Source organism: Adiantum capillus-veneris, chromosome 4 (assembly GCF_014529385.1).
Source record: "Adiantum capillus-veneris isolate H3 chromosome 4, ASM1452938v2, whole genome shotgun sequence".
NCBI classification, from domain to species: domain Eukaryota; kingdom Viridiplantae; phylum Streptophyta; class Polypodiopsida; order Polypodiales; family Pteridaceae; genus Adiantum; species Adiantum capillus-veneris.
Window position 1 is genome coordinate 11,592,905 of NC_140934.1, and position 144,179 is coordinate 11,737,083.

At 42.6% G+C, this 144,179-nt stretch overlaps 1 protein-coding gene across 2 annotated transcripts; it reads left to right on the plus strand.

The window, feature by feature from the left end:
- The first annotated feature begins 14,159 nt into the window (after positions 1-14,159).
- On the plus strand, positions 14,160-82,989 carry LOC147458707 (ubiquitin carboxyl-terminal hydrolase 19-like). 2 transcript variants are annotated; one of them, XM_086510149.1, is made up of 12 exons: positions 14,160-14,439; positions 14,533-15,230; positions 79,368-79,638; positions 79,753-79,841; positions 79,989-80,074; positions 80,156-80,315; positions 80,410-80,533; positions 80,623-80,780; positions 80,854-80,938; positions 81,027-81,239; positions 81,367-81,428; positions 82,685-82,989. In XM_086510149.1, exons 2-12 carry the CDS (start codon positions 14,800-14,802, stop codon positions 82,893-82,895), a joined length of 1,890 nt encoding a protein of 629 aa, XP_086366275.1. In that variant the 5' UTR covers positions 14,160-14,439; positions 14,533-14,799; the 3' UTR covers positions 82,896-82,989. The 2 variants fall into 2 exon arrangements, with proteins under 2 accessions (XP_086366275.1, XP_086366274.1); XM_086510148.1 differs by having other exon boundaries at positions 14,160-15,230.
- Positions 82,990-144,179: the final 61,190 nt, after the last annotated feature.

A 144,179-nucleotide genomic window follows, 5' to 3' on the forward strand; every position in this document is an offset into this window, starting at 1 on the left:
AAAGGAGAGCCACCTCAAGAACCAACTATTGAAGACCCACCGGAGATCGAGGACCACGAGGAGGTGCTGCAGCCCGAGTCCATTCTCCGATATGAAGACAAGGTATTAAGAGGCGGTAAGACTATCCGACGATATCTTATTAAGTTTAAGAATTATCCTTTTGAAGATGCTAGATGGATGCAAGGCATACAATTAAAGGATAACCTAAACCTTGTCAATGCTTACAATGCTTCCCAAGAGTAAGCAAATGTACAAAATGTTGAAAATGAACAAAAAAATTTTGTCTTATAAGACTCTCTTTTTCTTGATTTGTGCACAAAAATGAAGTAGTATGCATGTTTAGATCAAGTTTGTGGAGACGACGTCTCCCAAACACCAAGTAGAGCTTGTCACTCTACTATGGAAGACTGATAGGACTAATGTGCAGACATGCTTGCGGCAGCCTCAGGCTCTCAAGCGCCAAATGGACTAGTCATCCATTATGGAATGATGTCGTAGGGTAACATAGGGATCCTCTACCCGCTAAGAAAAGGACTCATGCATATGCTTTATCTTCTTTACACCATAGTCAAGGACGACTATGATTTCAAGAGAGAGGTAATGTCATAATAATCAATATCTAATTCTCCTAAATGATTTTCTCATATTAAACTGATCATTTAATGTGGGGAAGTGCCAAGGGAGAAAAAGCTAGAATATTGGTTAAGTTAGCAGACCGGCCACAGTAGGGATCCAAAGGAGGAAAAATAGGGATCCAAAGGGGGGGCCATCTGCAAAAGAGCCATGTGAAACAATGGGCCAAAAAGACCCTAAGGTTCAGCCCATTAAGACTTCCAAAATGCTAAGGTTCCAAAATTCAAAGGTTGTGTCCAAAGGTCAACACTAGGGAAAATTGGATGCTTAGTGTGTGCCCAAAAAGTCTTTCGACATCCCTACATGGGAGGGGGCGAGCCCCAAAGCTAGGGGATGAGAGAGAAAGCCACACACACACACACACACAGGCTCCCTTTACACAAAGGGAATGAGGGACACATGTCAGCTCCCTAGGCCAGATGCCCACAAGGTGTGTCCAATTCCTATTGGAAGACCCTTGAAGTGGACCAATGAGAATTAAGCTAGAGTAAATCTAGTTTAATTAATTTAAAAACATTGAATAAAAGAAACCAATGAGAATTAAGTCTCCTAGAAGACTATTGGGCAGTCTCCCAAGGGGTCCAATGAGCATTCAGGAGCCCCATGGCTTGCCTGATTCCTATTGGCCAGGAGGCAAAGGGGTCCAATGAGAGTTTAGTTTAATTATTTAATTACCTAAAGCTCTCACAAAAGGGGAAAGGGGGACACATGTCTAAAGGCTATCACTTATGCTGCTTAATTCCTATTGGCTTGACCTGGGGAGGTCCAATGAGGCAAAGGCCAGACTTATTTAGCAGCTAGGGCTCGCCCAAGAGAGAGGGGGGGCTGATTTTTGCTTGGCATTGACACACACACTCTCACACTTGACCATGTGTGAAGGGGAAATACTCTATCTCCTCCCAAGCTTTAATGGAGAGCTCATCACCTACTCCAAGCTTGTGAGATAGAAGCCTACATCAACACTCTCTTGGCATGTGGATGCAAATCCAACCAAGAGCCAAGCTTCAATGCATGCTCATCTTCTCTACCAAGCTAATTACTAAGCTAAGCTATGCTAATATGAGTGATTATGTGAGGAGATGTACTTCTTTCTCGTAAGATACTTCTTTTTCCTCTCAATTTACTCTCATACCCTGCTAGCTCTCACCATCTTCGAAGGTGTGTGAGGTCTTGGGTCTGAGAACGGGGATAATTCAAGTTGTGTTTGATTAAGTGTTTTGCTTGGTGTATGAAGCTTCCATCTTCATTGCACTAGCTAGTCTTGAAGGAACACAAAGAATTGTATTGTACAATGTCTCTCTTGATGGGAGAAACCATAATACAAAGCCTTTTGGAGGGGGGACCGGCTACATGCAAATCCGGTCCTCAACTGTTGTCAATAGCTTAATTGCTCTCTCTCTCTTTTGAAAGTATTGTCGATGCTATCTAACTAGGTGTTATGCTTTTTGTTGCTCTCTCCACCCAAGCACTCTTGTAATTCTCATTAGGAATCTATTCTAATGAAATGCCCACTATGTTCATGCTAATTTCCGCTACACATAAGATCTTAGGCCATTAAATGTTACAAGAGATGTCACAATGGCTTCATCATCAGTGGTTGAAGTATATACTTCTATGTGAGAGGAGCTTGCATAATTGGTTGCAGATGCAAGAGGTATAGGTGTAGTGTGAGTTAGACTGCACATAGATACACATGGAAGAGAGAGGAAAATAAATACATATATCTATTGAGAAGACGTTGGTAAGAACTCAAATTATTAGATGTTACAACAAAGGGCCCTCACAGGGGTGGTAAGGATATTGATTGGACTTTATGTCAACTTTCCTCAACATATTCTCCCCATCCCAACTATTACGCTTCAAGTTTTCCAACTTGTAGGCAGAGCGAGCGAGAGAGGGACTAGCGAGCAATAGTTTGACTACAACTAATATTAGTGTGTGAGAGAGAGAGAGAGAGAGGGAGACTGAGAGAGTTAATAGAAATATATCGACTTGGAGTTGCATTGGCTTAGCTCAACATTTCTAACTCCTTATTCTCTCGACCTCAACTTGTATGCATAGGAGACAATGAGAATCTATGTGGCACTCGCCAATCTCTTCTATTGGGAGACCCTATGATTGGCAACAAAGGGATCTCTATTTAAAAGGGGGCTCATGTCTATTACTATTATTCACTCTCTATATATGGAGTCTACTCTCTCCCTCTCCCCACAATAGAAAAAACTCATAATGAAAGAAATAGAGAGAGAGAGTTACAATTCTGATTATATTCATTTAAAATACCTAAAGGTTACTTGGTCTATGTGAGAGAGAGAGAGAGAGAGTATCTACCTCAAAAAAGAGTTTTCCTACTCTCCCTTTCCTTGACTTTCCTTCCTACACACACACACACACACACACACACACAGGTATATGTTGGTTGTTGCAATTGCTCGCCATAGATCACATGTGAGTATGTGTGTGCGTATCTAAGTGTATATGTTTACATATATTTATATACACAAATAAATATATGTATGCATATAAAATACGCACACATTCCCACATTGAGAGAGAGAGAGAGAGAGAGAGAGAGAGAGAGAGTTACAAAAGAGCTATCAACTATTTACATCTAAGTGTATATGTATACATATATTTATATACACATATAAATATATGTATACATATACACTTAAATACGCGCACACATACCCACATTGAGCGCGAGCACGAGAGAGAGAGAGAGAGAGAGAGAGAGAGAGAGAGAGAGAGAGAGAGAGAGAGTGAGTTACAAAAGAACTATCAACTATATACTTTACCTACAATAATCGTTAATTTCATTAGAGATATACCAAGAGCTACTACATAACTTGAATCTACTTGTACGAAAGGAGGCCTTTGCTTTACTGACGAACACTTGAGTCAAAGTCCTAAAGAGCTCCACGAAGCAAATAAAGCTACAACTGCAAGGAAGGAGCACGATGTGAGGTCTCTTGAAATTATTCTATCTACACCAAGTCCTCTCTCTCTCTCTCTCTCTCTCTCTCTCTCTCTCTCTCTCTCATCCCCCATATGATCTACTCTAAAAAGATCATCCACCAAGAGCCTACATTTCTAACTTTCAAGGTACACAATGTTGAACAATATACATATACATGCTAAGTTTGAACAAATGCAATTCTTCATAAAGTATCACACTTTTTATTATCCTAGCCTAAGCATGAGTAGCATCTAGCTAGCATGTATGAACCTATGCTATAAGTTATACCACACATCGTGGATGTGGGAATGATGAATATAGTGCCCCACCCCTCATCCCATTGGTTGAACGTGAAATGTGGTTGCCTGTACAACCAACTTCATCTTTATATCGTGTTGTTTTCAATTAGAAAATTAAAAAATGCCAATTAAGGGCAAGGGGAAAAGGAGAAATTTTGCCCCAAAATAGAAAAAATAGCATAAAAAATATTTAAAAAAATAACCGACTTTTTGGAAATTTTCTACTGGCAAACTCAAAGAAAGGAATTTTGTATGTTCGGGAAAATGGTTTTTCCCGAATGCACTATGCATTGAGTCACACAGGGTCTCTCTCTCTCTACATTTTTGTGAGGAAGGTTAATTATATCTCCCTCTACTCTTCTTCTCTCCCTACATTTCGGCATTTTTAATCAGTCTATTCATGTATTGAGTCCCTATCTCTTGCACCATTGTTTGGGAAAAATGTGGCTCAGCTTTATATCGTGCCATTTTCAATTTAAATAATGCCGGTTGAGGGCAAGGGGAAAGGAAAAATTCCTACTAGTAAACTCAAGGACAGAAAATGCTTGTACAATCAAATGTCTCATCTTTATATTGTGTCATTTTCAATTTAAAAAATGCCGGTTGAGGGCAAGGAGAAAAGGAGAAATTCTATCCCAAAATAGAAAAAATAGCGTCAAAAATGAAAAAATTAACCTACTTTTTTGAAATTTCCTACTGGCAAACTCAAGGAAGGAATTTGTATGTTTGGGAAAATGGTTTTTCCCGAACGCACTATGCATTGAGTCACACAGGGTCTCTCTCTCTACATTTTTGAGAGGAAGATTAAATATATCTCCCTTTACTCTTCTTCTCTCCCTATATTTTGGCATTTTTAATCAGTCTATGCATGTATCGAGTCCCTATCTCTTGCACCAGTGTTCGGGAAAAATGTGTCTCAACTTTATATCGTGTCATTTTCAATTTAAAAAATGCCGATTGAGGGCAAGGGGGTAAGGAAAAATTCCAACTGGTAAACTCAAGGATCAATCCCTATCCGCCCTAGTTGCTGCCATTTTCGCTAGCACTATCACTCTTTTGTCGTGTCATCACTATGGTGGGGTCCCTTGCAAGGTTTAGAGACCGGGAGCCTGGGTCAGATATTTGAGATCAAAAGGGCATGACAGAGCAGAGCAAATAAAAGCTAGCGAGTACGAAGAGGTTTCTGTGTTTCTAGAAAGTAGCGATGGCGAGAAAGCTTCCTGCAATATGGAGGGTGCTAGGTCTAGGTTTCCTCAAGTATCCGTTCATATTTTGCTGGCGCCTCCGCCTTTCACACCACAACCATCGTCAGTCTCTCTCTCTCTCTCTCTCTCTCCCCATCCAGAGCGCACTCCCCACTCCCCCACTTGGTTGACGGTTGGGCTTCCTCCAAGTGTTGCGACACCTCGTCCAGGTCTTGGCTGCTTTGGCTCACCACCTCGCTTAGGTTTTGCCACGTGGACGCCCGTCCAAGTCCTGGCTGCTTCAGCTCACCACCTCGCTTAGGTCTTGCCACGTGGACACTTGAAAAAGGCCTTCCATAATATGGAACAGAATGAGTTTTAGCTCTGAAGTCTCACTTTGCACGTGAGGTATCTAGCCTAGCTAGTATCACTCTGGAGGGCACGTCTGTGCATAGCCTCGCACTCGCACACTCCATAGTCACACATAGTCTGTGCAATTTGGAGCCTTGCAGACCCGCCCTCCCTGCTTCGAGGCAGCCCCTCAAGAATGGCAATGTCGGCCTCCGCTCACTTAGCTACACTGTCTTTGAGCTCAACTTCCTCTTCGTTAACTGCTCCCTCGATGCCTAATCCCTCATCTCCGAAGCGTTTTCCTGTTGGTTTTTAGTACAACGGTCTATATATCTCCACCTTCGAGACTAATCTACATCACTGTGTGCGAAAAGCAGTTGCATCATACCGAGGCGGAAGACATAGGTGGGGAAGTATGCCACTTACTGTTGTGTGCTTCACTGCAGGCTTCACTATTATCATCATCGCATTTGAAACATCACCATGGAGCAAGAGAGGGGGCCTTGGAGACGTTGTAGGTGGGCTAGCCCCTGCCCTTGTGGTAAGTCTCTCACACACACACACACAGATTTCTACTAATCCGATCATGTAGACAATGGCGCATAAACACCCGTCAAGCTCTCTGTTGAAGAGGGGCTTGGGAAGGGTCGGTAACGAGAGCGCGCGCGGGGGGGGAGAGAGAGAGAGAGAGAGAGAGAGAGAGAGGCTAAATACCTGATCACGATTGTCTGCTCCTTCCCAGCCAACTACAGGTGAGAGCTCTCTCCAATGAACACCAGCTCGCCAATCGCCAATAGCAACAATGGACTCGCCAAAATAGCAACAATGGATTCTCTCTCTCTCTCTCTCTCTCTCTCCCTCCCTCCCCCCTGCTCGTCAACAGAGCTCAAATGGTCTCTCTCTCTCTCTCTCTCCATCCAGAGCGCACTCCCCACTCTCCCACTCAGTTGATGGTTGGCTTCCTCCAAGCGTTGCGACACCTCGTCCAGGTCTTGGCTGCTTCGGCTCACCACCTCGCTTTGGTCTTGCCACATGGACGCCTGAAAAAGGCCTTCCATAATATGGTAATATGGATAATTTTTTATTTTATTCTATTTAAATAAATAGGACTCATTGCTTTATTTTTTTAGTTGATGATTATGATAAATTGGGTTAACATTCCTACATTTGTTTAGTTTACAAAAATCGGAAGTGTCTTTCTTGAATGACATTAATCGCATGATTTTGATGGTGATCTTTATTTCTTGAAATTTATTGAGCTTACAATGATTCATAAAGAGCTATGTAGAATATAATGTGGACTACTCATCTCTTTGAGTTTATGCATACATATGGTTTTTTTTTTGCTTTGTAAAAGAAATCTTAATGTTGTGTTGGGCTAGGGACATTTTCATTGTTTTCAATGCATGATGTAGAGTTACTTTAAATGTTTATTTCAATTTCATTTCATATCCTGACATGTCTTGACTTTTTTTGCATTCTATTGTTTTAGAATGTTAAAGTGAAATTTCAATTGCATAATTCTAGTAAATTCTATGGATACACACACACACACACACGCATATATATTATGAGTTTTTTTAATTTCACATTTTATTTTACAGCTTCACATGGCATGACTTTTTTTACATCCTATAACTTAATTCTAATCAATATAAAGCGACCGTCGATTGAGTTTCCTTCTCACAAAGAAGAGAATCGAAAATATTAGCATAAATTTAAAATTTGTAAGATTTTTGAACTATTTTCTCACATATTTCACCAGTTTTTCTTCCCTTTATCATGGTTTGTAACCAGGTAGTCTCCATTTTCAACCGGCTCAACGCTAAGATGAGGCAATCCTTTTTTGAGCAATGATTCTATTTAAACTCAACATAATGATTTTATCACGTTCTAATTATTTTGGAAAGCCACCGTGATTCTTTCACTTGTTTTGAATTTGATGCATGCATATGCTTAAGAACAAAAGTATTTGGAGAGAAGTTATTAAATAAAACCTCTCCTCTTTTAGTTTTAAAAATATATACTTTTGCAAAGTCACTTAAAAATCGTGCAGATAATACCAGTGATGTTTACTTTGAATTGGGGTCAGCAGGTTGAGCAATGTATGCAGGTTTGAGGTCGTGAGCGGGTGCGCACAGAGAGGTGTGAGCAAGTCTGAGACGATAGGTAGCATTCATATCTGATATCCTCTGTTGAATTTCAGCCCTGAGGTGGTGGCGATAGATATGGGAGCAGAGTCGAGTTTGGGGTGGGGATTCTTGGTGCTGTGCAGCTTTACGGAGCCCGGGTGCTACTTAGTGGTGCTGTGCTACGATTCAACGAGCCTAGCGAAGGCCGTTGCAACAACACGTTTATTATCTCGTAAGATAAGCATGATTTGATATCTCATTCAATGTTTTTTTTTTCCTAGTGAATTTATTAGCACACTTATTTTCTATATGCTTGGGCGGGGGGGGGGGTCATGCTCGGCCAGTTGATACACTTTCTCTTGAAGCTTAGAGAATGTACAAGCTATGAGGCACGTCCTTTCATGAACAACTTGTCATAAAAACTAATATCTAACCAACCCAAATAATTTTCTCATATTAAACTGATCATTTAATGTGGGAGAATAAACGAGAGATGGTCCAAATGAGAGATGGTCTGTCAAAGAGCAACACTAACTAATGGAGCTTAAAAGACCTTAGGGTTAGCTTCATTAAAGACCTCAATAGTTAGTGTTAAAAGTTCTTTGACCTTGGGTAATCTAGGGCTGTGCTTGAGGTGGGAACCCGACCCAAGCTTGAGGTGCTTGTCGTGTCTGATGACTGGGATGCTTGAGATTCTTGAAGTGCTCGATGATTGAGATGCTTGAGGCGCTTGTCATGCTTGAGATCCTAGGGTTGTACTTGAGGTGGGAACCTAGCCCAAGCTTGAGGGGCTTAAGGACTGTGCTTGTGGTGAGAATTGGGCCCAAGGTTGAGGGGCTTGAGGTGTCACCAAAGTCAAAACATGTCCCTACAAGGAGGGGGTGAGCTATGCAAGAAGGGGGGGTGGTTGCTTGACCACTCTCTCTCCCAAGGGGCACTCCTTGCCCAAGAGGCAAGTAGGACACATGTCAAGCCCCTAGCTAGATTACCCTCAAGGATGTCCAAAGCCTGTTGGTTGGCCTTCTAAGGGGTCCAATGATAATTAAGTAGATTTAATTAATTGTTTTTGCATTTATCAAGTCCTCTCTCTCAAAGGGGAAAGGGGGACATTTGTCCCAGGGCTAGCATGCTTGCTCGGTATGCATCCTTCATGTGATTGGCCAGGCTTGCAGAGGTCCAATGAGCTTTAAGCTTGTGCTAGAAGAGGGGGTCGACCAAAGCAAGTAGGGGGACATGCTTGAGGGGTATACTCTCCCACACACACTCGCACACACTCTCATTGTGTGAATGCAAAGTGCAAGAGCTCCATCTCCTTCTCCAAGCAAGTAGAGAGGTTTAGAGCCTACACCAACACTCTTGGCTATGGAATGAAAATCCAACCAAGAGCCATGTTTCAATGCTTAAGCTTGCCATCTTCTCCATCTTCATTACAATGCTATTATGTATGCTAGCAAGAAGAGTGATGATAAGTGAGAAACTAATTCTTTCTCCTATGAAATGTTTCTTCTTCCTCTTCCCTACCCTCATTCCCTGCAAGCTCTCTCCACCTTCGAAGGTGTTTGAGGTCTTGGGACTGAGGCTTGGGATAGTTAAAGCTTTCCACAAAGTTTATGTTATGCTAGCTTTCTATCTTCATTGCATCACCTAGGTAACAAGGAACACAAAGATTGTATTGTAACAAGTCTCTCTTGATGTGAGAAACTATAATACAAATGCCTATTGGAGGGGGGACCGGCTCCACATAAATCCGGTCCTCAATTGTTGTCATGTTCTCTAAACTCTCTCTCTTGCAAAAGTATTGTTCATGCCAAGTTAACTAAATGCTATGTTTATGTTGCTACCATCAATTAAGTTCACCCGATATGCTCACAAAGTAAATTCACAAAAGTACTTTCTCTAATTTCGCTACTCTCAAAGTTTAATATGTCATTTCTATTATTCAACAAGTGATCGAGCCCCTCTATGGGGGGTGCTTTTCGCCTGCACGAACCCCAATGGAGTGATGTCGAATGGTCATGAAGGCACTAGGGGGGGCGCTTGATCCCTTTGATTGGTAATTTATTTTCACACTAGAGGGGAGGAAAAGGGCATCTGATTCGTATGTAAATACTACCAACCCGAGAATAAACTTGAAGCCCTCTTCCTTTGGTGTGAGTACACTGTTTGAGGATATTATGCACGATGCAATAAAGAGAAGCCAAAATAAAGCGAAAGATGGATATGTGATGTAGGTGGAGCTCAATCCCAAATGCAATGCTATAGAACCTTGTGGCTTGTTGCGCCCACTTGATTGTGCTTTATTTTATGGGCCACCGTATGAAGACCCAAGGCCCTTGGAGTGGGCGGCAGTAGCGACAAACAATAGATATGCGATTTGTTAGTTTGGGTGGTTGGAAAAGGCTTCTATGTAGCTGGTTGTGCCTCCGAGCAAACTGTGTAGGGTCTGGTTATGAGAGGAGGTGTCTGGGGAGCTTTGCACTTTGCTTATGCTATGCCTTGGACGCCCAAGTTTTGCCCAAACGAAGAGTTTATTGACTTTTGTTTGGTATGGGTTACACTCAAGGGTTTTCCTCTTTGGCTATAGGACTATGTGGATTCCAGAGCTGCCTTGTTGGACAATGAAATGGAAATGGCCTATGAACTTTGAGAGTAGCGAAATTAGGAAATTAGATGAAACATTTTTGTGAGATTACTTTGTGAGCATAGCGGGTGAACTTAATTGATGGTAGCAACATAAATGATACTTAGTTAACTTGGCATGAACAATACTTTTGCAAGAGAGAGAGTTTAGAGAACATGACAATAGTTGAGGACCGGATTCATACGGAGCCGGTCCCCCATCCAATAGGCATTTGCATTATAGTTTCTCCCATCAAGAGAGACTTGGTACAATACAATCTTTGTGTTCCTTGTGACCTAGGCGATGCAATGAAGATGGAAAGCTTCACGCATCACAAACATAACATAAAATTTGTAGAAAGCATTAACTATCCCAAGCTTTAGTACTAACGCCTCAAACACCTGCGAAGGTGGAGAGAGCTAGCGGGGAATGAGGATAGGGAAGAGGAAGAAGAAACATTCCATAGGAGAAAGAATGCTTATCATCACTCTTCTTGCTAGCATACATAATAGCATAGTAATGAAGATGAAGAAGATGGCAAGCTTAAGCATTGAAGCATGGTCTCTTGGTTGGATTTGCATTCCATAGCTAAGAGTGTGTAGGCTCTCACTTCTCACAAGCTTGGAGAAAGAGGTGGAGTTCCTCAACTTTCACCAAGTGAGAATGAATCCACAAAATGAGTGTGTGTGTGTGGTGTATATCCCCCCAGCACCCCCCTTTCTTGCTTGGGGCGAGTTGTATCTTTTACACATGTTTCAAGCTCATTGGACCCCTCTCCCCCCTAGCCAATCACATGCAACATGCATTCAAGTACGTGGGTAGTCTTTGGACAAGTGTCCTCCTTACCCCTTAGAGAGAGAGAGCTTGAAAATATCTAGATATTTGTTGGATGGAACTAGAAACTCATTGGACCCCTCTTTAGCCCAACCAATAGCATTCAAGCACACCATGTGGCTAAGCATAGGGAGAGTCTGACATGTGTCCCATGTGCCCCTTGAGAAAAGGGGTGCCCTTTGGGTGAGTGAAAGGTTAAGCCAAAGATTCTCCTAACTTTGGGACTTTCCCCCTCCTTCGTAGGGTCTTTTTTTGACTCAAGCACCTTACCCCCCATGCAGAGGAAGCTTCTCAAGCACCTTCTTCATTAAGTTTGTAGAGTCTCTTTTTTACTCAAGCACCTTACTCCCCATGCATAGAAAGCTTCTCAAGCACCTTCCTCATTAAGTTTGTAGGTGTTTTTTTTGACTCGAGCACCTTACCCCCATGCATGGGAAGCTTCTCAAGCACCTTCCTCATTAAGTATGACAAGTACCTCAAGTACCTTAGTCATCAAGCATGACAAGCACCTCAAGCACCTTAGTCATCAAGCACGACAAACACCTTAGTCATTGAGCACGCACCTTCGTCATCAAGCACGAAAGGCACCTCAAGCTTAGGTCAGGTTCCCACCTCAAGCTCAGCCCTAGCTTGCCTACAGTAACCATTGGAGGTCTTTAATGAAGCTAACCCTAAAGTCTTTTAAGCTCCATTAAATGCACATTGCTCTTTGATAGACTACCTCCTTTTGGACCCCTATTGAGATGTAACCATCTCTCCTCTCGGTACTCTATTGAGGTAAGTCTAGAAGCACTTATTGCACATTGTTCTTTGATAGACCATCTCCTTTTGGATCCCTATTGAGATGCAACCATTTCTCCTTTTGGTCCCGTGTTGAGATAGGTCTAGAAGCACATGTCTCTATTCTAACTCTTGTTCCCGTTTATTCTCCCACATTAAATGACCAGTTTAATATGAGAAAATCATTTGGTAAAGTTAGAATATTATATTTTATGACAGACAAGGTGTTGTTCGTTCCAAAATTGCAATAGATAAGATCGGACTCGGACTTAAAAGTTTGTATTTTGTGGAATATGAGCAAGCCCAACCCCAAGTATTTGGATTTGAATATGGGAAACTTTAGCGCATTCAGACAAGAGTTAGCTTTTGCCTCATTTTCGAATGCTAAGTGTCGAGGAATTGGCCATTATGCTTGGGATTGTCGCCATGTTGATACTACCAGCCAAGCGGGAGGTTAGGACAACATGGAGGCGAGTCATCAGAGAGTCGAACCTACTGTGGAGGTATCTGAGACGAAATTAAAGACTAGTGAAAAGGATGTGACTTATGAAGAGGTAGCTGAAGGGTCGAGCTGCCCATCAGCTGAGTTGCAAGAAAAACCAATTGGATCGTTTGATGAGATGGAAGATATTGAAAGCCTGTTAGATCCGACGGATGAGATGCAAGCTAAAACAAAGACGCTAGACAATTCTGTAGTAGAGGCTCAAGGTATGCCCGAGGCGGTTGCAAGTGATGCTCAGAACTTGAAGCTTGACCTCGTTAGCCATATTGTGAATGTTTCGGGTAATGCGACAAGAACTGTTAGTCTGCTCAAATGGAAAAGGAAATGGTGGCTTTAGCTGTTGTTTTGTCGCTCGACAATATCTTTCGTTGCACTGGTTTGGTGGTTAAGGGGCGTGCTGTATAGCAGGGCTATTTCCTTGCTGACAACCCCAAGCCAGTCATGGTTCTGCTTTTGCTAGTGACGCGGGTACAGGGTGGCACCCTTTATCAATTGATGTGTTTGGTAGTAGATATGGGTGAGATACATTAAGAAGTTAGGTGGTTGGATGATGCCATGGTTCGAGTGGAGCATGGCTTTCATTGTAACTTTTTTGGCTTCTTAATTAATATATACACTCACTATTGTGAGTTTGGCAAAATAAAAATAAAAAAATCGAGGAGATAACACACTAGCAATATTATATTGGATTTTAAGACGAACTCTTTGTCTGTGACCAAATCAAATGTTCAGATTAGTTTATAATTTATAGTTGCTATGTGAGTTTTGTCTAGACTCACCTATAATGGCAACTAGCATCAAATTTGACCCAATCAGAGCTATATGTGATGGATTGCAATGGGCTTGATTGTCATAATTACTAGGAATAAAGGATATCGCTAACAACAAATGGTCGAATTGTAGTGAAAACATTAACTTTTGAATGGCAAATTTAGATCCATTCTTTCGTTTTTGAAAACTATGTCTATGTAGTAGGAACTTGACTATGAAGTAGCTCCTAGTTCTTATAAATTTTGGAGAGACACCCTGTCAACTTTCCACCATATTTTTGAATGACACTCACTTAGATTGTGCACAATCTATCTTTTTGATTTTTTTCCCAACAATTTCATAATATGAGAAGATTACTTGTGTTTTGCTTTTGTTTGTAGCTCCTCAAAGGTGAGATTTTTGAACTGCATACTCGTTTCAATAAACACGCTACTCTTAAGATTAGTTCTCCGACTTCATGGATACATTTGCACTCGTGCTTCTCACAAAACGAATATTATAACAATTTCAATCTGAACGGAGTCCGCAAATGTGCTTCATAACATTTTTTATTTCATATTCAACAAAACGAATATTATAACAATTTCAATCTGAACGTAGTCCGCAAATGTGCTTCATAACATTTTTTATTTCATATTTAACACATGTGCATTTATGCAAAAAATGTCACATACTATTCTCTTATATCTTGAAAACATATATACTACTAGCACAAGGCCAACCAAGCAAGACTAGCTAGTTCCATGTCTCTTGCCGATGCAAAATCTTATGCTTCCATCTCCATTCTTCTATTTGATTTGTCATACAAGGGCCATTTGACTCATTCTCAAAGTTGAAAAATGGAGATTTCAATGCTCCCATGGTTGAAGCTACATTTTCCACATAAATTTACCGTAAAAAGCATGCTATCGTGTTAGTGTATTACAACAATATATCGGATAATTTATGAGATGTTGTAACTTCCCCCTCGGGGGGCATCCATGATTGGGTGCTCTGTAAGCTACTTGTATCTCTCTCTACTCATAAATTTACGTTCTCAAGTGTTTTAGGGTTGTTTGCTAATTAACTGCCTAATCCAGCGAGTTTAGGTGTCAAAAGTGAAGTTGGCTAAACTAAATACCCATTTTTAAGCCCCCTCCCTCCCTATGCCAATCTCCTGAGTACGATTTATACGCGTTGTTCTACCTCGTGCATGTCGTACAGACTGTTGGGCGGTTTCTGATGCACCTCATATAAAGGGATTCCTAATTTAATTTCGCGCATTAGAGAGGAGCAGCAGCAGTACGAAGAAAGTTGAAGTGCTTCTAAACAATTCTAGCCAATGCTTCTGCATCTCTGCGTTGGAGTTGCGTTACACAAAAACGATTGTCGCAGGTGCCCTTGCTGCCATCTTGGCATTGGTATTGAGAAATTAAATGTGGAGAATCTCCACATTTTGGTATCTTGATTTTGCTGGATGTTCTGCAGACAGATGTTGCCTCACCTGGATCCATAAGGGTTCTTGGAGCAGACAGTTGTTGGCGCATCACACCCACCACGCAGGTGGCTTCAAAGAGCAGAGAAAGATTTTTGGGTGTATAAGTCTGCACAGAAGGGTCTTCCCTATCCTACTCGATTGGGGTTCTGCATGCCTGAGCCAAATCATACACCGGTTTTTGCATGCCCCTGGCATTACTCTCTTCATGATTCAGCCAGATTAATGCCGGCCAGGCAAGAAAGAGGCATTAGTTTTAGATGCATGAGGTGTATGATGTTGAGATTCCAGGAATTTTATGGGCTGTTGCTCTAGTTGTGGCGGTGTCTATACTGATATACAACTATACAAAGGCTGCCGCTGCACACAGGTTAGAAATACTCAAATTGCAGAAATTGGCTGCAGATGAGATTGCACAAGCAGAGCAGGAGGAAGCAGAGGAGTTCTTGTCCATGCGATTGCGTACAAGTGGCTCTGTTTCTCAAGTTCACCCTTCAGCTCGTCTAGTTATCAATCAGTCTCTTTCTACGTCTGAAAGTGTTGAACCTTTGCAAACTGCTGCTCATAGCAGTCCTTTAGTAAAACAGGCATCTCCCCCTGATAGCCGCACATTGGCAAGTCTTGGTCTCTGCGCTGTATGCTCGACACCGACTAAAAAGCAGTGCTCCAGATGTAAAGCTGTCAAGTACTGGTCAGTTTGCTCCATAAGCTAATGACAATCACAATTAGCTTATGTTCTTTTGGATAATAATGCCAATATTTGATTTTTCCTGCTTTCTAATTAGTAAACAGGTTGAGTAGGGTGTCTACTTATCGATGTGTATAAAGAAAGTTATGGTCAATATTTTTCAGGATAGATCTCTGAGCTCAAAATAAGTCTATGTATAGCCTTTCATTAGGACAACAGAAGGATGTGGTTGGCAAGTTGATAGGGGTTGTGGGGAGTTGTGATTGATTTTAAGTAATTACAGATGTTGTATCGTGTCAAGAGTTAACCCTGCTACAGATCGAGGTTGTTTTTGAAGATCTCGTTCAGTTCCATTTTGCACTAATCTGTGGGATCTTGCTTGGCGCTCATCAAAATTCAATCAGGCAGTACAGTTATTGCCTCTCAGTTGAAAGGACATGCCATGCGTGGAAGGGTAGTTCGGACATACCTTGTTTTTGTAGGGAACCTGTGCGTAGCATCTCCTGAATACTATGGAGCTTTATTCAGTTGATCAGACCCATGTTTTAGCTGAAGGATTGATTACATTTGAAATTTGGTATGGGAAGAAGAAGCAAGGATTCTGGCCATTTAAGACTGGCCTCAGTTACAATAGCAAGTAGAGGGGTCTTAGTGAGTATGGCTGAACATTGAAGAATGCGTTTGAGCATCAGGATCAGTGCAAACTCAGCTCTCAGTGAGATTGCTACCTCTTTTTTTCTTTTGGATGCATGCACTCCTATTGCCACCGCCTGCTATGCAGCTTGTGTTCCTAGGGACACAGCCTTGGATCGCCTCACATTAGTGTCATAGATATGCAAAGCATGGCACATCGTACATTAAAGAAACAATGTGTTGTATTGAGTTGTGGGCTTGATTTCTTAGCTGTGATAAGATTAGGTACCGGACATGTGTGAAAACTGGCCAAGTCATCTTTGATTCTCCTCCAGTCTCCTTGTACTGGAGAGATCAGCGCGTCTTTTGTTTTATGTCGTGCCTTCTCCGGCTCCATCTTTTATACTTGAAAGAATACTTCTTCCAATTTGCATTTGTGCGAAGTGTCAACTAGTTTGTGTCAAAACAGGCATCATCAGTGGTACCTGTTTGTCTTATTTTGACTCTAAGAAGTTCATATTTGTTAAAGCAAGACAAATGTATGGGTTATGCAAATAGGTCAAGCTGAGGGCACAGTAAGGTCTTCCCCTATTGAGGTCTTTTGACCAGCAACACGTCTCAACTTGTGTGTCGGCACATTTACATATAGGGTACAATGTTCAATATGGTGTCATCACCAGATGGTGGTACATAAGGGTCCCATTGCATGGTTGCTGCATGGGTTGCATATGCATTCTACATCACCAGATGGTGGTACATAGGGGTCCCATTGCATGGCTGCATGGCTTGCATATGCATTCTACACTTTACTCAGCCTTTATTAGGTCTTTTTTGGCCCATTTATTGGTCGGGAGGCTTATTTATGGTGTTCATAGATTTGAATGCCTCATATGGCGCTCAAATGTGTTTATTGAGGTGGACAACAGGTGCCTAGGCATTGTTGGCTTTGCAAAAAGTGGTGTGGATGGCTGCCTACCTTGGCATGAATGCAAAACTCAACGCTCAAGGCCTCGAACCATGGCCCCCCCCCCCCCCCCCCCCCCCCCCCAAACACACACACACACACACACAAAGATGCATACCTCAATTCACGATTCTGCTCGGCTCTAGGATGATTACCATGTGAGATGAAGCACCTTCGGGGTTGGTCATTGATGAGATCCACCTCGGTGTGGTTTGCTATTGGCCACCAAGGAGTAGATTTGGGGCTGATTTGCACATCAGATGTGAGAGGAGTCAACGGCTGAATGCTAGCTGCAAAAATGCAGATATGAATCGTAAACGCAATTGCAGGCTGAAAACACAGCATATCGTGCTCCTTCTATGGGCTGTAGATGCCAAAGTGTAGCAAATGAGGGGGCGACCAATGTTAGAAGTGGCAGTGAAAGATGGACGGATATAGCTGAAAACACCGGCAACATATATAGAGCCTCTCGTATTCAATGGCGTACAACAACAACCTCTCAATGTGGAATCTCAGAGAGCTCAATGATCTTGTTGCTAAATTAGCTTTATCTGACAGAAAAATAATTCTAAGTGAATTATTGGAATTTTAAGTGAGAGGGTTTTTCTCACTGGAGACATCTAATAGAGATGCTTCTAGTGCGTCATTCAGAGTAATGATGGGAGCATTGTAAATGGGAATATCTGTAAGGTCACCAAGAACGGGTACTTCTGATGCGTCACATTGGATGGGTGACAAGGAGCATTGGAAAGAAGTATTTAATCATCCGGGAACGGACATCTTTGATGCATCATAGGATGGGTGACATAGAGCATCGCGTGTAAGGTGCAGCGGAATGAATGTTGTATTTTCTCAAGATTAGTGATCTTTATTGCTCAAGGTTCCTTTTAGTTCTTAGGGAAAGAGAGAGCTTTCCGTCTTGTAGAGTGCTGTGGTCACGAACAAAGTGAGTGGATATTGTGCGTGCAAGTGAATGAGACTGAGAGAAGGAGAGAGAAGAGATATGACACCCAAGAGGTTGTAAAACCCTCCTCCGAAGGCCCCACTCTCGTCGGCGAGAGTGGTCTAACTTGATTGCACAAAGGTGTACAATGCGTATGCAATGGACTGATGCAATGGGACTATGCCGATGATGACGACGATGATAACGACGGCGACTTAGTGGCTGAAATCTGAGATCTTCTTTGATTGAACTTGTGGACTGTCTTCGGGGCTGAAAATGACTGGTTTTCTTGCTGTGGTTATGGCTGAAATTGATGGATCTTGTCTGGGGTCATGCTGCAAATGAAAACGCTGATGTTCCTACTCTTTAGGCTGCGTTTTTGGAGATAGTTTCTTGGCTGAAAAACGCTGCCATGACTGAGTCATACAAGCTGAGAAAAACCGCCACGAAACGCTGATGTATTGTATCTGCTAAGCGGCGTTTTGATGCTGAATTGCACCTGCTGAAAACGCTGCCAAGGCTGAGGAATAACTGCTGAAAAACGCCGTGCTGGCTGCCTAGCGTTAGTGGAAAGCTAAGGGCTAAGCTGAGCCTGTCGCGGGAAAAGTGCCCAGAACGGGAGGAGGCTTATGGCGATGGCTGGCTGTAGGGAGAAAAACGCCAAGGGAGGGGTGGTGATGGCGAGGGTCTACTGCTGGGGGGAGGGGGGTTTTTACTGCTGAGAAGTTGCCTGTTGAGCGGGAAGCTTTTGCTGCCTCTTCTGCCAGAAAGTGTGAACTTGGGTTTGCTTATATATTAACTTAGCAAAATTGCCCTACCTACTTTTGTTGGAAAGTCACTTAAAAATAATAAGTGAAAATAACCAATAAATAGGAAAATAGGCTAAATGCACTGGAAAATTCCCCTAACTGATGCTAATGGATTCTGATGGGAATTCCGATGATCATGCTGTGTGCAACCGGAGGATATGCATCTATGCTAAGTGATTGGGCATGCACGGTCTACGAATAGACTCACAAAAGTGCCAGATCATTGCTAATCTAGACTTGATTGAGTGACGGGAACCCTGCTATGGTGTAGCTTGTCCACGGACACATAGGGTTGGGATGTGTCACGTGACATCCCCTCCTTTTCAAAGTGAGGTACTAGTACCAAACTGTATGGCGTCGAGGAAGATCGCCAATAGCATCCGGAATCCTGGAAGGGACTCTTCGTCGGCCCACTCTGATGTGTGGGTCGCGCGGTACTTGAACTTCATAAAGGTCTGCAACGCTTGCTTCTTTGGGCCGCGCCGAAAGCGACTCAAAAGTCCTTGCTTCAACTTCGTCTAGAGTTGTGCTTCTTCCATCTTCAAGAATCTCCATGGCTGAAAATTCCTGAAACCATCTCCAACACAAAACCATGAACATACCCATTCCATGTAAAGCGAAGGAAAAAAATATTGTCTTCTCTAAAGACTGTGTATGCAATGTAGATGAACAAATAGACGGAGTGACAACCCGTTCATCAAACACATGCAAACAATGAGGTCGAATCTTTCTTGTTTGATCAAAATCAATCAATTGTGGCAAATCACAATGGAAATGCCCATGCTTGGTGCTCATGCAATCATGTGCTCTTTCGGAAACTGTGTCATGCCAAGGAAGAGACATGGAATGTGACTTCCTGACATACAAAGTTTTCAGCTTTTCATGAATAATCCGCATATATCCGTGCTTATCCATGAGAGAAACGTGCTCAACATACAATATGTCATGCCTAGTAAAAGGGATCACATAACGATGTTGACTAAAATACAGGAAACCTTCACGAATGAAACACTCGAACAATGCGTGCGTATCAATCATGCGAACACATAATACTTCTTGTGACGGTTCTTTGGACCAAGGCTCGAGAGCCAAGATCGCTTCTTCGGGATCTATCGAATCGTCTTGGGGGGGTCTGTGGACCTCGACTCGAAAGCCAAGATCGATTCTTGGTGATTGATCGATTCTACAACGAGGTTAGCTTCGCTAGAAAAAGCATCAACTAACACATCATCCTTGTGAACAATCACATCATCTTCATGCAATTCATCATGCTTGTCTTTTTCATCCAAATCATCAATCAAATCATTATCCTTCAAATCATCATGCTTCTCATAATCATGTAAGTTCTGTGTGTTATGCTGTGGAGAAAAAGAGACCGAGAGAGTCTCCTTATCTTGAATCCTTTCAACCTTGTCCTGCATATTAGCAATGAGAGATGGAGAAGAAGCAGTGTCCACTCCATGAAAGACCGTAGGAGAATCACTTTTGGCATTGAGAGTTAAAAGTGTTAGCCTCCCAATCAACGAGAGGGTTTATTTCACGAAACCATTTCATGCTTAAAATCATATCACATCCTGAGAGAGGAAAAACAACAAATCTTCTAGTGAAGGCAGTCTGTTGAATTGCAAACAACACATCAAGGCACTCCTTCGTGATGAGAGCGTCCATACCAGGACGAAAGCCAGAGACCTCGATAGGAGATCTCGGACTAACTTCGAGGCGGGCTCTCTCAACAAGAGAAGGACTGATCACATCATGCATACTACCTGGGTCAAACAATATGACAAAACGGTGCCCCGACGTACGACCATAACATTTAATGAGAGAATCATCGATGGAAGGGTCTTGCGAAACTTTGGGCACAATCGTGTTATCATTCATTGCATTGACAGATGTAGTGGGTGCTGTGGGTTCTTTAGATTCATTCGATTAAAGCTTAGGACATGTTCGTTTTATGTGACCCTTAATGTGACAATGAAAACAACGACCTTCCTCAAAATAAGTGCTTTGTTCTTCCGAAGTGATGTATCCTCCTACAATTCCTTGTGCTACCTTTTCATATGGAGTAAGCTTAGGTTTAGCAATTGTATTAGCTTTACCCTTAGATTCATTTGAAGAATTCTTTTATGAGATACTGTTGGTAGATTGGTTAGAAGAGTTATCATTCTTACCATTCTTACCGTTCTTACCGTTCTGAGGGTTCTGAGAAGTCTGCGAGGTACTTGTGGAAGTCTTGCTCTCCTTAGGCTTTTCTTTGTTGTGCTTCATCTCGTGGGCGAGAGCAATCGCTACCGCTTTGTTGAGATCGATTGGATCGAGTACCTCGACATCATACTTGATATACTCGTCCAATCCGTAAAGAAATGCCTCCTTGCACTTCGCATCCGATTTGCGTAATTGAGTGCCAAGCTGCAAAACACGATTAGAGAAAGACATAACCGGCATACCGTTTTGCTTGAGAGCTCGCCAATCGTCCTTCAATCGTGCAAGGTATTCAGGTGGCATAAACCGCGCCTTGAGCTTGTCTTGGAAATCAGCCCAACTAAAAGAGGGGCGTGAAATCGTCGGCCGCCTCTAGGTGCGCGGCTAGTTGTGCCTCTTGCCATGCTTGGTACCAATTAATGGCATCACCGGCAAGGTACATAGCTGCCGTCAAAACTTTGCTATTGCCTGTTTTCTTAGTTGTCGCAAAATAAGCATTAAATTGATGCAACCAAGAATGAATAATAGTAGCATCCATCTTATCGTCATACTTACTGAAAGTCAACTTTTCTGTGACTGGATGGTTGGAATCCGCCTCGTGGCTTGCGCCACTTGACGAACTCCCACGATCTTTGGGTGGTTCGGTCTTCGCGGCTAGGACTTGGGCAAGCAATTCTTGAGTGCGTAGCTCTTGTCGAGCTTCATGCTCTGCCTCCAAAGCCAATCTATGAGCTTCACGCTCGGTCTCCAAAGCCAATCTATGAGCGGCATGATCGGCCTCCAATGTTGCGTTCCTTGCTGCCGCTTCTTCCTTCCTTAGTTCTTTTCTTTCTTTTCTTGCGTCGCGCTCGCGTTCTAAAGCAAGGCGCTTGTCTTCTTGTCTATTCATCATTGCCATCATCTGCTTCATCATTGCCTCCATAGGGTCTGGTGAACTTGGTGGCGTAGATGGCGAAGGGGGAGGGTTGAAGAAATCATCTCCGGGTGGGGACGAGTCTTCGTCGCCTCTCTCATGCTCATCACCTGTATGCGAAGTATCCATTCCGCTTCGGGTGACGACCATGCACTATGATCTTGGGGTCTTAAGCTCGCGAGGAACTTGGGTTCTTGAGGGTCTTGAGGTTCTTGAGGTCCCTGATTCGTGAGAATCTTGGGTTCTTGAGGTTCTTAAGTCTTGAGAGTCTTGGGTTCTTGGGGTTCTTGAGGTTTTCTTTCGCTTGCAAATCGCGTTGGAGAAGGATCTTCTCTTCACCCGAGTTCTACCCTTTTCTGCGGGTGCACCCCTTGGCGGCCTTGCGCTCACACCAAGGTTGCTTTTTCCCACCTCACGTCGATTGGCCGGCCGCTAAGTGCATGGTCCGCTCTTAATGAGTGAAAAGAGACACAAGGGGAGGCTGGACATGCCCTTCTTTCTTGGGATTCCTGTCACTCTTCAACAAAACACGATTAGGAATCGCCACGCCCAAGTAAACTTGGGTTCGTGCGATCGCAACAAGCAAAAAAACTTCTCGTGGTTCTTTCCTTGAGTAATGCACAACACTTCCAAAGCTCTGATACCAATGTAAGGTGCAACGGAATGAATGCTGTATTTTCTCAAGATTAGTGATCTTTATTGCTCAAGGTTCCTTTTAGTTCTTAGGGAAAGAGAGAGCTTTCCGTCTTGTAGAGTGCTGTGGTCACGAACAAAGTGAGTGGATATTGTGCGTGCAAGTGAATGAGATTGAGAGAAGGAGAGAAGAGATACGACACCTGAGAGGTTGTAAAACCCTCCTTCGAAGGCCCCACTCTCGTCAGCGAGAGTGGTCTAACTTGATTGCACAAAGGTGTACAATGCGTATGCAATGGACTGATGCAATGGGACTATGCCGACGACGACGACGACGATAACGACGGCAACTTAGTGGCTGAAATCTGAGATCTTCTTTGATTGAACTTGTGGACTGTCTTCAAGGCTGAAAATGACTGGTTTTCTTGCTGTGGTTATGGCTGAAATTGATGGATCTTGTCTGGGGTCATGCTGCAAATGAAAACGCTGATGTTCCTACTCTTTAGGCTGCGTTTTTGGAGATAGTTTCTTGGCTGAAAAACGCTGCCATGACTGAGTCATACAAGCTGAGAAAAACCGCCACAAAATGCTGATGTATTGTATTTGATAAGCGGCGTTTTGATGCTGAATTGCACCTGCTGAAAACGCTGCCAAGGCTGAGGAATAACTGTTGAAAAACGCCACAAAAACGCTGGATTGTGCTGGTTGCCTAGCCTTAGTGGAAAGCTAAGGGCTGGGCTGAGCCTGTCGAAGGAAAAGTGCCCAGAACGGGAGGCTTATGGCGATGGCTGGCTGTAGGGAGGAAAACGCCAAGGGAGGGGTGGTGATGGCGAGGATCTACTGCTGGGGGGGGGGGGGGGGGGGGGGGGAGGGGGGGGTTGTTTATTGCTGAGAAGTTGCCTGTTGAGCGGGAAGCTCCTGTTGCCTCTTCTACCAGAAAGTGTTTATTGCTGAGAAGTTGCCTGTTGAGCGGGAAGCTCCTGTTGCCTCTTCTGCCAGAAAGTGTGAACTTGGGTTTGCTTATATATTAAGTTAGCAAAATTGCCCTACCTACTGACACCCCAAGTCAAGATTCTACCGCGACACAGCAGAGATTCACTTCAAAACAGTCACAATTTCACAATTGAGTCGACACGGCGTGACGTAGTTCCGTTCCTAGAGATATTAGCCCCAAAGACTTGTGTCCGTATTTCTTTTTGTATGGGTAGGTGCTCACTCTCCTTTGTGTTCAGATCCTCTAAGAAGTGAGGCCTAGCCCACTTATTTATTAAAACAAGGGATGCCCACAAGCAGAGCCCCAAAATCAAAAGCTTAAAAGCTTCTAAAAATAAAGCAATAAGCCCTAATAACTGCCAATGATTTTTTAGCCAACGTAAAACCAGGAATCCGTATGGCAGGCCACGTTAGCAGCTCCGCGAATTGTGCCACAAATTCCGGGATTTCCGTATGGCAGTCTATCAGTGCTTTTTGCAGGTCCGTACTGCCACGTGTCAGTGTGTGTCCTTGGGTTTGCTGCTACGTCGCCCATTTGTGACATAGCCCCCACTTTAAAGTATTGTAATCGCCCTCAATTACGTTTGCAAAACAGACATAGGCCATAAACTGTCTTAGCAGACACTGACTGTTAGTACCGACGCACTAGGAACAACACATCTAGCACATGTACCAATCGACAGTCACATCACAGGACATCACTTGACATCACATGGAAAATCACATTTATCTTAGACCATGATCAATCGGCAATGTATTTAGCAATCGCATCTAGATCCAGTCGGGACCTCACAGATGCCCGACGATTAACTCATCCATATTGCAATCATGTATATAGAGATTTATGAGACCGAAATGTTGCAGTCATTTCGTCTATCAGTTCTTGCACTCAAACAAGTCAAGTCCAAATCAATCAGTATCATATTCATTTTCGGGAATTCCAGTTCATAAAGTCATACAGCAGAATATTATCATCTCAGCAGTATCCCTGAAACCCAAAGGGACATCAGTGACTCTATATAAAAAATCGGGGCAATCTGTTGACAAAGGAGCAGAGTGACTCCCCTCTTGTGCAAACCGGCTGCACTAGATTCGCCCATGCTGAAATCGGGGTTCTATTGGAGTAGACTATGCTAAACCGAATGCTTCAAGGTAAAGTTCCAAAATCGGAGGAGTATCTGCTAGGTTCTCCTCCTCTATCCACTTCGCATCCAATGCAGGATAGTTCTTGAATTTAACCAAGAACCGCCTAATCACTTTATCTTTAATCTTTCTATCTTTATGTGTCAGTATTTGTTCTGGAACGAGTATCTCCTCCCTTTCCTCCACTTCGGGTTGCTCATCTGGCTCCCCATCATCGAGCAGATCGCCTTTAAAGGCTTCAAGAGACTCACATGAAAAGCATTGTGAATTCTCCAAGTATCAGGCAGCTTCAATCTAAAGGAAACATCATTTATCTTTTCTTTTATCTGGAAAGGTCCATAGTATCTCATGCTAAGCTTTGGAAAAAGCTGCTCCTTTCCCTTTTTCTTTCTCAGGCGTGCCTTCTCAAAACGTAAGAGTACCCAATTGTCTTCCTTTAATTTCAAATCGTGACGGTGTCGATCTGCTACCTTCTTGTGTTGATCTGCTGCATTTGCAAGATTCTCGTGTACTGGTCGGCTTTAAAAATCTTATCTTTCGTGCTTAGGAAGGGTGGAACCTTTGTAGCACCTTCAATAATCTCAAATTGCGCCTTTCCTGCCGAAGAGTGGATCGTGTTATTGTAGGAAAATTCCATCAAAGGCAAAAACTTTTCCCATTGAGTCTTCTGATCTTCAATAAATCCAGTACAATTGAATTTGTAATCTCAGATTGCCCATTTGTCTGCGGGTGGAAAGATGACGAGAACTGCAACCGTGTGCCAATGTTCTCCCAAGTAGCCTTCCAAAACAAACTTGTGAATTGGGGATCTCTGTCAGAGACTATTGTCTCAGGCATGCCATGTAATTTGAATATTTGGGCAATGAACAATCTCGCTAAATGATCCGGCTTGATTGTTTTCTTCACTGGAATGAAACGAGCTTGCTTGCTAAATCTGTCAATAACAGTCCAGATACCATCGTGCCCACTTTGTCTTCGGGAGATAAAAAATGAAATCTATAGCAATACTTTCCTAGGGGTGGGTGGGAATGAGTAAAGGCTGTAGCAATCCTTGTGCTTTACGCCTGTCAAACTTGACCTTCTGGCATACCAAGCAACTGCGTACAAAATCGTCCACGTCCTTCTTGAGTCTCGGCCAAAAGAAGTATCGCTCCACACCTTTCAAGGTGGTGTCAATGCCGCGGTGACCCGTAAATGGTGGACAGTGGCATTTGATTAGAACCTTTTCCCTCAACGGTTGTGTAACGCACAACATCGTTTTCTTCATCAAGTAGCCATCCCGAATGGAATATCCCACTACTACCTCCCCATTCTGTATTCGACTGAATACATCTGAAAAATCTGGATCTTGGCGTACTGATCGACCATGTCCTCGAAGCTTCTATGATGAATCGTGGAAATAGCCAAGACTAACGGCTTCTGGGACAAAGCATCTGCCACCCAGTTCTTCTGTCCCTGCACATGGACAATTTGGAAGTGAAACTGTGACAAGATGTTAGCCCACCGCATCTGCTTTTCCGATAGCTGCTTCTGTGACAAGAAGTAGCGTAAACTTTGATGATCAGTGAAGATCGTAAAATCGGCTCCGAGTAGGTAATATCGCCACTGAGTAAGAGCATGGATGACCGCCAAAGCTCTTTCTCATAAATCCGTGCTGTCAATTCCGGCCTTGAAAACAATCGGCTCTCATAGGCAATGCCATGGCCCTCTTGCATTAAGACCGCACCCAGGCTACGACCAGAAGCATCACAATATACTTCCAATGACTTTTACAAATCCGGCAAAGTCAAAACTGGTCTTGTAGTCAATTTCTCTTTCAAAGTCTGAAAGGCAGTCACCTCTGTGGGTCCCCATGAGAAAGGGACTTCTTTCTATGTCAAGATATGCAAAGGGGAAGAAACTTCTGCAAACTTTCTAATGAACCGCCGGTAGTAAGAACATAAGCCCAAGAAGCTTCTAACTTCATGGACTTTCTTCAAATCAGGCCAATCACTTGTAGTCTCAATCTTGGCCGGGTCCATCTGCACTCCTGCCTGCTGTTGAGACGATGTGTCCCAAAAAGTCTCTCTCTGATAAGAAAAATTCACTCTTCTTGGCATTGATCACCAACTTGTGATCTCGCAATGCCTAAAAGGCTTGTAGGAGATGTTGTCTATGTTCTGCCTCATCCTTGGAGAAGACTATAATGTCATCAAAGACAGTGCCAACAAAAGATTTGTACTCTCAGAAAATCTTGTCCATGATTCGGTTAAAAGTCGCTGGAGCATTTGTAAGGCCAAAAGGCATCACAAAAAATTCATATAAACCGAAACTCGTCCAAAAAGCTGTCTTGTAGACATCTCCCGACGCGATTCGGATCTGATGATATGCGCTCTTCAAATCAATCCTGCTGAAACAAGAGGATCCCTGTAGTTGGTCAAGAATATCGTTGATCCTCGGAATCGGAAATCCGTTCTTGAAAGTGATTTTATTAAGAGCTCTATAATCAATGCACATTCTCCAAGATTCGTCTTTCTTTGAAACCAACAACACCGGAGAGCAGTAAGGTGAAGTACTCGGCTGGATAAGACCGGTTTCCAAGAGTCTTTCACTTGGTTCATAATCTCTTCATTCTGGGCTCGACTCACACTGTAAGGTGGCCGATTCGGGGTGTGCTTCCAGGTATTAGATCAATAGTATGATCCTCAGGACGAGCTGGTGGCAACTCGCCTGCTAGTCCCTTTGAAAAGCAATCGGCATGAGTGTGGAGAAAATCTTGGCGTTCTTTATCAAGTTCAGACATATTTGTCCTATGTTCATCATTCAACTCTTTCAAAAAGATCGAGTAAACAAACAGACTGGATTTCATTAATTTCGAAACGGTCGAAGCCGATACAATAGGGACAGACTCGCCCTTCAATTTCACATCAAGTACAATTTTTCGGCCCTTTTCATTAGTCAATGTCGCTTTCTTCGCCCAATAATCGACCACGGCGTTGTTCTTATGGTACCAAGGGACTCCCACGAGGACATCACAACCTTCCAAGGGCATTATGTAGAAGTCCTCGTGCCCCAAATACCCCTGACAATGCAACCGAAGTTTGCCAATGTGACAGGTGTAATGGCCACCTCCCGTTCGGGCGCCGCTAGAACTACCTGTGCTTGTGGTCCCATCCGATGGAGTGTAATCTCGAGCCGTGCCACCAATCAGGTGAAATGAAGTTGGCCTTGTCTCCTCCATAAAAAAAAATCAGGGCTTCTTGATCTTTTACTTTGCCCCAAGCTTGGCAAAGTTCTGTACTTTCATCAATCGTGCTTGGGTCAGTACCCATGCAATCTGGAACCAGTCCTGCTTTAATCTTGCCTTTTCGTCCACGTTCCTCAGCTGCTCTCGAACTCTCTAGCTTGTCTTCATTTTGTTCTTTCTGTGCCTTTTTAGGACACTTCACGAGACGTTCCGCATCCAAAACACTTTCCCCTCTTTGAATAGTTGGCCTCTCTCGAAGAGTGAGCCGGGGTCGTGAATCCTTGTCTTTCTTTTCTTGGGAACTCTTTCTCTTTCTACTTTCATTATTAGAAGTTTGTTAGGTTCTCTGAGTCAAGATCTCATCTGTGGGGTAAGTCAGATTTCCTGAATGTATGGCAAAACCCCGTTTCGCATGACCCATCAATTCTCGAATAGAATTTGACTTTTGTTCCAAGCAGTAGTCTCAGATCTCTGTAGGAAGTCTGCAGCAAAACCGCTCAATCTGTTCCTATACGAGACCTTCTTAAATGAAGAGGCTAGTAGAAAAGAGCTCCAAAATCTCTCGCAATACACGTCCAGAGAATCTCCCTTGGTCATCCGAAGATTATTCCAAGCAGTTCATATATTTCGTTCGTACTCTCGAGTCAGCCAGGAAGAAATAAAAAGCCTTTTGACTTTCAACCATTTAACCGGAGCTTCCTTTCTCAATAGAAGGGTGGACCACCATGTTTGAGCATTGCCCTTGAAGAAAGAGGTAGCCCTCCGAATCTTGGAGTGCTCTGAGTAATGCCCTCCAGAGAAAACTATGTCAAATTCCTGTATGAAGGCCAAAGCCCTTGGAGCATCTCGAAATCCAGAAAAAGAGTCAAACTTAATTGACTGTCCACCTTCTTTGGGTTCTCTTACTTTCTTGCTTTTATCTTCGAGGAAGTCATATTGGTTGGCTTTATAAAAATGCTTCTTCTTTGCATAAAACATGTGATCGTCGGATTCCGGACTGTCTGAGGATGAGTCCTCTGTAGAACTATCAGAAATTGGGCGAAATTTAGGCTTCTTTGCCTTTTTCTTGCCCTTTCCGAAGCTTTGCTTTTTGCTTCGCTTTTTTCCTTTTCTGTCTTCTTCGCTTCAATCAGAAGAGCTAGAAGAACTGTCAAAAGAAGAAGAAGAAGAAGAAGAAGAAGAAGAAGAATTGGGTAGTCTGTCACCAACGTGTGACTACTATCTATCCTTTTTGTTGATTTCTTTCTTATTATCTATTTACTTTCACTTTTTGGAAACACCCCTCGGGAAATCTAACTGCCCTGCATTGCATAGCTAGTGTGGAACTGTCCAGAGGGAGTCCAGGCCTGAGGGCAAGAGAGCACTAAGGTTGGACAAGGACTATGGTTAGCCGAAGTGGGGTCATTGACTAGCCAAAGTGGAATCCTTTGCTACAGAGGCTACATTTCAGTTCTAGATGTGGCCGCAGTGTACAAAGAGGGTCGGATGACCTAGATAGATACAATGGCAGCATCTCCTAAAATTTAGGGAACTACTATTTTGGGACCTGAAAATGTGTTTGCGTCATTACCTTCGGAACGACAAGGGGAACATTTTCTTACTCTGCCGTGAAGTCAACTGGGCCACCGGTTGGGAGATTTTTAGGCGGCAACCCCGAAACGGGAAAATGCTTGTAAATGTGCCAAGTGGCACCTTCTGGTGCACTTTCCTCATGCAAGAGAAGGGGGCGCTGAATTTTAAGCTGGGAGAGGCTCATTTTCAGAAATTGTCACAGGTTAAGAGCTATGGAGTGCTTGCTTTCCCTCTTATGCACAGTGTGGTGCCAGGAGTGATGCCCTGCACACTACGCACTGCCCTCTCTCTCCCCTTTGGAAGGATGTTATGCCCCACTAGTGGGCTCTTCATTTGACCAATGTACAGTTGTGTGGGTTCATGCGCGATTGCCGAGGCAAGAGCCTCTTGTACAGGTACTGGATTAGCTAGCGGCTAATCCCCCCGCAGGTACAGGTGAATTCGGAGAGGTTTCACGCCAGAAATCTTGTCCGATTCAAAGGGCAAGTAGCCCTACAGGTGCGGGAGCTCGAGGACTTGCTATGGATGCGACCGGCACGCGAAACGGAGCCCAAAACAGTAAATTACAGCCTGCTGTGTATTTTTGCAGGTTTAGGGTTTTGGCCCTAAACGGACCCTAAACGGACCCTAATACCCCCAGGAGGTTCGGGGACGCAAGGGGACCGCTGTACAGGTGATTTGGTGCATTTTCAGGGCTGAAAACAGAGAATTCAACGTGCTGCAGATTCTCCCCAGGTTTTGCAAAGTGCCCGTATGCGTCGGGAAAGTCATTTAATACGTGGGAATACTGACCGTGAAGGGTTCTAGTCCAGTTATGTTGCCGAAATCAGGCCGGAACAGTCAAAATTCAGCCAAGGTTGTGCGGGGCAGCTTATAGGGATCCACAGCGTTTATTCCCTCTTTTGAACAATAAAGAAATACCGAAAGGGGCGCCTAATTTAGGGGCCAATCTGGTGTCGGTCTACTCATACAGGTGCAATCTAGCAACCTGTATCCCTCTTCCCTTTGTTGTGTCTTGAAAGTACAGGTAAAATAGACGACTAATAATGGGTGAAAGCTAAATCAAGGTTTAAAGTAAAGTCTACCGCCCTTTTTGGATTGAACAGGCCGGTTTCATAGTCCTTCAAATCGTACACTCTTCTTCTGCTTTCTTGCCGATGCAAAAGTATCGTGCTTTTTGGCTTTATTGTTTGCGTCCAAAAGCCGGTTGATCTCTGTCTGAACCACCTCTTCTAATTCTTGCTCTGTAAACATTCTCGGAGGAGGAGGTTTCTTGAGTGCCGGTTTGATGGATGGCTCTATGGCCTTCTACCACTGGGTGTGTACTTCTTCGAAGGATTGCTGAGTCAAATTTTTGGAATTTTGGATCCTTCGCAATGTTAATCATCATCTTTGTTGCGTCGTCAACCAATTGTTGACGTTCCATCTCTTTAATCTCAACCTGAGTAGGCCGAGGTGGGCCGTACACTTCCTCTGATTGCTCATGAGAATCTTCTTCATGATCTCCTCCCGCACTCGTGGATGCAGAAGAAGTGGACTGCTTTTTGTTGGAATCCATAAGTGTCGCGAGAAAAGGATCAGATTTCCCGGTAGAAGAGAACTGCACTCTGATACCACCGTAACAAAGTTGCACACCCCAAGTTAAGATTCTATTGCAACACAACATAGATTCACTTCAAAACAGTCACAATTTCACAATTGAGTCGACACGGCCCGGCGTAGTTCCGTGCCTAGAGATATTGGCCCCAAAGACTAGCGCCTCTTTCGGTATTTCTTTTTGTATTAATCTGTGATCAAAGTACAAGAGAGTAGGTAGTTGCTCACTCTCAGACTCTGCGTCCAGATCATCTGAGAAGTGAGGCCTAGCCCACTTATTTATTGGTACAAGGGATGCCCAAAAGCAAAGCCCCAAAATCAAAAACTTAAAAGCTTCTAAAAATAAAGCAATAATCCCCAAAAGCTGCCAGTGATTTTTCAGCCAGCGTAAAACCAAGAAATCCGTACGGCAGGCCACGTCAGCGGCTCCGCGAATTGCGCCGCAAATTCCAGGATTTTTGTATGGCAGTCTGTCAACGCTTTTTGCGGGTCCGTACTGCCACGTGTCAGTGTGCATCCCGGGGTCTGCTCCCACGTCACCCATTTTTGACAACAGTGATCCCCTGGCTTCCCCGAAGCTCCTTGGGGTATTAGGAATCAATTAAGGTCAAAACCCTAAACCTGCAAAAATACATAGCAGGCTGTTGTTTCGGGCTGTGCCGGTCACATTTGTAGCAAGCCCTCGAGCTCCCGCACTTGTAGGGGTACCTGCCCTATAAATCGGACGAGATTTCTTATGAGAAATCTCTCCGAATTCACCTGTACCTGCGGGGGATTAGCAATTAGCTAATCCAGCATCTGTGCAAGAGGCTCTTGCCTCGGCAAACACGCATGAACCCACACAACTGTACATATATATGAAAAGCCCTTGAGCGGGGCATCACGTTTCTGTATTCAAAGGGAGAGAGAGATGCACGAGAGCGAACGCATCATGCTACACAAGACAAGGGAGAAGGCAAGCTTTCCATTAAAGCTATGATCACATGCACCCACCACTCTCACACACACTTGAGTTCTCAGCCTCCTCTCTCAATTTGGGCGGCCCCTTGTCATGCAAGACTCGAAATTCGACCTGGTGTCGCCATGTGTCCACTTTGCCTCTTTTGAGTTAATTTCCTAGTACCCACCAATTTATAAGTGTCGCGTGGGGCCTAAATGACTTTGAACTGAGCCTAACCCTTTTATTGCCCGGATTTCAATGTCGACTAGCCCGATCATCTCGTGGCGACCTACCCTTCGTGGTTGCGGGTGAAACTCTCGGTCGTCAGCCGTTTTACATTGGCCATACAATGTCCGGCCATTTGTGACTTCAAAAAAGAGCGTCCCAAAAATCAAATATCAATCAAGGGAAAGAAACCAACAACTAAGGTTAGTGGTTGCTACAACCTTGTGACATACCCCCCTCTTGAAATTGCAAACATCCTCGATTGCATGCCAGATATACATGCCATAGATGATTTAGTGTGATCAGCACCCTTTTATCATCACATGTATCTGCAACAAAGGTCATGTAATATAGATACAAATGACTTAATGAAGCCTTCATGCTTTTGCCATTTCTATCTACGTTAGAAGTGAACATTATACCTTTAGCATTTGTAGAGCAGTGTACTTCTATTGCACTAAATCCGTATGTATATTTGGCCAGAAGCCAAACCCTTCTAGAGCATTAGTAGTTGCACAAATTCCTCGATGCCTGCATAGGGAGAATCATGTGCTTCTTCTTTCACCTTTTGTTGTAAGGGCTGAGCTATGCATATAGCTTGTTGATGATATAATCTATTATCTTTAATAGAATAAGGTGGCCTTGAGTGTCCTGCTTGGAGTTTGGCCCAGATCGTAGCAAAAATCTGGATCTTGAGGGTACATCTCACTAAGAGATTCTAGTTGCTCATGATAAATAATTGTCAAAGCAGTGACCTTAGGATGTCTAAAGAGGGCATCTACAATGGCATTCTTGTTTCTAGAAGCATCTAAAATCTGAAAATGAAACATAGAAAGAAAGTTGGCCCATCTCATCTGTTTTTCTGATAACTTTCTTTGTGTGAGAAAGTAACAAAATCAACTCCTAAAAGATAACGTTTCCAGATAGAAAGAGCATGAAATACTCCCATTAGCTCTTTCTCATAAATGGAAGCATGCAATTCTGCATCTTTAAGGCACCGGCTTTCATAAGCTATGGTGTGACGCTCTTGGTTCAAGAGTGCTCCTACACAATCTCCAGATGCATCGCAATACACCTCGAAAGGTAGGGACGATGAGGATAGGTCCGTGGCTGAGTAAATACTTAAACTTTTCAAAAGCTTGTTTTTGTCCAGGATTTCAATGAAATAGAATCCGCTTCTTAGTCAAATCATGGAGAGGATTGGCTATGGCGGCAAATGCTCGAATTAAACGCCGATAATAGCAACAGAGGCCAAGAAAACTTCGAACATCATGTACTGTAGTTGGCGTAGGCCATTCTACGATTGCTTGAATCTTGTCAGGATCCATTCTCACCTGGTTGTGAGATACTATATGGCTCAAATAGTGAATTTCTTTAAAAAAAAACTTACTTTTCTTAGTATTCACAAATAACTTGTGTTTGCATAATTCTTTAAACACTGTTGTGAGATGTTTGCGGTGTTCTTCTTCTGTCTCTGAGAAGATTAAGACGTATCGAAGAAGATTGCTGTAAATCTTCTATATGAATGGAAAATTCTAGCCATCATTTTGTTGAAACTTGGCATTTGCTAGTGCATTAGTGAGTCTAAAAGGCATCACTAAGAATTCATACAACCCAAAGGTTGTTCTAAATGAAGTCTTATGATTCCTGAGGAGCAATGTGGATTTGATGATATCCGCTCTTCAAGTCTATACGACTAAAAATACTTGCTTCTTGTAACTGATCAAGAATGTCATCAATCCTAGGGATTAGGAATCGATTCTTGTTTGTGATCTTGCACATACGGAATGTGCCATCCTTTTTTGGTACTAACAGGACAGGTGAACAATATGGAGAAGTACTAGGCCTTATTAAACCCTTCTCCAAAAGTTCATTAACCTGCTTGAGTATCTCCTCTTGCTGCATTAAACTGATTCTATAAGGGGGTTGATTTGGAAAAGAACTCCCTCGGATCAAATCAATTGTATAATCCTTAGGTCCAGAGGGTGGAAGTTCATTTGGAAGTTCATCCACAAAACAATCTTCAAAACTTTCTAACCACTTAATTCTATTTTGCTCTAAAGAAGGAGAAAGTTGTGAAGAAGACACATCTCTCTCTCTTGCAGCCAATCACTTGCATATGCAGTTACAATATAATGCTTTCCTTTATGATCAAAGGACAGGGCTTTCTGAACATAATCAAGGATGGGTTGCATCTTGTAGTGCCAAGGCATTCCTAAGATTACATCACATCCCTCAAGTGAAGCTAATAAGAAAAATTCTTGATCTTTGTAGTTGTCTTATCTTTAAATTCAACTTCCTATAAAAGGAGTAGAATTGGAGTGCTTGGATAGAGACACCAAGGCGGTTGGGATGTAAATTGAGGTCTTGAGCAAGCTGCATAGAGATGAAGTTATTTGTACTGCCTAGATCAACCAACATACGAGTAGTTTGTTGCTAAGTGGACTATTTTCTTATTTTTAATGATTAATCTCTTTTTTAGGATATTTTATTGTGTGCACTAAGAATTGTTAAAAGATTGTAGCTACAGGAACTGCCATCAAGAACGGACAACTCTGATGTGTCATTTGATGGGTGACGGTAAACATCGCGAAGGAGTTTCCGTAAGTTCGATGGAAAGGGCCGGGTTACGAGTGCCCCTGATGCGTCACATGATGGGTGACGGGTGCATCAGTAAGGGGGCATCCCGTAGGCTAAGGAGGAAATCCGAACTGAGTAAGAAAATACGCGTAAGAATGCAAGCACAAGAATAAAGATGGGTTCAATGAAGCTTTTTACGAAAAGCAGGAACAGTCGCGGGAGGGCAGATGTTTTCCCGCGAGGAGTCTGTGTCTGCATTGCATCTGTGTCGTGTCTTGCACCCGGGGACGCCTGGAATGTGTTTGTGTAGCATTGCTTTCATTAACTAAGTGAGTTTTTAAAGTTTGAATAGGTTCACACTTTATTTTATTAAAGTGTTCGGTCACTTTTAAGTGACCAGGCCTTTATTAATAAAATAAAGCAAGCAAGGCTCTTATTAAAAAAAAGCTAGCTAAAACCTACGCAGGTGGCTGAAATCTGCGATTTCTCTCTCCTCTCTCTAGAAAGCGCCAGCTACAACGATTTCTCTCTCTCCTCTCTCTAGGAGCACCCGGCTTTGCTTTTTCGGCTTCTATTCCCGCCGGGTGCCAGACCCTATAAAAGGGTAGCTAGCGTTCCAGTTTTGGGACAGACCAAAAGCAGCAGAAAGTGCAAGCGCTGGGATTTTGGAGCAGAGGTTGGCGACGGAAACTGCAAGTGTTCGCGTGACGACTGAGTACGGAGGTCGATTCTCCGAGCAAGGAGCGACAGGTATAAGGTGTTGATACGCATTGAGAATTGTTGCTTTGTGTGGTTTGTTTTGCAGGAATCTCCCGTCTTAGGGGAAGGTCCTTCACGGGAAGTACGGCTTCACGCCTAAGTCCCTTACGGGAAAGTATGGCTTCGCGCCTAAGTCCTTTACGGGAAGGAACGGCCTTGTGCCCAAACCCTTTACGGGAAAGCACGACCTTCGGGTCTAAGGTTACAGAACGGAGGGGTTTCCTCAGGTTCTCGTGCTTGTATAAGAATTCTCCCTGAATAAAAGAATACTCTTAACGGGGGGGGGGGGGGGGGGACCAACCCATCTTCTGGTCCCCAATACTGTGTCGATCTTCTCCCTTCTCTCATGTTTGCAAAGTATTATAATTTTCAGATTTCTAAGTGCTCGTGTACGCTCCCGTTTTGTGACAGTGGTATCAAAGCTCGGACTCCTCTCTTTCTCTGCAAAGAAGGACGATTCCGAGAAGAACGGGAAGAACCATGTCGAGCCAAGGGAGAAGCGTTGAAGAGGAGCTTCAACAAGTGCAAGCTCAGCTTGCGGAGTTGCAACAAATCTTACTGTTGCCAGACGTCCAAAAGCTTTTGGGCGGAATGAAGAAAACGAATGGAACTGATGCAGCCAAGCATCCATACAACACTGTTGGCGTGAGACCACAGGAGGCAAGAGAAGAAGAACGTGCCGAAGTGCACAAAGGATCTTCGGATCGGAATGAACGGCCAACTCCAAGGAAAGGCCAGGAAAAAGCGCTCTCTTTGCTAGACGAGAGCAAGGACATCTCTATCGCATCTCCATCTTACTCTCCAGATTATAGTTATACTTCTCGATCATCTCGTCAAAAGAAGGAAGCCGCTACTACTGCCACTACCCTACATCAACCTAAAGATAAGCCTCGATTCAAGAAGCATGGTCTCAAGTCTCAACATCGCATGAGAGTCTTCAAATCGGGCGACAAGGACATCAAGTTCGAAACCTACAACGGACGGAGAGACATCTCCAAAGCACTATCCTTCATCAGACAGTTTGAAGTCGCCTTTACCAATGGGCACTTCACAGAAAGATCCAAATTACGCCATGTGGGGATGCACCTCAAGGAAACGGCAAGTAAGCCAAGATTCTGGAAGGTTCTCAGGCCAGAACTTGGGAGAGCTTCAAATCTGAATTTTATGAACAATTTTTGCCACCTGACTTTGAGTAGGACATACGGAAGGAATGGGATTGGCTTGCCAGAAGGAACATGAAAGAGTAACGACTTATGTGGACAAGTATTGGTCGGTTCTTCTGAAGGTCACTCCCTTCATGAAGATTTCCGACGAGGAAAAGAAACGAAAATTCGAAGCGGGTCTTCAACCGCAACTTCGAAAGAGTATGAAAGTGTATCCGCATGATACTCTTCAGAGGATGATGGAGTCAGCAATCATTGCTGAGGATTTGCACTCAACCGGAACACCCAGAAAAATGGAGCATAGCACTTATCGTGCAAGACAAAGAGGGGTCTATGATGACCAAGGAGGCCAAGGAAGAAAACGCCATCCATCTAGGGACAATGATCATTTTAAGAAGCCAGAGGGCACTGGCAAGCGAACTAAGTATCTTTCTCCTACTCAACTTCAAACTTTCAGAGAGGAAGGAAGATGCTTCTACTGTGGCGAGAAAGGACATATGAAACCGGATTGCCCGCTAGAGCAGCAACGGCAAGAACAAGCCTCTACGAGGCAAGAAAAAGCAAGGAAGGAACCCGCACCGCCAAGCTCAAACTCAATTCCAGATGTTCAAGGAAACACAGAAACGGAGAAAGGGAAGCGTCAACTTCTGAAGGTCTGGGGGTCTTTGAACAACCAGCGAGTACTGATTCTTTATGATCCAGGATCCACGGATAACTTCATCTCCCTGGATACTGCGGAACGTTTGTGCCTCACACCGGCTCAGCTTGGCACACCGGTTACATCCGGATCGGTATTCGAGGGGTTGACAACCAATGCAACTCTCGTGCAAGGACAACTCAATCTTCGGATTGGCGAGTACAAGGACCGCGAATCATTTTTGATGGCACCCATCGAGGGATGTGATATCATCTTGGGTATGCCATGGCACTTCCACATGACACCTATTCCCGATTATGTGGAAAAGACCCTCACTTTTGATCATGGGGGTAGTAAGAAAATAAAGATTCATGCTGATGCAGGAGATTGGCAGTTCCCAATTGTAAGCCATATCTCCATTAAGAAAGAAATGAAGAAGTGTGTTTCTGCTTACTTGATTTTTGCACGTGAGAAGGATAAAACTAGTAGGGACTCTCTCTCTAGTCTGGAAATTAAGCGTCTTCAATTTATTGAAAAGTACAAAGATTGTTTCACGGAAACACTTCCTGACGAACTCCCTCCGGTACGCCTGGAAGATCACCGCATAGATCTCATACCGGGTAGCTCGCCTCCCAATCAACCCCCTTATAGGGTAAGTCTTGCTCAGCAAAAGGAAATTTTGAAGCAAGTCAACGAGCTTCTAGAGAAAGGGTTAGTACGGCCAAGTGCTTCACCCTACTGTTCTCCAGTTCTACTGGTGCAGAAGAAAGATGGCACGTTTCGAATGTGCATAGACTATAGATCTTTAAACAAGATCACGGTCAAGAACCGCTTTCCGATCCCCCGGATTGATGATATACTTGATAAGTTGCAGGGTGCAAGTGTCTTTAGTCGCATAGACTTAAAGAGTGGGTATCATCAGATACGGATCGCCCCTGAGGATGTCCATAAGACTGCTTTCCGCACAACCTTTGGACTATATGAATTTTTGGTAATGCCTTTCGGCTTGACCAATGCTCCTGCGACATTCAATCGCATGATGGACCGCATTTTCAGCCCGTATCGAGCTTTTACGGGAGTATTCTTTGACGACATACTCATCTTCTCTAAGTCAGAAGAGGAACATCGGAAGCACTTGGACCTAGTGTTTCAAGAATTGCGAAAGCATGAGTTGCATGTGAATGCAAAGAAGAGCGAGTTCTTTCTCTCAGAGATACACTATCTCGGCCATATAGTCTTTCACAATCAAGTGAGTATGGATCCTGCCAAGATCCGAGTGGTAGAAGATTGGCCTATTCCCACTACGGTACATGATGTACGTAGCTTCCTGGGATTATGTTCGTATTATCGAAGGTTTGTCCAAGGATTTTCTCAAGTAGCAGGACCCCTTCATGATTTGACAAAGAAGAAGATTCCTTTCAGATGGGGGTCGAGACAACAAGGAGCTTTTGATCGGCTCAAGTACTTGCTAAGCCATGGACCTATTTTGATAGTGCCTGACTTAAGGAAACCATTTGAGGTTCACTGCGATGCTTCATGCGATTGCATCGGAGCAGTGTTAAACCAAGAAGGTCATGCAGTGGCCTACGAAAGCAGACGGCTTAAGGATGCAGAGTTGCATGCATCAATCTACGAAAAGGAACTCACGGCTGTGATTCACGCCTTATCCAACTGGAAGCACTATCTTCTAGGAGCGAATTTTGTGATCAAGACTGATCACCAGAGTTTGCGGTATTTTCTTACGCAAAAGAAACTATCTGAAAAGCAGATGAGATGGGCAAACTTTTTGTCTATGTTTCACTTCCAGATCCTTCACACGGCTGGGAGTAAGAATGTGGTCGCAAACGCATTGTCTAGGCGGCCAAGGGTGAACGCTATCACTTCGGTATATCACCAAGAATTAGAAGCACTACCGGATTTATATCCGAATGATCCAGACTTCTCCACCATTTGGGGAAAGCTACATCGTGGAGAGAATGAGTTTCCGTATTCCATTCGGGACGGTTATCTCTAACACCATCAGGCCATATGTGTGGCGGAACCATTAAGAAAGAAGATCATGGATGAAGCACACGCTTCGCCTTATGCGGGACATCGGGGTATTCTCCCTACGACCTTAGCAATGGAAAGATATTTCTTTTGGCTTAGCCTTAAAGCAGACATTGATAAGTATGTCAGGGAATGCTTGGTTTGCCAAAAAGTGAAGTATGATCGGCATAAGACGCCTGGGTTGCTACAACCTTTGCCTGTGCCTAATGAACGTTGGGAAAGTATTGCCATGGACTTCATCATGGACCTCCCTAGAACTTTGACTTGAAATGATGCGATCTGGACCATTGTGGACAGGTTTAGCAAGCAAGCACACTTTATACCAGTCAAGAAAACGATCAAAGCAGATCATATGGCTAGGGTCTTCCTCGCACAGATCTTTAAGCATCATGGAATGCCTAAGTCTGTTGTGAGTGATCGAGATCCTCGCATGACAGGAAATTTTTGGCGTGCCTTGATGGATAATCTTGGTACGAAGCTGAATTTTTCATCTGCCTACCATCTTCAAACGGACGGGCAAAGTGAGATAGCCAATTCCACAGTATTGGATATGTGAAAAGCTTATGTGTCAGACCGGCAATGTGACTGGGAGAAATATTTGCCTCTTGTCGAGTATGCGTATAACAATACCATACACTCGTCGACAGGGAAAGCACCTTTTGAGATTCTCTATGGTAAGCCTTTGCTTCCACCCATCCTTTTAACTAAGGATAAGATCTTTGCAGTAGATGAATTTGTTCGGGATTTGGACACAGCTTACGGGCAAGTTAGGAGAGCTATTCTACGCTCTCAGGAAAAGCATAAGAAAGCTCCAGACAAGCACAGAAGGAATCTAGACTTAACAGTCGGACAACTAGTCTTACTCAAGTTTGAGAAGGCAAGACTTAAGAAACAAGTGTCTCATAAGGGAAAAGTGGTAAAACTTTCTATCCGTTATTATGGGCCGTTCAAGATCACTGAGCGAGTAAATGATGTCACTTTCCGATTAGAGCTACCGTTTAATTGGAAGATCCATAATGCTTTCCATGTCAGTTTACTCCGGCCGTATGTGGGACCGCCTCCAAGCCAGCCTAGTGCTGAAGAACCTCTTGAGGTTGAGGAAACAGAAGAAATACTCCAACCGGAGCAGATAGTAAGTTATCAGGAGCGGTCTCTCAAATCCGGAAAGATAACACGGAAGTATTTGGTTAAGTTTAAGAACTATTCGAATCTAGATGCTCAGTGGATGACGCAGGAGGAATTAGCAGCTTATCCCGAGATATTGGAGGTATATGTCCAAGCACTATAGTTGAGGTCAACTGTTTAGAAGCCAGAGGGATGTTGCTAATTGGACTATTTTCTTATTTTTAATGATTAGTCTCTTTTTTAGGATATTTTATTGTGTGCACTAAGAACTGTTAAAAGATTGTAGCTACAGGAACTGCCATCAACAACGGACAACTCTGATGTGTCATTTGATGGGTGACGGTAAACATCGCGAAGGAGTTTCCGTAAGTTCGGTGGAAAGGGCCGGGTTACGAGTGCCCCTGATGCGTCACATGATGGGTGACGGGTGCATCAGTAAGGGGGCATCCCGTAGGCTAAGGAGGAAATCCGAACTGAGTAAGAAAATACGCGTAAGAACGCAAGCACAAGAATAAAGATGGGTTCAATGAAGCTTTTTACGAAAAGCAGGAATAGTCGCGAGAGGGCAGATGTTTTCCCGCGAGGAGTCTATGTCTGCATTGCATCTGTGTCGTGTCTTGCACCCGGGGACGCCTGGAATGTGTTTGTGTAGCATTGCTTTCATTAACTAAGCGAGTTTTTAAAGTTTGAACAGGTTCACACTTTATTTTATTAAAGTGGCCGGTTTCTTTTAAGCGGCCAGGCCTTTATTAATAAAATAAAGCAAGCAAGGCTCTTATTAAAAAAAAGCCAGCGCTAAAACCTACGCAAGGGGTTGAAATCTGCGATTTCTCTCTCCTCTCTCTAGAAAGCACCAGCTACAGCGATTTCTCTCTCCTCTCTCTATGAGAGCCAGGTTTTGCTTTTTCGGCTTCTATTCCCGTCGGGTGCCAGACCCTATAAAAGGGTAGCCAGCGTTCCAGTTTTGGGACAGACCAGAAGCAGCAGAAAGTGCAAGCGCTGGGATTCTGGAGCAGAGGCTGGCGATGGAAACTGCAAGTGTTCGCGTGACGACTGAGTACGGAGATCGATTCTCCGAGCGAGGAGCGACAGGTATAAGGTGTTGATACGCATTGAGAATTGTTGCTTTGTGTGGTTTGTTTTGCAGGAATCTCCCGTCTTACGGAAAGGTCCTTCACGGGAAGTACGGCTTCACGCCTAAGTCCCTTACGGGAAAGTACGGCTTCGCGCCTAAGTCCCTTACGGGAAGGAACGGCCTTGTGCCCAAGCCCTTTACGGCAAAGCACGACCTTCGGGTCTAAGGTTACAGAACAGAGGGGTTTCCTCGGGTTCTCGTGCTTGTATAAGAATTCTCCCTGAATAAAAGAATACTCTTAACGGGGGGGGGGGGACCAGCCCATCTTCTGGTCCCCAATACTGTGTCGATCTTCTCCCTTCTCTCATGTTTGCAAAGTATTATAATTTTGAGATTTCTAAGCGCTCGTGTACGCTCCCGTTTTGTGACAAGTTTGTGATTTCATGGGCACGCTTTAACATTAAAAAAAACTCAGCTGCTAGCAAGAGCTGCCAACGTTCCTGCCCCTCGCCCGCTTGCTCGTCGCCTCGTACGACTTTGCCTTTCTTGGCTGCCTTGCGGACGTGCCCTTGTCCATTGCTTGTTTACCCTTGATTTCGCATGCGGCTCCGGTTTCCCTCCATTTTCTTTCGTTGTTGAAACAAAATCAATGTTGATTCGGTCTATAAATGATTTTTTGAAAATCGTCACATACTGTTGCCCCATGCCTTTAGAAGAGATCTTTCTTTACCATCCTTTGGGGTATTACCCTGCACATCTGGTATTGCATTAGAAGAAGGGGGTTGTGGGTTTCTAGTTGCAAGTGTGGGACAATCACCCTTCATGTGTCCAATTTCTTTACACTTGAAACATCTCCCTTCACTCATATAGGTTCTCACTTCTGCAGGAGACATATATTTTCCTCTCTTGGGCTGATTAGGTTTTGCTTCTGCATCTGATGCGGTTCTTTTCTTCTTTTGAGAAGAAGTAGAAGTGGGCTGATTGTTAAGAGCTTTTTGCTTGTCATGATAAGTGCTTTGTTCCAGCTTCCCGGGAGTACCTTTCTGGTGCAAAGCGTCAGCTGTGCTAGTCGATTCCATAAGTATTTGTAAATTGCTTCGTGGATCAAGCTTCATAGCCTTTTGCAAGGCATCATGCAACCCAGCTTCAAACTTCCGCGTCTTCTCTGAATCTTCAATCTTCTTGAATGAAGTAACGTTCACTGTTCAGAAGAATGTCCCAAAACTTAGCCACATATTGTGGAATAGTTTCATTGTCTAACTGAGAAAGTCTGTCCATTCTTTCTTTACTTCTTGTGCAAAATCTACAGGAAGGAACTGAGCATAAATTTTTTTCTTGAATGTAGTCCAATCTTGAGGATTTTGTTTTTCCAGGATCAGAGTTAGCCACCAACTGCTGGCTGTGCCTTTCAGATACATACTAACATGGCGAAGCTTAGACCTTTTTTTAAAATTCCCTCTGCAAATGCTACTTCAAACTGGTGGATGAAAGCTAAAGCTTTGTCATTATCCTGCCGCCCATTGTAGGAATCAATTTTTACATATTTATGAAGGACTTTTGCTTGCGGTGCTTCTTGCTATGATACTCCTTTCTATCTTTAGACTCCTTGTTGACAGGGTAATATTCCAAAATAATGAACTGTGGAACACATCTTGTTATGATCCGACCAACAACAATGGATTGATGCACTCATCCATAGTATTAGATACGTTTGATTGGTTCCCTGCCAGATGCATGTGCCTTGAATTCCGACCTCGGGTTCAAACACCGATAACTTGAACTCCAACACAAGGGTCTAAATTAATCATAGGGAGCATTGCTTTTGAAGAAGGGTGTACCTATTATTAGGATATCCGTGGGACGGGTCTCCGAGCTATCGACAACATCACATAAGCCTTTCCTTGAGAACCAGTTATTGCCGTTCGATTTGTCGCTGGCGCTTGAGCAAGGGCGGGCCAATGCTAAAGTTGCAAGATTTGGTAATCCGAGAAGCCTTCTTGCACTCCAAGAGTAGCCGTACTACTCCCAAGCTGCAAGATTCTCCAAATTGACCCTCTCTTAAGCTCCAAGTTGCTCGCCTTTTTGTCTCGCCGCTCCACAACAAAGTCTTCTGTTGCTTTCTCCAAATTCCACCTCTCCCAAGCCACACAAAGTGTCTCCCCTGTGATGCCCTCTCTCTTGGGCTCCGGGTCACCGAAGCGTCGACTCCAAGGACCTTCTCAACAGACAAGTGCCTACCAACACCCGCTGACCCATAGCGTTTTAAAACAGTGGGTCGGGGAGTGATGGGTGCTTGTCGTTGCCAAAGGAGGAGGGCCGTTATAGGCAGCGTTCTAAAACGTTGGATGACGAGGGGCCAAGATCTTCCGTTTCAAAATGCGTGCTGAGGGAGTAACTGTCACGAGGACGTGGCAGTTATTAACCATGTCACAGAGATGTGGCAACTGCTAACCTTGGTTGTTGGTTTCTTTCCAATGGGGTTTATTTTATTTGTTTAAGACCCTCTTTTTGAAGTAGCAAACGGTCGGACATTGTATGGCCAATGTGAACGGTAGATTCACCCGCAGACGGGAAGTGGTCGGCACTGGAATTCGTATGGTAAGAGGATGTCTAGGCTCAGAGCAAGATCATATAGGTCCCCCCGTCGCACTTAGCAAGTTGGTGGATACTAGGAAGTGAACTCAATTAAGGCGTAAAGTCAAGGTGGGACTACCAACAAAAAGTATCCGACAGTTGGGCCACATTACATTTTTGGATGAGGTCCCAATGAGGATAGATGGTCAGAAGACCAGTGGGAGCCCAACGGAAGCATCTCTTAAAATTTAGGGAACTGCTATTTTGGGCCGTGAAATGTGTTCGCGTCATTACCTCCGGTATGACTAGGGGAACATTTTATAACTCTGCCGCGAAGTCAACTGGACAACCGGTCAGGATATTTTTAAGCGACGAACCCGAAACGGGAAAATGCTTGAAAATGCGCCAAGTGTCACATTTTCGTGAACTTTCCTCTTGCAGAAAAATGGGCGCTGATTTTTATGCTGGGAGAGGCCTCATTTGCAACCTGTCACAGGTTAAGAGCTATGGAGTGCTTTCTTTCCCTCTCATGTACAGTGTGGTGCTAGGAGTGATGCCCTGCACACTACACACTGCTCTCTCTCTCTCTCCCCTACGTGCAGTTATGTGATGCCCCACAAGAGGGCTACTCATTTGACTGATGTACAGTTGTGTGGGTTCATGCTTTTGTGCTGAGGCAAGAGCCTCCTTGAGCAGGAACAGGGGTAGCTAGCTGCTGCTCCAAAGCAGGCACTGGTGAGGGTCATAACCTCACCATACAGGTGCAAAATCAGCGCTGTGTATGCGCTGTAAATTCACTGTTTTTCAGCCATACGGACGCCAGGACCATTGGGAATCGTGCCCCACTGGCAGAGGACAGTTAGGGGACTGTTTGGGGCTGAAAACAGGGCAAAAACCAGTAAATACAGCGCGCTGAATTTACTGTTTTTGGACAGGAATCAGAGGGTATACGACAGTGCAAGCGAGTTCCAGCAGGGGAATTGGTTTCGCGCAAGTTTTGGGGCTGTTATGGTGCCGAAATTTGGCCAAATCAAATGGTATCTAGGTGGATACACGTGAAGGATTCCCAGGACCTTACCTTGTAATTTACCCTCCTTAAGAATAAAGAAATATCGAAAGGGGCGCCAATTTTGGGGCCTACAGGTTGTCGGCGTCTGCTCGGAGCATTCTAGCTTCCGAGCCGTGTGTGCGATTAAGTGTTAATTCCCATTACAGGTTCTCTTTGCAAAGTGCTCTGTGTGTGTGTATAAAGTAAAGAATTACGAGTGAAAGCCAACGCCTACCGCCCTACGGGCCGGTTTCATGGTTCCGTTGCCGGGACATCAATCACTTTTTCCTTAAAGAGTGAGCCTGGATTGTTCAGGGTTAAGACACATAGTGCAAGAACGCGGGGATTACACTATGGCCGACAAGGGGAAGGGAATTATGGAAGAGGGTTCCTCTCCAAAGGACAGGCAGGAGATTCCTATGGTTTTTGAGATTGGCGAGAGCTCACGGCCACGTCAGTCTGTACCTCCTGTCAACGTGAATGTCCCTCCAGTAGTACAGGGCTTTATTACAGGGCAACTTGAGGATGATGCGTTTAAGACTCAGTTAGTTGCCGCGGTGAATGTCTTTTCGTAGCTGGTGCAGAATCCGAGGTTTATGGAATTCTTGCAAGCGCCACCAGTGCAAGAGCAAAATAGGCAACCTACGCCGCGTACAGAGCTTGTTGAAGCTCAAGCCCAGGTACTTCATGAGGCGCAGGAGGAAAGGGAACACTCGCATGTTGCGGAGTCGGGGGCTCCAAAGCAGGTTCCTCCCGTGCTTGAACAGGTGGCTAGAACGCCTATTCCACAGGTTATGCCAGTTCAGCCCGCCACCTTTCAGAGCCAGCATGCTGTCTTGAATGGACAGGGAGCTGGATACCAGGCTATGCACTCAGTTTTTCCACCACCCACGGTACATCCTGGGTATTTCGGGGGTGGATCAGTGTTCCAAAGTATGGCTGGTTATGCGTCTGGAAGTCAGCCGTACATGCCAGGAACAGTGTTCGGGGGTATGCATGGCATCATGCCAAACCCCATGTATGGTACTATCGACATGCAGCAAGGTTTCCACGGCAACCACGGCCAGTTTGGGGTGCCACAGGGTCATTTTGGCATGGCTGGTTTTTCTGGACAGCAGCCAGATATTGCACCTCTTACGCAAAATGTGAATGGCCAAGGCGTGCCGATCATGCCTAGTACAGTGCCCATGTTGCAGACCATCCCGTATGACAACTTGGGGGCACTAGAGAAGTCGAAGGCTTACAAAGAAGGTGGTGTAGCGGTAAAGTTCAGTACCTTCAGTGGTTTCGAGGATAAGACAAAGGCACTCACTTTCCTCCAGCAGTTTGATACAGCTTATGCGGGAGGGAATTTTATAGAGGCCTCGAAGGTCAGGAAAGCTGCCACTTTCTTAAAGGACAATGCGCTTACATGGTGGACGACATTGTTAATGCAAGGACAGGCACCCGCCACTTGGGTTTACTTCAAGCAAATGTTTGCATCTGCTTGGCTATCAAATGAATTTGAAGCCGATGTCTTGACAGATTGGCACCAGCTTACGGCAGCTTCGTGCAAGAGCTTGTTGGAGTACAATAGGAGGTTTTGTAAAGCATTACTCTCAGTGACCTCCTACAGATTTTGGCCACTGACAGAGCAGATAGAGAAGTATTGTTGTGGGCTGCCTAAAGGGCTTCGCGATTACTGTACAGAGAATAGAGTGGCTACCCTTACTCAGCTTATGGAAGTTGCGAACACTGGTCTTGCCCTGTTGAAAGGAGAGGACAATGGATTTCCGAGCAGTGATAAAGGAGGGCAGCAAAAGAAAAATTCAGCGAAGAAGCCCTTTGTGAAAACGGCTCCTGATGCGTCACAGGGGTCAGAACAGGCCACCAAAGACAAGGATTCAGCCGGGACTTCTGGAGCGCAGGCAAAGAAACAAAAAAGGAAGCCTTTTGTGCGCAAGTCGCTCGAGGAAAAGAAGGTCCTAATGGCTGAGAACAAATGCTTTATATGCGAGCAGCCTGGTCACTTTTCTATCAATTGTCCACAAAGGAAAAGGCCAGCTGACTCAGAGGATAAAGAAGACCAGAAAGGCAAGAAGCCTAAACCCACGGCAGGTTTAGTGCCAGACATGGTGGGTGACAGGCCCAGCACAGATGCCAGTGAGTTATGCAGGGCATGGGGTAAAGTTAGGGATCAGACGGCACGCATCTTCTTTGATCCAGGTGCCAAAGCCAACTTTATCTCACCAGAGTTAGCTATGAAGCTCGGCATCAGAGCTGAAGAGATGGGGTACACCGCAGAGGCAGGGTTGGCATGTCCTGGCCACTCAGAGTGTGTTACTCCCATCATTGGAAAACTGCGTCTGCATATTCAGTCGTATGTGGACACTGAAGAGTTTTACATCATGCCGCTGGAAGGTTGTGACGCCTTGTTGGGGATCCCGTGGATGTTCTGAGTGCATGGAGTCTTGGATGCCTACAACAAAAAGATCACTGTACAGCATAGGGGCAAAACTCACATCTTGGATGTAAAGCTTAAAGGAGAGTCAGTCCCTATTGTATCTGCTTCTGCTATCACTTCTGTAATAAAGAATCATCTTTCTGTGTACTTGATTTTTGCACGTGATGTCTCAGATAATGATCAGTCAAATTTATCTGTGTTAGATAAAGAAAGGTCAGCATTTTTGCAAAAGTTTAGTGACTGTTTTTCTGATTCATTACCGTCGCAATTGCCGCCAGAGAGACCTGAGGACCATCGGATAGATTTGGTGCTAGGGTGTAGCCCACCAAATAGACCTCCCTACAGGGTTAGTGCGGCGCAGCAGAAAGAGATTATGGGCCAGGTTGAGGAGTTATTAGAGAAGGGGCTGATTCAGCCTAGTTCTTCACCCTTTTGCTCCCCAGTGCTCCTAGTGCAGAAGAAGGATGGCTCATGGCGCATGTGTATTGATTACCGTGCGTTGAATAAGAATACCATCAAGAATAGGTTCCCTATTCCTCGCATTGATGATATTCTCGATCGTTTAGAGGGTGCTGCAATTTTCAGCAGGATAGACCTGAAGAGTGGGTACCATCAGATTCGTATAAGCCCAGAGGATGTGCACAAGACTTCGTTTAGAACGACATTTGGTCTTTATGAGTTTCTAGTGATGCCGTTTGGGCTAACAAATGCTCCTGCCACGTTCAACAGAATGATGGATCGGATTTTCCGCTCGCATCAACAGTTTGTTGGAACATTCTTCGATGACATGATTGTGTATTCGAAGAATGAAGAGGAGCATAGGCGTCACTTGACCATTGTGTTCGAAGAGCTGCGCAGTCACAGGTTACTTGTCAATCCTAAGAAAAGTGAATTCTTCCTTGAAGAGATCCACTTTCTGGGCCACATAGTCTCAAAGGATGGTGTTAGAATGGATCCCGCAAAGGTCGAAGCTATCAAGACATGGCCAGACTTGAAGACTGTGCACGATGTTAGAAGCTTCTTGGGATTGTGTTCCTACTATAGAAGGTTTATCAGAAATTTTGCAGAGATAGCATCGCCTCTTCACGCATTGCAAAAGAAAGAGGTCACTTTCAGATGGACCCAAAAAGAGATTTCAGCTTTTAGTCTCTTAAAGGAAAAGTTGACTTCAGATCCAGTTATTGTTTTGCCAGATCTCAGGAAGTCATTTGTGGTCCAATGTGACGCGTGTGGCAGTAGCATCGGAGCAGTGCTAATGCACGACGGACGGGTAGTAGCTTATGAAAGCCGAATTTTGCAAGGGCCAGAGAGGACTATGCAAGTCTATGAGAAAGAGCTCTTGGCCGTGATTCATGCGCTTTCTAGCTGGAAGCACTACCTCTTAGGTGCTGATTTTGTTGTCCAAACAGATCATCAGACCTTGCGATACTTCTTGACACAGTCAAAGTTATCCGAAAAACATATGCGATGGGCAAACATTCTTTCCATGTTTCACTTCCAGATTATGCATGTGGAAGGCAAGAAGAATGTTGTGGCTGATGCGTTATCAAGAAAGCCACAAATTTCAGCTGTGTCAATTCCTTATCATCATGAGTTAGATGACATGAAGGAACAGTATACTGCTGATGAAGATTTTGCAAGGATCTTTGAACAGTTACAAGAGGGGCAACATCACGAGCACTACCTCCTCAGAGATGGTTTTATGATGATGCATGGCAGACTTTGTGTCACTAGGCCACTGCGACATAAGGTCATGAAAGAGAGTCATGTCCCACCGTATGCAGGGCATCGTGGCATTGATGCAACAATTAAAGCGGTAGAGACGTTCTTCTATTGGCCTACCTTGAGGAGAGATGTGGATGCCTTTGTGCGAGCATGCATAGTTTGCCAAAAGGTCAAGTTTGACAGGCAAAAGGCACCAGGGTTGTTACAACCACTCCCGATTCCGGATAAGCCATGGGAAAGCATTGCTATGGACTTTATCTTTGATCTTCCAAGGATGCCAACAGGGAATGGTGGTATATGGACCATTATCTGTAGGTTCAGCAAGCAGGCCCATTTTATCCCTGTTAGGAAGAAGATAAAATCTGATCAGATGGCACGCTTGTTCATGTATAAGTACCATGGTATGCCACAATCGATTATCAGTGATCGTGATCCTCGCATGACCAGTTTGTTCTGGAGAGGATTGTTTGAGAACATGGGTACTACGCTCAAGTTCTCATCTTCGTTTCATCCACAAACTGATGGACAGTCAGAAGAGGCTAATTCTACTGTCTTAGATCTGCTGAAATGCTATGTGTCAGATAATAAGGGCAAGTGGGAACAGTATTTGCCTATGCTTGAGTATGCGTACAATAATACGGTGCATTCGTCTACTGGCAAAGCACCTTTTGAAATTGTTGAAGGCGGCAAAAAGGTTCCTCCCATTTTGCACACAAAGGACAAGATCTTTGAGGCAGATCGATATGTTGAGAACATGGATGAGATGTATAAGAAGATTAAAGTTGTCTTGGAGAAGACTCAGGCAAAACAGAAAAAGGCTGCTGATCGTCACCGTCGTGAATTGCTACTATCACCTGGTGATTGGGTTCTCTTAAGGTTCGAAAAGGCAAGATTAAAGAAGATGAAGGGCAAGGAACGGCTATTTCCTAAGCTCAGCATGCGTTACTATGGGCCTTTTCAAGTGCTTGACAAGATCAGCGATGTGGCTTACAGGCTGAAATTGCCTGATGTGTGGAAGATTCATAATGCGTTTCACGTGAGTCTTCTAAGACCCTTCGTGGGTGATGTGCCAGACGATATGCCAGTTGAGGATCAGCCAGAAGTTGAGGAACTTGATGAGATCCTGGTACCTGAGCAAGTTTTGGCACATAAGGACAGAAAAGTTAAAGGACAAGTTGCAAGACGTTATTTGGTGAAGTTCAAGAACTATCCACCTATGGATGCAAAGTGGATGGAAAAGCATGAACTGTCAGAGTCACCAAATGTATTGCAGCTTTACCTTGAAGCCTTTGGGTTACAGCCTACTTATGCCCCAACCCAACGTGTGCAAAGGAGGGGTAATGATAGAGCTAGTACATCAAATGTACATATGAATTCAGTGCCATAGATGGAAATGGCAAAAGTATGAAGGCCTCATTAAGTCATTTGTATCTATGTATGTTACGACCTTTCTTGCGGATACATGATATGATAAAAGAGTGTTAATAGCACAAGATCATCAATGGCGTGTATTTATGGTATGCAATCGAGGACGTTTGCGATTTCAAGAGGGGGGTATGTCACGAGGACGTGGCAGTTATTAACCATGTCACAGAGATGTGGCAACTGCTAACCTTGGTTGTTGGTTTCTTTCCAATGGGGTTTATTTTATTTGTTTAAGACCCTCTTTTTGAAGTAGCAAACGGTCGGACATTGTATGGCCAATGTGAACGGTAGATTCACCCGCAGACGGGAAGTGGTCGGCACTGGAATTCGTATGGTAAGAGGATGTCTAGGCTCAGAGCAAGATCATATAGGTCCCCCCGTCGCACTTAGCAAGTTGGTGGATACTAGGAAGTGAACTCAATTAAGGCGTAAAGTCAAGGTGGGACTACCAACAAAAAGTATCCGACAGTTGGGCCACATTACATTTTTGGATGAGGTCCCAATGAGGATAGATGGTCAGAAGACCAGTGGGAGCCCAACGGAAGCATCTCTTAAAATTTAGGGAACTGCTATTTTGGGCCGTGAAATGTGTTCGCGTCATTACCTCCGGTATGACTAGGGGAACATTTTATAACTCTGCCGCGAAGTCAACTGGACAACTGGTCAGGATATTTTTAAGCGGCGAACCCGAAACGGGAAAATGCTTGAAAATGCGCCAAGTGTCACATTTTCGTGAACTTTCCTCTTGCAGAAAAATGGGCGCTGATTTTTATGCTGGGAGAGGCCTCATTTGCAACCTGTCACAGGTTAAGAGCTATGGAGTGCTTTCTTTCCCTCTCATGTACAGTGTGGTGCTAGGAGTGATGCCCTGCACACTACACACTGCTCTCTCTCTCTCTCCCCTACGTGCAGTTATGTGATGCCCCACAAGAGGGCTACTCATTTGACTGATGTACAGTTGTGTGGGTTCATGCTTTTGTGTTGAGGCAAGAGCCTCCTTGAGCAGGAACAGGGGTAGCTAGCTGCTGCTCCAAAGCAGGCACTGGTGAGGGTCATAACCTCACCATACAGGTGCAAAATCAGCGCTGTGTATGCGCTGTAAATTCACTGTTTTTCAGCCATACGGACGCCAGGACCATTGGGAATCGTGCCCCACTGGCAGAGGACAGTTAGGGGACTGTTTGGGGCTGAAAACAGGGCAAAAACCAGTAAATACAGCGTGCTGAATTTACTGTTTTTGGACAGGAATCAGAGGGTATACGACAGTGCAAGCGAGTTCTAGCAGGGGAATTGGTTTCGTGCAAGTTTTGGGGCTGTTATGGTGCCGAAATTTGGCCAAATCAAATGGTATCTAGGTGGATACACGTGAAGGATTCCCAGGACCTTACCTTGTAATTTACCCTCCTTAAGAATAAAGAAATACCGAAAGGGGCGCCAATTTTGGGGCCTACAGGTTGTCGGCGTCTGCTCGGAGCATTCTAGCTTCCGAGCCGTGTGTGCGATTAAGTGTTAATTCCCATTACAGGTTCTCTTTGCAAAGTGCTCTGTGTGTGTGTATAAAGTAAAGAATTACGGGTGAAAGCCAACGCCTACTGCCCTACGGGCCGGTTTCAGTAACAACGGCGCCGTTGAGGGAAGACCTTCTGAGCATTTTAAAACGCTAGCTAAAATGCAAGGGGGTTTGCCGTTACCGTCGCCAAGGGCGACTGCTGACTAGCTTTTCAAAACACTAGCGGCGCGAGTGTTTATGACCGGAAGCAAGCAGAGGATGACCACGAATGCTGCAACGTTTTGAAATGCAAAACGCTAGGGGAAAATAAGCGCCGGTTGGGCGGAGGGTGGGAATGGAACGCCGTCGACGAGGGCCTTCTTCTCAACTTGCTCCTCCTCTCAAGGTGTAGCTCAGTATCTACCAAGGCTCTAATACCATTCAAAGTCGACGATGCCGAAACGGACGCATAGAGAGAGAGAGAGAGAGAGAGAGAGAGAGAGAGAGAGAGAGAGAGAGAGAGAGAGAGAGAGAGAGAGAGAGAGAGAGAGAGAGAGAGAGTCTCCTGAACCAATCAATCTTGGCAATTTGATTGGCAATGAACAATTGATTGTGTATACAATGGAGGCAAGGGGTTGCTTATATAGCCACCTCAATAAATTGTCCTACCCAGACTTTGACAAATAAGTAAAATAAATGCTAAAAAGCCAAAATAAATAGTAGGATCACATTGGGTAGTTCACTTGAGATGCCAAAACTCATTGCCAATCTCCCAAGAGGGAGGAGTGTTGCTCTTATAATTAGTCAAGAGGGAGAGAAGGGGGCGCTAGGAGATAAGTGAGTGTGAGAGAGAGATTGTATGAGTAAGTGTGCCACTTGGCACACTGTGCCACTTGGCACACTTACTTTTAAAACCTTAACACTTTTCAACTTTTAAGTTCTAAAAGTTCCCAAGTCCCTTTAGCAATTTGCAACTAACTCACAATTGTTTACATTAATTCTTGCTATGAGAATATCAAAGGTTCCCCAGCTCCTCGGCACAATGCCACACGGTAGTGCTCCTGCATTACCTGTTGACACTTGTCCGGCCACTTGTCCAGGCACAGATAGTAAAATTAATTTAACTTGCTTATCCTAAGACCTTTAAAAAAATAATGAAGGCTTAGGATTATTGTTCTAAGGACCCCATCTTATTCGTGTGCTCGCACGGACGCGCATAGTTTTTCTGAGCCTAAAATTTGAGGCTACTGTGTACCCCTTTTGAAGGCCCAATTTCCCAATCACTAAGGCTTCAAGGTATTTTCTGCTAGGGTCTCCTTGAGGTGTCCTAGCCCGCATTTAGGCACACTTGAGGCCCTAGAACTACTAGTCTGAAGGTCACACGATTGATTTGAATCTAGGCAGCACGCCACCGAACCGGCCACCTTACAGAGTAAGTAGATGTCATGAGGACGTGGCAACTGCTAGCCTTAGTTGTTGGTTTCTTTCCAATGATTTTTATTTAATTTTTGACACCCTTTTTTTGAAGTTGCAAATGGGAGGACATTGTATGGCCAGTGTAAAACAGTAGTTTCACCCGCTGACGGGAAATTGGTCGGCACTGGAATTCGAGTAGTAAAAGGGTGTCTAGGCTGAGTTCAAAGTCATTTAGGTCCCCTCGCCGTACTTACTAAGTTGGTGGATACTAGGAAACTAACTTAAATGAGGCACAATGCCAAGGTGGGGTCACCCAGAGAAATCACCTGAGAACTGGGCCACATTGCATTTTTGGATGTGGTCCCAGTGGTGAAAGATGGTTAGCTGACCAAAATAGAAGCATCTCCAAAAATTTAGGGAACTGCTATTTTGGGCCATGAATCTGTTTGCGTCATTAGCTTCAGAATGGCAAGGGGAACAATTCATTATTCTGCTGCAAAGTCAATTGATGCATCGGTTGAGAGATTTTTAAGCAGGAAGCCCAATGCAGGAAAATTGCATGCATGAGTGCCAAGTGGCACTTTTTGGCCAACTTACCAAAAATGTGAGAGGGGGCGAGTAGAAATCAACAGGGGGCGCATTATTGAGTTTCCCGTCCCAGGTTAAGAGCTATTGTGTGCAAGCTTTTCCCTCTATGTACAGTAAAGTGCAAGAATTGAAGCCTTGCATAGCTTTCACTGCTCTCTCTTTCTCTCCCCCCCCCCCCTCCCCACGTGCAGTAATGTGATGCCCCACAAGAGGGCTCTTCATTTGACCTATGTACATTTGTGTGGTTGTGTGCCGAGGCAAGAGCCTCTTTGAACAGGAACAGGAGTAGCTAACTGCTACTCCAAAAGTAGGCACTGGTGAGGGTGATAACCTCACCTTACAGGTGCATTTTCATCGCTATTTTTGGACGGTTTTGTAGCCGTATGGATGCCAGAAGCATTGGGAACAGTGCTCCACTATCAGAGGACAGTTCTGAGACTGTTTAGGGTTGTAAACAGGGAAAGCAACTTGTCCAAAAGCTGCCAGTGCGTTTTGGGGCAATCCTTACAGGTGCCACGTCAGCATGTCAACGCGTTTTGCGGGCTGTTCGTATAGCTGCCATGTCATCATGCTCCACGCGATTCTTCTTTTTGTGTGTGTGTGTGTGTGTGAGAGAGAGAGAGAGAGAGAGAGAGAGAGAGAGAGAGAGAGAGAGAGAGAGAGAGAGAGAGAGAGAGAGAGAGAGAGAGAGAGAGAGAGAGAGAGAGAGAGAGAGTGGATCTTGCTTTATCTTTAGGTCACCTGGGCCCCATCGGATGGGGTCCCACATAAGTTGGTGGAAACTTCTTCTAGTGCTTCTTCTTAGGGTTTAGGCCCCTTGGCCGGGATGTACAGGTTGGCTCCGTTCTTTAGTGGCTTGACACGTCAGCAGTTTGTGGAAAATTGATGAGCTCTTGGAAAAAAAAATTGCCGTCTTTGTTAGCCGCCTGCACGCAAGCTGCCCCTGCTTTGCCGACTATGGTACCGCCTCAACTATGCGTGCGACCGTCCTCACCATAGCTGCCTTCAATAGGACCGCCCGGGCCCGGGTTTGCTCATGCGCACAACCTCAAATACTACCTGTCGCCCAAGTAAAGCACCACCTCTGGACTGTGATGCCACGGAGAATTGCCAATGCTGTAGGATTGCCCATGCACAACATCGTTGTCGCAAATGGGTGACGTGGCACGACCTTGGACACACTTAAAAAGTGGGGTAGAAGAGGACACACACACCCCGGTGGGCAGCACTGAGAAATGCGAAAACAGTGATGACGTGGCACACCCGGATTTTCCGGCGCGTTTTTTGCTGACAGGCTGACGTGGCAGTGTACGGATCTCGGCAAATTACGGAGGCTGCTTTTTCAGCACTGGCTGTTTTTTTTTTTGGACAATTTTTGGAAGCTTTTGGATTAACTGCTTTATTTGAGAAGCTTTTGGGGCTCTGCTTTTGGGCATCCCTTGTAAACCTATAAATAAGTGGGCAGGGCTCTCACTTCTCAGAGCATCTGGACGCGGAGTCTGAGAGTGAGAACCCTCCCACTCCCTTGTACTTTGAACACAGATTAATACAAAAAAGAAATACAGAAAGGGGCGCCAGTCTTTGTGGCCAATATCTCTAGGCACGGAACTCGGCCAGGCCATGTCGAATCAATTGTGAATTGTGAACTGTTTTGAAGTGAATCTCTGCTGTGTTGCGGAAGAATCTCGACTTGGAGTGTCCAAGTTTGTTACAACCGCCCGCAAACAGCTGCCCTTGCGCACAAGTGGGCAGCATGCCACACACTCGTGAGCATCAGTTGGGCGGGTCCCTTGTGTTGAGCGCGCGGCAGTGTGTGCAAGTGAAAGAGCACGCGAGGAAGTGCAGTGTGTGTGCAGAGAGGGGTGGCAAAAGCCAGCAGGAGAGGAAGCGCTAGCAGAACGAAGAGGGAGAGAGAGAGGGCTCACGTTTTTGGGAAAAACTCAATAAGTGAGTTTTGGGTTTTCCCACTTTTATTATAAGTGACCTTTAAAAAATGTGTCCAGGTTCAATATGAACCTGGACAAAGTATAAAACTGTACAAAAAGGGGTTATTTAGGCCTTTAACCCAACAACCTCCCACTTAAAGGCATAAATGACGCCTTTAAGTTAACCAACTCCCACCAGCTGTATGCAATGCTCATGTTGAGCCTTAGCAAGACTCTTGGTGAGAACATCTGCAGGGTTATCCTGTGTATGGATCTTAGTCAAGCTGACTAGACCATCCTCCAATACCTGTCGTATGAAGTGGTACCGCACATCTATGTGTTTGGTACGTGCATGAAACATGGCATTTTTGGCTAAATAGACAGCACTCTGGCTATCACAACCCAACACGGGTGTATGAGCAGGCATGCCAAGTTCTTTTGCAAGTCTGCCCAACCAAATGGCCTCTTTTGAAGCCTCTGTGGCTGAAATATATTCAGCCTCAGTAGTACTCAATGCCACAATTTTCTGTAACCTAGAACACCAAGAGACTGCACCACCAGCAATGGCAAATACATATCCACTAGTAGATTTCCTTGTATCCATGTCACCTGCCATGTCTGCATCACAATATCCCTGCAACTTTAAGTCACTTTTGCCATAACAGATACACTTTGATTGTGTACCTTTCAAATATCTCAGAATGCATTTGACAGCTTCCCAATGCGCTTTGCCAAGATTCGACATGTATCGACTAACAACTCCCACTGCATAAGCAATGTCGGGACGAGTGGCAACCATAGCATACATAAGAGAACCACAAGCTTATGCATAAGGGATTCCCTTCATTGCTTTCAATGTTACCTCATCCTTTGGGCAATCTGCTTTGCTAAGCTTAGTGTATGGAGGTAAAGGTACTCCAAGAGGCTTAGCATCAGCCATATTAAACCTATCAAGTACTTTTGCAGTGTACCTTTCTTGAGATAAAAACAACAATTTCAGCTTTCTATCTCTTTTAATACGCATGCCCAAAATATGCTCTGCATCACCCAAATCCTTCATAGCAAATGTTGAATTTAGTTTACGTTTCAGAGCATCAAGACTAGTCTTATGTTTTCCGGCAAGCAGCATGTCATCAATATAGAGAACAAGTATGATGGGACCACCATCTTCATCCCTTTTCGTATACAAACAATGATCTGCATGGCTGCGTGTAAAGCCTTGAGACAGCATAAAAGTGTCAAACTTCTTATACCACTGCCATGATGATTGTCTCAAACCATACAAAGCCCTTTTCAGTTTGCATACAAGTTCCTCACGTGTAGGAACTACAAAACCTTCAGGTTGTTTCATGTATATGTCCTCTTCAATGTCACCGTGCAAAAACGCTGTCTTTACATCCATTTGATTCAATTCCAAATCAAGCACCGCAACGAGAGCAAAAAGGACACGTTAAGTTGTAAGCTTTACAACGGGAGAAAAGATTTCTTGAAAATCAATTCCTTCTTTCTGTGCATATCCTTTTGCAACCAATCTTGCCTTGTACTTGGGTTTTTCATCCACAATCTTAATCTTGTATACCCATTTGTTAGGAAGAGCCTTTCTCCCTTTAGGCAATGGCACAAGATCCCAAGTATCATTTGCATACAAGGATTTCATTTCCTCTTGCATTGCAAGCTCCCACTTACTGCTTGACTCACATGTCTTTGCCTCTTTATACGTAAGAGGCTCTCCCTCATCTGTCAACATAACATGATGCAAAGAGGGCTCAAAGCGCTGTATCAACCTTCTGACACGAGTAGACCTGCGTACCCAATGATCTACATTCTCAGGTACAGGTTCTACATCAAGAGGCAACTCATTTTCAACATGCTCATGCTGCTGAAAATCATTTTCAACCATGACAGGTAGCTGTCCATCCTCATTTGGAGCATCTAAATCATGTCCTACCTCTTCTGGCTCAAGGTTAACCGGCTGATTATCAATTTCAGCTTGCGGTAATGCATCTTGAGGCTCTTTTTCAACATCAATAGGTGGCAAGAGAGGCTGAAATTTGACTGATTTCTTGTCAATTTCAGAAGATGTAGCATTTTTCAGCAATATAGCCTCATTGAACACTACATCTTGGCTGCGTACTACCCTCTTAAACTGAGTCCTTGGATGGACTTGGCATCTAGCTTTGTCCTCAAGTCATTACGAACATGGACAAAAGCCTCGCAGCCAAACACTCTCACATGATCATAAGAGGCAGGTTTGCCAGACCAAACCTCCTCTGGAATGTCATTTTTCAGCGTACTGTTAGGAGAGCGATTGCATATATGAATTGCAGTTTTCAAAGCCTCTCCCCAAAACCCATGAGGGAGATTAGCCGTTGACAACATGCAACGCACTCTCTCACACAAAGTACGGTTATACCTCTCAGCCACACCATTAGAAGATGGATTATAAGGGGCTGTCAACTCCCTTTTAATCCCATATTCTTCGCAATAACACTGAAATTCAGCAGACGTGTACTCCCCCCCATTGTCAGATCTCAGACATTTAAGCTTACTACCCTTTTGCGTGGTCACAAAAGCATGAAACCTCTTAAATGCATTAAATGTCTCACTCTTATTCTTTAACAAATATGCCCGGCCTTTCCTAGTGTAATCATCAATGAATGTAATAGAGTATAATGCACCACCAAAAGACTTAACAGGCATTGAACATACATCAGAGTGAATTAAATCAAGAGCATTAGCTTTGCGCGAGACACCAGAATAATAAGAAGACTTCTTTTGTTTAACATACAAACAGTCATTACAAAAATCTAACTTGGTGCCCTTTACATCAACCCTCTTCAAAGAGGAGAGCACATCAAGTCCCTTCTGGCTCATATGGCCAAGTCTTTTGTGCCACAACTCCAAATGAGAAGCAACTTTGGCCACTGCAAGAAACTTGCCATGCAAAGCTTTGCTATGTAAATAGTACAATGTACCACTCTTGCATCCCTTGACAATGAGCATTGATCCCTTAAGCAACTTCCATGAACCCCCAACAAAAATGGTTGTATAACCCTGTGCATCCATCTGGCCAACAGACAATAGACTCTTCTTGATGCCTGGTACATACCTTACATCTTTAAGCATAAACTCTTGGCCATTGTTTAATGCCAAGCGCACAATGCCCATTCCTTCAATGTCACAAGCATGGTTATCCCCAAGGTAAACCTTGCCATACTTGCCTGCATGACAAGAAGCAAAACACTCCACAGATGGAGTCCTATGAAATGAGGCACCCGAATCTACTATCCAAGACTCTGTAAGGCCATCATTTGCACTTAGCAATGCATCAATGACATCTCTACGTGAGATAAGCATGTCTTCTGCATTTGCTACAACAAAATCTGAGGGGCATGAAGCTACAACCAAGATCTCCTCACTGTCGGATAACTCTGTGATAACCACACTAGAGGATACATTGACAGTCTCCGAATCCTTGGAGGAGGTACCTGCTGATTTTTCCCCTTTCTTATCCTCTGTCTTCTTCTTCTCCTGTGATTCCTTCTTTCTTTCTTGCTCTTTCTTGAAATACCTGCAATCTGGCTTCTTATGGCCTTTTCTGCCACGCTGATAACAAGTCACATCCTTATCCCTAGACTTGCTTTTGCTCCTGTTTTGAGTCTTGGTTCCTGTATTTTTCTTCTGACTTCTGCCTCTCGCATTGTAAGCAGAACTGCCACTTTCCCCACCACTAGACTTGCGTCTAATTTCCTCATTTAAGATGGAGCCTCGCACTCCATCATATGTGAGGTTTGGGCTATTACTCAAAGAAACCACAAGCGTTTCCCAAGATTCTGGCAAAGTCATCAACAAAAATATGGCTTTCAACTTGTCATCAAAAGGTTGAAGCCCAGTATCCTATAGCTGACTCATAACACTGGTGAAAGCACTTAAGTGCTCAGAAGCCGACTTGGCTTCGTCAAGCATCATGTTCACCAGTTTGCGCATCAAATGCACCTGATTCACAGGGGTGGCATTCTCATAAGTGGCCTTCAACTTATGCCAAATTGCATGTGCACTGTCCAAGCCCTTTATGTCCACCAGAATGTCAACGGTCACAGCCATTTTGATGTAGGCCTTTGCCCTCTTGTTGAGCTTGGCCCAATCCTCATCCGGCATATCCTCAGGCTTTACAGCCAAAAGGGCGTCCTCACAATCCTTGAGGAACAAAATCCCTTGCATCCTGTCCTACCATAGGTCGAAACCTGTACCGTCAAATCGCTTGATTTCCATCAAGCTCTTGGCATCAGACGACGAGGAAGTAGAGGCCATTTGCACGGATAAAAATGCAGCAGAAAGTGTCTACACAAAATCTGAAAATTTTCAGTGATCACAATGTACTGCACGTTGTATACAATGTGCTGAAAATTTCAGCAATTAACAAGTATCCCCAATGCGTACTTGCATAAACCCACAAAAGGCGTAATTAAACCTCAATTTGTGTACATGAAAACAGTCCAATGCTGAATTTTCTGCAAATTTACTGTTTTGGCGCATCAATTTGCATCAAATGGACCTATTTTGAGTGGGAAAAGCAAGGGGCATTCACGGGAATCGATTTAGAACACCTGCGTTTTACTGTTTTGACCTGTAATTTTCTGGTTTTTACGTGTTTTGACCTAATTTCAGTCTGTTTTAGGCTGTTTTGGGAACCCTAATCACCGTGGGTGACACCAGAAGCAAGGGGCTTCGCGATGAAAGTGGAAATTTGACGCGAGAGAAGCCTTTTGCCTGCTGTCCAGTCACCTGCGCAAAGCTTCTGAAACCCTAATCTGGCTCTGATACTAGTTGTTGAGCGCGCGGCGGTGTGTGCAAGTGAAAGAGCACGCGAGGAAGTGCAGTGTGTGTGCAGAGAGGGGTGGCGAAAGCCAGCAGGAGAGGAAGCGCTAGCAGAACGAAGAGGAAGAGAGAGAGGGCTTACGTTTTAAGTGAGTTTTGGGTTTTCCCTTTTATTATAAGTGACCTTTAAAAAATGTGTCCTGGACAAAGTATAAAAATGTACAAAAAGGGGTTATTTAGGCCTTTAACCCAACACCTTGCGAGCAAAATCAGTCCGCGGGCCTGAATTGCCCATAGGGCTCTCGCCTATGAGGCTATTCACATGCAAACCACCCTTTGGGAGGGTCGTCCATACTAGAGTTGGGAGAGTCTGTCAGACATGGCATCACGGCCCCATGCGCTCTAGTGGTTTTGTGCACGTTGCCATGTCATGCTTTCGAGCAGGAAATGGCTTTGATACCTATGTTAGTCCCTAGCCCGATCCATCCTGCACAGATGACATGACATAAGCCAAACTCACACCTAGACACACGTATTGAGTGGATATCGGGCTCGCTTCCAGTCATAGAGCCAATATTGTCTCACCCCCATTTAACCGGCCTATACAACGTAGAGGGCGGTACTATTTCAATTACCTGTTAACTTTACACAGAGCACTAAGAAGGGAAGAGAACACAGTTGCGTCCAGCGACTAGAATGTCACTGCGCACACGAGACCGACACCCTGTAGGCCCCAAAGACTGGCCCCCCTTTCGGTATTTCTTTATTCAAATTAAAGTAGACGATCCGACCACTTTGCACAAGCTTTCACAAAGCTGTCCAAACCTGGCGAGGGCTGAAAACGCAGGTTTTCGACCTGATTTTGGCAGCATAACGGCGCAAAAACCCCTATAGGTCAAAAGCACCTGTCTAGGACGGATTCCCTCGCTATCTAGAAGCTTTCTGGTGAGCTGTCACAGAATTTCAGCGGGCTGTAGTTCCCTGTTTTTCACTGCCGGGTGCCCAAAAGCCTGCACACGCCCCAAGGCTCTCACGAGGCTCCCCCGGTGTTCCCTTGCAGTTTAGGTGCGGAACCCTAAACCTGCAGAAAAACACAGCAGGCTGTAATTCGCTGTTTCGGATCGTTTTTAGCGGAGCGAACACGCCTACGCGTGTCCCAAGGGCTCCCGCACGCAATGGGACAGTTCCCCTGTGAATCGGACGAGTTTTCACACGAGAAAACTCTCCAAACTCGGAATCTTTCGCGATGGAACTGTGCGTACCTGTGGGGGATTAGCAATTAGCTAATCCGGTTCCTGTTCAGATGGCTCTTGCCTTGGCAAACGCGCATAAACCCCCAGAACTGTACATGTTCATCTGAGTAGCCCAACTAGTGGGGCATTACCATATGTGCCAAAGGGGGGAGAGAGATGCACGAGAGCAAATAATCGCGCTACATGAGACAGAGGGAAAGGCAAGCTTTCCATTAAAGCTGTAGACCTGCACCCACTACTCACACACACTGTAGCTCACTTGTCAGTAAAAAATCAGCCCCCTCTCTCTTGGGCGCCTCCTCTAGCTGAGGTGTCCTACAGGCAGCTCTCCTCCTGCCAAGTGTCCAGTTTGCCCCTTTGAGTTAATTCTCTAGTTCCCACTGACTTATAAAGTTGTAAGTGACTTTTCGAGTGGCCCAAACTTCGTTTGGCGCACACAGGCTTCCATACTCATCAGAATTCAGTGCTAACTGGCCCGACCAGTTCCAGACTGACCGACCCAGACTCGCGATGTGAGAAACCTATTCGGCCGTAGCCGTTTCACATTGGCCATGCAATGTCCACTTGCACCTTTTCAAGGGTCCCGGGGAAACAAGTAAAAATAAAAATAAATAAAAATATCTAGTACTTATTTACGGAAGGCAAAGAAAAAATACACCTCCTGGTGACACCCCCGAGTCCCGAGCTTGGGAGTATGTAGCCAAATGGGCAAGCCTCTACCACAAGGGCCGGTGTCCCTTACCACCAAGCCCACACCAGTACGGGTGTGTGGGTAGAGCTGCCAAGGGCCAAGAGTCAGTGTGGTGATCACACAAGATGTCTCACATATGAGACTCAAGTCCTACTTATAGGACTTCATAACCAAAGGGCCAGGTTCACTCGTCGGACATACTGTAGGCGCCCATCCTGATGTCTGGGGACGTAACACCCACCACCACTGCCACTAGGAGTTGGCACATGCAAGAGAGGAGCACACACTGCACTGTACTTGGATCTCTGCTAAAACCAATTGCTCTCAGCCGCAGCAAGGCGGTTTTGGATAAGAGGCCTAATCGGCTGAAATAGAGCAGCCCCCCCCCGGAAACGAACGAGGAGATGGGATCTCCCGGCTACACAGAGCGCCTACAGATACGCGTCGGACGAACCACCCGACCATAGCCACCATCCGGCAGCTCCCCCGTGCTAGGGCCAGCGTCCGAGGACGTAGGTGTGCACCTGAAAGACCGAGCGTCCCATACCACCCGGCCTCACCTCCTCGAGGTGACCTCGCGCACTCCTAGCCTTATGGGCTAACCACTGGCACTCTGCCAGTGGGGTCGATAACTGCAAATGAGGCCTTGGCCTCCCTTTTATAATAATGGCCGGCCACACTAGCCGTGTTTACACTACGTCGGCCCGGACACTGGACACCCATCCCGACGGCATCTAGGCTAGATCCCCTCTCCTGTGAGCGGGACATAACATACTTCCCCCCTTAAGAACCATTGATGTCCTCATCAATGAAGTGTGGATACTGAACCTTCAAAGCTCTAACAGGTTCCCAAGTAGAAAACCTTTCAGATTGACCCTTCCATTTAATTAAGTACTTGTCATAAACCTTTTGGCGCGAATGACGGGTACGATGATCTAAAACCGCTTCTGGTTCTCGAGGAATGTACTCAGTTTGCATATCTTGCCATACATTTTCCTCGATAGGCACAACAACGTTGGCTTTGCCCAATTTCACTTTAAGGCGGCTGACATGAAACACTGGATGTACACTAACATCCGAAGGAAGAGCTAGCTTATAGGCAACTTGGCCAATTTTCTTTGTGATCAAGAACGGACCACAATATCTAGCTGAAAGCTTCTAATGCTTTCCTGTTCGCATAGTCTTGGAATCCTTGGGTATCTTCAGATAGACCCATTGTCGGAGGTTGCATCCGTACGTACGTACTGATCCGTACAGTACGGTACGGTTCCGTACGTACGGATAGGTAGTGTACGTTTTTTTTTTTCTCCCCCCTTCACAAATTTTATTTTATTTTTTGTTTTTTTGTTTTTTTTGTGTTTTTAGGGGCATCTTGCCATTGGGCAATGGACTAAAGTTTATTGTATCATATAGTGTATTGCCATTTTTCTGTCTTTTTGATGGTAGTCTAGACTGGTCACTATAGTATGATGTATCCATCTTTGTATGAGGATTGATAATCAGTCCTCAATCTTGACTCTTGATGTTGTATGTATTTTGATTCCGGTATCATGGTATGTTGAAGTTTTAAGTTCTAACTTTTCACAATCGTGACTCGTGTTTAGTGCTATTGAAATTTGACTAAGTGATGTATTCTAAGAGTTAAGTACGGATAACATTTGAAGCAGTATCTAATGGACATTGAAGCAGTGTCTAATGGATGTTTGAAGTAGTATCTATGTCTAGACTCTATGTAGTTCCTAGTATGTATAGGCTGAAAACGGCTAAAGTCACTATTCTTTTTGTTGTTAAAAATGTTACGTACTAGTCACGTACCTTAAAGGCCGATCCGTACAGAAGTATGTACCTTACGTACTGATTACGTACCGTACACTCCGTACCTTTCCACCTTGCATTGTCCCACATCTAGAGTCCTTGGAGACCTCTTTTGATTAGCATAAATAGTGACTCGGTCACGAGCCGTTCTTATACTATCCTTAGCCAATTCGAGCATTTCCTGCATGTCATACAGGAAATCACGAGCTTGGTGTTCCTCGACTTTCTCTAAGCCAATAGCAATTGGGGATTTAGGCTCAAATCCATACATCAACATGAATGGGCTAAATCCAGTAGCAGAATGCTTGCTACTATTATAGGCAACTCTAACTGTGGAAGATACCTTTCCCAATCAGATTGCCTGTGAGAGACATAGCTCTCAACATGTCTTCTAATGTCTGGTTCATCCTCTCAGTTTGTCCATCGGACTCAGGATGATCAGAAGACGACATACTCAACTTCGTCTGAAGGTGAGCAAAGACATCCCGCCAAAATCGGCCAGTGAACTTAGTATCTCGATCACTGACGATATCTTTTGGGAGACCATACAGCTTATAAAGCTGATCGACAAATAAAACTGCCAACTCATGGCTTTTTACTGTCGACTTTGTTGGTATAAACTTCGCCATTTTTGTGAGTCTATCGACCACAACCCAAATAGCGTCATTGCCCCGACTAGTATTTGGCAAACCAACGATGAAGTCCATGGAAATACTTTGCCACTTGGCATCTGGGATTTCCAATGGGTGTAGCAGGCCAGCTTTCCTAAGGCGCTCTGCCTTATTGACCTGACACTGAGCGCATCTCTTCATATAGCTCTCTATGTAAGAGCGCATTCTTGGCCAATAAAAATAGCGTTTGACCAAAGCCAAAGTTCTCTGGATGCCTGGGTGCCCAACGTTAAGAACATCGTGGCATTCACACAAAATCCTTTGTCGAATCTCATCGATTTCTGGCACGCAGATTTTACCATTTCTGAACAATAGTCCACCTCTGCTGGAATATTGTCGCTGTCTCGTCTCTCTGGCACGACTCACTTGGGTCTCCGGACCACCCAAGCTTGTATGCGAGTCATGCCCCGCTTCGACCTCGTTCCATATCTTGCCAAAATGGCCATCGGAACGATATAGCCCTCGGAGAGAGAGAGAGAAATCCGTCGAGATTCCAGTCATAGACAAGGCATTTACCTCAGGAATCCTGCTGAGCGCATCGGCAACTCGATTGCTGGATTTTTTTCTATAACGGATCTCAAAGTCAAACTCTTGCATAAGCTCAACCTATCTAGCCTTCCAGCCTCTGAGATCACCCTGATCACAGATATAGCGCAAGGAGTGATGATCTGTCCATGCAACGAACGTAGAGCCATACAAGTAGTGCCGCCATTTTCTCAGGGCGTGGACTACGGCGTAAAGCTCCTTTTCATACGTTGGATAACGCATCTCAGCGTCAAAAAGCTTCTTACTTTTAAACGCAATAGGACGTCCATCCTGATATAATGCCGCATCAATAGCATAATCACTAGCATCCGTTTCAACCACAAACGGTTTGCTAGGATCCACAATGTGTAATATTGGCGCAGTGGTCACCGAGTGCTTTAGTGTTCGAAAGCTCTCGTCGAGACGCTCATTCCAGACAACAAGGGGATTACCTTTACGATGAGGACCCGAAGTCTTCGGCCCTTTCACCCCTCCTTTTAAAAGTTGCGTAAGCGGAGCAACAACTTTAGAGTAATCCTTGATAAAGTTGCGAAAGAATCGAGTAAAGCCTAAAAAGGACTTTACTTGGCGCACATTCTTCAGAATGGGCCAATTTCGCACTTTATTCAATTTTTCAGGGTCGACGCGAATTCCATCGCGAGTAATGATGTGACCCAAATACAGAAGCTCTTTCTTAAAGAATTCGCACTTAGAAGCCTTAGCATAAAGCTTCTCAGTTCTCAGTACTTCGAGAACAGTGCGTATATGCACTAGGTGCTCAGACAAACTTCGGCTGTAGATCAAGATATCATCGAGAAATACAACAACGAAGTTGCCTAAAAATGGTCTCAGTAGATCATTCATCATTTGCTGGAACGTAGCTGGAGCATTGGTCAAACCGAAAGGCAAGACCAAAAACTCGTAGTGACCATAATGCGTATGGAAGCCCGTCTTAGGAATATCTTCCAGTTTGATCCGTATCTGATGATAGCATGATCGCAGGTCTATCTTCGTAAAATACAACGCTCCATGGAGCCGATCTATCAGATCGTCCATGCGTGGGAGCGGATACTTGTTCTTGACAGTGAGCTTATTCAACCCCTTGTAATCCACGCAGAAGCGCATAGTGTTATCCTTCTTTCGAGAAAGTAGCACCGGCGCTCCTGTCACAAGACGGGCACCACGTGCCAATAGAAAAGAACAGGCTGAACAAACTCTTAGTACTTCAGTAACAACTGAATTGAGAGAGAGAGACGACACGCGACACGGAGTGGCGGAATTCCACCCCAGAGAGTATTGGCCCTAAACCTTGGTGCCCCTTTCGGTATTTCTTTATATTACTGCTGATTCGCAAAGTACAACAGCTGAGGAGCACCTGCTCTACAATCTGCGCGTTGAAGAGTGCCAGAGAGGGCCCCCAAGGCTCATATTTAAAGTCCCAAAGCCTAAAAGCATCAAATATGAAAAGCTGATCCCAAAAAAACACTTTCCTAAAATATCGGGATTTTCCTAAAAATCCGCCGCGAATTGCGGAACGTCCGTACAAGTGCCACGTTATCATATTTTGATGTGCAAAGTCTTTTGAGTGTGTTTTGCTTTATTTTTAATGTCTTTATGTCACTTGGGGCCCCATCAGACGGGGTCTCCATAAGTTGGTAGGACTTCTTCTTCTGTTACTTGTTCTTCTTAGTGTTTAGGCCCCTTGACCGATATCTGCAAGTTTGCTTTATTCTTCAGGGCTTTGACACGTCAACAGTTTGTGACATCTCCCCTTCTTGAAAAAGAGTAATCGTCCGTGATTACGTCCGCGATTACAACATATCTGCAAAACAACTCAAGTTAGCTAAAAAATATCCGAGGGACAATCAGTTTGCTCTTTTTGTTAAGGAGTTAGCTTTCCCTTTGGGCTGTTTTGATCAAGGAGTTAGCTTCTCCTTTCTTCCAGATCGGAATTCTTGATATTCCGGCGTAGTAAAATTAGCCATCACATCCAGACCGTATTGATCTTCCACGGGTGTCTTGATGCACTAAAATTACATACCCAGGCAATCTCATCCAATTAGGAATATTCAGTAATTAGCACATCATAATGCAACACAAATGCTCACATATGCATGTTACAAGACATAGAAACATAAAGTTGCCGATGAACACTCGTCCCGCATAACCTAATAAGGTCCGGGTCGGAAGATAGTCAACGACTCCCTCATCACTCCTCCTGCATAACCTAAAAAGGTCCAGGCCGGGAGATATAGAGGCCTTTTACAACCAAACGCCCCCCAGACCGCAGCCTACGTCGTTTGGAGGTGCTGAGAGTAACCATTGCTTAGACTTCTTAATACTCCTCCCTCATAACCATCCAGGTCTAGGCCGGGAGTCACAACAACAATACTCCCCACGTAAATAACCACAAGGGTCCGGGCCATGAGTATGAACAAGCATTCTCAAACATCATTTCTCACTACTCCACCCGGGAGTAAAATCACCAATCGTTGAAACCGGTATTAAAAATCAGAGTCAAACAATTCAAATTAGCACCAAGACAGGTTCAAAACAGATACCATCCATTTCAAACAAATTCCAAACAGGATCACCAAAACAAGTTCTCAAATAGATTTCAAACTTAAAAAGCAATCTCGACATCAGCCGAGCTCGAAAAGTCGATCGACTTTCCATCCTGAAACCTGCACCAAAAATTAGGGTTAGATTCCTTCCATAAGGTGGCAACCGAGCACAACATGGTCCATCAACTCTTGGACAAAGAGTGTTTCTTTGGCGGCAATGGTAGTCCCAAGAGATAGCAATCACACCGAATCTCCAAGGTCATCTGCTCGTAAAGAGACATCTACTGAGAGATAGCGAGAAATTTCAAGTTATAATCTGCTAGGGTTTCCATGGCAAGCATTTCAACATACCCCACTCTGCTAGAAGTTGCACTTCGAAGGAAGATGTCAGAAACCATATAACTTCGGGCAAAAATTTTCTTGAAAGCTTGCCAAGTACTTGGAGTATGCTGCTTGGTAGCTATCAACGTCTGCATGGTACTGTCTCTGAGAAAAAAAAACAACAGCTCGAAACAAATCTTGGATCCTTCTCTTGCAAGTGATCTTAATGGCTTATGCCCTGTAAGACATGAGTAGTGAAGACGGGAGCACGCCCGATGCGCGATGAAGTAAGGGTGAGAGTAGCTCACAAGTCCGGGTTCGGAGCACGAAGCTAAAATTTCCAATGAACCTTTGAAAGTGCAATCTTGCTCTGTCTCCTCCTTGGTAGGACCGGTATGCTTTCAGAAAAGCACACGCATGATGCTCTGATACCACTGTCACAAGACGGGCACCACGTGCCAATAGAAAAGAACAGACTGAACAGACTTTTAGCACTTCAATAACAACTGAATTGAGAGAGAGAGAGATGACACGCTACACGGAGTGACTAGATATTTTTATTTATTTTTATTTTTACTTGTTTTCCTCGGAACCCTTGAAAAGGTGCAAGTGGACATTGCATGGCCAGTGTGAAACGGCTACGGCCGAATAGGTTTCTCACAACGGGAGTCTGGGTCGGTCAGTCTGGGACTGGTCGGGCCAGTTAGCACTGAATTCTGATGAGTATGGAAGCCTGTGTGCGCCAAATGAAGTCTGGCCACTCGGAAAGTCACTTATAACTTTATAAGTCAGTGGAAACTAGAGAATTAACTCAAAAGGGGCAAACTGGACACATGGCGGCTCCAAGCAGTTTTGCCACTTCCAGCATGAAGAGGGGGCGCCCAATTTGAGAGAGGAGGCTGATTTTTGAACACAAGTGACCTACAGTGTGTGTGTGAGTAGTGGGTGTAGGTCTACAGCTTTAATGGAAAGCTTGCCTTCTCCTCTGTCTCATGTAGCGCGATGACTTGCTCTCGTGCATCTCTCTCTTCCCTTTGGCACATATGGTAATACCCTAGTAGTTGGGCTACTCAGACGAACATGTACAGTTCTGGGGGTTTATGCGCGTTTGCCAAGGCAAGAGCCTTCTAAACAAGAACCGGATTAGCTAATTGCTAATCCCCCACAGGTACGCATAGTTCCATCGCGAAAGGTTGCGAGTTTGGAGAGTTTTCTCGCGTGAAAACTCGTCCAATTCAGAGGGGAACTGTCCCATTGCGTGCGGGAGCCCTTGGGACACGCGTAGGCGTGTTTGCTCCGCTAAAAACGATCCGAAACAGCGAATTACAGCCTGTTGTGTTTTTCTGCAGGTTTAGGGTTTCGCACCTAAACTGCAAGGGAACCCCGGGGGAGCCTCGTGAGAGCCTTGGGATGCGTGTACAAGCTTTGGGGCACCCGGCAGTGAAAAACAGGGAATTACAGCCCGCTGAATTTCTGTGACAGCTCACTAGAAAGCTTCCAGATAGCGAGGGAATCCGTCCTAGACAGGTGCTTTTGACCTATAGGGGTTTTTGCGTCGTTATGTTGCCAAAATCAGGTCGAAAACCTGCGTTTTCAGCCCTCGCCAGGTTTGGACAGCTTTGTGAAAGCTTGTGCTAAGTGGTTGGATCGTCTACCTTAATTTGAATAAAGAAATACCGAAAGAGGCGCCAGTCTTTGGGGCCTTCAGGGTGTCGGTCTCGTGTGCGCAGTGACATTCTAGTCGCTGGACGCAACTGTGTTCTCTTCCCTTCTCAGTGCTCTGTGTAAAGTTAACAGGTAATTGAAATAGTACCGCCCTCTAAGTTGTACAAGCCGGTTATAACTCCTCTCGAAGGCGGGAAGCCAGGAGGTAGATCATCAGGAAAAACATCCTTGAAATCAGTCATGATTTCTCGGATAAGGTTGGATTCGTCGGAATCCCCCAAGTTCAATAGAAGAACATGAAACATTTTTACGAAATTCAGTGACAGAAATACCAAGCACTAATGAATCAAACCAAGCAGATGGTACACATTGATAAAAGTCAACATCAGAAGACTTTATTTTTTTATACATTTCCAAAGCAGTAACAACTGATATTGCAAAACCATTGTTTACAAACTTCTGATTACAAAGCGACACAGATACATGAGGCATGTTCTGCTTAACAAAAACAAGAGAGTGATGTACATAGTCTAGATACAATGAGTCTGGTTTATCATAAAACCATGGAATTCCTAAAATAACATCTGCTCTGTCCAGGTACATGATGTGGAAATCCAGGTTCTCTTTGTAATCAGTCAGCTCGAGCGACAAGTCTGGAACCATCCGATTCCATACATCCGTATCCACGCCACGAGCCATCTTCACGCGATAGTCATGGTCACTGTCCCGCGTCCGCAAGCTCAGTTTTTGCACCAATTTTGCATCCACAAAATTGTGTGAGCTTCCATTATCAAGGAGTACGGTCACGTCGTGACCATTGATCTACCTGGGAAAACGGAGAAGATCGTGCTTATCAAACACTTTGGTGCTAAAAGTACAGTTAGTGCATGAACTGTGCGCTAAATGATGGATTTCAACTTGAACAATATCAGAGTTACTTGAGATCTCGTGAATTTGAACCGAAGGACGGCCTTGCGGTTTCTGTGTCTTCTTCTTCTTGGGGCAATCCTTGATTTGGTGACCCGTCTGGCCACATCCGAAGCAAGCCCCCTTCTTCACTGCATCAGCAACTGAAGCATTCTTGGCTTTCTTCTTCTTGTGAGAAGATCTCGGCGGTGATTTGGACTTATGCTGGAATCGGGGTCGCTTCCTCGAAGCACCCTCACCGGATTGATGGTCTGCAATTCTTTTCTTCTCATAATTCGCTCCATTTATCAAATGGAACGTCCTGGCCTTTGCCACTGCATCCTCGACATCAGTCGGAGCTTTATCCTTAATTAAGGCCCAATGGTAGTCTTCATGTAATCCCAGCAGATACATGTGCACAGCGTGCGTAGAATCCACCTTGCAAAAGGTGAGCGCCTCTTTGAAAACTGTCGTATATCTATCAAAAGACAGAGTTTTCATCGAAAGACTCTGCAGTTTGGCATAAGCTTTCAAAGGGTCCATTTTGGCGAAATCCCTCTTGAATTTCACACAAAAGTCAGCCCACGTCGTAGGCTTCTCTGTCATGTCATGCCACCAGGTAAGCGTCTTACTGCGCAGATAGAGAGGAATCGTCTGAATCCTCTTTTCATCATGCTCCCCATGGAGATCAAAGTATGTGGTCCATTGGTGCAGCCAATTATTTACAGCCAGTTCCGTACACTCCTTCTCTTCACCTGAGAAATTTGTAGTTTTGTACGGAATTGTGGCAGTCGGACTACCCTACGAACGCCCAAAAGCAGCAATCTCTATCTGCAATTGCTGGAGATGGGTTTCCCCCTCGGAAATACGCGCAGTCGTCGATTGAGCCATATTTTCGAGAGTAGAAAGTCGGGAAGTGAGCCCCTGTACGACCCCTTCAAGAGAGGCCAAGCGAAGGTTCGTCTGAACATTCGCGTTTTCCAGAGCGGTAACATGCTGGTCGGAACTCTGGAAAGTGCTTGTAATCCACGTATAGAGAGCATGCGTAAATGGAATCTGGATGTTACTTGGTGTGTCGTCACTCTGCACATCTGAGCTGGAGGAATCCATGGCCAAGTGCGTGAAAAAACTGGAGTTTGCACGCGAAACCGGGCCTTTTTTGCACTTTTCTGTCGCGAAAAAAGTGAAGTTCGAGAAGCTCCACGTGTCGGCGTGAGCGTTTGAACGCGAGCAGGTGATGGCGGGAGCGCGAGCGGGTGAGAGAGGGAGAGCTCAGGTGACGAGCAGAGGAGTGAAAAGAGAAATCTCTGCAGACTTGTAAGTCTCTGTAAGTGAATTATTAACATGTAAGGTGCAACGGAATGAATGTTTGCGCTTTGCTCAAGATGAGTGCTCCGAACTGTGCTCAAGGTTCCTTTCCTTCTTATGGAAGGGAGAGCCTTCCGTTCTTAATGGGAGAATGCTATGATCACAAACAAAGTGAATGGACATTGTGCGTGCAAGTGTATGAGACTGAGAGATAGATAGAAAAGAGATATGACACCAGAGACGTAAAACCCTCCTCCGAAGGCCCCACTCTCGTCAACGAGCGTCGTCTACTTATGATTGCACAATCTGGTACAAATGGAATGCATGAGACTGATGCAAGTCTAGGCTATGTCGGCGATGACGAAGTCGACCTAAGGGCTGAAATCTGCAATCTTTCTACTGCTGTCCAAAAACGCTATGGGCTGAAATCAGGCTGAATCTGCTACACTTTAGGCTGAATCTTGCTGGTCTTTATCTGCTTGGCTGAAAGTCGCTAGGCTGAAGACTGCAAAGGCCGCAATCTGCAAACGTTGGATCTTCAGAAAACACTAGGATTGAAGTTTCCAAAAATGCTAGCTTGCTGTCCTGTCAAAAACGCTAGGAGTGGTGCTTTGGTGGCGATGATGCTGATGCAAAAACGCTATGCTTGGGACTTGCTTGCGGCGAGGATCTGCTGATGCAAAAACGCTAAAGCAAGGTGCTTGATGGAAAAACGCTAGGATGGGGGGAATCTGCTGCTTGGAGGGAATCCACCAAGGCTTGGTCTTGCTGAGAAGTTGCCTGCTGAGCTTGGCTCCTGTTGCCTCTTCTGCCAAATAGTGCTAGCTCTAGTTTGCTTATATATAAACTTAGCAAAATTGCCCTATCTACTTTTGTTGGAAAGTCACTTAGATTAATAAGTGAAAAATGCCAAAAATAGGTAAAATAGGCTAAATGCACTAGAAAATTCCTCTGGCTGATTCTGATGGAAATAGTGATGATCATGCTGTGTGCAACTAGAGGATATGCATCTACACTAAGTGACTGGGCATGCACAGTCTACGAATAGACTCACAAAAGTGCCAGGTCACTTCTAAATCTAGACTGATTGGACTGACTGAACCCTTGTCGTGCTGTAGCTTGTCCACGGACACATAGGGTTGTGCCCATGCTTCGTGTTCATACTTTTATGTGCTCTTTCTACAACTGTGTCGTGCCAAGGAAGAGACATGGAATGTGACTTCCTTACATACATCCTTTTCAGCTTTTCATGAAAAATCCGCATACATTCGTGCTCATCCATGAGAGAAACGTGCTTAACATACAATATGTCATGCCTAGGAAAAGGGATCACATAACGATGCTGACTAAAATACAGGAAACGATCACGAATGAAACATTCGAACAATGCGTGCGTATCAATCATACGAACACATAATACTTCCTGTGAGGTTTCTTTGGACCTAGGCTCGAGAGCCAAGATCGCTTCTTCTTGAATGATCGAATCGTCTTGTGGGGGTTCTTTGGACCTCGACTTGAAAGCCAAGATCGGTTCTTCGTGATTGATCGAATCTACAACAAGGTTAGCTTCGCTAGAAAAAGCATCCACTAACACATCATCCCGTGAACAATCACATTATCTTCATGCAACTCTTCATGCTTGTGAGAAATCACATCTTGATCATGCAAATCATCATGCTTATCATTGGCATCCAAATCATCATGCTTAGCAATATCATTCAAATCATCATGCTTATCTTTGTCATCCAAATCATCATGCTTGTCATTCAAATCATCATGCTTATCAGCATCATTCAAATCATCATCATGCTTCTCATAATCATGAAAATCCTGTGTATCATGCGTTGGAGAAGAAGAGACTGAGAGAGTCTCCTTTTCCCGAATCTCTTGCATCTGTGCCTGAACTATAGAAAAGAGTCGCAAGAACTCTTTCATGTGTTGGTCGCTCTTTGCTTGTAAGGCTTTGTTCTCGCGATCAAATTCTGCTTGTCTTTCGTTGTTCTCACGATCAAATTTGGCTTGACTTTCTTTGTCCTCGAAGTCGTACTTACGCTTGATGGCTGCCATTCCTTCTTCGTATTCACGATCTATGGCTGCCCTTTGTTCTTCGTAGGCCTTTCTTTCTGCTTCTCTTTCTACTTTTCTTTCCTCGCGTTCTAACTGTCTTTCCTTAAACAACTGCTTCAACTCCTCCATAGGAGTTAGTGCAATCCTTGACGTAGATGGGGAAGGGTCGGAAAAACCTCCTGGTGGGGAAAATTCTTCTGCGCCTCTCTCATGCTCATCACCTCCAAGCGAAGTATTTATTCCGCTTGGAGTGATGACCATTCTGCAATCGTGGGTTCTTGTGGGTTTTTAAGTTCACGAGGAACTTGGGTTCTTGAGGGTCTTGGGTTCTTAAGTTCCCGAGGAACTTGGGTTCTTGGGTTCTTGAGGTTCTTGAGGTTTTCTTTCGCTTGCAAACCGTGTTTGAGAAGGATCTTCTCTTCACTTGAGTTCTACTTCTTTCCGCGGGCGCACCCCTTGGCGGCCTTGCGCTCACTCTAAGGTTGCTTTTTCCCACCTCACGTCGATTGGCCGGCCGCTAACTGCACGGTTCGCTCTCAATGAGTGAAAAGAGAAACAAGGGGAGGCTGGACAAGCCCTTCTTTCTTGGGATTCCTGTCACTCTTCAAAAAACACGATTAGGAATCGTCACGCCCAAGCGAACTTGGGTTCGTGCGACCAAAACAAGCAAAAAAAATTCTTGTGATTCTTGTGGTTCTTTCCTTGAGTGATACAAAACACTGCCAAAGCTCTGATACCAATGTTAGGTGCGGCGGAATGAATGTTTGCGCTTTGCTCAAGATGAGTGCTCCAAACTGTGCTCAAGGTTCCTTTTGTTCTTATGGAAGGGAGAGCCTTCCGATCTTAATGAGAGAATGCTATGATCACAAACAAAGTGAATGGACAGTGTGCGTGCAAGTGTATGCGACTGAGAGATAGAGAGAAAAGAGATACGACACCAGAGACGTTGTAAAACCCTCCTCCAAAGGCCTCATTCTCGTCGACGAGCGTCGTCTACTTATGATTGCACAATGTGGTACAAATGGAATGCATGAGACTGATGCAAGTCTAGGCTATATCGGCGCTGATGAAGTTGACCTAAGGGCTGAAATCTGCAATCTTTCTACTGCTGTCCAAAAACGCTATGGGCTGAAATCGGGCTGAATCTACTACACTTTAGGCTGAATCTTGCTGGTCTTTATCTGCTGTTGAAAGTCGCTAGGCTGAAGACTGCAAAGGCCGCAATCTGCAAACGCTGGATCTTCAGAAAACGCTAGGATTGAAGTTTCCAAAAACGCTAGCTTGCTATCCTGTCAAAAACGCTAGGAGTGGTGCTTTGGTGGCGATGATGCTGATGCAAAAACGCTATGCTTGGGACTTGCTTGCGGCGAGGATCTGCTGATGCAAAAACGCTAAGGCAAGGTGCTTGATGGAAAAACGCTAGGATGGGGGGAATCTGTTGCTTGGAGGGAAATTCTCCAAGGCTTGGTCTTGCTGAGAAGTTGCTTGCTGAGCTTGGCTCCTGTTGCCTCTTCTGCCAAATAGTGCTAGCTCTAGTTTGCTTATATACAAACTTAGCAAAATTGCCCTACCTACTTTTGTTGGAAAGTCACTTAAATTAATAAGTGAAAAATGCCAAAAATAGGTAAAATAGGCTAAATGCACTAGAAAATTCCTCTGACTGATTCTGATGGAAATAGTGATGATCATGCTGTGTGCAACCAGAGGATATGCATCTACACTAAGTGACTGGGCATGCACGGTCTACGAATAGACTCACAAAAGTGCCAGGTCACTTCTAAATCTTGACTGACTGGACTGACTGAACCCTTGTCGTGCTGTAGCTTGTCCACGGACACATAGGGTTGGATGTGTCATGTGACATAACAACGTGCAGGGTTCACACTTTAACTTAAAAAATTTTGAGTGTCCAGACCATACTTTAATACAAATGTCCTTGGCCACATAAAACAATGGGCACCCCTCTTAAAAAAAATCAACGCAAAGTTCCCAGCGTAAAAGAAAAAGCTACGCGTTGTCATTGCCGCGTGGAGATAGCGAAGGGAAAGAAGGGGCGTGTGGTTGCCGTGGCCAGCACGCACAAGGGGCGCCAGATAGGAGCCAGCGCTGCAAAAGGAATTCCACGCGAGCAACTACTTGGTCATTCCTTCCCTGCAAAAGAAATTCCACGCTACAGAGAGGGATACGTGCAGAGAAAGCCACGCTACAGAGAGAGGTGTCTCTCTCTCTCTCTCTCTCTCTCTCTCTCTCTCTCTCTCTCTCTCTCTCTCTCTCTCTGTGCTTCGCGCAGAGAACTTACAGAGAGAGAGGGATTTACAGAGAGATTTGAAATTATGCCATATGCTGAATTTTAATCTAAAACAGCAAATTAATGATAAAATACATTGATTCTCATTGAAAGCCAGTAAATTCGGTAAGAATCCCTCAATTTTCAGCACTCCCACCTGTTGAATCGCTGAATTTTGTCAAAAATCAGCAAAGAAACACTAATTTTCGCCTGGATGCACACTCATGAGAAGAAAAACCAGCAATTAAACAATCATTTCGTCAAAAATTGCATGAGATAAAGATTATCGGACCCGAACCTATCCGTAGGTGTGTACACAGTCCCTCGTGCAGCCAAGCCGGCTTTGATACCATGAAACGAACGAGGAGATGGGATCTCCCAGCTACATAGACCGCCTAAAGATACGCGTCGGACGAACCACCCGACCATAGCCACTATCCGGCAGCTCCCCCGTGCTGGGGCCAGTGTCCGAGGATGTAGGCGTGCACCTGTAAGACCGAGCGTCCCATACCACCCGGCCTCACCTCCTCGAGGTGACCTCCCTCACGGGCTAACCACTGGCACTCTGCCAGTGGGGTCGATAACTGCAAATGAGGCCTTGGCCTCCCTTTTATAATAATGGCCGACCACACTGGCCGAGTTCAGACTACATCCGCCCGGACACTGGACGCCCATCCGACGGCATCTGGGCTAGATCCCCTCTCCTGTGAGCGGGACATAACCCCCCCCCCCCCCCCCCCCCCCCCCCCCCCCCCCCCCCCCCAAAAAAAAAATAAAAAAATAAAAAATCTTAACAGATCCTATCCGTACGTACCGATCTGTACTGTATGGATAGAATCCTCTGTACGTACGGATGCAACCTTGGCACTGACTCTGTTCTTTTCTGTTGGCACGTGATGCCCACTTGTGTAAATGCCTACCGGTTACACACTCCAAGCGAGAAATCAATAGCAACACATGAACAAAATGTGTAAATGACTGAACTTGAATAGAGAGAGAAGAGGAAAGGAAAGTCGACATGACAGTGCGTAGTTCCAAGCCAAGGCGCACTGGCCCCAAAGATTGGTGCCCCTTTCGGTATTTCTTTATTATTACTTCGCCAAGGTACAACTCTCGAGGGTCCTCTTCTCCGAGATTCTACGTCCAGATGCTCTCTAAGAATGAGGCTTCGAGGGTCCTTATAAACTGACAAGAGATGCCCAAAAGCAGAGGTCAAAAGCATCAGTTCTAAAAGCACCTGCACCCAAAAGCATTTGCTCTCCAAAAGCTCGCACCAAAATTGCTGAAATATGCCAGCGCAAAACGAGGAAATTTGTACAGCCTACGCCATCATGTCAGTGCGATTTACGGAATCGCCAGCCAGAGTTTAAGCTTTTGACTTTTAGGGTTTAGGCCCCTCGGCCGGTGCTCATAAGTTCTTTAAGTTGGTGGGGTTAAGATTTTTAATCCCTAACCCCACTTAGGCCCCTCAGCCCATCTTCAGGGTTCAGCTCTTGTCTAATTTCTTCTAGTGGAACATTGCCACGTCACCAACTTGTGATAGATTGCCAGAAGCTTTCCCCAAGGCTCATATTTGAAGGCCTTGGTCTTGAAAAGCTTTGGATACAGAAAGCATTACTTCCCAAAAGCGTTCGCTAAAAACAGCGTGCTAAAAGCTCTTCCAAGAATTGCGTAACAAACTGCCATGCTATCAGTCCTTGAAATACACCGTGATTTGCGGGTCTGCCGTATAGCAGTGCCACATCATCACTTTGCCCAATTTCCAGTTGCAGGCCTGTTGCCCCTCTCCTCTTGTAGTGGAGGTGGTTAGTCACCACTTTTGTGACACTTCAAATGCAAGTCGCGAATGCAAGTCTCGTCAATGCTTGTCTGGTACTTTCTTGTGCTGTTCTTGAGACTTTTGCAAAGCCTTCTTAGCCTTGGCAAAAGTGGTGGTTAGATCCTCGACAAAATGATCAGCCTTGAAACGCTGTCCTTGGTGCACAACATAGGTGGAACCTTCTTGCCACCCTTGACAATCTCAAACGGTGCATTCCCCATCGATGTGTAAGCAAACTCTACGAATGGCAAATACTTCTCTTGCTGAGACTTATTTTCAGAGGTATGGTCTCCCTTGGCTCAGACAGAAAGAGCTTGTAGAGCATAATCAGATTCCTTGCCTTGCATGGTCCAATGATAGGGGCTTTAAATTCACAGATTTGTTCTTTTAAAATATCTTTTTGTAATTCTTATTAGAGTGCAATCATGTTCGTAAACATTGTCCTTTCCTGTTCATTTTCACAAAATAATTTGATGGTTCTTAAGCTTGTGCTAGGATCCTGGTATCTTGCATGCTTTGATTCCTATTCTCTCAGTGGTACTTTCTGTTTGATTTGTTTATCTGATGTGTATTTGTATGATGTTTGGAGGCTAAAGGAGTTTTCACCCTTTCTTCAGCTCTCGAGAATGCCAAGTTGCTCATTGGTCAGATGGACACAAACAGGAATGTCAGGAATCAAAGAAACAGCCTGTAATTTCTGCTGTGCAATTGGATGTTGTCTCTAATTCTGAAAATCTGAAAACACTCATCTCAAAGGATGATAACTCAAGTGAAAGATGCTTGTCAGAAGAAGAGACAAGGGCAGAGAGGCAGCCAGCTGCTTTATCAAAGACATCGCGAGTTGTGGAAATTTATTCTGCCGATGGGAGCCTCCCAAACCCTAGCAAGGTACTGCAACCTTCTTAGAGTTTTAGAAGTTATAAACCTGATGCTTATAATATTCCACATCTGTTTGCAGTATAAGTGAAAGTTCATAATGGAATCAAGGTTTTATTTTGGCAGATATTATTTCCATATGATTATTTTGTAGAGCTGTTTTGTTGGAGCGAGTTGGAGCTTGTGCCCTGTGGCCTTGTAAATTGTGGCAACAGGTATTAAGCTTTGAATTTATGTCGTGAGGAAATTGTGTTGTTTGAGTGATGTACTAGTCCATCTTTAACTCTTGTCGGTTGTTGAAATGGTTTAATATTCAAACTATCTGATGATAGCTCAATGTGGTCTGTTGGTGGTTCCTCCAGCTGCTTTGCAAACGTTGTTTTGCAGTGCTTAACATTCACACAGCCTCTTGCTGCGTATCTCTTGCAACGGTGTCACAAAGCAGAATGTGAGTTTCTTATGACGATCCTAATCCTTCATTGCATTTGACTTGCTTTTTCCCTAATTTATGGATGTTTTGCTTGTTTAGGCCGACGGAATGATTGGTGCTTCATGTGCGAACTCCAAGATCATGTTTGCCGAGTAAAGGAGAGCCAGGTTCCTTTTTCTCCACTTCCTATTGTCTCTAAAATATCCAATATTGGAAATATGGGCTATGGACGACAGGAAGATGCACATGAGCTCATGAGGTTTACTTCTCTTGAAACTACATGGCTCCTTCTCAATGTATTCTTAATGAGGCCTTTGTATGGCAATAATAAGACTCTATGGTTTGGAATTCAGGTTTGCAATTGATTCTATGCAGTCCATCTGTCTTGATAACGTGGGACGTGAGAAAGCAGTTGATCAGCGGACACAGGAGACAACTCTCATACAACACATATTTGGTGGACACCTTCAATCACAGGTCCCTATTCCAGTTTTCCTGGAGATTGGAATATTGTGGTGCTCGCAAGTGCTAATCAAACAGTCTCCTTTATTTTATGTCACATGCAGGTGAGGTGCATGCAGTGTCATCAAGAGTCTCACAAGTATGAGAACATGATGGATCTTGCTGTTGAGATTCAAGGGAATGTTGAAACGTTAGAAGATGCACTGGAACAGTTCACCATGTCCGAATGGTTGGATGGAGAAAACAAGTATAAGTGTGATAGGTATGTGTTTTTTTCCTCTGGCATTTTTTGAAGAGCTTATGAGAATTAATTCTGTATAACTGTTGTATTTTAGCTGCAATGCTTATGTTAAAGCCTGGAAACGACTTGTTGTGCATGAAGCTCCAAACATTTTGACCGTTACTTTGAAAAGATTTCAGGTCAGCAAGCTGCTTAGCTGGAATTTGGTACTTGGTGTGCGTGTTATATCAAAGTTTTAACTGTGCCAGTTGCTATTTTTTTGATTAGCCAGGGAAATTTGGCAAACTCAACAAGCGCGTGAGCTTTCCAGAGGAGCTGGACATTTCACCTTTTATGAGTGGCGAGGGTGACAAACCACCCCTCTATCAACTATATGGAGTTGTTGTTCACGTTGATATGTTAAATGCTTCTTTTTTTGGGCACTACATCTGCTACATCAAGGACTTCCAGGGTTCTTGGTATAAGATTGATGACAGTAAGGTCAGTACTAACTATCTATATCTTGCTATAGTTTGACTGGTTTGTAAAGTTCATAGTGCACAAGCTATCTTTTGTTCCATGAAATCCCCTAGATCTCTCTTATTTAAAATGTCTGTTTTTCTTCCAGGTGAAAGAAGTAGATATAGACAAGGTGATGCAGCAAAGAGCTTATATGCTCTTGTATGCAAGGTAAGGGTGCACCGATGTTTATTCTTATCTAAATTTGGAGTGAGTGGACTTTGGTTGTGATCTTCAAGACATTTGTAGCCTTATTGACACTTCAAATTTATGAGTTCTTCGCTTTGGTTGGTCGATTTTAGATTTGAGAAGCTCCAGGCATTTGTTTTGTACTCATCCATTATCAGCCTGTGAGATATCTCTTTCTTGACCTTGCTAGCCAAGCAACCCCCCCTCCCTGTAGAGTTAGTGTGATCGTTAAGACTAGCATTCATGGTGTTAACATGCCAATTACAAAGTTAATTACACAATAGAGATAGAGTAAAATGTAGATGCAAAACTAGATTGATTGATTCAACTTGAAAGTGTGTACAAAAGGCTCATTATAAAGAGCTGGCTAAGGCATCTCATCTGGCATCACTGATGACATCATACAAAGGCTCCAAATCAGCCCATCCAACTTGCAAACTCGTGGGTGACCTTTCAAGCCACTTGTCCATTAACTAACTCTAGTGAGTCCACACCCTTTAGTAATGACCCCCATGTGTACCTACACCCTTAGGTACACAATTCCCAAAACTCCCTCCCCCTTCCCCTTTTTTTGTTTGCTGGCATCACAAAACATGGCCATAGCCAAATATCAAAAAACGACCATAGGTGAGAAAAACAACAAACAAAATAAACAAAGCAAACATAGAACAACCTCCAACTAAGAGAAAGGAAAAGCAAACAAGAAGAAGAAAACCATAGGCGAAGGAGCACTAAGGCAGGCATAGATGAGAGAGTTTTGGGGGGGCGGGGGGGGGGATGCGCCTACAATCCGCGGCACATACAACAAGAGGCTCCAAACACGCGACAGCATCGCACACCACCATGAAGAGCATTCGACCCAGGCAGGCATTGACGAGAGCAGCAGAGGGCACGGTTCGTGCACACAGGAGGCCAGGACTAAAGAAGGGCTTTGCGGTGCAGATTTGCCGGGCTGGCTCCTCTCTCTCTTTCATTCTCTCTTCCTTCACTGTTGAGTGTCTCCGTGACTCTCCCTCTCTCTTTCTTTGTTCTTTTGCCAAGACTTTCACGTGCGGTTATTGAATGATACACGCACAGTTTCAGTTGGTTTTTATTTTGGATAGTTTCTTTGTTTTATACACAAACATTTTTTTGCCTGAAGGATGATTGTGAGTGGTGGTCACTGTTCATTATGCCTTTCTAATGTTAGGCTAGCCAACACAGCTTTGACTTTTGTGCCAAACAATCTGCATGAACAGGTCTGCTGCTCGGAAAGCACCGATTGTTACCCAGAGAGGGACACAGCTTTCAAGGGGCACTATCACAAATTTGTACGATTCTAAGAAGGTAGCTTCATCTAATGGCAACTATCCATTGCCAGAGTCAATTTCTTTGGGGGAGGTTGCCAATGGACATGGAGATAATGAGGAAGTCTTTTTCAGGGAAGCCTGTGATTTTTTGACACAATGATGGGGCTTGAGCCCCAAAATTTGATGCCATATAGTAAATAGCCTCTACAACCGGTACTGTATGTCCCTTTTTTTGCTAACATGTTTACCGTGCAGGTGACTGGGGGAGGTTTTTTCTTTTTGGGGGAAAATTTTTGCAAAAGAAATTGAGAAATCGGGGGAAAAGAGAGAGGGGGGGGGGGGGTGTTTCACTATTGGTAACGCGGCTTGTGAGGGTAATAAAACAGATTTTTGTTCCTGCCCAAATATTGTTGTAATTTACAGATGGCAATCTCTGACAAGCATATCAATAATACAATGATTTCACTGAAATTCAGCATACAGTGTTGTGATGGGTTTGAAATCGTGTAGATTTTTATCTGTTGAATTCACTGCCTTTTGAGAAATGAAATGGTCTGTTTCTCCAGCTACGTGCAAAAATTAATGCGCAGTAATACCAGGTTTGAAATTATCAGCTCCAGTGGGTGGTGGTGAGTCTCTTTTCTCCTCTTTGTTTTACTGCATGAGAGGTGCTGCTTTATAAACCTGAAAGTCTAATTTAGGATTAAATCTCTTTGAAGGATGTGTGCAATTGTGCTTTCGGATGAGGCTTGCAAAAATCCTAGAATAAGAACGTTCAAGAACTTGTTATCAACCTTGGCCACGACAGACTTCAATTTACACACAATGCACATAACATTTTATGTCTTATGTTCTCTTGCAATTAATTATTATAATTCGAAGTCCCATGTGCCACCTTTTACACTGTGCACCAAATTCCAACTGTGATTATCCCTTTGGCTCAAGGGAAATGGTTTGATTGAACCTTTATCGATTTGTGAAGCTTAATTTGTGCTATATACCATGAGCAAAACGTTTGATTAAGGTCCAATGGATTCCTATTTAGTAATTTTGTGATTTTGAAGGGTTACCAGTCTTTTGGTTGCTCAATGTTGGTTCCCGAAGCTTAACAATGAGATGATTATTGTTATATTATGGTAATAAGTGGTCCTAGGAAGAGTGATGGTCAAGAGTTTTGACCGTTTTCTATTTTCTAGAAGGCCAACTTACCCAGACTTGGCTTGTCTGGAGCTTCTATTGAAGGTTGTAGAAACTCTAGTTTTATCTCAGACATCTGATGGTTTCAGCTGCAAATCATCCCAGTTGGTCTACAAATTCGATCGCAGTTATCATAAGATTGCCTAATGAAGAAGATGAGAGATGTCGATGAAGCTATTGGAGCGAATATATTTGCCAGTAGTTAGTGATGTTGTGAAGTAAAGGACAAAAGACAAACATTGATTGACATTCCAAGATCCAGGCTTTGAAAGAAGGATCAATAGTTTTGCTCTTCAATACCCATGCCACGCCCAACATAACCCCTTCTAATAAACTGAAGATAAAGAGTCATCAGACTTGTACTATACAAGGGGAAAGGTATGTGACGAGTACTATTCTATTTAATCCTAGATCTACCCACAAGATTGAAAGTATTAAGCTTGTTCAATTAGGTCTCCCCAATCTCAGACAAATAAAAAGCCTTCCAAAACATTTTAAGTCCATAAGTGAAGGGTGAGTTTAGGAAATGAGAAGACACATGAAGGTAGAAAGTGAAAAGACTGTGTGTGTATATAAAGAAGTGATTGGCTTCATATTGGTATATTTGTGTTTCTCTTCTCCAGCCATTAGGAATACGTTATTAGTGGAATAGATGCCTTTTGAAAAACTAAGGGGGAGGGCAATGAAGGCGAGCCAGTAGACGTAAAGGGGACAAGTGGGCCGTGGGTGAGCATGGCCTGCAGCAGAGGAATTGAGGTGGCGGCACGTGATTGGGGTCGAAGGAGTTACGTGTGTGCACGCTTCAGGAGGGAAAAAAACGAGGAGCGACAGTGGAGGCTAAGAAATTCTTTTTGTTATAGTAAAGGGGCAAGAAGTCTGGTAGGCAATTGGCAGCGACGGATTTGGCTTAGCTCAAAGGTTCCTTGTTTGTTGGAGATGTGATACGAATCTTGTGTCCTCTAGACTCGATAGTGCACAGAGCTTGGGATGGGGTTGTACGAGATGGCGAGCGAGTATTTCTGAGCAACAAAATAAACAAGCCAGTCTCTTTTGGGATAGTCACTACTAGTCAATCCACGGTGCATAAGGGCTCGAATTTAATATGGTAGATATTGTCTCATAGTGTTGTTGGTAGATGCCATCCCGAATGCTTGAAATAGGGGAGCACTCTCTGCAATGTAAAGCAAAGGGAGCGGCCACGTCTATGCACTAGGAACATGACAAATGTCACACTACAAGAAAAAAAAAGATATGCATAAGCACACCAACATTCAAGCTTCCATACCATGCAACCCTAAATGAAGGGCTCACCTCAAGTCGCTCCTTAGATGACTCCACATATCCTTGATGTGCATGATGCAAAACCATTAAATGACCATCTTTGATACCCCACAAAACCTCTCAAGCCAAATAAGTGTCTCTTCTATACACATGTAACATCAATGATAAAAAATACCCTTCTTCATGAAAATTTATACATCCAAGAAAAGTTTTATACCTGCAAGAGAGGCCATCACTAATAGCCATCTTGAAATGGAGAAGATAGTTGATGAGATGAAACTAGTGCATAAATAATCATACTAATACAAACATTAAAAATTTAATTGACATCCAAACAAATAAAGTTTACGCAAAAAAGAAAAGAGTAAAGGGTTTCTCATGTCATAATAATCAATATCTAATTCTCCTTAATGATTTTCTCATGTTAAACTGATCATTTAATATGGGAAAGTGCCAGGGGAGAAAAAGCTAGAATATTGGTTAAGCTAGCAGACCGGCCATAGTAGGGATCCATAGGAGGGAAAATAGGGATCCAAAGGGGGGGCCATCTGCAAAAGAGCCATGTGAAACAATGGGATAAAAAGACCCTAAGGTTCATCCCATTAAGACTTCCAAAATGCTAAGGTTCCAAAATTCAAAGGTTGTGTCCAAAGGTCAACCATAGGGGAAATTGGATGCTTTGTGTGTGACCAAAAAGTCTTTGTCAATCCCTACATAGGAGGGGGCGAGCCTTGAGAGTAGGGGATGAGAGAGAAATTCACACACACACACACACACACACAGGCTCCCTTTACACAAAGGGAATTAGGGACACATGTCAGCTCCCTAGCCCAGATGCCCACAAGGTGTGCCCAATTGCTATTGGATGGCCTTAGAGGTGGACCAATGAGAATTAAGCTAGAGTAAATCTACTTTAACTAATTTAAAAACACTTAATAAAAGAACCAATGAAAATTAAGTCTCCTGGATGACTATCGGACAGTCTCCCAAGGGGTCCAATGAGCATTCAGCAGCCCAATGGCTTGCCTGATTTCTATTGGCCAGGAGGCAAAGGGGTCCAGTGAGAGTTTAATTGAATTATTAATTAACCTAAAGCTCTCACAAAGGGGGAAAGGGGGACACATGTCAGAAGGCTATCACTTATGCTGCGTAATAGTCATTGGCTTGACTTGGGGAGGGCCAATGAGGGTTGAGCAAGAGCAAATAGAAAGAGGGCTCGCCCAAGAGAGGGAGGGGGCTGATTTTTGCAAAGCATTATCACACACACACTCACACAATCTCATGTGTGAAGAAAGAGAAGACTACCTCTTCCCAAGCTTTAATGGAGAGCTCATCACCTACTCCAAGCTTGTGAGATAGAAGCCTACATCAACACACTCTTGGCATGTGGATGCAAATCCAACCAAGAGCCAAGCTTCAATGCATGCTCATCTCCTCTACCATGCTAATTACTAAGCTAAGCTACACTAATATGAGTGATTATGTGAGGAGATGTACATATTTCTCGTAAGATACTCCTTCTTCCTCTCAATCTACTCTCATACCCTGCTAGCTCTCACCATCTTCAAAGGTGTGTGAGGTCTTGGGTCTGAGACCGGGGATAATTTAAGTTGTGTTTGCTAAGTGTTTTGCTTAGTGCATGAAGGTTTCATCTTCATTGCACTAGCTAGTCTTGAAGGAAAACAAAGAATTGTATTGTACAATGTCTCTCTTGATGGGAGAAACCATAATACAAAGCCTTTTGGAGGGGGGACCGGCTCCATGCAAATCAGGTCCTCAACTGTTGTCAATAGCTTAATTTCTCTCTCTTTTGAAAGTATTGTTCATGCTATCTAACTAGGTGTTATGCTTTTTGTTGCTCTCTCCACCCAAGCACTCTTGTAATTCTCATTAGGAATCTATTCTAATGAAATGCCCACTATGTTCATGCTAATTTCCGCTAAACATAAGTTTTTAGACCATTAAATGTTACATTGGTATCAGAGCATAAGGTTTCTCTTTTCTTGCTCAAGAAGGGAGGTCCTCAAGCTAGCTATAAATGGTTGGTATTATTAATTGCCTGTGAGTAAGTAGAATAGGGATTTTCCAGCCTTACAGTGCGCCTGCCTTTGTGCAGTTAACGGGGCATCACCGTCGAGAGCTATGGTCTTAATAGTGGAGTCCTACGGGGCTTGCCTACGGCTTAACCACTATTGAGCTATTAGAAGCTTGACAGGAGCCGGTGCTGTTTTGGTGTTGAAAGACCCTCTCTTCTATTCCTTGCAATTAATGGTATTCGAGCCACGGGTACAGTAGCTTGAGTGCTTTTTCTAAAGGGGTAAAGAGGAGTAGCAACTAGGGCTTGAAGTGCCAAAGTACACCTAAAAAGTTTACACCTAAAAGTTGTTAGAATGGCTGACAATAGTAAAGAGAGTGAAATTAATGTTGATAACTTTGATTTTGCTAATGAGCAAGCTACTAATGATGCTCTGATGCTTGTTAACTATCTTGTTTCTAGGCTTCAACAAACCATGGGCAATCCATCTCTCCAAAGCGAAGTGCAACGACAGCTCCGTGCTCATGGGATTCTCCAAGCTCATCACCATGACGAGAGAACACCTAGGAAGCCTCCTTGTGAGACTCCCAAAAGAGGTCTCTCTCTGATTCGGGAAGAAGAAGAGAATCCGTACGAAGGGCTCAAGAATTTACTTGTTGATGATGCATCTCCTTCCCAAAGGAGAACTCAAGAGCCTCCACCGAAGGAACGAGAAAGAAGTGAGTCTCCCGCCACCTCGACGGAGATGGCTCCACGAAGACGGCAGGCTAAACGCTCTCCATCACCACCAAAGCGGAGAAGACCATCACACTCTTCTCCACGCCATAATTCAAAGAGGGATGATAAAAAGCAGGAGAAGAAAAAGGTGAGAAAGAGGACACCCTCTTCTCCATCTTCTTCATCCTCTTCCTCTTATGAAAGTGATGGTAAAGACGACGAAGATCAAGACAAGAAAAAGGCGAGAAAGAGGTCACCCTCTTCTCCACCTTCTTCAAATTCTTCACCTTCTGAAGAAAGTGATGGTGCAACCTTTGAACCATCAAAAAGAAGAGGCCATAGGAAATCCTATGCCGCATGGAAGAGGTCATCCAAGCTGAAGAAGTTCAAAGACGGAGGGAAGAGCATCTCTTTCCTTACCTATGATGGCACCTTTGGTGCTACGGACAAAGTCTTGGCCTTTATCCAGCAATTTGATGCGGCGTTTGGAGATGAGGGCTTCACGGAGTCCTCTAAGCTACGCCATGTAGCTATGCACTTTCAAAAGTCCTCCAGGCAATGGTGGTCTAGCCTACGAGCCAACGGTGAAGCTCCACGAACATGGAAAGCTTTAAGAGCTTCCATTATGAAGCAGTTTTTGGCCACCGATGCCAAAGACAAAGTACTCACCGAATGGCGAAGCTTAAAGCTCTCTCCCTATGAATCCATCCACAAATATGTAGACAAGTTTTGGGACCTACAACTCAAAGCCACTGTCTTCAAAAAGTTGGATTTTGGAGAGCAAAAGCAACAATTTTGTGCGGGCTTAACCGAAGAAATGGCGGAGTATGTCAACTCCCAAAGGCCACGTACCATATCGGCGGTAATATACCATACTATGGTGGCTTCTCGAATCAATTTCCAAACGGGGGCTAAAAGAAATAATAAGCCCCCAAAAAAACAAGGGTTCCAATGAGCCTAAGGGAAAGAACAATGTCCAAAAGTCTCCTAAGGGCAACTCCAACAAAGCTAAAGAGAAGGGAGTTTACAAAGGTAAGAACAAACTCTCTCCTGAAGAGCTTGAGCGTTATCGCAAGGATAACCGGTGTTTCAAGTGCGGCGAACAAGGGCATGCGTACCGCGCTTGTCCCCAAAAGAACAACCACCAAGATCCTCCTAGAGCTTCCTTAGTTGAAATCCAAGAGTAGGAGACTCACCAAACTCATCACAAAGGATCTCCTCTATGCCATGCTTGGGGAAAGGTAAGAGAACATGATGCTTTTATTCTCTTTGACCCTGGTTCTACTCACAATTTTATATCTATAGCGTTGGCCACCACGCTAGGCATACAATCCTACGAGATGGGAGATGTCCTACCCGCAGACAGTGCCTTCAAGGGGCAAGAAGCTTCAGTCACTCCCTTTATCGGGAAATTGAGGCTTCATGTCCAAGGCTATGTGGACAAAGAGGACTTCTTTATCTCTCCTCTCAAGCATGAGGATGTAATCGTAGGGGCACCATGGTTTGACCGCCTGGCTGCGGATGTTAAATTTCCTGAAAGGAGAATCTCCTTTAAGTTCAGGGAAAAAGATATGTATATAGATGCTAAGGAAATGGGTAACACTATCCCCATTGTACGTACACCAGCTTTGAACAAGTCAATAAAGAGCTCTATTTCCGTGTACATGATATTTGTTAAAGATTCTCAAAATGAACCTAATGCTTTAGCAAAAGAAAATAAAAGCAACCAAAAGGAATTAGAGTTATCCAATTTTCTCAAGGGGTTTTAAGATGTTTTTATTGACGACATCCCTTGTGAGCTACCTCCTAAACGAGGTAATGATGACCATGCAATTGAACTTCTTCCAGGAAGTTCACCGCCTAACAAACCTCCTTATAGAGTTTCTCAAGCTCAACAAGAGGAGATTATGCGGCAAGTGCATGAGTTAATTGAGAAGGGCATGGTTAGGCCTAGCTCATCTCCATTTTGCTCACCTGTGCTATTAGTGCAAAAGAAAGATGGCACATATCGTATGTGGGTCGACTATAGAGCACTAAATAGGATCACTATCAAGAATAGGTTTCCCGTTCCACGGGTAGAAGACCTATTTGATAAGCTACAAGGATCGACCTACTTCAGTAGGATTGACCTAAAAAGTGGCTATTATCAAATAAGGATAGTTGATCAACATTGTAAAGACCACATTTCGCACCACATTTGGTCTTTACGAATACATTGTCATGCCTTTTGGCTTGACCAATGTACCAGCCACATTCAACGGCTTGATGGAGAAGCTGTTCAGGCCTCATCGAACCTTCACTGGAGTGTTCTTTGATGATATTATCATCTACTCTAATTCATTAGACGAACACAAGCAACACCTCCAGGTAATATTTCAAGTTTTACGAGAGAATAAACTTTATGTTAATCGAAAGAAAAGTGAATTTTTCTTGCAAGAGATTTAGTATTTAGGTCACATTATCTCTCAAGATGGCATTCAAATGGATCCATCAAAGTTAGAGGTAATAAAAGGATGGCCTAAACCAAGGATTCTTCATGAACTAAGAAGCTTTATAGGTAGTGTGCATACTATAGACGCTTCATAGAAAAGTTCTCACAAATTGCGGGACCATTACATGATCTAACAAAGAAAAACGTTAGGTATACATGGTCTGCTAAGGAGAACAATGCTTTCAAAAAGCTTATCTCTCAACCTGTGCTTACACTACCGGATCACTCAAAACCATTTGAGGTCCAATGGATGCTTGTGGTGATTGTCTTGGAGTTGTTTTGCTCCAAGAAGGGCACGCCATAGGCTATGAGAGTTGAAGGCTCGACCCTATTGAGCAAGCTCTAGGCATATATGAAAAGGAACTCCTTGCAGTTCTAGATGCCTTAGACTCATGGAAGCACTATTTATTGGGGACTTCTTTCATTCTGCGAACGGATCACCAAAGTCTTAAGTACTTCATGACGCAGACCAAGATCTCCAACAAACAAATGAGGTGGGCAAATTTCCTTTCGCAATTTCATTTTCATATTGCTCACATTGCTGGCAAGCATAATCAAGTAGCTGATGCACTCTCAAGACGGCCGAGAGTGAATGCGGTTTCCATAGCAACTCACAATGATCTATCTTCAATGATAGATGAGTACGCTATTGATCCCGATTTTAGAGATGTGATTTCAGTCCTTGCATTAGGGAAGAAAGAAGAACCATTTACTTTACAAGATGGTTATCTTCTCTATGGCAATAGACTATGCATTACTAACTCAATACGTGAGAAAGTAATGTATGAATCTCATGCTCCACCGTATGCGAGGCATAGAGGGATTCAGTCTACCTTAAAGGGAATTGAAACATATTTCTATTGGCCTACCATGAAAGTGAACATACAAGAGTATGTTTCTAAATGTGTGGTATGCCAAAAGACAAAATTTGATAGAGGGAAGCAACTTGGATTGCTTCAACCCTTGCCAATCCCTAATTCACCATGGGAGAGCATATCCATGGATTTTATCTTTGGATTTCCTAAGTCTATCCATGGGAATACGGGAATATGGACGATAGTAGACAGGTTCAGTAAACAAGCTCATTTTATACCTGTCAAAAAGACTATCAAAGCCCATCAAATGGCAACCCTCTTCATTTCACAAATTTTCAAGTACCATGGCTTGCCAATGTCCATAGTGTCGGATAGAGATCCTAGAATGACCAGTAATTCTGGAAGGGTCTCTTTGAGAATTTAAGGACAAGGCTAAACTTCTCTTTGGCCTATCATCCACCAACGGATGGCCAAAGTGAAATAGCTAACCTAACCATTCTCGATCTACTAAAAGCCTATGTAACGGAAGTAGATCAAAGATCCCAATCAGAGAAGTACTTACCCTTAGTGGAGTATGCTTACAATAACACTGTACATACTTCCACGAGAAAAGCACCTATCGAGGTAATTGAGGGAAAATAAAAAAGTCCCTTGCTACTTAAGGTACATGGGAAGATCTTCGCTGCAGATGAGTATAGCCGAGACCTACAAGAATCTTTTCAAAAGATTAAGGATGCTATCTCTATCTCACAGCAAAGGCAAAAGGCTGCTGCTGACAAGCACAAAAGAGCCCAAGACTTTAAAGAAAATGATTGGGTCTTATTAAAGTTTCCCAAGGCTCGATTAAGGCACACGACGGGCAAGAATCCTACAGGCCACCAAAAGTATTATGCTAAACTAGCAAAAAGGCACTATGGTGCCTTCCAGATCCTTAGGCCAATCAATGAGATGGCCTATCAACTCAAGTTTCCCAATCATTGGCTCATACACAATGCTTTCCATGTGAGCCTATTAAAGCCTTACAAAGGAGAGCCACCTCAAGAATCAACTATTGAAGACCCACCGGAGATCGAGGACCAAGAGGAGGTGCTGCAGCCCGAGTCCATTCTCCGACATGAAGACAAGGTACTAAGAGGCGGTAAGACTATCCGACGATATCTTATTAAGTTTAAGAATTATCCTTTTGAAGATGCTAGATGGATGCAAGGCATACAATTAAAGGATAACCTAAACCTTGTCAATGCTTACAATGCTTCCCAAGAGTAAGCAAATGTACAAAATGTTAAAAATGAACAAAGTTTTTGTCTTATAAGACTCTCTTTTTCTTTATTGTGCACAAAAATGAAGTAGTATGCATGCTTAGATCAAGTTTGCGGAGACGACGTCTCCCAAACACCAAGTAGATCTTGTCACTCTACTATGGAAGATTGATAGGACTAATGTGCAGACATGCTTGTGGCAGCCTCAGGCTCTCAAGCGCCAAATGGACTAGTCATCCATTGTGGAATGATGTCGTAGGGTAACATAGGGATCCTCTACCCGCTAAGAAAAGGACTTATGAATATGCTTTATCTTCTCTACACCATACTCGAGGACGACTATGATTTCAAGAGAGAGGTAATGTCATAATAATCAATATCTAATTCTCCTAAATGATTTTCTCATGTTAAACTGATCATTTAATATGGGGAAGTGCCAGGGGAGAAAAAGCTAGAATACTGGTTAAGCTAGCAGACTGGCCACAGTAGGGATCCAAAGGAGGGAAAATAGGGATCCAAAGGGGGGGCCATCTGCAAAAGAGCCATGTGAAACAATGGGATAAAAAGACCCTAAGGTTCATCCCATTAAGACTTCCAAAATGCTAAGGTTCCAAAATTCAAAGGTTGTGTCCAAAGGTCAACCATAGGGGAAATTGGATGCTTTGTGTGTGACCAAAAAGTCTTTGTCAATCCCTACATAGGAGGGGGCGAGCCTTGAGAGTAGGGGATGAGAGAGAAATTCACACACACACACACACACACACAGGCTCCCTTTACACAAAGGGCATTAGGGACACATGTCAGCTCCCTAGCCCAGATGCCCACAAGGTGTGCCCAATTGCTATTGGATGGCCTTGGAGGTGGACCAATGAGAATTAAGCTAGAGTAAATCTAATTTAACTAATTTAAAAACACTTAATAAAAGAACCAATGAAAATTAAGTCTCCTGGATGACTATCGGACAGTCTCCCAAGGGGTCCAATGAGCATTTAGCAGCCCAATGGCTTGCCTGATTTCTATTGGCCAGGAGGCAAAGGGGCCCAATGAGAGTTTAATTGAATTATTAATTAACCTAAAGCTCTCACAAAGGGGAAAAGGGGGACACATGTCAGAAGGCTATCACTTATGTTGCGTAATAGTCATTGGCTTGACTTGGGGAGGGCCAATGAGGGTTGAGCAAGAGCAAATAGCAAGAGGGCTCGCCCAAGAGAGAGAGGGGGACTGATTTTTGCAAAGCATTATCACACACACACACACTCACACAATCTCATGTGTGAAGAAAGAGAAGACTATCTCTTCCCAAGCTTTAATGGAGAGCTCATCACCTACTCCAAGCTTGTGAGATAGAAGCCTACATCAACACACTCTTGGCATGTGGATGAAAATCCAACCAAGAGCCAAGCTTCAATGCATGCTCATCTCCTCTACCATGCTAATTACTAAGCTAATCTATGATAATATGAGTGATTATGTGAGGAGATGTACATATTTCTCGTAAGATACTCCTTCTTCCTCTCAATCTACTCTCATACCCTGCTAGCTCTCACCATCTTCGAAGGTGTGTGAGGTCTTGGGTCTAAGACCGGGGATAATTTAAGTTGTGTTTGCTAAGTGTTTTGCTTAGTGCATGAAGTTTTCATCTTCATTGCACTAGCTAGTCTTGAAGGAACACAAAGAATTGTATTGTACAATGTCTCTCTTGATGGGAGAAACCATAATACAAAGCCTTTTGGAGGGGGGACCGGCTCCATGCAAATCGGGTCCTCAACTGTTGTCAATAGCTTAATTTCTCTCTCTTTTGAAAGTATTGTTCATGCTATCTAACTAGGTGTTATGCTTTTTGTTGCTCTCTCCACCCAAGCACTCTTGTAATTCTCATTAGGAATCTATTCTAATGAAATGCCCACTATGTTCATGCTAATTTCCGCTACACATAAGTTTTTAGACCATTAAATGTTACATCTCACAAATTCATGCATTGCAAACTCGTAGGCAATGCAACCTTTAGACTGAAATATTAGATGTAAGACCACGAACTTGTGCATATGGAATGAGTCTATACAAAGGCACTAGTAGACACTCAAAACAAGTAAACACCCTTGATGTTTAAGAATGTCTTCCCCTATCCATATGAAGTGATTGTCATCCATGTCATTTAAAATAGCCCCTACCTCAGATGCAATATAAAATGGAACTAACTCCATGGTGGTTTCTACCTAGCTAAGTGAGGAGCCACATCATTCACGAACCCTAACCAAAGACCTATACTTTGGTTCTCATTACATATCATCTAAAATAGCCCCCACCATAGATGGAATTTGAAATGGAACTAACTCCATGGCGGCTTCCTACCTAGCGAAGTGAGGAGCTATACACTTCACTGACCCTATCCCAAGATCTGCACTTTCACCATGAAGATCACTGTCATCATAGTCGTCTCTAACAAGCATCAACAACATGTCGGGAAGGGGGTTTTTTCACCTCTTCACTTCATTTTGCAGATGCACAACTACATGATTAGATAGCATGCTATTATGAATTTGACTATGAAGAGATCTTGTCTTTGTCTTTGTCTAGATTCAAGTCATCCATATTATAAACTCATTCAATTCATTTAAAAAAAAAAAATAATTTTGGATTGTGAAAATCCAAAATGAGCCAATCATTGTACTATGTTTAATTGAAGGTTTTCACGTTGTTCGGAAACTAATTATATTTTTGCAATTGAAGAAGGTTTTCGAAGAAGAGAGAGATCATCTGTTGTTGCTTGCGATCCACTTTGTAGTGATCAAGTGAGTTTAGTGTGTCAATGCTCGATTTTTTTGGCTCGGTGATTAGAATTACGCCTTGGGATTCCATCTAATTAGTTGAGAACCTACCAGGTAGTATGTATGTGTGTATTTTAGACAATACATCTCACGTACAATAGACAATGCATCTCACATACTATAGCTTTGAAGTAAATAAAGCACTTGAGTAATTCTTTTTTATATTGTTGGGACACACCATAACCCAACAAAAATGGAGGTTAAGTCCTAATAGGCGGCATTGTAGAATGGAAAGATTTTGCATTCCATTTTAGTGCTTTTGGATCTCTCAAAGTAATTTGAGGTCCACATTATATTCATATCTGTGGAACCATTTATGTAGCGATTTTGGCACACTACACAAGTTTGGATGGCATCGCTAGATTGGAAGTTAAAATGGACGGATTACCTTGCTGAGGCGATTGTCAAAGCGAATACCAATGAATATTTCTGGTATAATTTTGGCATCTTGCAAAGAGACGTAATACTAAATCAGAAATGGTCAATACTTAAACTTTATTACTTACATGCTTAATTGATTAATTTTACGTGTGGGTATGCTTAATTCTAGGGGGTGTGTATCTAAGTTTTTTTTTTTTGATTGCTAATTGGCATGTGTATGCACTTGGTTTTGGTTCTTATGCTTTGTTTTTGGACAATTTTAAGTGTGTGCACATTGTCCGCATCTATGTACATAATCATCATTTTGATCGCAAGTGAACCTATTTTCGGAAGCAACCAGAAGGCCTTCCCTAATTTTAGAATTTTGGGCTATTTGTGCTAATTTTGTGCCATTAATTTTTTGAAAATTAATGGGTTAATTGTTTTTTTGCGTGGATAGTATTTGTCAACATATTTGCGGCGGTTGGCTTTGGCTTCATCAACATATTGCTAGAGGCTTGAACAATAGGGGACCTCTGGCTTGGAGAATACAACTCTAGCTTAGGAGGGGAGTATGCACATATACTACCCCCTTCCTACTTTGCTCCATCTGTGAATCAATTGGTGGAGTCACTCAAGGGCTCCAATCCTCATCTAGCAGTGACTTCCGAGGAGGGATAACATGTGAAATGACACCCCCTTCACAGAATTGATGCTATCTTGAGTAGCAGGATGGTTGCCAAGGTCTACTTGCTTCTCCCATTTCACAGTAGATCGGCAAGCGTAGTGGGCTTGCATCTCTACTTTTAAGTTCGTCATGTTGTGGCACACTCAGTGGAGCCAACTTCTTTGATATAAGGTCTTTTTACTTGATTAGCCTCTGCACCTGCAAGTAGGGAGAATCACTTCTCACCAACATCGATACCTTTGTAGTGTGACAAGCCAGTGGATCCAGTGCCACTTTATAAACATTGCCCAAAGCATCCCTTTTACCATGATACTAGTGATTGGGTCTCATTGGGATTGATTCTTGGCATAAGAAGAGGATCTAGATTCTGATTAGCCTTCCTCTCATCATCTTCAACTTCTTAGTATTATCATCTCTTTGCAAGAGATGTCTGTGAGATTTTTCTTCAAACAATGACACTTCTAGCTAATTGGGTTCTCTTGATGGGGTCTCACTAAATTCTAAGGCTTGTGCAACTGTCTTGTCTATAGCAGATTCTACTTGAAGCTCAATTTGTAGGATTTTTGCTACTTTGGTTGGCACAACAACTTTATTACACTAGGTTGGATCATTCTCAAGAGTGTGGCATCATTGAGAAGTATTTCTCAAGATTACAAGGACTCGAAGATCTTCAACACCATTGGGTTTTTCATTGGTCATAAGGTCTAGATTTGACATTGACTGATTTTTGAGAAGGTCTTTAATAGCTTATCATCTATGCTAGGATGGGGTGTATCTAAGGGATGTGTAATAATATTGAAAATGCTAGGGTTTGGAACGTCAGGCTCCCTACAATAAAATCAATCATGCTCACCAATGTAGATGAAGCCTTGGTCAACATGTCGCAACTCTACTACAGCTGGGTGATCAATCAATTTAGCATAGAATTTACAAGATACTTTATCAATATTGGTCACAAAGCAAAGAGAGGCGCTCATGGTGGAACTCTCACTTGAAGTCAAGCACATGGCCTCAAGATTTTTTATTGCAATTTGTGTGCCACTTGAGTTGTGCACCCTGAATTTTTCGCTTCTAAGCACTATTTTGATGCTCTTGGTTGACTTTAAAGCGCTCTCAATGCCCTTGGTTATGGTTAGATACGGCCAAGTTGTGAACCCCAATGCTCTTTTGAAAAATTATAGTGAGTTAATAACTCACCTATGAGCACTCTATGCCAAGGGTCAATCTTTTGCTGAATCAAACATGGAATTGACTTACACCTGCAAACTTGACTAATTTATGTGGCTAGAATGACTTAATTTTTGTTTGAGAAGCCAAAAAACGTCTCATCCTTAGACTACATCCAATGTTCATCTTTAGATGTACTTGATCTTTCATGGTCCACATCCTAGATTTGCACTGCATCATCCAAAGGATTTCAAGGATGGTGGATCTACAATGAGATTTTTCACCTTTTTAGGCGTGAAAAATAGAAAAAAAGCCCTACAATTCCTATAGCAATTTGATAATCTCTATGGCCCGGGGAACTACACTAAAGAATCAAAGATCTCTCGAGCCGTTAAATACAAATTGAGGGAGAAAAGTTGCCTAGAGAGGGGGAACAAGTGCCTTGATGATGCTAAGTTTGTTTGCACACATCACGATTGTCCTGTGGTAACAAATCCCCCCTAGGAGTGATATGGTCAATTCGGCACTCATATATAGGGAAGTGCCATACCCTATGTGATTTTAGTCCGCCAAGGGGATTAAGCCCAAAGCTTTGTAAAAATCTTTGAACATCTCTTGCAAAAAATCCTTTGTGAAAAGATAAGTGCGGTTGTCTTATGTAGGCACGTAAGCCACGTTAAAATCTTCTGCAGAGGGTCTCGCCCTAACCTAATGATAATGCACCTCAATTGGGAAAGCATAAAATAGGGGGTTCTTGGAAACTTCCAGAGTACTCTGATTGCCATTGAAGTTAGTCATGGTAAACCGCCTTCCAACACCCAAGTTAGTCATAAGACGTTTGACCCAAACACACTCAAGAGTAGCTATGAGGTAATATGTACTTATACTCACAACTACGAGTGGTTGGAGACTGCTTCTTACTCAACCAAGAAATGCATGAGCTATCGAGCATGAAATAAAAACCACTAGTGGACAAGCATGTGTCATAGTAACTAGCCCAACCCGAGTCCAAAAAAGCATGTAAACTTCATGGGAATCATCACCCTTGGGATAAAGCAACCCATGATATATAGTGCAACTCAAGTACTGAAATATTTTCTTAACTTCCTTCCATTGATTAGACCTTGGGCTATACATAAATTTGATCACGAAAGAGACTATATTTTAAAAGTTTGGCCTCATATTGCACACATACATTAGGAAACCAATAGCTTACTAAGCGAGAGTGCCACAACTTAGTCATGTTTTTTTTACAAGTCAATAAGCTCATCCATCAAATGATCACAAAAACAACTATCACAAGCAGGGCACATATTAGGTAACTCATTTATTGGAATACTTTGACGTGTTATCATAACAACCGCCTCATTAGCATAAGGTGATATGTCAAAAGGACCTCTAAGAGGCAAGCCAAAACAGGGAGAAAGAAAAATCTTGTGGTGAGGAAGGAACTCTGCAAGCAAAAAGAATCGTTTTGAGAAACCACAATGCATCGTTTTCAACGCGCAGTAGCATCGAGGACCCAAACCCATAGCTTCCATAACCATAGCCAAAAAAACATTGTTGCAAAAGTGCTTCCGACCCCAAAGTGCTACCGTCCCCAAAGTGCTACCCTTGTTATGCCTTGAAACGTTCACCTTCTGGTTTGCATATGGAATGGCGAAAAATATATATAAATAAATTTAGTTACATATGTAATTCTCTTAGCAATTTTTGTAAATATTAGATATAGGAAACTAAGAACAAATTTGATTGTATCTGTCAAGAGAAACCAGAGAAAGAAGGACTCAAGACAAGAACTCAGACCTAAAATACGACGAACTTGTTAATAGAGAATCTCCAACATTAAGAAGACTAAGCTTGAAACTTGTCTCTTTAGAGTAGCATTAGGCATGTAGTCTTCAAGGCCAAATCTTCAAGATTTAGCTTGAAACTTATCTTTATAGAGTAGCATTAGGATTTTAGTCTTCAAGGCAAAATCTGTGCAACAACATCTCCTGACAAAAGCCAAGACAAAAAACAATACCCTCCATCATATTTCTTTACTATATGCCTAAAGAATGTTGTAAATTCCCCAAATCCCTTCAAATTATGCATTTAAATAAGCAATATATCTACCCTTGTAGTGATCAACACTACCATTAGGCTTACGTCTCAACATAAAAACCCACTTGGCACCATCCACGTTTTTGCCACGGGAAAAATCACATAAAGACCACATGCCTTTCTTTATAATAGTATCATACTCAGAATACATTGCATCTAACCAATCTTTAGAATTTCGTGCTTCATTAGATGAGGAACTTCCTCCTCATCATGCATGCTAGACACAACCAATACACATTAATTTGATGCATAAGAAGCATGCTAGGAACTTGAACAAGCACGACTAGAAAACTATGTATTCAATGTGTGGTCATGTAAAGTTTACATCAACCATTTTGGCACAACTCTAACCTACGCACTTTCATCCCTATCCTCATCATTTATCCTGCACATCTACATCAATAACTCATTGATCCATGACATTATTTGCAAACTACATATAATATATATGTGCCTTTTGTATTCCCATCATTAAACGCACACACGAATGTAGCATTCACATTTTATGTGCTCACATGTCTCTTTTATACGTGCTAACAAAGGTTGCATTGCATCTTTCACAAAAAAACTACATCTTGATTAATCAAAATACTCTTGATTTGCATATAACACAACCCGTAACTTTTTTGCTTGCCCTATCATCTAATTTTTTTTCCTTGTTGCCCATGCACTAAAGCATAAGCCAAGTAAGTAACAACATGTAAGTGACCAATAGACGGCCTTGCCATGCTTGCACAAAGTGATGGATTGCAATGCTTTAGAGGGATACCTATTTAGTACATATGCAACACAAATGACAACCTCAAGCCAAAACTCACATGAAGTTTGGATTTTGACCATACATTCAGTGACACGCTTTTCCTTTTGCAAACACTTGTGACTAAGAAAAAATATTAGTTCTAGCTTTTGGTTAGCTTGTAATGTGAAATATTTTTTATTATATGTGATAATAAATGTATGCTTATCATAGTCAATCTTTGGATTAAAATGATGTCTCAAAGGCATACCCAAAATTAAAGCCGTGTTTTGCGATGATGCTACTAGGAAATCTCCTGAGTCAAGAAGTCTCCTAATAGGTATTGCAAATCTTTTACTATATACACAAAATTTAATTTGCTTCCTTGGAAAGGTGCTTTTGAAAACTTTATAATTCATAGGAGTCATATGAAAGTTCAACTTTTGTGCAACACATGTAGAAATGAAATCATGTGTGCTTCCATCATCATGTAATAAAAGCATGATCACCAATCTTAACTTGCATACGTAAGAGACTATGTAGCTGAGAAGCAGGAGTACCTATGTGATCTTGGTAGTACCTTGAGGTTTTAAATTGTTATTATCAAAAGTGTTGGCAATGTTGATATCCATCTCCATGTTGTGTACTTGATGGTCATTATCATCTTCAATCCCCTTAATAAGTGTGAGAAAGGTACCGAGTTGCTTTCACAACACTTGCTAGATGTATGTCCCATCTTGTGACAAGTATAGCAAACAAAAGTCTTCATATCAAGGTTTCCATTATTCTTGTTGTTGTTGTTGTTCTCGTTTTTGTGACTACATGGAGCCTTGTTAGGTGACTTCAAGAAAGGAACATATGAAGATTTAAAAGCATGATTTGTACCATTGTTATGTATGTTCCTTTGTCCAAAACCATTTTGATTGAAACTGCTTGATTGTGGTCAATATCAATTGTAATGTTGCATCCATCGTTTCAATTGGTGTCGTTGGTCCTTGATAAAAGAGTAGCATGATTTGTATGTTGTGGTGAAAGAGAAGGATAACTCTTTTTTATTGGTGGCTCTTTAAGAGTTGTATCTTCACCTTTTGCAACTTCAACATCATGAACTAAAGAGATAGCTCTCTCCAATGTATGTGGATGAAATTGGTTGACCTTAGTACGCAAAGTATACTCTAAGCCGGAAACATATTTGCATTTGAAAGTAGAGTAATTTTTTTTCTATATTTTGAAGAGCAAGTAGAATTTGCACAAAACGTGTTTGTGTATTATGTGACAGTTCCTAGATTGAAGAGTATCCCATGCATGTTTAGCTTTATCTTTATATTGAGAAGGGAGAAAGTAATTCATTATCATTCTTTAAAATATCTTTAATTTTGTGGTTATTTGTGTCATATATATATAAATCACATTCCACCAAAGTGAAGTACGTCCCATCGTTTGGTTTCTTGCATGCTTGATTTTTTCTCGTTCTCCTTGAAAGTAGTCATCCAAGGATGATAACCAATAGATAATCATATGAGCATCTTTTCTTCCATCATACTTTATAAAAGAAATATTTTTTAAAGCATCCAAAGTATGCTTAATCACGTTGATTTTGTAACATTTAATGGCCTAAAAACTTGTGTGTAGCGGAAATTAGAATGAACATAGTGGGCATTTCATTAGAATAGATTCCTAATGGGAATTACAAGAGTGCTTGGGTGGAGAGAGCAACAAAAAGCATAACACATAGTTAGATAGCATGAACAATACTTTCAAAAGAGAGAGAAATTAAGCTATTGACAACAGTTGAGGACCGGATTTACATGGAGCCGGTCCCCCCTCCAAAAGGCTTTGTATTATGGTTCCTCCCATCAAGAGAGACATTGTACAATACAATTCTTTGTGTTCCTTCAAGACTAGCTAGTGCAATGAAGATGGAAGCTTCATGCACTAAGCAAAACACTTATCAAACACAACATCAATTCCCTCATGGTCTCAGACCCAAGGCCTCACACACCTTCGAAGATGGTGAGAGCTAGCGGGGTATGAGAGTAGATTGAGAGGAAGAAGGAGTATTCTTATGAGAAAGATGTACATCTCCTCACATAATCACTCATATTAGCATAGCTTAGCTTAGTAATTAGCATGGTAGAGGAGATGAGCATGCATTGAAGCTTGGCTCTTGGTTGGATTTGCATCACAAAGCCAAGAGTTGTTGGTGTAGGCCTCCCTTCTCACAAGCTTGGAGTATGTGATAAGCTTTCCATGAAAGCTTGAGAAGAGAGAGAGTCTTCTTACTTCCACACATGAATTGTCTGTGTGTGAGAGTCAATAATGCCTTTGAAAAATCAGCCCCCTCTCTCTCTTGGTCGACCCCTCTTGCTATTTGCTCATGCTACAGTCTCATTGGACCTCCCTAGAGCTAGCCAATGATAATTAAGCAGTAGAAGTGATAGCCTTCTGACACGTGTCCCCCTTTCCCCTTTTGTGAGAGCTTTAGGTAATTAATAAATGCAACTAAACCCTCATTGATGGACCCCTTTACCTCGTGCGCAATAGGAATCAGGCAAGCCATTGGACTGTTTAATGCTCATTGGTCCCCTTGGGAGACTGTCCAATAGTCTTCTAGAGAGCTTAATTCTCATTGGTTCTTTTATTAAGTGTTTTTAAATTAATTAAACTAGATTTACTCTAGCCTAATTCTCATTGGTCCACCTCCAAGGCCATCCAATAGGATTTGAGTATACCTTGTGGGCATCTGGGCTAGGGAGCTGACATGTGTCCCTCTTTCCCCTTGTGTACAAAGGGAGCTTGTGTGTGTGTGTGTGTGTGTGTGTGTGTGTGTGTGTGTGTGAGTTTCTCTCTCATCCCCTACTTGCAAGGCTGGCCCCCTCCTATGTAGGGATTGACAAAGACTTTTGGGACACACACAAAGCATCCAATTTTTCCAAAGTTTGACCTTTGGACACAACCTTTGAATTTTGGAACCTTAGCATTTTGGAAGTCTTAATGGGCTGAACCTTAGGGTCTTTTAAGCCCATTGTTGCACATAGATCTTTTGCAGATGGCCCCCCCTTTGGATCCCTATTTTCCTTCCTTTAGATCCCTACTGTGGTTGGTCTGCTAGCTTAACCAATATTCTAGCTTTTTCTCCCCTGGCACTTCCCCATATTAAATGATCAGTTTAACATGAGAAAATCATTTAGGAGAATTAGATATTGATTATTATGACATATTTTATGTTCTCAAGCTTTTGCTGAAGGAGATTATATGCAGTGTGTTCCTTTTCAAGCTCTCCAAAAAAACATCAATCTTTTGGTCCATAACAAGAGAATCTTAGATTATATGCAACGTGTTCCTTTTCAAGCTCTCCAAAAAAAATCAATCTTTTGGTCCATAACAAAAGAATCTTGGGTGGTCATAGTTGTTTAACTCACGTAAAAGAAAAGTAAAATTTTAGATTCAAATACAAAATATATGCAAGAGTTGAGTTGCAAAAAGAAACAAAAATATAATAAAATGAATAAGATGATATCTTTGTCTGTTGAATGAGCCAAAAAAATTTCAAGAAGACCTCTAGTGTATATATAAAACCTTTGAACAATCCAAAACCATATATTGAAGCAATTGAGAGAGCGTCTTTTTGTTTTGATGATGACTATAAGCCTTTTAAATGATTTTAAGGTTGATTTTCAACATTTTTTGATTGTTCCTTGAGAGCGATGCACGTTTGTTGCTCTTCTTCAATAGCTTACATTGTTCTCTTTGAAGTAGATTGCTCATAGTTGTAATTAAACCTATTGAGATGAGAAAGTTTGTTATTCTTGCATCTTCAGCAAAGCAAGAGAGGCTTTCAAAAGCAACCTTCTTGAGAGTTTTCATGCCAAATTTTATACCCGTAAGAAGCACTCTTCTTTGTTTCTACATAATGTCTGGGGTGTTTTCAAAGCTTTGACACCATAGTTGGATTCCGGATATCTTCTCAACACTTTCAACACAACTTAAATTCATTAAATCAAGATACATTCATCGTTAACATTGGGATGGCTACGCCCAAGTCATTTATAGAGGAAACTATGTGTCATGGCAGCACCTCATCAACCTCTAGTGTATGAGCATATCAAAGGACTCCATGTCATCTATCTTTGTGTGTGTCCCCCAAGGTGTCCACTATGGAATATGTAAGATAGCACGTGTGTTCAACGGAAGGGTATTAAAAATGTTAGCGTCTTGCTTAATTAATTATACATTAACAGAAGGTATTAAATTTGTTAGTGTCTTATAGAATTTATTATAAATTACAGGTATAAATAACCAATAGAGGTAAATTTATTGAAGGGGTTTTTTAAATCCAAAACATCAAAAAACATGAATACATGTGTTTATGCTCACCGAGATAATATTTCTCTCTTTGTGTAGCCCATGATGATGCCACACACTGCCACTCAGGCTTTTTGAGCTTCTCTCTCTCTCTTTGTACCATTACTTTGATCTAGCCTAGATGCCCATAATGGTAATCTTGTGATCATGTTTTCCTTTTGCCTCTTTTCTGGCGTGCCCAAAGGGAAAAGTCTTAAAGTTGCCTTCTCTTTTTGGCCTACCCAAAGTGCACGGGCTATAGTGTTGAGTTCTTTTTTTTTGGTCTACACAAAGGGCAAAGGCCGTAGAGATGACTACACTTTTTGGATGGCTATAAATCGAATTATTTTTTTTGGAACAAAAAAATTTGTTTGGTAAGTGTTGTAGTGAGCACTCAAGAGAAATTATGAGTGACAGTGGTGGGTTGTTGAGTGGGCGAGGATCTCATGTTTTCTCTCAAAAGATACTAAGATAATTTAGCTTTGGGGATAAGGACCAAGGTGATTCTTATGATGCATTGTTGTGTGCAAAGATAATTCAGATTCATGTATTGTATGCAAACTTGGTTGGCCCTCAAGCCGAGGCATGGGGCGAGCATGGGGCCTCCCACCTACACCTCTCATTCTTTCTCTTGTCTCTCTAGTAGGCTCTACTCTCTCTACTCTCTCTCTCTCTCTCTCTCTCTCTCTCTCTCTCTTAATGACAGTGTGCCTGGAGTCGTGAGCAACTTCAATATTCCTGACTCAAGCCTCTGATGGGGACACTACACAATTGATTTTTGTCCACACCTCCACCCACAAGCGCTCCATAAACCTCTAAATGTATGAATCACTTATGTATGCTGCAATGGTGCCAAACTAGTGCCGAAACTATTGCAAATTCCATGAATCTCCTTGCTAGCACTACGGCTGTTTGGGCATCTGCCTCTCATCAATGGCATCATCCAGCACAAAAAGCTTGAAATAGAGGTTGTAGGCAATGGTCAAACAATGGCTAGAGACATGAGGGGAGGGGCCTTGAATATATGGGAGGCGCACGGAGTCCTACATCACAAACATGGGGGGGTACGGAATCAAAGGAGGACAAATCCCCGGTGCCACATTCCTCTCTCACAAACTCAGCCTTGTCGTATTAGTGTGATATAACATTATGTATGTCCCCAGGGGGATGCAGCTCTTATGTGAAACTTTAAAACTATGGGTGAAATTAAAGTTTCCTAAATCCCACTAATGACTTGGCTCTTAGTTCCTCTCCAAGGTCTTGATGCCCTGCTTAGAGTGAAACCCTAGGTCCCTTGGATTTCACAACAGTCCCCAACCTTCCTTGGTTTCTCATGCCCTCAAGCGGAATAGCACACCTCAAGCAGAGCAAGATAGGGCTTTGTTTGCTCCTGCCCAAGCCTCTTTGAAAGTTTTCTAGCTTGGTTTCAACGTTTTGCAATCATTTCTTCAAAATCATCTTTACATAGAGTAATAACCCTTCTCTACTTCAACAAGCTTTGCTCCAACACAACTCCACTGCAAAAAAAATCTAAAACATAGCTCTACTCAGGACGAAACCCTGTGATAAGGCCATCAATGAAGTTTCTATCAATAAATTTGTGATCCTTGCCACAAGAGCCAGAGAAAAAGACTCTTTTTGTACGAGCCTTGCCAATAGCCTCAAACCTATCAATCTTGCTAACAAAAAGAGCAACCATTGCAGTGTCTGCAGTTCCATCTATCCATGAGTCATCTCTTGTTGCTTGAATATTTCCATATTGAATATGGACCTTAGTTGACTGGCTAGAAACCCCTTCAACAAGCATTCCAATATTGATGAAATCAATGAAACACACTGTCACGTATTCGTATTGTGAATTCAATGTGCTTAGATTGAGTGCCAAATTTGCAAAGAAATCTGTAGAGAGCTGTTCTTTAGTACCATGAAGATCCAAGATGACCAATTGAAATGGTTCATGCTCTGTATTGCAAAAGTCTTTGATCTTTTCCATATCAAAGCCCACCCCCTTGATTCTCCAAGGAATAGACTCATCTTGAGATATTATGCCCATATTAGCTCTATAAAGATGACTGAGGAGAGTTACTACACTTTTTGAAAGTTGTTGTATTGAGGGAGTCCTTGACATAATATTGGCTATAGCTCCTCATTTGATTGTACTCATGCTCTCCTAGCTTGTACTTCTCACAAAATTTCTGCCAAGATAACTTTTCCGTTGTCAAATCAAAGAAGAATGATATTATTGCTTCTTTCAACACTTAATCTGTTTTTAACTTCCAAGCCATCTCATCCATGTCCATTCTATGAGAGGTATTCTTGGCCTTCTTTAGCAAGATGGTTTTTCCCAGGATTTCATTTTGCAGTTCAAGAACTTCTCTACTCTCGAGGCCTAAAATGATCCTAAATAATGTAGGTGCTAGTGTTGCTGTGCCAGGTGCTTGTCGAATCTGACCATCCTTCATAGTTAGAAATTTAGGATTTTCATTGGAACCCTCGTCAATCATTTCTCCCTTTGTATATGGTAGCAAGCCTCGAGCATATCGTTTCATAATCTTGACCCAATTCTTCCATATCTCCTCATCACATAGAAGTAAATGCAAGTCGGTCTTGACATATCCCTTTTGAAGTGTGTGCTCTGTGGTCTCAACAAAGGTCTTCCAACATCAATATTGACAAGGCACTAACTTGTGGGGTTGAGACACATACGTTATAAGTTCAAGCATGGCTAGATTGAATTGTTTCTTTATATGCTCACATACATCTATGCAAAGTCCAAAATACATGGGTATATGTAAGTGGGGCTCAAACTTAAGTTCGAGCCTCGCTTGTTAGTGCTAGAGCCTCATATGCAAGTGACAGTAAATCTTAAGTTCAAACCTCACTTTAAGTTCTAAATGAGCACATGAAGGGCCTACTTGAGCCTATGATAGAATCTGGCTTACAAATAAATATTGATAAAAGACTCACACTCTTGTTTTCAAAGAATCACAAGTACCTTCCAAGACTCAAAGTCCTTCTTGGTTAGGTTGACACCAGGTGGTGCCTTAGAAGGACAACCATTTGCATGTGCCATTGTGCTCGTGCTTGCATAAGTTGGTCAAGAATAGGCTCCTTTTGCATTGACTTTGCAACATATAGATTTGCATCTTTGGATATTTTGCGAGAGATCTTCGATGGGCAAGTGAGAATAATCTTTGATCGTCTATATTTAAATTACTGTTGCAATTGAGGGGTAAACTTTGCAACTTTTACACCGTGCAAACGTTTTGCAGCACTAATGGAGTGATGTCCAATAATCAACATTGTGAACATCCTCTTCAACAAGTTTTTCAAGAGGATTTTTTTTTGAAGGATCACAAGGAATCAAAATTGCCAATATCTCCTCTTGCTTTGGTTCTTGAATGAAGTCTAAAGTCAAAATCTTGACCCAATCTAGATTCAATATTCTGTACACATAGTTTAATGGAGTAGGAAAACACCTTATCACGTCAATGCTAAAGAGTTCATTAATCCCAAAAGGATAGAACCCCTGCTTGATTTCTAAGGAGATCAGTGCCTTGTTATCTTTGGATGGAGTTTCCATCTCCATCAACTCCTCTTCAAAAACCTCTTTTTCTTCTGCACTCTTTTTCATCTTCCTCTTTGCTGGATTTTGTCGATCTTCCTCAAGACTAGATTCATCCTTTGCCTTTCTTTTTCTTGTGAATCCTTGTGCATCTTGCTCTTGTGAACCTTCTTGCTCCTCTACATTAATGTTGGCAATGATCTTCTTTGCATGTGTTGAAGTGCTTGCACAAGCACCTTTTGATGCTGCAAGTGCACTCCTAACTATGGATTTCCCTATCTTCTCCATAAATTTCTTAGATAGTGCCCCTATTGGTTTCTTTGTAGGTACAATATTCTTTGGTAAGCTCAAGACTCACTTTGCATGTTTCACTGCCTTCACTAGGTCTTCCACACAATCTACACCCGAGTCTTCTTGATTAATGAAGATGGAGATCTTCAATCCTAATTTTACAATAGAATTTTCTTTTCCTTGTTTGCTACCATTCATGTCTGCTACATGAAAATTTCCCAATGATAAGAAAAACTTGTTTGCATTGGTGGTCTCTCCAAGGTAGCACATTACATGCAAAACATGGCATTGCTATTGCATCCACATCATCTTTGACACCCACAACAATCCCCATGTCTCCATATTTCATATCACCTTATGAAAAATATAGATGGATGTCACCTTTGTAGTTTGCATTTGTATCGTAGGTATCCACAAACCACTTCACTCCTTCTTATTTTTTTAAATTGAAGATCTTATCAACATTTATTCTTGGAGCAGTTGTTTTGGCTTGAGTGGACATTCCAAGTACATCGAGTGTGAAGACTTGTGCACCCTGCTCTAGTCTACTTGGTACATTGGAAACCTCCATTCCTAAAACAACAAAAAAGAACAATTTTAGAACCTAAACAAGCAGCACATGTTTAAGTTAAATAGTACATTTAAAAAAATACACTAGCATGTGTAAGCGAGGCTCGAACTTAAGTTTGAGCCAAAAGATGTTGTTCTATGCCCTTGCTAGCCACAAGGATCTCATGAGAGTAGTCTTGCAGGTTAGTGCTTCATTAAATTTGAGCCTAAAAGTGAAGCTCTATGATTTTTCTAGCCAGAAGGATGACATGAGGCTAGGCGTGCACCCTAGTGCTACATTAGCATATGGAGAAGAAGCTCAAACTTAAGTTTGAGCCTAAAAGTGTTTTTTTATTCCCTTATGCACAAGAGGGTTGAACTTAAGCTCGAGCCTAAAGGTGCTATTCTATGCCCTTGGTGTTGGGGTATAAAGCCCAATGTGGTCGCCCAGGTAAGTGGGCGGGCCGCCAGGTATGTACACATGTTCTTTTGTAAAAACCTAATAAGAACTCACTATGCTCTACACATTACAGTAGAGCGAGTTCACCATATCGTTGTGCTCTTCTTCTCACACACTCTCTCTCTCTCTCTCTCTCTCTCTCTCTCTCTCTCTCTCTCTCTCTCTCTCTCTCTCTCTCTCTCTCTCTCTCGCTCTCTCGCATCGCACTTCCACTCGTACTCCTTCAACTGGTATCAGAGCTCAGATCGAGGCTCGGGGCAGCACTGCAGGAGGCTAGAGTCACCAACTCAGATTGGAGTGAAATTCGACAGGCAAAGACACGGCCCCAAATCTCGTGGGACCGCCCGACGGGCTCGGTGTTCACAAAAATTCATTCTGAGGTCATCTCGGCCACCGTTCGGCTTCGACAAAGGTCTGCGCAGGCCATTTTCGACTACGTGGTCTCGGCGAGTGCAGATCCGACTCTGCAAATTTGGGGTTTTCGGCCTACAACTGCAGGTGCTGAGGATATCGACACTCCTAGAGTGTTGATTTGTGGCTGTCTACACATCGAAGGACGGCTCACAGTTCTTGGAGGCGTGTCACATACGACACGGGCGCATCTACACACAGACTGTAGGCGACATCCACTAGTTCATCAGGTAGCTTGTGTTTGCTGCTTGATATTCCAGATTTCATCCTAAAATTGCAGGTACTTCCACATGGGATGTATTGTCAGAGATGATGTATGTTTGTTGAGGGTTTGCTGACTGTGAGTCACGCAACAAACAACCGCCGCAGCTGTTACAGCATACAGTGGGAAATTTGTGGATGTATAACTTTGTGGGAAGTCTATGTACTGTCAGATTTACTGCAGCCTTTGTTGAGGGTCGAGTGAGGTTTTATTGAGCTGGGGGATTCTCGAATGTTGAGATCCTTTCGGTGATACAGGTCTTGGAGCGATCCCTCGAGCACCCTTAAATAGGCAGCTAGGATGTATTGACTGTGAGTTAGACAGTTGGGATTGCATCTTTGCTTTACTGCCATTGAGGCATTGTCGCAGTCTATGCTTACAGGACAGTGGCAGGACAGTCAGAGACAGTACAGGTGCAGGACAGGTTTACCCACAGCTTACAGTGTTAGAGAGACAGTGGTTTTTTGAGCTATTTTTTGGTATGTTTTTAGTACACCAGAGCCATTTTACAAAGGAGACTCTGCCGTAATTTATGTAGAATCTGAAGCTTTCTTGGTTCATTTGACAGGTTGATATTGGTTCAGAGGTCAGTTTACAGGGGAAACTCTGTCGAATTTTTCCCACAAAAGTAAACTACTATGAAGCGTAGCTATGGCTGGATCACAGGACACTGCTCTTTACAAAATCAAGAAGCTGGATGGAACCAATTTCCCATTGTGGAAGAAGCAGATTTGGCACGTGTCGGTACAAAAGAAGCAGATAAAACCTATAAAGCTCAAGGGGATAAAACCAGAAGATATGGACGAAGATGAATGGAGCGAAATGGATGAATTGGCACTTTCTACCATTATGCTGACTTTGGCAGAAAGCGTTTACTTCAATGTAGCAGACGAGATGTCGGCTTATCAAGCATGGTTAAAGCTGAGTGATCTTTATGAGAAGCAGAGTGCAGCTTCACACGTATACTGGCTTAAGAAGCTTGTTGACTTGAAGATGAAAGAAGGGACACCTATGTCCAATCATCTGAATGAATTCAACACAATCTATAGTCAGTTGTCAGCTCAAGGTGTCAAGTTTGATGAACCTGTTAGAGCTATGTTCAATTCTGAAACTTCAATTGAACATCTCCAACACCTAAGATCTCACATGTCTACCCATTGCCTAGCCGAACATGATCTTTAGTGGTCACATAAGAGGTAAACCACTCCTTGTTTGGAGACACATGAAGTGATGCCCCTGAGTCTATAATCCAGTCACTCAGTGCATTTCCATCAGATGCTGTAAGAAGAGCTGAGTCCATTGTATTCTTCAAGAAGTAGATGTCTCCTGACACTAGACTGTCATCCTCTGCAACAGTGTTTGTGACATTTATTTCTTGAATCTTCACTGAGGACTTGTTCTTATCACCATGGTCTTCATCTTTCTCTTTGCCTTTTTCTGTTTTCCATTCTCTGCAGTCTCTTTTCATGTGACCCTTCTTGCCACAATGGTAGCATTCTATGCCACTCTTGCCTTTAGCACTGCGGGACTTGCTACGAGACTGATTCCTCTTTCCACCTTTGTACTTTTCTTTGGTCCTTCCCCTGACAACTAAGGCTGTTCCTTTGCCTTTGTCCATTGTCTTTCTATTGGTTTCTTCAGTAAGCAGACTTCCTTCTACACCTGCTATGTTCAAACCATCTGGAGGTGCAGAATTACTCAACGCTGTGCGAAAAGTGTCCCAACTTTTCGGCAATGTGATCAACAGGAACATAGCTCTAACAGGTTCATCAAACTTGACACCTTGAGCTGACAACTGACTATAGATTGTGTTGAATTCATTCAGATGATTGGACATAGGTGTCCCTTCTTTCATCTTCAAGTCAACAAGCTTCTTAAGCCAGTATACGTGTGAAGCTGCACTCTGCTTCTCATAAAGATCACTCAGCTTTAACCATGCTTGATAAGCCGACATCTTGTCTGCTACATTGAAGTAAACGCTTTCTGCCAAAGTTAGCATAATGGTAGAAAGTGCCAACTCATCCATTTCACTCCATTCATCTTCGTCCATATCTTCTGGTTTTATCCCCTTGAGCTTTATAGGTTTTATCTGCTTCTTTTGTACCAACACGTGCCAAATCTGCTTCTTCCACAATGGGAAATTGGTTCCATCCAGCTTCTTGATATTGTAAAGAGCAGTGTCCTGTGATCCAGCCATAGCTACGTTTCACAGTAGTTTACTTTTCTGGGAAAAATTTGGCAGAGTTTCCCCTGTAAACTGACCTCTGAACCAATATCAACCTGTCAAATGAACCAAGAAAGCTTCAGATTTTGCAGAAATTTTGGCAGAGTCTCCTTTGTAAAATGGCTGTGGTGTACTAAAAACAGACCAAAAAACAACTCAAAAAACAATGTCTCTCTGACACTATAAGCTGCGGGTAAACCTGTCCTGCACCTGTACTTTCTCTCACTGTCCTGTCACTGTCCTGTAAGCATAGACTATGACAATGCCTCAACGGCAGTAAAGCAAAGATGCAATCCCAACTGTCTAACTCACAGTCAATACATCCTAGCTGCCTATCTAAGGGTGCTCGAGGGATCGCTCCAAGACCTGTATCACTGAAAGGATCTCAACATTCGAGAATCCCCCAGCTCAATAAAACCTCACTCGACCCTCAACAAAGGCTGCAGTAAATCTGACAGTACATAAACTTCCCACAAAGTCATACATCCACAAATTTCCCACTGTATGCTGTAACCGCTGTGGCGGTTGTTTGCTGCGTGACTCACAGCCAGCAAACCCTCAACAAACATACATCATCTCTGACAATACATCCCATGTGGAAGTACAGTCTGTGTGTAGATTCGCCCGTGTCGTATGTGACACGCCTCCAAGAACTGTGAGCCGTCCTTCGATGTGTAGACAGCCACAAATCAACACTCTGGGAGTGCCGATATCCTCAGCGCCTGAAATCGTAGGCTAAAAACCCCAAATTTGCAGAGTTGGATCTGCACCCGTCGAGACCACGTAGTCGAAAATGGCCTGCGCAGACCTTTGTCGAAGCCGAACGGTGGCCGAGATGACCTCAGAATGAAATTCTGAGAACACCAAGCCCTTTGGGCTTATCCACAGGATTTGGGGCCGTGTCTTCGCCTGTCTAATTTCACTCCAACCTAAGCTGGTGACTCTAGCCTCCTACAGTGCTGCCTCGAGCCTCGATCTGAGCTCTGATACCAGTTGAAGGAGTACGAGCGGAAGTGCGACGCGAGAGAGAGTGCGAGAAGAAGAGCACGACGATATGGTGAACTCGCTCTACTGTAATGTGTAGAGCATAGTGAGTTCTTATTAGGTTTGAACAAAAGAATATGTGTACATACCTGGCGGCCCGCCCACTTACCTGGGCGACCACATTGGGCTTTATACCCCAACATTTACTTTCTCAAGCACAAGGATGAAGCGTTTAGTGTTTTCAAAACTTTTGTGACACTTGTGGAGAATCAGAGTGGCAAGAAGCTTAAATGCTTACGCACTGACAATGGGGGAGAGTATGTTTCAAAGGCCTTTCAGGACTTTTGTGAGTAAAAAGGTATAAAACGTGAACTTACTGCTCCTTACAATCCTCCTCAAAATGGTGTTGCTGAGAGGATGAATAGGACCATACAAGAGAAGGTCAGAAGTATGTTGTCTAATGCACAACTGCCAAATGGGTTTTGGGCTGAAGCTGTATCAACAACTGTTCATCTTGTAAATAGATCTCCTAGCAAGGTTTTGCAAAAGGATTCAGTGCCAGAGATGGTATGGTCAGGCAAAATGCCCTCATACAAGCATCTCAGAGTCTTTGGTTGTGAGGCATATACTCACGTTCCAAAGGAATTTAGGAACAAACTTGAGCCAAAGAGTAGAAAGTGCATCTTTCTAGGCTATGGTAATTCTAGTGAGATGGGGTACAGACTTTGGGAACCCGAATCCAGAAAGGTTGTCCGCAGCAATGATGTTCACTTTAATGAATCCAAATATCATTCTAAACCAGAGAGGGTTGAGGAGATTAGAAGAGTTGTCTTCCAAGAAGATGGACCTGCACGTGCAAGACAAAATGTCAGGGCTCAAGAGGAGCAAGGACAGGATATATTGGAACCACAGGTTGTGGCTGAGCCTGAGCCACCTATTGTGCGTAGATCTGGACGTGTCATGCGACCTCCTGATAGGTTTGTTCCATCTATGAACTATGTCATGTTGACTAATTGCAATGAGCCTTCATGTTACAAGGAAGCAGTGCAAATGAAGGACTCCGGGAATTGGCAATTGGCCATGCAGTCAGAGATGACAGCTCTGCATAAAAACAAGACATGGAAGCTAGTTAAATTACCACAGGGCAAAAAGGTTCTACCTTGTAAATGGGTTTACAGGTATAAGATCACCGCTCATGATAGTCAGCCAAAGTACAAAGCAAGGCTTGTTGCCAAGGGCTTTAAGCAAGAACAAGGCATTGACTTTGATGAAGTCTTCTCTCTCGTGGTCAAAATGACTATATTGAGATGCTTTCTTGCATTGGTTGCCATATTAGATTTGGTGTTGCACCAAATGGATGTCAAGAGAGCGTTCTTGCATGGTGATTTAGATGTGGAAATTTACATGCAGAAGCCAGAAGGGTTTGTTGAGAAAGGCAAGGAAGATTGGGTATGCCAGTTGTTAAAGAGTCTTTATGGCTTAAAACAATCACCGAGGGCATGGTACCATAAATTCCACAAGTTTATGCTTTCTCAAGGCTACAAACGTAGTGAGTTCGATCACTGTCTATATACAAAGAAGGCTAAGGATGGTACTTGGATGATCCTTATTTTGTATGTGGATGACATGTTGATTGCTGGCAAGCACTTGGAAGAAACTTCAGCTTTGAAGTCAAAGATGGCAAAATCGTTTGACATGAAAGACATGGGTGAGGCAAGTCATATACTTGGTATGCGCATTGAGAGAGACAGATCAAAGAAGTTGATTTGGTTATCTCAAACAAAGTATATTGACAAGGTTTTGCAACGTTTCAATATGGAGAAGGGAAAGGCACTGAGTGTTCCATTGCCACCATATGTGAAACTTAGCAAACAAGATTGTCCTTTGTCTGAGGAAGAACATGCTGAAAGGGATAAGATTCCATATGCGTTTGCAGTGGGTAGTTTGATGTATGCAATGATTGCTACTCGCCCAGACATTGCATTTGCAGTGGGAGTAGTAAGTCGATACATGTCAAACCCAGGCAAGAAACATTGGGAGGCAGTGAAAGGAATATTGAGATACCTGAAAGCTACAAAGAGTATGCGTATATACTATGGGAGTCAGGAGCTAAGTGTAAAGGGTTTTACAGACTCAGATTATGCAGGTGACTTAGACAACCGAAGGTCTACGTCAGGGTATGTCTTTACATTGGTTGGTGGAGCAGTATCATGGCGTTCTAGATTATAAGATTGTGTTAGTCAGTCTACTACAGAGGCTGAATATGTTGCAGCATTAGAGGCATGCAAAGAATCAATTTGGCTTAATCGACTAGTAACAGACTTGGGAATCAAAGAAGAGATGCCTGTGTTATATTGTGATAGTCAAAGTGCTATACAATTGGCTCACAATCCAGTTTATCACTCAAAGACAAAGCATGTGGATGTGAAGTATCATTTCATCAGGGAAATGCTCGAGGATAAGCAACTTCAACTTGTCAAAGTTCACACCACAAAAAATCCTGCCGATCTACTTACAAAAGGACTTCCCTCAGAGAGCTTTGCGCATTTTCGCAAGTAGTTAGGTGTAGGGTAGTACATCACTTCTCTACATCTCTTGTATATTAGCTTGTATAGTAGCTTCTCTCACACTTAAAGTACCACATTGGACTTTAAGTGGGAGGTTGTTGGGGTATAAAGCCCAATGTGGTTGCCCAGGTAAGTGGGCGGGCCGCCAGGTATGTACACATGTTCTTTTGTAAAAACCTAATAAGAACTCACTATGCTCTACACATTACAGTAGAGCGAGTTCACCATATCATTGTGCTCTTCTTCTCGCACTCTCTCTTGCGTCGCACTTCCGCTCGTACTCCTTCACTTGGTAGCCATTATAGAGTTTGGTCTTGTTTTCTTTGACCCTGGATATGTCCTTGCTCCGGTTTCTGAGCCTTGTTAAGCGAAGAATTTTTTTTTGTTCATCTTATTTGTGCCCCTTGGTCACGCGTGATTTGTGGTGCTATAGATTTTAGTGAGGCTGAGGGTTTCCACTCGCTTGCGTAGGCATTTTTGAATTTTGCTAATTACAGAGTTTTGGGGCTTGTGTAGTGCATAACACCGCAGGTGGTGTGCCACCCCAAGAGTTCAATAGGCAATGGAGACTGTTGTAGCAAAAGCAATCCTTGGTGGTGAAGGCATCACCAATGATGAGTTAGAAGGCATCATTGTTGCCCATGATGATGGGTTTCTGTTGGGCTTCCCCACGTTCTCAATGATGTCTATAATAGAGAAGCCACTCTCGACTACCTGTGCATCAAATCTGTGTGCCAACATTGCACTCTAGGCATTTGAGTCTCCTTCTATTGATTCGTGGGCCAGTGATGGTATTGAGCCCCAATCATCATGGACAAGAGCACACTCACAGGAATTCAAGGCAAAGCTTGACCCAAACCCACTACCACTGCCAAATTCTGATGGATAGTTTAACCATCAAGATTGTGTCCGTTAAATTTTGACAGAGGTGCATCTATGCCTTCCTCCTTATGAAAGTGACAAAACCAAAGCCTCAAGAGTGCCCTATCTTTGTTTATCATAATCTTTGCATTATCACCTCGCCATTGTGACAGTCACTTGTAAGCAATGCAAGTAAGCCTAGGAATGGTTAATGTCTATTCCTTTTTGTACCACAGTTTGGGGTCTATGTATCCATGGCACAACAAGAGGTGCACATAGGTGTATCGTGAGTGAGTGAGTGTGTGTGTGTGTGTGTGAATTTGTTTTTATCTTCAACAAATGCTCAAGCTTTTTCTTTTGCAGAGTGTAGATGCTTTGAAAAAAAGATGATGCTTGAATGCCAAGGACCACAATGATGTGTTTGGAGGCAAGGGTTTGTCTCCTTTGCATTCTGAGGCAATATTTGGTTGGCTAATATACTGTCTTTTTGAAAACTTGGTGGCTAGATTTAGAAAAATGAAATGAATATTCTTAGTATCTTGTGTTGGTGGTTTGCTTATGTCATTTTTTAAGTGTTACGGTTTCATCTTGAGTTTCTGATAAGGAAGTAAAGATTGGAAGAGGGTTTTGATTGATACTTGAGGAATTTTCTTATGTGTTTGGCATTGTCTCCTTAGGTGCTTTTAGAAGCTTTGGGTATTAGTGCTCGAGCCTTACCTTATCCAGTTAACTTTCACCTTTCAATCCACCTTCCCAAGTTCTCTATGTAGGACATTGAGGTGTCATCAGCCGTAAGTGGGAGGTGATGGAAGCGGGCAGCGAGGACATTGGGATAGCAGGGGGTTGAGATCTACCACCATCCCACTATGACATCTCTACAACTAGGCTCTATATTTGTAGAAGATGACCTTGATACAGAGGAAACACCATTGCCATGGCAAGGTGATCAAGATGAAGGTTGGCCATGCTATAACTGTGGTGACAAGCAACTACTTTATGAACTAGAAATTGTGTCAAACATTGTTTTTGGTTGATTTTTTAGGCTTTGGCATATGTTGATGCTTTAGTGGTTTCAATCTAGATGTCCAAGGTAGGTTTTTCTTTTGATGATTCCAGTTCATTCAATTTTGTGCCAAAATTTTGAAAACAATTTACGACTCACCTAAAATTTAATCTATTTCTCTATGCTTTTAATCCATTAGTGCATACGTGTGTACATTGATTCTCTTTTTGTCTACATAATATATGTTTATAAGTAGCAAAAACTTAATTTAGATTGTAACATTTAATGGTCTAGTAACTTGTCTGTAGCAGAAAATAACATAGATATATTGAGCATTTTATTAGAATGGCTTCCTAATGAGCATATCAAGAGTGCTTGAATGGAGAGAGCAACAAAAAGCATAACACCTAGTTAGATAGGCATGAATAATACTTCAAAAAGAGAGAGAAATTAAGCTATTGACAACAATTGAGGACTGGATTTCATGGAGCCGGTCCCCCCTCCAAAAGGCTTTGTATTATAGGTTTCCCCCATCAAGGGAGACATTTTACAATACGATACTTTGTGTTCCTACAATACATGCTGGTACAATGAAGATGGAAGCTTCAAGCACCATGCTCACACTTGAAAACACAACATCAATTCCCTCACGGGTCTCAAACCCAAGACCTCACACACCTTTGAAGATGGTGATAGCTAGCGGGGTATGAGAGTAGATCGAGAAGAAGAAGGAGTATTCTTACAAGAAAGAAGTATGTCTCCTCAGATAATCACTCTTAATAGCTTAGCATGACTTAGGATTTGGAAGTGTAAATTCCTAGTTATGATGAAATTAGGCCACGTGTTATCGACGGCAAAATCTATGAATTACTATGATGTGCTTACGTCAATGTCTAGAGCTCTTTTCTGCGATTGCAATGCAACAAACACGACTGCAATGTGATAACCGGGGAGGGAGTAAGAAGCGCGAGAAGGAAAGAAGTGAGTGCCGTTAGCTCGCGCTGTGTATTTCATTATCCAAAAATTAATGATAACTTACAAAAATTGGCTTTTATACCTTAGCCAAGGTTTTTTGGTGGCCAAAACTGATAATCTGGGATTTCTACCAAAGATGGGTAATGAAAGGTTGATACAATCTGGAAGCTTGTAGCCCCAACTCATTAATTACAAGGTTTATCCAAAAAATAGGAGTTAAAATATTCTTGATTTATCAAAATAAGAAGTGTTTTTACAATGAGAACTCCGAAAAATGGTATCCGTGGTATCTGTGTTAGCTTGCTGCTAACATTCCTCCCCTCCTCGCCTGTGTCGTCCCTTGACACAACTTTATGGGCTGAAGTAGTCTTCAGGCTGGCGGCTGACGAGGCGGTCTTTAAGCGCTGTTAGAGCCTTTTGATATCTGATTTTCCGTTCCTTATCTGGCACTTGCAAGAATTGCATAGTTACTCTGTTTTTCAGCTCCACTGCTGAGTAGCCTACAAACCTTGAGGTCAGGTTGTTGATCACTGGCGCAAATATCTTCATTCACCAAGTGAAGAATCCCGTATAGAATGCTTCCTCAAACGCCAGCATATTGTGAGAAGGTAGAAACATGCATCTGGTGTAGAAGCCATAGAGGACTTCTTCGGAAGGTTGGCCACTGAGATCATAGCACAAACCTTTGTTACCTCAAGGAATGACATCCAAGGGGCGTGTGCTTGCTCTGGCTCATTGAACATTTTGATGCATGTGAGCAGCATTCGACAGATTTTGTATAGCATAGCACATGACAAATCTGGTAGACTTTTAAAGAATGACATGGCACCCTTTAGGGTTTTCACCATGTATTCTTCAATCGGCTGTTTTGTTTCTGGAGTAGGCAATCTGGGGTAATTAAGCCAAGTTGGCCAGTTCTTTTGTAGTGCCTTATGTGCTATCCAGGTCCTTACTCTTAATACATGACATAAGGTAGGATCCTTTTGCAGGGTTGCAGGTGCTCTCATAAATAGAATCGAGTACCTTGGGTTCTTGTTCAGCCAGCTCAACCTCCACTTTGGGTGGTCTTTATCTGCGCCCTCAACTTGCATGTCTATGTAAAGTCTTTCTTTCGCTTGTAGCAACTCAACTTTAATCAGAGGGTAGGGCAGGGATTGTTGGTGCCATTACGCATTTATTTGATTGAGAGTGAGTTGCGTGACATTGATGGAATGGAGTACTCTCAGCTCCCAATCCATTGCTGCCTTCCACTGCTCATCTGCCTCTTGTGTAACCTTTTCCTTTAGTGCATCTTTTTCAGCCTTAGAGAGCTAGACCATGGGCACTGTGTCTTCTTCTGTAATGGGTACTTGAAATTCTTCCTCGCCGCTTAGCTCTACTGCGGCGTGTGTCTCCATGTTAGCAAATGATGCTACGGGGATTTTTATATGAGGTTTCTCCAAAGTGCATGCCTCCTCTTGCATTTCTGTCCTTCCCTCTCTCAGAAACTGGTTGACTTGTTTGAGTACAGTTATCTCCTTTAGTAGCTCGTCTTTTCTTTGGACCCGCATCAAGGCTAGGTCTCTACGCTAAGACTTCTCTAATTTCAGCTCCAGCTCAAGGTCTTTATTTTTCTTTTCTAACGCCTTGTAGACCTTGTCTGTTTCCTTGATCGAGGCGACATCTGGATTTTCTTGTATTTGCCGCAAGAATATCGCTTGGTCATCGATTCTTTGTTCTGAGTACTGAAGAGAAGCATTGGCCACATCTAACTGTACCTAGATCATTTGAGCTAATAGGTTGTAGATAGAAATTCATTTGTAACTTCCGTCAGCTGATCATCCTTGGATTTGCACGCATCTAAAAGTTTGGTAAGCAGCTCACCCAGTTCTTCCATTTCTTTTTGCTGCTTATCTCTTGCGAGCTAATGTTGTTCAGCTTTCGCTCTCAACTCCTGTACTTGCCTCTGTAGATCGGTGATGACATTAAGTCTGTCGTCTAAATCCCCTTAGAGTGCGTCAATCACCATCTCTAACTCTTTGGCCCGTGTGCTACAACCAAGTGCTGTTGATCGAAGTCTTTCTATCATCTTCTGCATTTGCTTAGCATATTCGTTCACTTGCAAGATGACTTCATCATTCGATTGCCAATCTTCACTTTGTTTTATTTGTCTTGATGTTTCTGCAGATTCTTTTACCTCTAGCTGCTGGTTGCTGTTGTTGCCCTTGTGGCTGCTGACCTTTCTTTGTTGAGGTAGAGGGTTGTATCTCAGCCTTATCTTGCCGTGTTGAGGTAGAGGGTGTTTCCTCGGCCTCTTGTTCTCTTGTGTGCTCAAATTTTGTGGAGTCCTCTTCTAGTGTAGGACTGGCTGCCTTTTCTGTCGCTGGGTCTTTATCTATTTGCTTCTTTTGATTAGAGACAACTACTAGTTGTGCTGTTTTCACTTTTTCTTGCTGTTCAGATTCTTGTGTAGATTCATCTATTTTTTTTTTCAGGCTTTGCTTCTTTTGTTGGCTCATTTATTGTGGTTCTAACTGGTGATGGTGGTGGGCTCGGCATTGGTTGACGTTAGTGTTCAGAGACAGGAGAAGAGATGCGGGGAGTCAAATCACCTTGGGCGTGTTGTGTTTCTCCTTGTGCAATGGATTCCACATGCTCTTGATGTTCTACCGCCTCTTTCACTTTTCTCGCCTCTTCTTCTGCTTCTTTCAGCTTTAGAGCTTCTACTTCTTGGTACATCCGTTCAAGTACTTCAGTGGGGTCTTCAGCCTGCTTCCTGGTGTGATGCTTGGTTCTTGGTCCCTTAATCCCACTAGGCACCCACTTTTCCGGGTCCTTTCCTTGTGCTTGGCGACTGCGTTGGTATGAGTGTTTCTCTCTTTCAAACCGGGCTTGCTTTTGGGCAGGCTATTCTTGGTGTGTTGCCACGGCTTTTCTCTTCATTTCCTCTTGTCGTGCTCTCTTTTCTTCATTATCCGAGCTCTCACTGCTGTGCCGTTCTGGTGAGCTCTCAACCGATTCTTCATCAGACTTGTAGGATCTCTTGGCATATCTTGTAGCTCGAGGAGAAGGTTGAGCTGAAACTATCCAAGCGTTTTGATCTGGGACAGGTGGTAGGTTGTCCGCCATGCCGATGGCATGGTATGCAATTCTTGTCAACACCTCTGGTGCACCTAGGCATGTGATATTTCCTTCTTTCTTTATTCCTTTCAAAGTGGTCAAGACGTATTGTGCATGGTCACGGGTTGCCTGGTTGTTGACTTGAGAACTTGTGTGAAGGTAGTGGCAACCGCATGATTGGGCGTGGTATACCTTGGTGGCCTCTTAGCCAGGAAGTGGAAATGCTGGTGGTATAACCTTGCTGGCTCTTCAACCTGTTTGTGAAAAAGGCCTGCAAAGGTGGCCGTGACGGTTTCTTTTGTGAAAGTTTCGGCCGTCTTCCTATCCCTTGCCCTCATTGTTATTCCTTCTGTGGGCAGTTTGAGTGCTTCTGCCACTATTTCCTTGGTGATCACCACTTCCACTTTATTCCCTTGTGGGTCAGAAATCTGTGCAGTTCCATCTTCCTTGATCGTGGACAAAAGCTTGTAGCTTTTTGGAAGTCCACTCCGCACAGCTCTTGTTCATAAAAATCTTTGAGTCCTAGCCGTTGGTTGGCATGTTTGGTTTTGGGCTTTACGGCAACATCATACACTTCTTTTGGTAGGAGTTGCAACTCTACCTGATGTCCCTATTCACTCTTGAATCTGCCAGTGAACACTGTGGTGTGATGCTCCTCAAGCTGTTCCTTTGAGAGATAGGTTGCCTTGGCGGTTTTGACTAAATCGGGGTCTAGTTGGTATGCGGGTAGTTGTTGCAACTTTTCTTTCTGGTTGAGCTTCTTCTTGGCCCTCTCTCCTGGTTGCATAGATCCTATTTAGTGAATAGAGTGTCAAAGTTAGTAGATTTGACATATTTTTCTCTGAAGTGTCCTTTAGTTTGAAATGCTGACAATTTTGGTCCAATTTGCCTCAAATCAATTTTTGAACCAGCATAGATGCATAAAAATATGCAAGGAACAAAATTGCAAAGTTCAGACAAAAAATTGCAACCAAAGTAAATAATCGTGATTATTTACAAATGAGTAATTTCTCCAACTTTTTGCAAACTTGGCATCACAGGCTTGAAGTATATACCAAATACATGCTCTGAGTGAAATATGGACTCATTTGGATGCATAGGGTGAAAATGGTACCAGATTTTGGCTTTAGATATCTGAAATAGTAGATATAAAGGAAATTTGAGATTTTGAGCTCCATTTGGTTCAAATTTGGCTAGTGGGCTTAACACATCATGTACTTTGGATGTATGGTGGCAAAATATGAAAATTCCTCCATTTTGGCTAGAAATTAAATAATCGTGATTATTAATTTTTCTACCAAATCAACATTTTTTGGTACAAATTGGTTCTAGGCATTGTATAGACTCTGTGTATGTGATATGAGCTGATCTGGATTAAAAAAAGTGGTCCATAACTCAAAATTTGGCTTGCAAAGACTTCTTTGCGTTTTTTTGGCAATTTTCCAAGTTGTAGGTGCTCATTTTGACTCATACTTGCTTTTTGGCATGTAATAGGTGTGTACACATGATAGGTGAGGTGATGATACAATTTCCAAGCAAAAATAGTGCAAAAGTAAATAATCGCGATTATTTACATCAGTCACAATTTTCTTGCAAAACTTAAAATTTTTGACCTAAACACATTCTACACCTAAAACAAGTCCTAAATTGAATTTGGTCAAGTTTGATCTTGTCGGCATCACTTTGTGCTTTGTCGATTCTGAAATTACCGATTTTTGTGACTATATTGCCTGTTGAGTTGGTTTGTCACTTGTGAGGCTTTGGACTTGTCCGCACCATAGTCGTGAAGCAACTTATCCAATCCTGGCTCATTTGGAGTCAGTTTGATCTCGTATGTCGACTTTGACGCTTTGTAACCTTCGAGCCGTTTTCTGTTTTTTGAGGGCTTTGCTTGATTGATTTCACGAAACCAATCATATATACATTGTATATAAACCTCGTAGGCAAGCTGTCTATGGAGTCTAAACCAAATTCTGGCGTCTTCCAAAAACCTTTCTTTTCTACTGTGGCCCCCCTCGACCCCTGCCGAATGATCAACTGATGATATAGAAAGGTTCTATTATGTTAGGGCATGCTACAGTTCAAATCCCATCTGATTTGGTCGAGCTGACAGGCCGCTATGGTCAGTTTTTGGTCGTAGGTCTTCGTGCACTGCTCGGATTCTAGGGTTTTTTCTAGGGGTTTAGACTAGCTACCAGCCGTACAAAATGGACCATTCATAAGTAAAGAAATTACCTCTCATGTTTCGTGTGAGACGGCGTTGAAAAGGGACAACTGTAGACTCCGGAAAGTATGCGCGAAAGAGGTCGAAAAGCTCTCTCTGCAAAGTGGCAAGTGGAAATGAGGTTGTTTTAGCCTACCTGGGATATCTATACTCGGACTTCCCGAACCATTCTTCCCCAGATTCCCTCGTTAGTGCTACTAGGCTGTGAAATCTATGTTAGACTCAAAAGTTTTCCCGATCTAATTCCTGTAGCTCATTCTGCAAGAATTTTGCAAAAGTAGGTATGGCCGCCTAATTTAGGCTTCCCGCTTTCATCTTCCGATTTCATTGAAAATTTTTGTGCTTGTCTGCCTTGTCTTTTGTATCATCACCGTGTCTTCCGTGTTTCCATATGAGCTCCTTTGCTATTTATTATTAATTTTTGATCCAAAAAATCAAAGAAAATAACAAAATACGCTAAAAAAGCAAAGTAAAAATCCAATAATTAAGAAAATCCATTAAAAAATAAAACTTTATTGTTTTTTGTTGAATTTCTCCATTTTTAAGTCTCATTATCAAGAAAAATGATGGAAAATAACCAAAAAGGACTATTTTTTGGTAATTTTTTGATAGTATATACACTATTTACACTCATCGAAAAGATATTATCAGTGAATTTTTCCTTGATGATGAATTATAAGGGTATTATCATGTATTTTTTCAAAAAATCACACGTTAATATCGAACTTTTTCCTCCCTCTTCAAACATTGCCCTTAATTATTTAGTGCCCTTCCATCCCTCCTAGATGGCGTACTCCGAGACGACTGTGTGCACAGGTTGAACAATCATGTCTGCGCGTAGCCGTGGTTGGCTCTACCATGCTTTGAAGATCAATGCAATTCAAACCACTATGCTGTGCAAGAGCTGGGTCTTGAGTAATTAACTCAAGGGTTTTCGATGTCGATGTTTGTTGTTGCTGTCTTCCAAAGAGAAAATTTTGTAGCTTGTGTGCTCTCTGTTTGATTGTACCATCAGGATGCTTTAGCATGCTGATTTCCTGAGCTGTTGGTAGCACTTTTGACTGTTGTCGAGATTTTTCTTACCATTGGTAAGTTGGTTTGCTTGGTGTGGTGGAGTCTTTTGAGACTTAACTCTCCATTGCTTGATTGGTGTTACGGTTTGTGGAGAAGATAAGTGCTCCTTTTTCTGCCAAATCCATTTCAAGTGAGGTTCCTTGCTTGGAGATGCTTGTCTCTGTGTTTTGACCCTTGGAACCGTCATTGGTTTTGTCGGTGATTTTTTGGGTACCCAGATTTGAATCGGCTTGTCCTTAAGCTGTGCTTTTGGTACCCAAATTTTCCTGACTCCTTGTATGCTACTTGTAGCCTTTGCTTGTGAGAAGATTGATTACTTCGTGGTTTGGTCTACCGATTGCTTCCTTTCCATTCTCCTTGCTTGGTGCAATTGGAACAATGAGTTGCCCATCTTTAGTGATAGTTTGAGCTGATTTGTATCCCAATCTGGATTTGTATGTCCGCAATAGAAATTCTATTGGCAGTATGGCATCAAGACCATAAACAAGGTTGAAGGGTGTAGCATTTAAAGCTGTTTTGAATGAAACTCGATAAGCCCATAGAGCTACATGGAGATTCATTTTTCAATTTGTCCTTCCTGAATTAACCACTTTAGTCAGTACGGAGTTAAGAATTTTATTCGTATGCTCAGCTTGTCCATTTGCTTGTGGGTGATAGGGAGCTGATTTGTTATGGATGACCATAAACTCATTAAGCAAATGCTCGATTACCACATTGAGAAAATGAGTTCCCCTATCCTTGACAATTTCTATTGGTAGTCCATATCTTGTGAATACATACTCATATAAGAATGCGACAATGGTTCTGGCATCATTCTTTTGAGTTGCTTTAGCCTCGGCCCACTTGGTCAAATAGTCCGTATCTACAATGATATATTGAGCTGGGGTTCTATAAGCAGGTGGCTGTATCGGCCCAACAAAATCTATACCCCACTTTGCGAAAGCTCTAGCCCCCATCATTGGTCTTAAGGGCATGCTATCTACACGTGTTGGCATCTTTGCTCATTGACAAGCATCACACCTTCGAACATATTCTTTGGCATCTGCAAAAAGTGTTGGCCACCATATGCCTACCATCAAGATTGCTCTTGCGGTGATCTCACTAGAAAAGTGACCTCGAGCTAATTCAGCATGTGCTTATTTTATAATCGGAATATGCTTGTCTTCATTTGCACAAAGACGCAAATGTTGATCTTTACCTCTCCGATACAATTGGTTCCCAACAAGAGCATAGTCTCTTGCTTCAATTTCAATTGCTCTTTGACGGCGTTTACTCATATCCTCAAAAAATGTTCTGCTTGATAAGTAAGTAACTAGATAGTTTCTCCACTTTGGAACATGTGACATTTGGAACAAAGTTACATGAGGTATGGGTGTCTGTTTTTGACATTGAGGACAATACTTTACAAAAGATCGAACGTCACTCCTTATAGTCGGCCAAAATACTCCAAGTCTCAAGATTCTTTGCATAGTTTGGTCTTCCGCAAAGTAAAGTCTTACTATGGTAATATGTGCTTGACTTAGGTACTAGTTTTTCTCTTCAGGATTAATGCATAAGAAAAATATTCCATCTTGATTTCTTTTGTATAGCCTACTAGCTAGTAATTGATACATAGCGATTGCTCGATTAATTCGATTGTAATAGGAAGTGGTATTTGTGAATCCACTTGAGCTATTGTCATCAATGACACCATGTTTTCCGACCATCGAGGTATCATTTCCACAGAGAACAAATAGGCATCTGGTAGATCATTGTATACCCCTTTAGGTGATTCTCCTGAAACAATCCTTGACAAATGATCTTCTCTTTGATGTGTAGTACCCTTTTTTACAACAACAGCAAAATCAAATTCTAGAAGAATGATGAACCATCTCACTATTCTTCCTGAGCTGCATGGCTTTTTGACCAAATACAACAAAGCTTGGTGGTCTACAAAGAACACAAACTTATTGGCTAATAGGTAATGTCTATACTTTTTAACGGCATAGATCATTTCTAACCCTTCTCTTTCAGTGGTAGTGTAATTATTTTCTGCCATATTCAACTATTGGCTAACATAAGAAATAGGAAAGCCAATTTTTTCGTCTCCTGGTTGAGCTAGTATAAAACCTATGGCAAAATTGGAAGCATCTACATGTATGTAGAATATCTTATTCCAATCTAGTGTTTTTAATATTGGAGCTCGGGTGAGAGCTTGCTTAAGCTTTATGAAGGATTCTGCACATGCCTCGGTCCATTCAAAGTGTGTAATCAAGCTATACATGGATCTTGCAATTATAGCGTACATGTAAATGAACCGTCTGTAATATTCACAATGCCCCATGAAGGCTTGAACCCCCTTGACTGTTGTTGGTCTAGGCAAATCAGCAATGACATGAATTTTTTCAATATCAGTAGCTATGTCATTTTTTGACACTATATGTCCAAGAATTTTTCTTGTCTACCCATGAATGTGCACTTTTCAGGATTTAGGCAAATCCTATAAAGTCTACATTTTTCGATTACCTTTTTGAGGTGTTCAAAATGATCAGCTTGGATTGATGAATGTATGCATAGATCATCCATGTATACTTCCAAGAATTTCCTCAGATATTCTTTAAAAGCATGGTTCATCAATCTTTAAAAGATGGTTGGAGCATTATAGTTAACCCAAAGGCATAATCCGATAAGCAAAAATACCCCATTCCATTGCAAAAGCAGTTTTATGCTGATCTTTTGGGTCAACCAGAAGTTGATTGTATCCCGAAAAGCCATCTAAGAAATTGTAAGCTTCTTTTCTTGCAACTCGTTCTAAAACATGCTCAGTGATTGGAAGAGGAAATTTTTCTCTAATGGTAGCTCCATTCACTTTTTTGAGATTGACACACACTCATAATTTTCCATTCTTCTTGGATACTATCACAATTGGAGACACCCAATCTGTGTGTTCAATTTCGTAAATGAATTCGGCTTCCTTTAGTTTCTCAATCTCTTCCTTGATTTTCTTGGCAAATGTTTCATTATATGTGTATGGCCTTTATCTACTTGGTTTTGCATCATCTCTCATGGGTATGGTATGTTGACAAATTTCTGGATCAATACCCTTGAGATCCTTGTAAGACCAAGCGAAGATATCTCGATATTCTTTTATCAAGCTTAGCAAAAGATTTTCTTCTTCCTCTGTTAGGTCATTTGCAATGTAGGCAGGCCTAGGTTCTTCCCCTGGTTCAGCTAAGTCTATCTTTTTCGCGTTCTCAAATCCTTCATAGGACTCGCCTTGTTTTCGTAATTCCCTAATAAGTTGTTCGACTATGTTTTTTCGGTCTTGGAGAGTATATTTTTTGTAATGGGAGGGAACACTCATTACATCCTTACCATCCTCTTCTGTGGTTTCCATTTCGGTCGTATATATCTCCTTTAGAGATTTTTTCAACTTTTGATATTTCTTTTTCCGCTCAACTCGTGTCATGATTGGCCACTTGTTCTGTTTGTTTGGCTTTGTTTAATTATACTTTCTTGTTTTTCTCGATGTTCTTGACATTTTTGGATTTTTTTTTGAAGGATATCTGCCAGTGATTTTGTCCTTGACACAATCATGTGCCTCTATCTGCATCAGGAATTGTGTTCTACTGGAGACTGATGGCATAGGTCGTGTTTTCACGTTTTTAGTGCCTCTTTTTCGTCTATAAAAAAACTTTTCCTCCCCTCCTTTCAAGAGTAGCTTAGCTGTCATATGTTCTTTTTCTGACCCTGAATCTTCTGAGGTAGCTGAGTGTTCATCTAACTCATCTGTTGCATCATAGTAGAGGTCTGAAAAGACTTTTTGAGCTTTCATCAAGTCCTTGGGTTCCTCACTTTCACCTTGAATGTTGAGGGTTGAAATAATTTGGATGGGAATTATGTCGTAGCCATCCTCATTGCAAAATTGAGTAGGCATAGACGTATTTACACATACATCCATTGTCGATAAAATTTGAGTCCACTCAAATGGCTCAAACAAATGCTCTGGAAAGGGTTCAGATACATAGGCTTCATCTGTGCAATCCCTTTCTAGAATACATTCTTTTTGTTTTAAACTCCCATTTTTTGAAGGTCCACACATCCAAATAAGAGTGTCTTTGTTTAACCAGGATGTAAGCTTAGTTTCAGCCGACGAGACTGAATCAAACTCTTGTAGGGGTGTTTTCAAGACATATCTATAAGTGTGATCTTGTAGATTTACCCTTGTTATAGATCCCACTTGCTTCAAGTATAGATAATTGTTGCCCCAATCTTGGATAAGATGTACCTGTCGCATGAAAGGTCTTCTCAATATGATTTCATAATTGAGTTCTTTTGCAAAGTCTACTATGGAAAAAGTGTGTTGATATTCAATTCCACAGGAATTGGCTATCACTTTTTCAAGCAGCCCTAATGGTCTCTGAATGTATCTATCAGCCAATTGCAATTTCATTCGAGTTTGTCTAATGGCTGGTTGTCCCTAGAATTCCCATATTTCTTTTCATGGCTATGGCTATGTCTGCTCCAATATCCAGTATTGCCATGGTTTCAATGTCATTATATTTTACTAGAAGGGTGGTGTTTCCTTCTTCCCCTTCGTAATATTCTCCGACTTTGTTCATTGGAACAGATCGAATCTCTTTGTTGTCCATTTCATTTTTTAATTTTTTCAATTTTTTTGAGATTAGCCCCATTATCCCCACATTCTCTAGGGTTTTCTGTAGATCATTCCACAAATTTAGTCTGAGTTTTAACAGTTCTCCAAGGTAAGAGTGCATTGGATGGGTGTAGACATGATTGAATGAATGTTGTCTACTTCTAGGGTATGTTCAGCTCTTTTTACTTGAGTGGTCTTACATACTATGGATTCATCTTTGTTATCTTCCAAGTAAGAGGGTAATGTTTTCAAAGTCAATGGTTTAGACATTCCTGAAGCTTCAGATCCGCAATTCCCGTACAAGGATTGTACATCCATGTTCATATCAGAAGGTAGGTTGTCCAACCAAACTTCCTCTGTAGGAGCTGATTTTAAAGTTAGGCTCCCATCATTGATCTCTCTAACTTTTTTCCATAAGTGTCCTGGACAGTCTTCCTCTACGAATGGAATTCCGTCTAAGGCATCTTCGCTGTTAGGCACTATAATTTCTGGTTCTTTTGTTTCAAGGTGAGGTTCTATCACCACATTGGATTTTTCTTTAGTGTCTCTTACCACAAGATCCTCAAGTTTTGCTATACTTTCAAGCTTGGGTTTTTGTTTTTTCCAACATTTCTGGTGTGATTCTTATCAAATTTTGATAAGATTCAAGCTTAGCTACTATGCTAACTTGGTCAAAAAAGTTGAAAAATGGGGTAGATGTAAATAATTGCGATTATCTACAACCAATAACTTTTTGCATCTTTTTGGTTGACTCAGCATGTACACATGTTTATCACATCAATATAAGCCTATGAATCAAATTTCAACAAGTTTGGACAAAGTTTTCCTCAATTTACACTCAAGATTCAGAAAGTCAGTACAAACTTTAGTTTTTACCCTGTTTTTTGCAAGTTTGGTGATCCAAACCTTTTGTGCCTTTACAAAAGTTGTTTGTACACATGCAACGAGTCAATGGTATGAACCTTGATCAAATCTGAGCTGAAAGTTAATAATCGCGATTATTAACTTCAGGCTTGAAATGAACCAATTTTTATAAATTTTCAATGGACAGTTTTATGAGCTATTTTAAGCCTATGAATCAAGTCAAAACTTAATTTAGCCTAAAATGTCAAGAAAAAGTAAATAATCTGAGTTTTGGACAACTCTTGAAATTTTTACCTTGAAGTGTCCTTGAGCTTATCCACTGGTTCAGACAACTTTTAAGCTTACTTTCCAGTCGGATTGAGTGGTTTGGAGTCTTTCCGTGCTATTTCTCACCGTAAACCTGAAATTTTGCAACTTCCAACAACAACTCACAATGATTCTTTCAAAGAAAACAATAATCTGAAATCCACCTCGGATCCTACTTACCCTGCTCCTAGATTCTCAAGCAATGGGGTTGTGGAAAGTGTCCAGAAACACTCGTTTTTTTTTGTCTTTTATGGTTTTTTGAGCATTGACCTTAAGATTTGTTTCGCCTATCAATCATTCTCAAAATCCTACTCTAATCCTACAATCCTATAGTCCTAAAGTACCATTACTTCCAAGCTACCTCTACACAGCAAAAGATGGCAATCTTAGGCTATGCGGTTTCTAAAAGAAAGTTTTGAACTCTAGGTGATCCTAGAGGAAGTTAAAGGATAACTTCACAAGACGCTCGTGTTTTTTCCTAGTTTAGGTCTCTTCAATACCCGGCAACAACGCCAAATATGGGACGCGTGTCTAACCTTACTATCCTATCTTATTGCAGTATTAGCGAGAACCACGATTAACTTGTCAATCCAGGGGATGAAGTTGATTGGACTAGTGCATAGAGGCTACAAGAGGGTGTCAATCTCTTGGAAAACAACTAACAACTCGCATCTAACTCATGCTACACTCAAGTGACATAAATCACTCAAGGCCAATCGCTCATCGGCAAACAAATCACATCCGTTGTAGCATCAAATGACATCCAAACGTAACGGAACTTCTAGGACATGCTTATAAGACCTAAGCACACATGCTTATAGCCTCAAATCCCACTTTAGGTCAAGTGCCAAAATCGTGATTATTAACAACAATGGAATTTTGACCTAGTCGTTTTCAACCCAGAATGCATCCAAATGCTTAGCAAGGATGCCCCAATACCCCGCCTATGCTTTGCTTTTTATTTGAAAGTGTAAATTCCTAGTTATGATGAAATTAGGCCTCAGGTCGGCGACGCCAAAAGCTACGAATTACTATGATGTGCTTACGTCAATGCGTAGAGCTCTTACCTACGGTTGCAATGCAAGAAACGCGACTGTAATGTGACAACCGGGGAGGGAGTAGGAAGAGCAAGAAGGAGAGAAGTGAGCACTGTTAGCTCATGCTATGTATTTCATTATCCAAATCTTAATAATAACTTACAAAAATTGGCTTTTATACCTTAGGCAAGGTTTTTGGTGGTCAAAACTAATAATTTGGGAGTTCTACCAAATATGGGTAATGACAAGTTGATACAATCTAGAAGCTTGTAGCCCCGGCTCATCAATTACAAGGTTTATCCAAAAAATAAGAGTTACAATTTTCTCTATTCATCAAAATGATAAGTGTTTTTACAATGAGAACTCCGAAAAATAGTATCTGTGGTATCTGTGTTAGCTTGCTGCTAACATTCTCCCCCTCCTCGCCTGTGGCGTCCCTTGACACAACTTTATGGACTGAAGTAGTCTTCAGGCTGGCGGTTGGCGAGGCGGTCTTTAAGCATTGTTAGAGTCTTTTGATAGCTGATTTTTTGTTCCTTATCTGGCACTTGCAAGAATTGCATAGTTACTCTGTTTTTCAGCTTCACTGCTGAGTAGCCTACAAACCTTGAGGTCAGGCTACTTATCACTGGCATAAATATCTTCATTCGCCAAGTAAAGAATCCCATGTAGAACACTTCCTCGAACGCCAACATATTGTGAGAAGGTAGAAACATGCATCTGGCGCAGAAGCCATAGAGGACTTCTTCAACAGTTTGGCCACTGAGATCATAGAACAAATCTTTGTTACGCTCGAGGAATGACATCCAAGGGGCGCCTGCTTACTCTGGCTCATTGAACACTTTGATGCATGTGAGCAACATTCGGCAGATTTTGTATAGCATAGCACAGGACAAATCTGGTAGATTTTTAAAGAATGACATGGCACCCTTTAGGGTTTTCACCATGTATTCTTCAGTCGACTGTCCCATTTTTGGAGCAGGCAATCTGGGGTAATTAAGCCAAGTTGGCCGCTTCTTTTGCACTGCCTCATGTGCTATCCAGGTCCTTACTCTTGGTACAAGACAAAAGGTAGGATCCTTTTGGAGGGCCGCAGGTGCTCTCGTGAACAGAATCAAGTACCTTGGGTTCTTGTTCAGCCAGCTCAACCTCCACTTCAGGTAATCTTTATCTGTGCCCTCGACTTGCATGTCTTTGTAAAGTCTTTCTTTTACTTGTAGCAACTCAACTTTAATCAGAGGGTAGGGCAGGGATTGTTGGTGCCATTGCGCATTTATTGATTGGGAGTGAGTTGTGTGACATTGTGAGCGGCAATACACACACAGACACACACACGTTTACCTATATAGTTGTTTGACTATATAGAACAAAAAAACATGTATTTTTTTCTTCATACAGAGATCCCTTGTGGATTTTTTTTTGGAAGGGATTAGTTGGTGTGGTTTTATTTTTAAAATGGGGGGTAACCCTCCTCCTCCCAAACACCACATGGAATCCTACCCCTTGGGGGATATTTTGAGGTAGTTCCTTTCATTACCTTAAACCTCACACCCGTGGCTCTGTCTGTTGCACTTAACTACACTACACTGTGTATGATACCCCCTACATGGGGTCTCTCTCCCTCTCAAACTCCCCGTATATGTAAGCAAGAGTGGCCATAGAGGCGGCTTGGGAGGCAATAGCTACTGAGTACTTGATCGTGGGTGGCTTCACCTTGAAAATTTCAGGACGCGCTATATAAGATGACGGTGCTCTGGCCCCTCACTTAGTCTATGGATTTATTTTCCTCTACGTGTGTTTTTTAAGGAGAGGTGTGAGGGATTTTTTGTTACTACGTAGCAATGGAAGTTGTTGAGCTACCGTCTAAGGTCGGTACTCACCTTCATACCCTGATGTGATATATTAATGATTTTTTTTTGCTAAAACATGCAGCTACTACCTGATGATACCTGGTTTTTCTCCTTTGATATAATTTTTTTTTGTGACTGTATAACTAGGCAATTGAAGATGGCTTGTTTAATGACCATACTAATTATTGTTTGAGGTGCTTGTGGCTACCTTAAAGTAATTAATTTCTAGCTTTACAGCGCCCATAAATAATTTTTAATAACCCATACAAGAGGTGCTTGATGTGGCATTATTCAGACAAAATAATGGGGGACCTTATAAGTGATACTGTCGTTTGTATGGCCTAAGTGTCGGGGCTGTTTTTCACTATATCAAATACATGGAAATTTTTGCATACTACTGCGTAGTGTAAAGGGGCTTAGTTTCTTATGAGCAAAAGGTTTGTTTTTTAATCTTGTACAACGCCTATAACTCATTTTTGGATGATTTGGTAACCAATGCACAACCAGTATAGTGGTGCTTAAATGTGGAAATACTTGGACAATGAAAAATGGGGGACCTTATACTTGATAGTGTCGTTTTTTTGGCCTAGAGTCAAGGTTGTTGAGACTCTATATCAGACACATGGAAATTTTTACATATACTTCATAGTGTAAAGGGTTTTTGTCCTCCCTCATGCCACTTCTGGGATTGGTACATTTACAAAGGATCCTGCATATTAAGTTATATCACATGAAGCTGACAGTACTGGTAACATATATGGGTTTTTTCTCCTTTCTATCTTCTTAACTTGGGCTCTTTTAGTGGTTTTTTTCATACAAACTCTGGTAGGTTGACATTCGTAAATGAATATGAGATTGTTGATTCAGCCTGACAAAAGGCGAGAGAGTTCTTTTCAAAAAAAACAGAAAGTTGTCTATAGTTGGTATTGAGAAACACTTTATGGCTTCATGATACTTAGTAAGCTAGTGAAATCGGAGCTTGACAAAATTGGCTAAGTTGTTCTGGTATTGGTACATATCTCAAGCTATTAATTAGGTTACTTTATGCTTTATGATACTTAGGAATTTGGGCCTAACAAATTGGCATAATAGTATCTAAAAAACTAACCTATGGGTTAAAAGAGGACACTTGGATCAAAAGGGGTAATGTCCTTTTGATCAAAATGATATATATGATAAATATCTATTTAAAGGTCTTTCAAAACATTGGGCTATAAAGAAACCATACAATCACTGACATTTAATGAGATACATAAACTATTTTTTCTAAAAAGAACTAAAAGACATGAACATTTTGGACAGTGGTTTTAAGTTAAAAAGGTTTGTAAGTTGGACATGGATAATAAATGATATAGTCGATTGACACTTGTAACACACATCCAAGACTAACGAATCTGTTGTCTTGTTTGGATGAATGCAAGTGAGGACTCTATCCTTTCTTGGATTTTTTTTTTTTGCTTAAAGCTATTGTCTATCAGATAGTATAACTGCTCTTACCACTTGGGAAGTAATTTTTTATTGGATCACTATCATTGTATACTAGAATGAGGCTTCATTCTCATATGCATATACAAAGATAATTCTAAGACTGAGTTGTTTTTGTACTAATAACTGCCTTTTCTTTGAAAGTCCATATATGTCTTATTATATAAGTTAAAACAACTATACACATGCACACACACAAGGTAGCTATCGCGAGTTGCATGAGAGAGAGAGAGAGAGTGGAGGGGTAGGGGGGAGGATTACCTTGCAAAATGAGGGTTAGCTTTTGCAAGGTAATCCTCCCCCCTACCCCTCCTCTCTCTCTCTCTCACTCGCTCTGTTTGTGTGTGTGTGTGTGTGTGTGTGTGTGTGTGTGTGCGCGCGCGCTTTATTAGAGGTTGTCCGGGTAGCTACTATTTTTGATATAACAACGATGAAAAATAACTACTTTATGAACTAGAAACTAAGTCAAGCATTGCTCTCTGTTCAGTTTGAAGGCTTTGGCATATGCTGATGATTTAGTGGTTTCAATCTAGATGTCCGAGGAAATTTTTTTGTTTGATAAGTTCTATTTCATTCAATTTTGTGCCAAAATTTTGAAAACAATTTGCGACTCACTTAAAGTTTAACCTATTTCTCTATGATATTAATCCATTAGTGCATACGTGTGTACATTGATGCTCTATTTGTCTACAAAATATATGTTTATAAGTAGCAACAACTTAATGAAGTTTAACTTAGATTAGCTCTTCATTTATGAATTTTTTCTTTGTCACAAGCTACATTGTCATCAATGTTGTTCTAAGCCACAAAAGCTCGTAAGATTGCAATGCTCTCTTGTGGGATTGCACCCACACACCCAGACCTGTAAAACTAGCGAATGTGAAGCATTAGACTGCCAAAAAAAAAAAGATTGTCAGGCTCTGAGGATGTATATGTATAACAAAATTGGAGTTTTTCAGGGATAGATGCTCATGCAATATGTGTGAGATGAGAATTTCTTACTGACTGATAGGCTTGAAACTTCAAGCTTCTCTTGTTGAGGATAGTATGTTTCAGTATGAGTTCTTGCATTTTGGCATTTTCTTCTTCGTGCATTGAAACTCTTGCATGCTCTTCTCTTCGTGGCGTGAGGAGTTCAGATCGAGGCCCTTTTGTTGCATCTAAGGTTTGATGGCGGCTGGCCCCCTTTCTCTAGGAAGGGAACTCACTCGCCCAACACATGAAGATTTTGTGGGTTTGATGGTCTCGCCGCCTGGACTCCATTGGGCTTGGTTGTGCAAAACGGAGGTGTTTTTTGGTATGGTCATCGGCTGTGGCATGGTTTTCTTCTTCTTCTCTATATTGGCTTCATGGAGGTCCTTTTTGGTATGGTCATTGACTGTGGCATGGTTTTCTTCTTTTGCTCTGTTTTTGGTTTTATGGAGTGCTGGTTTGGGACATGGAGGTCGTTGATGGCAAAGGTAGCTCTCTGGTGGCAAAGGTACCTAGGATAGTCTTTAAACAATTACAAGTTTCACATTCCCTTCAAGATGGGTTGAACTCTAAAAAAATGTATGATTGTATCTCAACTATTGCAGGCTTAATGTTTAGAGAAATTAAAGTGAGAGTGTGTCTCCAGATGCAAGAACCTATGCTTTCATCTTCAAAGCATGTAAAAGGCAAGATATTAATATGGGCAAAAGAATTCACAATGATATTGTTAGTCAAGGGTACGATGTTGTGACTAGAAATGCCTTGGTACACATGTATGCCAACTCTAGTGCACTTTAGAAAGCACAGAAAGTACTTGAGAAACTCCATGTCTTGAACATTGTTTTCAATAATGCGTTGATTTTGGATTAACCCAATTGGGGTAGGGCAAGCAATCTCTAGACCACAACGGATGCAAAGCAATGGTATCTCTCCAAATGCAATCAGTGACACTTACATCTTGAAGGCATGTGGTGCTAGGCAATATGCTCGTATGGGCAGAAGTATTCACCATGACATTGTTAGTCAAGGGATTTTTTTAATAAAAAAAACATTATGCTTGGCAAAGCCTTCCTCAACGTGTAGGCTAAATGTGGTGTACTTAAGAAAGAAAAAAAGGGCATTAGTGCAATGGAAACAAGGGTCTCTATTGGTGCTATAGGCATTTTTATCATTGTCGTCAAAGACGACATGACAATGTATATATTTAAAATAAAGGATTGATCAATTTGTTAAAAATTTACGGAGGGGTTATAAAAAGTTCTTAAAATAAGTTACATAGTGTTTTTTAAAAGAGGCCTCAAACCCACGTGATTAATATGACTTATTCATAGTGGACACCCGTGTTGTGTCTCTAGGGAGTATATCCGCTCTACCTCTGTCCCCATAAAATTTGATGACACTTTCTATGTCTTACTCGAGCATTGCCACTCTACCTCTTCCTCTACAAAGTTTACTAGCATGTCAAGAAAAACTGAGAGCTATGTCTCGAGCATACTAGAGCTCACTCACAAATGAGACACATCAATTCTCTCGTTGATCACATGCCAACAACAAAATTGAGACTATGCCATCTTGTATCTCAGATACATGCATTGGATATATCATGCCATTGAGCGCTCTTCTACCAATCACTAGTGATCTGTAACGCATCCAAAAAGATTACTCTCTAAGCAGCATCTAACACCCACAGTCTGGTAGTTGTCTCAGTGAGATCAAACTCTAGCTTGGCTAAGAAACATAATGCACATATTAAAGTGTATATGATGCACCACGGCAATGACATACATACATCTCCTACTCTTGCAATGTCAAAACATCTAATCATCATGCAAGTATACTCAATCAAGACTCCCACTAGACAAAGTGCTAAACCCCTCACGACATGGTGTGATGTGGAAGATTGCATCTTTATCTAGCAGCCAACAAAAAGAAATGTCACATATGTTAGACATATAAGCATGAGAAATACTAGAGGTAAATGTGACATCATATCACTGGCATATGAAGCCACCTCTCTAGCTTGAGTCAAGTCTCCATTGTTACCTCCTATATTTAAAAAGGAACACTTGATGTGCCATGTGTGACCACAATGCCAACATCACGAGTCGTCATTGTATGACTCTAAACACATGATAGATGTCATACTAGTAGATAGTGCATAGACATAAAATTAAGTGGCGATGGCGAAAAATTCTGGAAAAAAATTGACAAAGTTTTCTCTATAAATTGAGAAAAATTGCAACCAAAAATCAACCATAAACCGCATAAAAAGATACCAAAGTGGGAGCTCACCTCAACTATTGTACAACCATTTCCATATTCAATGCAAATGCAACCTCTAGCTAAATGTTGCTCTACCAAAGAAACCGTATGGTGAAAAATAGTGTCCTTTTCAGTTAAGTAATGTAAATCTTAATGAACATGGCCTACGGCAATGCTCCTTGCAATTCTAAGGGTCAAAATCAAAGACCCATTTTTGAGTGTATATATTCTTTACTAGACGCGTCGAGCCCCTTTTGTATGCAATAATTATGTTTTGTGCTATTTTGGCAAGATGCTCTTTTTGCACCTCTAATTAGGACCTCTTGACCTTAACCTTGGTCCCTTGTTCTTCCCATGCTTGTGCAAAGGTGCAAGTTTTATAGCTATCATGAATATTGATTTTTAAGATTTTAAAAGTATTCTCCAACTTAAATTGGCCACTTAAGTGTAGGGAAAATAAAAAGAGAACAAGTGAAATTGATTAAGTGATAATGGATCAACCGGTCAAGGCTTTACCAAAAGGGAAAAAGTCCATAAAAGAGCAAGGATAATTGCTAACTAGTTATCTCAGTCATATGTACATGTCAAGAAAGAATAAATGTATCTTGGGCATCCTTGATCAAAGAAGGTACAAGACAAAGGAGACAATCGAGAGCAATTATAGGAGTCTAAAAATAGAAAGTGATTGTGTTAAGCTCAATTCCTTAGAATATCTCTTTAGACTCCAAGTATGAAGTATGTGAAGCCTTAGGGTGCGATTCTAGCTTACCACAAATTGTCTAAATTTAGCAAGTTTTGGGAGCAGCTTGGTGGAACCTCCAAAGCACTGTGCTAAGGTTTCACACATGAGATGAAAGTTTTAGAGCACAAAGGTGAGATTTATTTTTACCAAAGTTTATCCTAATTTAGCAAGTCCTAAATTAACAGGTAGGTTGTAGCCCCAGGTCAGCTTCATAAGCCTCAAAGGTTTGTGCAAAGGTCTTGCACCCGAGCTGATTGATAAAAAGGAAAGTTTATGGTTTTTATTGAATGAAAGGAAAAATCTAAAGAATAATGTTAGATGAACCATTCCTCATTTAGTAATTTGACTCTAGTCTTTGTTTACTAAGTTTGACTAGGCCAAATGTCCAAAGTAGCATACACTTGCATTGAGTGAACTTAACAAGTGTGTGTGTGTGTGTGTGTGTGTGTGTGTGTGTGTGTGGTGTCTCCACTTGCCAAGAAGAGTTCCAAGAGGGAGGGGAGGGATTCTATCATGAAATGAAAGCTAGGAAAAATGTGTAGCATGATTGAGTTGCATTTTGAGGTGTTCCCACCTCATTGGTCAAGTGTGAAGCATTCCAATTCAAGATTAGTTGCACACTAGCATAAGCATAAAAGGGGGGGCTCGTTGGATTTTTGGCCTTCTTGCTCCTTTCACACACTAGCTCAAGTGCCCAAGTTGGAAAATCTCTCTCTCTCTCTCTCTCTCTCTCTCTCTCTCACACACACACACACACATAGTCCACGGAGTTCCAATTGGTAGGGAAAGGGAGCTTTCTCTGGTTGAGCTGGTAGAAATGCTCGTAAAAGAAAAGCCCTCATCTGCAAGTCTCTGGCTAGATCTTTCAGCATATTGTAAAACACCAATGTGAGCATGGATTGCATATATGAACCCTACAACACACTCCACTGGCTCTCGTTCCTCGTATGATGGATGATAGACATTTGTAAGTGCAATAACCAAAAGCAAGAGACCACTCAGTCTAACATCTAAATATAATTTAGGAATACATGACCTCCACTGTTTCCATTCAATAGAATTTTGGAGATCATTGACTAAATGAGAATCAACAGGATTACATTTACATAGCTTATGGGCTAACCCTCCTGAGGGTTCTTTGTTTTTGTTTTTATTTCTTTTAATACATTTCTACCTCTTTAAAAAGAAACAAAAGTATGAGACCAAAAAGGTCTAAAAGTAAGAGTAAAAAACAAAGGCTAAGAAAGCACTTATAGTTGCATCGTGGGTGATGCTTTATTAAGACATTTCCGCCGTTCACAATCACATCAGAGTGAGTGTAGACATGATGAACTAAAACCTCCTTCACAGCCTTCTTGCCGACCTTCACTTTGAAATCTAGCACTCATTCTTTCCATGCAGAACAAAATAAATATTGTAGAGGATCTTTTCCTCCTTCTTGGCTGTATGAGAACCCAAGAACCTTTGCATATCGTTTGCTCTTGCCATTGAATATCTATGGTGATGGAGTTTGGGATGGAAATAGACCCGGGGGCCCACCTTTCAAAAACACCTATAGCATGTGTGTTCAAGAGGTATTTAAAAAATCCCTCTACACACACTTCACCATGAATTAAAATACCCCCCTTCTTTCGTAAACTTGTGACTTTCTTAAAATTTTCTATTTTTAAACCCCTCTTTTACATGTAATTCTGTAACTTCTTTATATATAAAAAACCCCTCTAGGTGAACTCACGTGCTACACCTACATATTTTGAAGTGGACCCCTTGGGAAAATAGAGCAGATGCTATGGCTTAGCCTCCTTGGTAGACTAATGGTGAGGCTAGTTGGGGAGAGAGTACAACAACCCCTAGAGCTTTTAGGGCGGGAAGAAGAAGAAGAAGAAGCCATGGTTCTTTTTGAGTGGAGGAAGAAAGCCTGAACTTGCTTATAATGGAGGGAGGATCAGTTTTGAACGCTTCCTTTATGGAGAAATAACTTTTCATGGTGGAAATATGATAGCTTTTTGTAGATGTCTTTCAGTACCTTTACTACTATTAGAGTCTCTTTATAGCGGGTCTACATATAAAAATCGTAAAAACAGGATGTCCCTCATGTTTGAGCAATTTTTTTGTATTTCTTGATTTATTTGAGCTATTCTTTACGTTATGTTTCCTTGCTGCTTATTGGACGTGCTTCCTTTTCTTTCTCTTCAATATGGCCCTCTAAAAGACCTCCGAAAGCTCCTAATGGAGATTGATGAGGTAGCAAACCCTTTTCTTCTTCAATTTCAATTTGAAGTCCACGACTTAAGCTATCTAAAGAGAACTTGGGATGGCAAAACGGAAGGAGAAGAAGGAGATCAAGTTATGGCAAGCTTGAGGGCTAAGAGAGAGCAGAGGTGGTGTGTGTGTGTGTGTATGAACTTGGCTATGGCTACTACAAGAAGTCTGCCTATGGCTTCTACAAGCTTGGAGAGAAGGTGTATGTATGCAAGAGGCTTGGTTATGACTTTCACAATCTTTCTCTACAAGCTTGCTCTCTAACTTATACCATGAAAAAATTAGAAGAGAAGGTGTGAAATGAGAAGGGAATCCCTTCTTTTATGCACTTGTCATAGGCAATTTTTGATAATGCCCTTCACTTATCCTTTTTTTCTTAACACTTATCTTCTTATCAAATCTTGAGGGCTAAGAGAGAGGAGAGGTGGTGTATGTGTGTATGTATGTATGAACTTGGCTACGGGTATGTATGTATGAACTTGGCTATGGCTACCACAAGAAGTTTGGCTATGGCTTCTACAAGCTTGGAAAGAAGGTGTATGTGGTTTGGTTATGGTTTTCAAAAAAAATCTCTACAAACTTGCTCTCTTACTTATATAGTGAAAAATGGGAAGAGAAAGTGCAAAATGAGAAAGGAAGCCCTTCTTTTATGCACTTTTTATAAGAGTTTTCTAATAATGTTTTTCACTTGTCCTTTTTCCTTAATACTTATCATCTAATTTCACATGTATTGCCCACATTCCCATGGTGTAATCCCAAAATCTTTTTGTGAGTGAGCCCCCCCCCCCCCCCCCCCCCCCCCCCCCCCCCCCCCCCCCCTTTTTTTTTGTTTCAGCAAGTGCAACTTGAACGTGCAACTTCTTCTAGGGATTAAGAAGTTGTTCAAAAAAGATTCATCCCTCGAGTGCTTTGATTTAGCCTTGATTCTCTTAAAACTATTTCCAAATTTCATTGATTATTACCCGATTATAAGGATTATTAACTATTACTAATTTTACTAATTATTACCTAAGTACAAGTAATGTTCTTAAATTGGCCTCATTGTCTAAAATAAAGCTATTTTTGAAGGTGCCATAGGAAGCACGAGAGAGAGAGAGAGAGAGAGAGAGAGAGAGAGAGAGAGAGAGAGAGAGAGAGTTTTGCTGTTGGCTGGAGTGCACAACAACGTTATCCTGTTGCAGTTCCTTATTACTTTGTATTAAAGAATAAGTGTATATATGGTTAAGTTAGTAGATGGATTAGTAGTAAGTGGGATGTCCGGCTAGTTGGCCCATCTCTCCATCTGCACCATATCCAATGAAAATACTTGAGTGTGACTTTGGCTCTAACGTCTGTCGAAGTTGTTTAGGCACGTGAGCATAAGCTTCACAACCAAAAACACATAGATGGTCATAATGGGACTTACGTTTAGACCATAACTCTTCTGGAATCTCATAATTCAATGGCGTACTAGGCGAACGATTTATAATGTGCACTGCGGTCAAGACGGCTTCTACACAAAAGCTTGTGTGAGATTTGCCATAGAAAGCATGGGTGTGACTCTTTCTTGAATCGTATGATTCATGTGCTCAGTAACTCCATTCTGAGCTGGTGTGTATGGTGCAGTAAGCTGCCTTTTAATCCCCCTTTTAGCACAAAAATTGTCAAACTCCTTGGAGACATACTCTCCACCATTGTTAGTCTCCAAAAGAGTCTTGAGCTTCTTGCTAGATTGATTCTCAACGAGTGCCAAAAAATTTTGGAACACAGGAATAAATTGATCCTTATGTTTCAAAGGATATACCCACACCTTTTGAGTAGAGTCATCTATGAATGTCATAAAATAGCTACCCCCCCTAGAGACTTGGTTGACATAGGACCACAAACATCACTATGTACTAAATCTAGAAGTTCAGCTCCCTTTTGACCCAATGGTAAGTGGACGGACCTAGTCTCTTTGCCATAGATACAATGCTCACAAACAGGAAAGTCAACATAAGATAAGACAGGTAAGTAGCCAAAACAAGTCAGAGTTCTCATTCCTTTTTGGCTAATATGACCTATCCGGAAATGCCACAACTCAATAGACGACAACTCGGCTATAGATATGTAATCATGACGAACATCTGACACATGCATGTAATACAAGGTACCATGCTTATGACCTCTGAGTACAACAGGATTACCTTTGCGTACTATCCACGGACCATTTCCAAATGTGGTGTCGTAGCCCAAATCATCAAGCTCACCAACAGAAAACAAGCTTTTAGTCAACTTGGGCACATGTTTCACATTACATAAAGTAAAGTGCGTGCCAGTCCTTAGATGCAATTTGATGTTTTTGACACCCTCAATGTCTAGTTCATAAGCATCACTAAGTCTCACTTTGCCACAAGAGTGAGAATAAGTGGAGAACCACTCTCTATGTGGCGTCACATGGATATTCGTACCAGAATCTACTATCCAATTCTGTGCA

What these genes read in the sequence shown, in the direction of transcription:
- LOC147458707 (XM_086510148.1), top strand. Translation starts at nt 14,800, where the DNA reads ATGCATGAGGTGTATGATGTTGAGATTCCAGGAATTTTATGGGCTGTT. An exon ending in TGTAAAGCTGTCAAGTACTG is followed by an intron (nt 15,231 to 79,367) that starts GTCAGTTTGCTC and finishes CCCTTTCTTCAG; the next exon opens with CTCTCGAGAATGCCAAGTTG. An exon ending in AACAAGTATAAGTGTGATAG is followed by an intron (nt 80,781 to 80,853) that starts GTATGTGTTTTT and finishes GTTGTATTTTAG; the next exon opens with CTGCAATGCTTATGTTAAAG.